Source organism: Drosophila navojoa, chromosome 4, assembly GCF_054131105.1.
Source record: "Drosophila navojoa isolate 15081-1374.11 chromosome 4, UAZ_NAV_1.0, whole genome shotgun sequence".
NCBI classification, from domain to species: Eukaryota; Metazoa; Arthropoda; class Insecta; order Diptera; family Drosophilidae; genus Drosophila; species Drosophila navojoa.
In genome coordinates, this window is record NC_142892.1 from 21,287,435 (window position 1) to 21,427,829 (window position 140,395).

The 140,395-nt window shown below is 43.3% G+C and overlaps 14 protein-coding genes across 27 annotated transcripts; 8 read left to right on the plus strand and 6 right to left on the minus strand.

The window, feature by feature from the left end:
- The first annotated feature begins 1,621 nt into the window (after positions 1–1,621).
- LOC108651233 (ADP-dependent glucokinase) lies at positions 1,622–4,224 on the plus strand. Its single transcript, XM_018100742.3, has 4 exons — positions 1,622–2,242; positions 2,301–2,465; positions 2,527–3,253; positions 3,316–4,224. The coding sequence occupies exons 1-4, from the start codon at positions 1,884–1,886 to the stop codon at positions 3,565–3,567; spliced, it is 1,503 nt and encodes a 500-aa protein (XP_017956231.1). The 5' UTR covers positions 1,622–1,883; the 3' UTR covers positions 3,568–4,224.
- Positions 4,225–4,331: 107 nt separating this feature from the next.
- Positions 4,332–10,620, plus strand: Hsp110 (heat shock protein 70Cb). 2 transcript variants are annotated; one of them, XM_018100736.3, is made up of 7 exons: positions 4,332–4,590; positions 4,840–5,087; positions 6,258–7,209; positions 7,271–7,804; positions 8,540–8,635; positions 9,271–9,474; positions 9,538–10,620. In XM_018100736.3, the coding sequence occupies exons 2-7, from the start codon at positions 4,981–4,983 to the stop codon at positions 10,156–10,158; spliced, it is 2,514 nt and encodes an 837-aa protein (XP_017956225.1). In that variant the 5' UTR covers positions 4,332–4,590; positions 4,840–4,980; the 3' UTR covers positions 10,159–10,620. The 2 variants fall into 2 exon arrangements, with proteins under 2 accessions (XP_017956225.1, XP_017956226.1); XM_018100737.3 differs by lacking the exon at positions 8,540–8,635 and having other exon boundaries at positions 4,342–4,590.
- A 132-nt stretch (positions 10,621–10,752) lies between these two features.
- Positions 10,753–11,557, plus strand: LOC108651238 (uncharacterized). Its single transcript, XM_018100748.3, has 2 exons — positions 10,753–11,088; positions 11,148–11,557. The coding sequence occupies exons 1-2, from the start codon at positions 11,026–11,028 to the stop codon at positions 11,484–11,486; spliced, it is 402 nt and encodes a 133-aa protein (XP_017956237.1). The 5' UTR covers positions 10,753–11,025; the 3' UTR covers positions 11,487–11,557.
- A 65-nt stretch (positions 11,558–11,622) lies between these two features.
- Positions 11,623–17,898, minus strand: Neurl4 (neuralized E3 ubiquitin protein ligase 4). 2 transcript variants are annotated; one of them, XM_018100726.3, is made up of 9 exons: positions 17,426–17,898; positions 16,989–17,360; positions 15,969–16,927; positions 15,729–15,905; positions 14,592–15,676; positions 13,706–14,536; positions 13,337–13,649; positions 13,163–13,273; positions 11,623–13,107 (listed from the first exon to the last, which is right to left on the minus strand). In XM_018100726.3, exons 1-9 carry the CDS (start codon positions 17,606–17,608, stop codon positions 11,802–11,804), a joined length of 5,337 nt encoding a protein of 1,778 aa, XP_017956215.1. In that variant the 5' UTR covers positions 17,609–17,898; the 3' UTR covers positions 11,623–11,801. The 2 variants fall into 2 exon arrangements, with proteins under 2 accessions (XP_017956215.1, XP_017956214.1); XM_018100725.3 differs by having other exon boundaries at positions 15,969–16,930.
- A 177-nt stretch (positions 17,899–18,075) lies between these two features.
- LOC108651235 (RNA exonuclease 4) lies at positions 18,076–19,266 on the plus strand. The gene has a single exon (XM_018100744.3). The coding sequence runs from the start codon at positions 18,340–18,342 to the stop codon at positions 19,165–19,167; it is 828 nt and encodes a 275-aa protein (XP_017956233.2). The 5' UTR covers positions 18,076–18,339; the 3' UTR covers positions 19,168–19,266.
- LOC108651237 (uncharacterized) lies at positions 19,198–19,797 on the minus strand. Its single transcript, XM_018100747.3, has one exon. It carries the CDS (start codon positions 19,742–19,744, stop codon positions 19,268–19,270), a length of 477 nt encoding a protein of 158 aa, XP_017956236.1. The 5' UTR covers positions 19,745–19,797; the 3' UTR covers positions 19,198–19,267.
- An 86-nt stretch (positions 19,798–19,883) lies between these two features.
- On the plus strand, positions 19,884–41,007 carry Frl (formin-like protein). Of its 11 annotated transcripts, none has more exons than XR_001925532.3 (11): positions 20,007–20,173; positions 20,683–21,532; positions 31,454–31,537; positions 35,001–35,087; positions 35,678–37,348; positions 37,417–37,636; positions 37,702–37,994; positions 38,055–38,609; positions 38,679–38,798; positions 38,916–39,261; positions 39,673–41,007. XR_001925532.3 is itself a non-coding variant. In XM_089259539.1 (10 exons), the coding sequence occupies exons 2-10, from the start codon at positions 21,254–21,256 to the stop codon at positions 39,880–39,882; spliced, it is 3,549 nt and encodes a 1,182-aa protein (XP_089115665.1). In that variant the 5' UTR covers positions 19,884–19,998; positions 20,951–21,253; the 3' UTR covers positions 39,883–41,007. The 11 variants fall into 11 exon arrangements, 8 of the variants coding, with proteins under 8 accessions (XP_089115665.1, XP_017956216.1, XP_089115662.1 ...); XR_001925531.3 differs by having other exon boundaries at positions 39,643–39,782; XR_001925533.2 differs by having other exon boundaries at positions 20,008–20,173; positions 35,705–37,348; positions 39,643–39,782.
- Positions 41,008–41,971: 964 nt separating this feature from the next.
- Positions 41,972–53,702, plus strand: Pex1 (peroxisomal biogenesis factor 1). Of its 2 annotated transcripts, XM_018100735.3 has the most exons (9): positions 41,973–42,226; positions 42,323–42,449; positions 42,561–42,664; positions 43,244–43,358; positions 43,422–45,005; positions 45,065–45,261; positions 45,326–45,949; positions 53,323–53,426; positions 53,486–53,702. In XM_018100735.3, the coding sequence occupies exons 1-9, from the start codon at positions 42,134–42,136 to the stop codon at positions 53,553–53,555; spliced, it is 3,018 nt and encodes a 1,005-aa protein (XP_017956224.1). In that variant the 5' UTR covers positions 41,973–42,133; the 3' UTR covers positions 53,556–53,702. The 2 variants fall into 2 exon arrangements, with proteins under 2 accessions (XP_089115111.1, XP_017956224.1); XM_089258985.1 differs by lacking the exons at positions 53,323–53,426; positions 53,486–53,702 and adding an exon at positions 49,655–49,882 and having other exon boundaries at positions 41,972–42,226.
- btl (breathless) lies at positions 49,913–53,302 on the plus strand. Its single transcript, XM_030391241.2, has 2 exons — positions 49,913–52,562; positions 52,625–53,302. Exons 1-2 carry the CDS (start codon positions 49,914–49,916, stop codon positions 53,204–53,206), a joined length of 3,231 nt encoding a protein of 1,076 aa, XP_030247101.2. The 5' UTR covers position 49,913; the 3' UTR covers positions 53,207–53,302.
- Positions 53,703–53,849: 147 nt separating the features above from the next.
- LOC108651229 (larval serum protein 1 gamma chain) lies at positions 53,850–56,106 on the plus strand. Its single transcript, XM_018100738.3, has 2 exons — positions 53,850–54,271; positions 54,329–56,106. The coding sequence occupies exons 1-2, from the start codon at positions 54,011–54,013 to the stop codon at positions 56,075–56,077; spliced, it is 2,010 nt and encodes a 669-aa protein (XP_017956227.1). The 5' UTR covers positions 53,850–54,010; the 3' UTR covers positions 56,078–56,106.
- A 508-nt stretch (positions 56,107–56,614) lies between these two features.
- On the minus strand, positions 56,615–57,436 carry LOC108651236 (uncharacterized). Its single transcript, XM_018100746.3, has 2 exons — positions 57,310–57,436; positions 56,615–57,242 (listed from the first exon to the last, which is right to left on the minus strand). The coding sequence occupies exons 1-2, from the start codon at positions 57,377–57,379 to the stop codon at positions 56,767–56,769; spliced, it is 546 nt and encodes a 181-aa protein (XP_017956235.1). The 5' UTR covers positions 57,380–57,436; the 3' UTR covers positions 56,615–56,766.
- Positions 57,437–67,178: 9,742 nt separating this feature from the next.
- On the minus strand, positions 67,179–70,913 carry Fbp1 (Fat body protein 1). The gene is made up of 2 exons (XM_089258860.1): positions 70,753–70,913; positions 67,179–70,695 (listed from the first exon to the last, which is right to left on the minus strand). The coding sequence occupies exons 1-2, from the start codon at positions 70,844–70,846 to the stop codon at positions 67,349–67,351; spliced, it is 3,441 nt and encodes a 1,146-aa protein (XP_089114986.1). The 5' UTR covers positions 70,847–70,913; the 3' UTR covers positions 67,179–67,348.
- Positions 70,914–76,155: 5,242 nt separating this feature from the next.
- Positions 76,156–81,270, minus strand: Sox21a (SRY-box transcription factor sox21a). Its single transcript, XM_030391242.2, has 3 exons — positions 80,868–81,270; positions 79,145–79,736; positions 76,156–77,547 (listed from the first exon to the last, which is right to left on the minus strand). The coding sequence occupies exons 2-3, from the start codon at positions 79,606–79,608 to the stop codon at positions 76,881–76,883; spliced, it is 1,131 nt and encodes a 376-aa protein (XP_030247102.1). The 5' UTR covers positions 79,609–79,736; positions 80,868–81,270; the 3' UTR covers positions 76,156–76,880.
- Positions 81,271–85,267: 3,997 nt separating this feature from the next.
- On the minus strand, positions 85,268–106,970 carry Sox21b (SRY-box transcription factor sox21b). The gene is made up of 7 exons (XM_018100740.3): positions 105,684–106,970; positions 100,463–101,325; positions 100,231–100,394; positions 92,457–92,523; positions 92,268–92,395; positions 88,851–88,945; positions 85,268–86,278 (listed from the first exon to the last, which is right to left on the minus strand). Exons 2-7 carry the CDS (start codon positions 101,209–101,211, stop codon positions 85,649–85,651), a joined length of 1,833 nt encoding a protein of 610 aa, XP_017956229.1. The 5' UTR covers positions 101,212–101,325; positions 105,684–106,970; the 3' UTR covers positions 85,268–85,648.
- Positions 106,971–140,395: the final 33,425 nt, after the last annotated feature.

The following is a 140,395-nucleotide window of genomic DNA, read 5'->3' on the forward strand; positions in this document are numbered from 1 at the left end:
AGCCTTTCATACCCGTTAATAATTATGCTACGTGGCATACATCATTTTAAAACTTATTTTTGAAATTCCTCGTTAAATAAATTGTAAATTCTGTTAGCAATATTTTTGATATTTTTAAGTAAAAACTGAATAAATTTTATACATATTAAAAATAATGGCTTTTGAGCCTTAAACAGCCACTCGCAATCCAGGTACGCGGTATACATTATATCAAAATTGGCTATCTGATTTTCACACACTCACACTGGTGTACGAGATGTAGCTGAAGCGCTGAGCCGGTTATAGGTTCGTCTGAAAAAAGAACGTAAATTCTGAAATTCACTTTCGTCGAGATGTTAAAAATAGTTTTCTGCCAGAATCCAGACTCGTAAAGGCGCTTTGTAGGCATGACGAGACTAAAAATCTGCAAAGGGGCCTGCTAAGGAAAACGAGAGCAACAACTCATCCAGCGTTACGCTGGATTACTGGGGCATTCCCAATTGAAAGTTGGTCTTAAAATAGTTACTTGGAAATTAACGCTGGCCACATGTGTCGTACGTGCTCCGCTGGCTACTCTATAGAGATAGACATAAATTTCGCGAGCGGGACGGACAGATAGATGAGCATTAATTTAACAGTTTCTTCAATTGACATTTGTTGATTTTATCACTCACTGGAAACGCTATAAACATTGCTTAATCGCGTAAACCTTTGGACCATGTCGCAGTCAAGTGCTAACACATGGAACGATACTTATCAAAAAGGTCTGGATGGGGTTAAGTTGTCGCCTGCAATCATTTTGTTGCTTCTAACCGATGCCCCAACCCCAAGAAATTGAACATAGTATCATCACCAGCCCGCACCCTCGATATGACCAATGTTCCATCCTCCATCTTCCACCTTCCACTATCCACTATCCACCTTCCACTTCCTCGACAAACAATCCAGTGTCGCCATCGAATAACCTTGTGTTGCAAAATAATATATAATAATACATAAAATAACGGCACGAAGCAATTAAAGTAAAACAACAAAGAAGCAACAACTTGTTTTAAATGAACAACACCAGAAAACAAGAAGGAACCGCCTTAAATGACACGACGATGCTTGTGTGTGGCAACATCTTAAAGCCTGGTTGATGCTGATGATGTTGATGATGATGATGATAATGTTAATGTTGACGTCGTTAAGTACTATAAAAATCATTTAAGCCATTTATCGAAGCGCAGCTGTCAATTGGCTTAGACATAGACTTTCAATAAAGTCAGGCTGTTGTGACTCTCCAGGCGCGCTCTTTTAAACAACTCAACTTTTATGTAATCAACACAACTTAATTAGTCGAGCTCTTGGTTTGACACCTTACTAGCAGAATAAGATATAGGGTATATTGTTTATTGGGTATTGCACAGGCGATTCCATCTGATTACCATATATAAAAATGATTAGAGATTTACATTTATAAAAGAAAGTTATAAACTGGAAATCTTTTGCTTGCCTTATATCATTTATTCAGCTTTCAGGAATCCGTTACAACAAACATGAAGCTCAATTTTCAAAGCAAAACCAAAAGCTTTTGGATTGCTTTCATTCGTGCTTCATACGATAGCTACATGGAACACCACTGCTTGTCGTATCGATAGATCGATATCCTTAGTCTCGATTTTGCCTGTCGGCAAATGGGAGTTGTGACGTTATCTTTTATTGAAAAACCTGGCTCAAATTAAAACACTTCATAGCAAACTTGATTTAATAACACTCATTAGAGAGCAGGAAACTGCTGCAGCAGCCACATCAGCAAATTCACGTAACATTTCAAACAAATAAACGCTGAGGCCGGCGTACAAACAACAAACACAAAAGCAAAGACAACACAGACAAAAACACTTATTGACTGCCCACGGACAATGGGTGCTCTGAGATACATGGGCTGGATAACCGGTTGCTCGGTCTTCACGGCGCTTCTCTCAATCATTTGGCAGGCGTTTCTCACCCTGCAGGCGCTGAACAGAACAACTGTACTGCTTACCGGTCTCCTGGCCATCGAGGGTGGCCTCAAGAAATCCACCGATGAGCCGGCACCCAAAATAGCCGTAGGCTATGGCGCCTGCACGGATCTGCAAATAAATGCCACCGAATTTCTGGAGACTTTCTACAAAATGCGTGTGCCTGAGCTAAACACCGACTTTGCGGCGAAGAATGTGAACAATGAAAATGAGTTTCTTCAATCGTTTGCCTACTATTTTAAGAACGGGGCCGCAGCTGAGTAAGTGCATCCGTTATGTATAATCGGGTACATAATATTAAACACATCAACCTTATAGGCGCGTCATATCCAACAGCACGCTGTTCAATCAACTGATAACAAATGCCAAAATAATGGACAAAGAGCGCATTCAGTGGTATATGGGTGGCAACGCCCCATTGATGGCTGTGCGCTTTCTCATAGAGGGAGCGGATGTTCTTCTAGGCGCGCATATGTCGAAGAAGTAAGTGCTCAAACATGCATTCATCTTCAGCATGAAGTATTCCACATTGTATTGTTTTCAGATTGCGACCTCTGCTGCCCAAAGAGATTCGTCTGGCTGGCGATGAGATACCCAATGATGATATACATCTTATTCTAGAGTATAAGGCCGGTGATAAATGGGGTCCATATGAGGCACCACGCGCCAATCGGTATATATTGCATAACGACAAGAACAATCCGCATTTGAGAGCGGTGGAGCATCTGACGGACGCCTTAAAGAAATATAAGCCGCAACTTCTGGTGGTCAGCGGTCTGCAAATGATGGACATGTTCAAGTTCAGTCCAGGTGTGCGAGAGGCACGTTTGCGCCAGGTGCAATCGCAGCTGACCAGCCAGCCGCCAGGCACGTTGCAACATTTCGAGCTCGCCAGCTACGTGGAGCTGGAGCTGCTGCATCAGCTCCGGCAGTATGTGCTACCCTATGTGGACTCCTTGGGCATGAACGAACAGGAGTTGTCCAATCTGCGACAGGTGCTGGAGAATGGACGCACCACACTGGCCACCGACTGGAATCCACGCATTGCCAACACCCTGGACCAAATGCGTCAAGTGTTCATCCATCTTTTGGAGGATTACAACGTGCGGCACAAGTCCGATTCGCACAGACGTATGTTGTCCAGAATGCACGTGCACACCCTGGCCTACCAGGCCATCTTGACTGTTGCCAACTCGAGGTGGAAGAATACGAGGGCTGCAGCGGCAAAGGCTGCACTGACGGCTCATCGTTACGTCTGCAAATCCCAATTTGTAAGGGCAAAAGATTGTTAATTTTAACATTTTATTTCACCATGAAACTTGTTTATTCATAGATCAATCCAGAGGCAGTGACTCTTGTTTTGGACGACAGCTTCGCCACATCAGCTCAAGAGCAAGCGCCTCGAATGCGCATCAGCGCAGCCAATCCTGTGCCTTGCTGGCAGGAGTTTATACAGTATGGCGTGGAGCTACAAAAAATAGAAGTGGAGATATGCGTCGCGCCAGTGCTGATATGTCGAGTGGCCAAAAAGACAGCGGGAGCTGGAGATAATATATCTGCCTCCGGACTGGTGGTCCAATTGTGAGGTCCACAAAGCAACTAAAAAAACAAAAACAAAAAGGAATCATGAAATGTGAAGCAATAACGATGACAACGATCATGTTCGGGACCGGCAAGACTGCTTAGTATTTACACGAAATGCAAAAGACTCAACATACCCTCAAATTGAACCCTCGACAAAGCAACTAACCCAATCTCAAGAACATTCCCTGTTGAAAGCTGTTTATAGACGGCATGTTTAGCACCTTAGTGACCTTAGAAACGCGTTACCTTCAGTAAAATTCCGGACGCCGGCAAATCCTTAAGAATTGCGGAACGGAACCACGATAGAGTTGGCTTTTGGCCTTAGTACTACATATCTAGAAGATGAGATTGCGTATAACAGAACAAAAACTTGAAATTCAGCTGTTGAAGCACTCGAGTCTTAGTTAACATCTGTATCGAATCTCTGGATACACTCACTCACTCTTAATTATTTAATGTGTTCAAAATTATTCCTAAAATGCATAGCAATGCAACCTAGTCTAAGTTTATTAGTTTGTCGTCATATTATTTTTTTCGGTATTATATCAATGTGAACCATTCCTACTTACAATTTGTTTTGCGCACTTGGTTTTAGGCTAAAATGACAATGTATACATACATAAATACATGTATAATAAAAATTTCTGTTGAAATCTAATCCATAGAGTTTGATATTCCCATCAGTCTTTTTTCAAGCATAGACAAAAACTGTACTACAAGATATGCAACCTTTGGTTAACAGGGTATAAAACATTTCGAATACATTTCCTGTTTTCCTTAGGCGCGCAAAAACGGGGCAGTCGAATTAGTGCGATAAAAGTGTTCACGACTATCGATGAGTCGATAGATCGATACTACTAATTCGAGAAGTTTCGTGACGATTCGCTGTCGACGTCGACGTCGCCGCTACAATTTTCATTACGCTGAAAAAACGTGTCGGTCGCGGTACAAAAAAAGTTGTGAGCGTTTATACATTGTTAAATTAAGTATAAATCGTCTATATATAAAAGAAATCTGCAAATATGTGCGTAAATTTATCATCACAGATAATGTCAATAGAAAAATCGCTTAGATTGTTTAGAAAATTCCGTGGGCGTCTATGTGAATATTTTTTCTCATACAAACCAACAGCCCTAGGGCAAATTTATAATTGATGGAATATGCACAAATCTAAATAATTTTGGACTCATCTGTCAATTAATATAAAATTGACGACTGTGTTTCTATACATACATTGGAAATATTTGAGCTAATATTATTTTCTCTCTTACAGTTGCTGAGAAAAAAACAGAGAAACAGTCGCTCTATCAAATACAAAAAAATAAAGTAAAAGGAATCTAGGCAACAAAGTCTAAACAATTTAACTAGTTTAACTAAATCAATCAATCGAATCGGCAGCCGAAAGTAAAGAAAAATGTCTGTGATTGGCATCGATTTCGGTAACGAGGGCTGCTATGTAGCGGCTGCCAGATCCGGCGGCATAGAGACTCTTGCCAATGACTACAGTCTGCGTGCAACACCGTAAGTACCAAAAGGAAAAAAGTAAGAAAAGAGAGGTGAAAAGTAGCACATGATTATGATTATTGCTGCTATTGGGCTATCAATTAACGAAAGCTCTCAATATCCGCTGTGCATAATCGTTTGCTCTTTTTCCCATTGAGGTTATGTATAAATGTAAGTCATGCCCGATACCTTGTGTATGTGTACGCGCGTACATACGCATGTGTGTGTGTGTGTGTGTAAATGTTTGGCTGGGTGCGCGCCTAGAAATTTCCATTGTTGTCACTGGTAACGTTTTTAATACAGAATTATTTTCATAAAATATATACAGGTAACATGTAATATGTGCATGCAGCGCCCCATATGTATGCAATTGTGCCTAAATTTGGCTCTGGCTGCTCCCCATAAAAAGCATTGCAAATTAATGAAAGGCCACATCAAAATGTTGCACTGCGTCGTGTTGCTCCATTTGAGATGGGGCTTTGCCGCAGTATTTGACTCAGATTCTAGATTTATAAATGTAGAATGCGTGGGAGCATTTTTACTTTTGCCAATATCATTTTTATTTGGCCAATCCACATACACACGCACACATACAAATACACATACTATGTATATGCACACAGGCGTACGAAAATCATCGCATGCGTCATGCGGTCGGTCCGGTCAATAGCAGCATCAAAGCAGAGAGAGCGTACGGCGACCGCAGCAGAAGCAGCAGCAGCAGCTGTTGCTGTGAAGAAAATGGGCGAAAAAGAGTGCGAGAGAGTTGTCAAAAATAAAATCAAAGCCGGCAAAGCGCGATCGCGCACATACATGTGCATACTATGACAACACGTTTCTACATATACGGCTATGTGTGTGTGTGTGTGTGCTGATTTAATTAACTTTGTTGTGGCAACACGACCATATTTGACGCGTTGCTAGAACATTTGTATACCCTGTAAAATTATATAGAAAATGCAGGTATAGGACTCTCTGTCTTGAATATTGAAACACATATAATATAATAATAATCAGAAGTAAGTTTGCATATCTATGCTTGAGTGCACCAACTCTACTACTTTTAGGCAGGCATTCATTTAATAAATATAAATATCTAATAAATTCTTGAATGCAAAAATAAATTAAAAAATAGTTAAAAGTAATTCATATTAGTAATCCAGTAATATTACTTTAACATTTCTTCAGCTCATTTGTGGCATTTGATGGCAAGAAGCGCATCATTGGCGTTGCCGCCAAGAACCAGCAGGTGACAAACATGAAAAACACAGTTGGCGGCTTTAAGCGTCTGCTTGGCCGCAAATTCAACGATCCGCATGTACAGCATGAACTCAAGAGCATTCCAGCGCGCGTGGAGCCGCGCAGTGATGGCAGCATTGGCATCAAAGTCAACTACTTGAACGAGGATCAGCATTTCTCACCGGAGCAGCTGACGGCCATGCTGTTCACGAAACTGAAAGAAACTTCAGCGGCCGCCATGCAAACGCAGGTGAATGACTGTGTCATCACCTGTCCCATATTCTTCACCAACGCCGAGCGTCAGGCGCTGCTCGATGCCGCGCAAATCGCGGGACTGAATGTGCTGCGCCTGATGAACGAGACAACGGCCACGGCTCTGGCCTATGGCTTCTACAAGAACGACCTGTTCGAGGACAAGCCGCGTAACGTTATCTTCGTTGACTTCGGCCACTCGGCGCTGCAGGTCAGCGCCTGTGCGTTCACCAAGGGCAAGCTGAAGATGTTGGCCAGCAGCTGGGATCAGATTGGTGGGCGCGACATCGATTTGGCACTAGCTGAGCACTTTACCAAGGAGTTCCTCGAGCGCTATAAGATCAATGCCAAGAGCAATGCTCGCGCCAATGTGCGTTTGCTGGCCGAAATCGAGAAGCTGAAGAAGCAAATGTCTGCCAACAGCACCAAACTGCCTCTGAATATTGAATGCTTCTTGGACGATATCGATGTTAGCTCGTCCATGCAGCGTTCCCAAATGGAAGAGCTGTGCGCTCCAATTCTACAGCGAGTTGAGCAGACCTTCAAGAAACTTTTGGTCGAATCAAAGCTTTCCCTGGACGATATACACTCAGTGGAGATTGTGGGCGGCAGCACTCGCATACCGGCTGTCAAGCAGCTCATTGAGCAGGTGAGTCACACTTGGCTGTAGGCTTTGGGTATGTTTATAAGGTGTTCCTTCTTTTTTTTAGGTGTTCAACAAACCGGCCAGTACCACACTTAATCAGGATGAGGCAGTCTCGCGCGGAGCTGCTCTGCAATGCGCCATCATGTCGCCGGCTGTGCGCGTGCGCGAATTCGGAGTAACTGACATACAGAATTATGCCGTGAAAGTGCTCTGGGAGGGTGATGGCACATCATCGAACGGCGAAGTTGAAATCTTTCCGCAATTCCATCCGTCACCATTCAGTCGTCTGGTGACCATAGCTCGCAAGAGTCCGTTCGTTGCGTCCATTGTTTACGGCCAACCGGTGCCGTATCCGGATCAAACTATCGGCACCTGGAAAATCAAAGACGTCAAGCCAACAGAGCGTGGCGAGAGTCAGGATGTCAAGCTGAAAGTTCGCATTAATCTTAACGGAATTGTCTTAATTTCGTCGGCCGTGCTCGTTGACCGAAAGGAGCAGGAAGAGGCTGCTGCCGCAAACGAAATGGCTACCGACGAGAAGGCTGCCGGAGGAGAGCAAGCTGGAACTGCTGGCGAGCAAGCGGAAGCCCAACCTGAGGTTAGTTAATCCAAACATCCCTTAACCGATTATGTAGTAACGTCATCATCATCAGATTCATACAAATTATATCATCTGTTGTTGAGTAGGCGCTCTCTCCCTTTCGCAGTTTTGTAACCCTTTCGAGTGATTTTCCTTCTAACAACTTCACCAGTCATCAACTGAATCGGCTCTTATCATTTGATCACTTCTAAATAACTCGAAACTTCTTTATTTGCTGCTCTTGCTGGCATCTTTCACTTAGATAGGAAATGAAACCTAAGACCCTAAATATGGGAGGCAAATATACTAAATAATTCCATTTCGACTCTAGATCCCTTTTATTTAGTACTTTTATGTAAAAATATCTATCTAGCTATCAGTTTTTACACACAAGCATCAGCGTTTATAGGGGCGTATACTAATGTACTTTATTATGTGAATGTTTGTGTTGCACCTAATCTCACTTTAGCGAAATGTTTAGTTCCATTCAGTTTCTTTAGTAATTTTACATATATCGAAATGCTCTTGAGTATTGCGATTTTGTGATTATATTTTGGCTACTTCATGTTTGCGTCTTGGTTTCATTCCCAATCTACTAGTGCCGTAGTTGATGTTCCTCTTGCTGTTTAATTATGTTGTATTGTACATTGCTTAAGTACGAGATATTTATATATACTACATATACATACAATTATTACAACTATCACCCAAAATATTGGATATTGTGCGCTCGCGTTTTGCTCTCTCATATAGGCATATTTTGAGAATGAGGATGATATTAATACATCAACAGCCTCATCACCTGGCGGACAAGGGTGGGCACAACGGGTCAAGGGCTGGTTTGGTTCGGTACGTTTTCAAATTTAAAGCAAATAAAAATCTTAATACAAATATAATTTCTAAAATAAAACCAAAAATGAGAAAATATCACGAAATTGGAAATGTCGTATGAGAAAATACCAAGCACAACATTTTGCGCTTTCTTTTCCCACCCAACAACCGATAGTAAAACGAATGATGAAGACCGCTCATAAGCCGCCTACCCTGTGTGCTCCTACATAATATTGCAAACCAAAATATATATATATATATATACAATCAAAAAAATATTGACTTGCTTAAACAATTTGCCCAATATATGCTTGAATACTTTTTTATTTACTTATTCAAATATATATATTTAATTATTATGATTTAAACAAAGTAAGCTAAAAAGATAAACAAAAATACACGTTCTACAATGCGCCTCCAATCCAATGAATGCTACTCGAACTTCTGTTTACATAATTAAGACACGAATCACAATCTTTTGCTCATATCGTAGGCTGTTACTTGAGCTGTTTTTCCTCTTCGCTATGTTGTTGTTCCGCTTCGAAGTATTTCCTCTTTCTATTGGCTATGAGAGACGAATAATATGATCCGAGTCGATGGAGCAATTGTTCTAATCTATGATTTTCACCTTCTGTATTCTATTTCACGCGCAGGGCAATGACAAAACAAAGAAGAAGATCAAAAAGGACATCGAGCTGCCAATGGAGCCCATCACTCATGGATTCGAGCCAGCTGTCTTGAGCGGCTATGCACAGCAGGAGGCTAAGATGATTGGCAACGATCAGAAGGAGACGGAGCGCATTGACGCCAAAAACGCATTGGAGGAGTTCGTCTACGATATGCGCAACAAGTTACAAGTAAGAATCTAATAGACTTCAGTCAAGTCTAGGTCAATAGCACTAATATTGTCATATTTGCAGGGTGGACCTCTTGAGCGCTATGTGCTTGAGTCCGATCGCGAGTCGATTGTAGCGCAGCTAAATGATCTCGAGAACTGGTTATATGAGGATGGCGAGGATTGCGACCGTGAGACTTACACCAGTCGCCTGACGGCGCTGTTGCAGAAAACCGATCCGATCAAGCAGCGCGCCCAGGATTACGAGCTGTGTCCGGCTGTTTTCGAGGAGCTAAAGAACAGCATTGCTGTGGCCCGTCAGGCAGTGGCCGAGTTCCGCAAGGGTGTGCCCAAGTACGATCATTTGACGGAAACCGAGTTCATCAACATTGCCGAATCTGCGGACAAGGCGCAAAAGTGGCTGGAAACCAATCTGTCAAAATTCACGCAATCGCCACGCACAGTCGACAGTCCTGTCACCCTGCAGGCAGTGCGCCATGAGGTGAATTCCTTGACTAGCTGCGTCAACTCTGTCATTAACCGCGCGAAACCGAAACCAGCTGCCAAGACAACGACACCGCCAAAGGATGCTGCAGAACAGAATGGCGGCGAGCCAACTGCCGGCGGCGACAAAATGGATGTGGACAACAATGGGCAGAACGCAGGCGGCAACTCACCCAACGATGCTGCCATGGACGTTGAATGAACTATGCGTCGTATGTCGTCGACGGTTATTGATAAATTAAATAAAGGAAACGAGTATAGAAACAAATCAAATATATATGGTATTGGCTAACGATAAAAACAACAACACAAAACTTAACTTTACGTCTACAAACCAACATGAAACAACAGCAAAAATTGTATATGCACTTTTGCTTTCCCGACGCATCAGAATCAGCAAACTGGCAAACTGTAAACAAACCCTAAATATGTAAGCGTATAAATAGAACAAGCGATTTGATTAAGTGCAGCAGACGAAGATATGGCAGTGGAATCGGAAGTGGAAGTGACAGACAGATATAGCTGCTGTACGGATGGATGCAACAACATAAAACAAACATTTTCTAATCGACCATTTTTGCATATAGTTGAATAACAACAAAAACCAACACTAAATGAATGGAAATCAGATAATCAAATAAAACCATAATGATGATTCCAAAAAGCCCTTAATTGGTTTTTGTTCGAGCTCGAAATATGTTACTTAATATAATATATAATATATGTTATTAAATATAATGCATATATAATATAATATATTTAATATGTGTATGTAAGTTGAACACTTATACCCTTTCCTTACTCTATATAATTTACGAATACTAGCGTATTTTGTTGATTTGCATAATATATGAAAACGTATTCTCCGAATTGACATAGGTTGAAAGGTCTTATAATTAATGATAGCATTTTATACATTATACTACATATTCCTATAGAATCATTGCAAATATACATATTTATTACTGTAGCTTCACAACAATATTCAGTTCAGTTCTGTTCGTTAAACACATCGCAAGCGCATTAGTGGGACTTTTTATTTAAAAATATAGAAGAACCTCTTAAGAATATGCGACTCGTAGTAATTTTCCTGATCGCATTTCTAGCAGGTGCATCAGCCAAAGATGATTCGGTGAGTGGCTTGAAATCGAGTTGCTCGAGAGATATCTGATTGGAAACTTTCTAAAGCAGCTAAGTGAGGGCTCAGCAGCCTTTGAACAGCAGTGCGGTTCCTTTTATTATACTCTTCTAAGGACCTTATCGCAGAGTGGAGACAAGGCTAAAAAGGCAGCAGAGGAAAACGCGATAACAATTCGCAGCAAAGACAATCAGATCAAGGAACTCGAAATGAAAGTCGCCGAACTGCAAGCAAATCTGGAACTTATGAAAGAGAAGGAGATCGAATACGAGACGAAACTCAAGTCGAATGACGATTTAGTAGTAGACGTAGGCCTGAAACTTGATAATCTCAGAAACAAAGTGGCGCACATAGCAGAAATCAAGTCAAATAGATCAGAGCCAAAAGTGTAAATTGCATTTAAACAGAATTTTGTAACTAAAATTGTAACTATTTAATAAATACACAACTCTTAAGCATTCAAAAGTTTTCGATGAAATGATTCGAGTAGCAGTTAAATATACATAGTAAAATAGACGCAAGAGTGGATAGGTGTAACATTGTGAGTATATTTGCGCTTACATTACAAAACTTGTTTATAAACGGGGAAATGCTAATGCGAAGGCGAATGCGTGGATAGCTAGCGTGTATGTGGATGAGATAAATAGGAAGGTTTGGCTGCGAGCTGGTGACTAGTGTATAAATATCATTATCCATAGATTGTTTGCTTAGGCTTCGCTTGAAGGCTCCTCGGTGCGATCCAATTTAATAATTAAAGCGTTTATGATGCAGGCGCCCGCCTCCTTGGTAAACCAGCACAGGTCGTTGAGCAGATGCACAGAGGACTCACTTAGAGCGCTCGAACTGCTGCCGGCACCGCCAGCACCGCCCGATCCACCATCATGGGTCGCTTCATTGTCAGCCGAATGCATGCTGCGTCGCTTGGCCTCGGTAGCCGCCTTGCCCGTGGTCACGCCGGAGATGGACTGACGTCGCACGTACACCTCGAACGAGGTGGAAATGCGATGGACGCCCTGGTCGGAGACATAATGATGCTGTGGCAGCACCGGCTCAATCACTGTGGCATTGGGCGAGTAGTAGAGCTCCAGACGTGTGCCTGGCTCATCTTTGTGCGTGGCCGCCACCGTATCTTCGTCCATTTCCAGCGGCAGCGGCTGCCCACGATCCAAAATGGCGCGAATCTTATCCACGCGTGTCATATAGTAGAAGGGCAGCCAGTCGCCATTCAGATCCAAGTGCACTTGTGCCGCCAGAGAGCCGGCAGCAGACGACGTGGACGTACTGAGCGCATTGACAGTTTGTTGATTCAGCTTGAAGTACACCCATCCCTCCAGTTTGTCGCCGTTGCCGCTGTTATTGCCGTTGCACTTCGAGCAGAAGCAGATCGGGTCGAGACGGACGTCGAAAAAGGCCTGCGGCAACACGAGGGAGGCACAAAACCGTTTCACCTGCTTCAGATATTCGCAATCGTTTTGCTCCATGGCTGCCGCGGCACTACGCAACGAGTCTCTAGCATTGCCACTGGAATTGGTTTCCGACTCCAAGGAGTTGAGCGAGGAGAGATCCAAATTAAGTAAGGACATTTGGTCCGGTATCAAATGATGTTGCATGCGCGTGTACTCATTCTGTTGCAGCTGCTGCAGCAGCAGCAAGTGATTCATATAATCAATCTCATCATCCTCCAGCACATTGTCGGGCTCGCTGGACAGTTCACGTTCATTGGCCGCCTCCGCAACTGCCTCGACGTTGTTTTCACTGTGCTCCGACTCGTGCGAAGCGTCCATGGCTGGTGCAGCCGCACTGGAGCACAAAAGTTGCTCGTCGTACTCCTTGTTGGTGTCATAGACTGCATTCGAGCCATGTAACTGGCCAGCTGCACTGGAGCCACTCGCAACGCCGCCACCACCACCACCTGTGGAGGTGTTCAGCGAGTTCTGAAACCGTTGGGTGCTCTGACTACGCTGTATATTCAGATTTGTGTTGTGCTGCAGCTGCAAGGACTCGCGCAAGCAGCTAAAAAGGAAATTTATTGACAATCTTGATATATTTGCCTATAGGATCCACTTACCAAGTGGAGGATGATCCACCCAGTTCGTTGCGCTGCTGTTCAAGCGTGCGATTCTTTATGGAAATATTTAGTAAGAGATTTTCTGAGACGCTCTCCATCACGGATCGGGTCCTGTTGGTACGGAATCTTAGATTTAAGGCATTCAATCAAGCTGCTTTAATTTGTGCCGCTTACATGACATTGGCTGAGGCCGACGTTGAGGCACCGGTGGGCAATTCTCTGGCGCTGTCGCTGAGCTGCTCCGTATCCTTTTCCTTTTCGTGCATTTCCAAGTGCGCCTTCTCGCACTGCTGCGGCATATTGTCCAGCTCCAGCGCCTCAGGTGCCTCCAAGATGGGCGTGCCGTTGGCGTTGCCAGTGCGCGTGGCATCATTGCCCGTTAGCAAAGTGATCTTCTCGCACTTGCCATATATGTCAAAGATGGGATACACATGACCGGGCAGGCCACTGGCCAGATCCTCTAAATTCGTGGAGCCCACCATAATGACTGGAAAGCAAAAGTTTATCAGTTCTCATCATATCTCTAGACATCTCCAAACTTACTTAACAAGCCGGCATGGGTGAGCGAGAGAGTAATCACCGTGCCCACCTGTATGCTGTCGAGCGCCTCTCCATATTTGGAGGCCATGACCTGGCCATTGAGGTTGATGTAGTCGTGCGTGGCCAGCCAGCAGCTGCGCTTGCAGTTGAGCAACGATATGGGCACTGCCAGTGCCTGGGGGCAGGCCGCCATCACACCCAAGCACAGGGTGCCCTTCCACTTGTTGTTAATCGCGTCCACTTTGATGCTGATGCTCTCGCCCTTGCATAAGGGTTTGTTGAGATACACGATGGCCTGGTTAAACGACTTGCTTCTCGATGCACTGCGCCGATCATCGGAGAGGCGCGTATGCTTATTGGATATGTCGACAAACTCATAATTCTGCGCCTCTGAATCTATCGATTCCAGCATTGAGCTGTCCTGTTTGTTCAGCGGGTCCATGCCAAAGTCCATGGAGTCCTGGAGGCGCAGGCTGCATGGGCGTAATGGGGATGCGGGAACCTGCGTGGAGATCACCTGCACGGCCATTGTCGAGCCGCGCAACTCGGCCACAACATACACATTGTTGGGCACATTGTGAAACTGGATGTTGACATTCTCGGAGTTCAGCAGAATGTTCACCGAGTTCTCGACGCGCTCCAGTGTGATGCGATCATCCACGCGCAGCCACTCCAGCGAGGCAAGCGATCGCTGCAAGCAGCTGGAGTTGAAGCGCACCTCGTTGCCGCTCACGTACCAGACATTTGCCGGGATCCGCTTGAGGCTCGTGGGCAGCTTCTTCCGCACGCTTTCATCCGCCAAGTTGAGATCTGTGATGCCGATGCTGAGGCAGCCTGCAACAAGATTCGATTTGAGTGTCAAGATTCACGAAATATTTTGCTAACCTACCGGCAAACATGGGATTTATCGACGTCAGCTTTATTTCGAAGGGCGAGCTCGCACTCAGGGGATGCTCGGAGAAGACCAGGCTGTGCGAGAGGGCTGCAGTGGACCCAGTGTATCGAGAAGCCTCTGTCCAATCCTTGGTCAGCGCCACGTTACCCGAGACGAATGTCCAGCGGTGCTTGGTCTCCAGCGCTGGATGTTGTATGACGGACGTCGCCTGGCAGCTCTGCGAATTTTCGCTGGTGGCATACGGAGCCCGGATGTCCAGTTGTGTCTGGGTCAGGCTAACCTGTGCGCACTGCCCATAGAGATCAATGATGGCCCAAATATTGGGCGCGTGGCATTCCCCAGCCGGACCCTGGTCCATGCCGTCGACAAAGAAGTGGATGTAGTCGCCGTTCCGCATGACGCCGACCCGTGCGCCCGTGCCGAGTGTGTCCAAATCGATGAGTACATTGGTGCGTATGGTCTTGCGATTATGGAAGATCATGGGACCGCACAGTATGATGGTATCATTGGCCTCCAAATCAGTGGCATTTGGTGCCAGCTGTATATCCTCCGGTCGTGTGCCCGTCACACCAATCTCAATGTTGCCAGACCAATGGCGCACCATCGTCTCCAGCTCGACCTCGAACAGTTCCCGATTACGCAGCGGCCGATTACTGAACACAATGGCATCATTGAACTCGGCCAAGGAATTGGGACGCGAAGCAGTCAGCCCGCTATTAGAGATGCCAGCGTTGGCGCCATGAATGCTGTGGAACCGCAGCGGCACCTCGCTGTACAGCGTCGTATTGGAAATGGTGGAGTTGCCCGTGTCCGGGCTGCCGCACTCCGAGGTATCAATGATGCTGGCCTGTGCCGCCTGGCCATACAGGTCAATCACGCCGTACACTCGCTCCGGCACGTTCGTTGCTGCCGGTCCCTGATCGACGCCGTTCACCCAAAAGTGCAGAGTGCCGTCGTCCTTGCGCACGACACCCACGCGATCGCCCACCTGCAGACGATCCAGGTTCTGGCCATACTGCTCGATCACCGTAACACCGTTCTGCATGACACCGTTGCCAGTCATCATCCAAGTGCCAGAGCTGCAAAACCAGATGTTAAAGCTGGATTCAAACCAATAGAAAACGTACTTACCGCACGTTAGTCATGGTGAAGGGAAAGTCCAGTTCGTCGGCTGAGTGTGTGGTCACGCCCATTTCCACAGAGCCCGCCCACTTGGTGACGACGCGTTCGAGTCGCACTTGAAACAGCTCGTTGGGACGCAGCGGACGACGCGTGAGCACCACACCATTATTAAAGTCATCGGCAGCGCTGAAACATGTATTAAAATTAGTTACAAACTATTATTTAATGCAGCTAATGAAGAGCTCTTACTTGGGCCGGAGCGCTGTGCGTCCGCTCTGCGTGACCGTGGCATGACTGCCACAAATGTGATGGAACGTGAGGCGATCATCGTTGCGTGCAATGGCGCGCGTGCTGGAGATGGTTTCGCTCAGCCCGCCAGCCGCGCCGGCCACATTCATCTCGCTCTCCGGACTCAGCAGACTAAGCGTAGGCGTCCCAGACTGGCCATGGCTGCAGGCCAGAGCCATGCCAGCGACAATGTTGTTTCTTCTGGTGACTAAATTCTGCTGCTCGCGCTCGTCACGATCCACGATGGTCACCTTGATGGTCATGCCGTACAGATCGATGACGCCCCACAGTGTGGCGGCTACCCGCGTCGCTGCTATGCCCTGATCCTGGCCGTTGATGTAGTAGTGGAGGTTGCCATTCGACTTCCTCATCATGCCCACCCGGTCGCCCTCGCGTAACTCATCCAAATTGAATTCGCCGTACTGCCGGCGTGTGCCCTTGCCATTGGTCAGGATGCCGCAACCGGACATCATGATGGTGCCGCTGCGCATGTTTGTCATTGTGGCCGGAAAGTGGAGAGCTGTGGGATTGTGCGTGGTGACGCCCACCTCAATCGAGCCCGACCACTTGTCCACCAGCTTGTCTATGCGAATCTCAAAGAGTTCGTTGTCGCGCAGTGGACGATGCGTCATGACGACGCCATTATTGAACTCGTCCAGTGGACGACGGCGCTCGGCTGAGCGAAAATTGGGCAGCAGCTTGACCAGAGAACCACAACGCGTATGGAAACGCAAGCGATCGTTGACATCATAGAAATCGCCAATGCCGCTGCTGGAGCTGCAGCTGGCATTTCCGTTGAGATTAAGCCGGGCCAAAGCATCAATATTCCCGCTGTCCACAACACTAACGTCCACGCTCATGGGCACATCCAAATTCTGGATGACCTGCTGCAGCGGCTGCTGCAAGGGCGAGTCCAGCAACTGCTGAAAGAAAACATCGTTTTAGGCATTTATTTAATATAAGACAAACAAACTGAAATACCTCGCTGGTGGTGTTGTGCATGGCACTCACATCTGTGGGGCAGATGGACACCTGAACACAGCGTCCGTAGAGATCAACCAGAGCCCAGAGCGGCTTGGGCATGTTCTTGGCGGCCACGCCCTGCGACTCGCCGTTGACATAGAAGACGAGATCGTGGTTGGAAGTGCGCATGACCCCAACTCTATCATTTTCATTGAGTGTCTCCAGATCTGTGCCGTAGTATTCGAGCAGGCGGCGCCCATCCTTGCGCACATCGATGCCGGACATAACCCAGGTTCCATTGCGCATAGCCGTCGCGCAAGCAACCAGCTCCAGATCCTCGGGCGACTCCGATGTGACGCCGATCTCAATGCTCCCACCCCAAGAGTGATTCTGCCAAGCACACAAACATAGATTATTAGGACATATACTGTTTAATAGTTAATATCCCAACTCACCTTCTTTTCGATGACCACCTCGAAGAGCACATCGTCGACGAGCGGCTCGGCGCTGAACACGAGGGCATGGCTGAAATTTCGCATGGAACGCTGCGCGGAACGATTCCCATTGCCAAGCGTTATGGAGCGGCCACAGCGTGTGTGAAAGCTCTGCATCAAACTGCCTGTGGGGTCAGTGGACATGTTATGAATAGTGAACTTTTCGCCTAACGTTGCACTCAAACTCCAACAACTCCCACTACAAGCCGCACAACGTGCGTGCAGCTATTGTACTACTGCATGGCTACAACATTTTCGCATTGTTGCGTTTATTATCAATTAAAACTTGAGTCTCGCAAGCAGACCGCACTAATTTACTTAATACGAACTAAATTCAGGTTCTGTTTGAGTTTTTCCTTTGTTTTTCTCCTTTTTCAGCACATTTCTGTATTGTTGATTCCTCTTCTGTTTTATTTCTATTTTTTTTTTTTTTTTTTTTTTGTAATTGCAACAGCTGACATACAGCGATAACAGTTTAACATTTGCTTACACTGTTATATCAAACCGCATAAAACAAACAGTTTTAGTAAACAAATCCGAGCAGAGCAGCTTTTGAAACTATCTTCATAAATAAATTTAATATTATATTATATAAAAAATGTTTATTTCATAAGCAAATAGGTATATATAGTGAAATTTATTTGAAACTAACGGATCAGCTGCTGAATCATTCGATAAGTTCGTAGAGGTAACGCTGTCGTTCGATAAGTTGCTATCGGTCGACCAACTGATTGACAAAAACACATTTTTGGGAACATCGGTTGTTGGCAGAAGGGCGATAAATTCCATATTATTTTGGAAATTCCGAAGAAAAACGAAATTTAAACGAACTGCGCACTTGGAGCAAGTAATGTAAAAGTTTCGTTTTCGCCTCGATGTCTTCAGCACAACGTCAGAAACAGTTCGATTTGAACCGCGGCAGCAGCGCAACAACAAATGAAAACAAAATAACAATGAACGCAAACTCGAATTCGAATTCGCCCGGACAACGTAAGTTGCAGGTCTCGATGGAGCGTCTGCAAGTACAACAGCCAAATATCAGTAGACGCGCCGCCGGCTCCAATTGGCAGGCAGCAGCAGCCATCGGCAGCGAGAATCAAAAGCAGCCTCAAGCAAATACGAGCGATGAGGACGCCAACGGCACTTTGTCCAAGTCGGCACGTGCACGTCTCAAGCGTAAGGCACAGCGGAATCGCTATTTGGCCATGGACTGCGAGATGGTCGGTGTGGGATTTAATGGCCAGGACGACATGCTGGCTCGTGTCTCCATTGTAAACAAGGTGGGTGAAGTGCTGCTGGACAAGCACGTAAAGCCCCGCGCGCCAGTCACCGATTACAGGACCGCCGTCTCGGGCATACGCCCGCACGACATAGAGAATGGCGAGGAGTTCGAGGCTGTGCAGGATGAGGTGGTCAAGCTGCTGCATGGAAAAATACTCGTGGGCCATGCCCTGCGCAACGATCTCGCCGTGCTGAACATCAAACATCCCGTAGCTCATATTCGCGACACCTCGCGCTACAAGCCGCTCTGCAAGCTCGTCTCCAACGGCCACACACCTAGCCTGAAACGCCTGACCATGGCCGTGCTCGGCCAGGAGATACAGACGGGCGAGCACAACTCTGTGGAGGATGCACGCGCTGCCATGGGCATCTACAATCGAATTGCCGCCGACTGGGAGAAGTATCTGGAGCGGCGCCAGTAGAAATGACAGCAGCAGAATAAACGAATCAACTAGCATTAAGTCATTGTCATTGAATTTTAATATTACAATGTAAATAAATATATTAAGTTTTGAGCTTAACCTATTCATCTGATCCTATACTGTCCGTCTGTGGGTCACTTAAGACACTGCCGTGTATTGCATTGTGGCGTTCCATCAGCTCCCGCCACGGGTCCTCCAGCATGGAGCTGTGAAAGTATTGAGAAACATTTCCCCTATCGTTAAATTTTCTTTGATTTTGTTGCTGCCCGCGCCTGCCACCTCCGCCCCCTCCGCGATACCCGAAATTCCGCGGGCTTCCGTGTTGCTGGTGAGGTGTTTTTATCTGGTAGAAGTGGGGCGTATTTGCACTGGAAGATCCCTGCCTATCTTCGTAGAAGCCAACATTTTGCTGCGGCGTTCGAATCTGGTAGAAATGTGGCGTGCTTTGGTTGGGTCTCTGTGGCGTTTGCTGGCCACCATTATGCTGGGACATGTACTCCGTATTCTGAGATGGGTATTGTCGCACATTCTGAGAGTAGGGCGCATAGTAATTAAATCCTTTTCGCGGTGTTCCCATTATTAAACCAATAGAAATAGTTTGTAAACAATTCACTAAACTTCGTACCAGGGCTGGTGCACACCGATTAACTTATCGAAATGCTTATGCCTTGCTGATAGTGGATAACAATTTTCAAATAAAAATGTTTGAAAATTATGAAGTAGTTAGCTTTCAGTATTTGATCAAAAATATGTTTGTTCTACTTGTTTGGCATGTCATAAATTTGTTGTTAAAATAATGTGTACATAGACACTAAGGTGGAGAGCGTGCAGGCTAGTATATTTTGTAGAGCACAACATTCGGTATTTCAATGGTGCCAAACCGTCGGTCACACTAACAGTCTCGTTCGAAAACTCGACAAGCGAAGTTGCGAGTCGTTCTGGTCGCGCCGTCGCATGTAAATTGCATTTAAACAATTGCAGTGGAATTTCGCGTACAAAACCCTAAGTAATTCGAATGCATCATTAAATTTCAAATTTCAAATTGACAGCGCTTTTAATTCAAGTTGCAAACGAACGACCGGTTAGAGTAGAAATTAAAAGGAAGGCCATAAAGCTAAACACGCCTACAGGAGCGTTCTATTGAAATCTGCGCTTTGTCTGTGCCTCTGTATGTGTGAGTGTGGAGTGTGCCTGTGTATGTGTGTGAGTGCAGTGTGGAGTGTTGAGTGTGTATGATTGTATGCGAGCCCGTGTTGAATGCATATGTGTGAGTTTGTGTTGGCGTGTGTATATGTTTGTTCAGTTGCATATAAAGAAGAAGAAGCAGCAGCACCAGCAGCCGCCGCATCAGCAGCAACAGCAACAACAACAACAACAAGCACATTACTCACTTTGGTGTCATTATTTGTGCTTCCAACAAAATTCTTTTAGGGCGTGTATATGCTTGTGTGTGTTCCTCCGTATGTATGTCTGTGTCTGTGTAAAACATAAAAATATATATAATTAATATTGCAGTTAAAAGTGCTTGCATTGCAAATAAAAAAGAAAGAAAGAGAAAAAATTAACACAGCAACTTTTTCGCCTTTAGTTCAATACGACAACAACAACAACCATAGCAGCAGCAGCAGCAACAACAAGAACAACAACAAACAACAAAAACGTCGCAAAACAACAAAAACAAACAGTTACACTAAAAAGAAACAACAAAAACACTAAAACCAGAGTATAAATTTGCTTCGCTTGATTTACAATATATAGACAATAATAAATTCACTGGCTGTAGGGCGAGCGCAGGCAAGGCAGCAACATCGCTTTGGATATCTTCAGCGGCATCAAAGAGCAACTCTCAAGTTGCCCCGAACGCACCCGTGCATTCTGTCGCACTGTATGGGGCGCGGTGTCCACGTCCCTTAGCACAGCGCTAACTGCGGCGAGCATCGAGGCCGGCGACGCCCGCGACGACGGTGGCGGTGGAGGCGGTGGGGCAGGCGGAGGCGGCGGTGGCGGTGCCGGCGGCTGGTGCAGCACAATAACAACAGCAACAACTGGCGCTGCATCGGCGAGCAGCGGCCGCTTTGCAACCATAATGGGCGCAGTCAAGTCTCGGCCCATCACCAGCGCCGACGTGGACCGGCAGGAGGATCAACGTCAGCAGCTGCCGCCCTTGCACCAGCATCAGCACCAGAACACAAACTCCATGCAGCGCAATGGCCATCACAGTGCGACGCTCCAGAAGCAGGATCTGCGCTACGACATCGGCTCCAGCTCGCAGTACCATCATGTGAGGCAGCCGAGCGTGCGCAGTCGCAGCCAGCAGCCCATGCCCACCACGGATGAGCTGGATCGTCGCTTTGCCAAAGTCTTGGTGAGTAGCTCCATGAAATCCTTATCTCTTTTATCCTAACACCCACAACCCTTGCTCTCGCTCTTCCGTGCTCTTTCAATACATGTGATTGGGAATGAGCTCATCGCGCTTTGTATGCGCATGTGTGCGTGTGTGCGTGTGAGTGAACGAATGTGTATGTTCGTGTGCTGCGATAATCCCAGTCGAACTTGAAATCAACTTAGAACTTGTCGAAACTAAATAAAGTCTAACTTGGTTCAGCTAAAAGCCCAAGTTTTATTTTATTTGAAATATGTTAATTCATGCAAAACAGAGCAGTTAGTAATGTTTTGTTGGATATTCGTATAGAACACAGTTGTTTGAATTGAGAAACATTTATTCGAATTCTTAATTTAATTGAAAATAATGAATAATACTCAAAGACCTATTAAAATTACTGCGACCAATAAAAATAGTCAGCAAAAGGCGCAAGTTGAAGTATAAATATTTTAATATTTATTTTATTTTATACAGAATAGATAGATAGAATATAAATTGGTTTCGTATATTCAAAGAGTTCGATGGAGAAATTATATTTCGATTTTCTTAGATTATTACTCACTTTATTTGTTGGGGCTTTTTATCTTGGAGCCTTGAACATTTAAATCTACCTGTTATGTCGAAAAAAGTATATATATATAAAGATAATATTGTTAGTAAAACTGCTAAAAACTGGAGAATTGAGGCTACAGTTTCTATAAACAGCTTCAAACTGGGTTTACAAGTTTAATTTTATTTTCCTCGCCAATTATCGCACGTGCATGACACAAAAACGGAATTAAAATATAATCTGTATTTCCCAAACTTCGCCGTATACCTGCAGCAATAATTCACAGGCAATTTGCTTCCTGTTTTAAGATCGACAAAAGATCAATTCTCATGCATGCTCAGAAAATGCATGCGACTCTCTGTACGTTTGGCACGCACAGCAGTTCAGCTGTGTATTGTCTCGTGTGTGTTCTCTATATATGCATATGTTGTATGTATGTATGTATGTAAATTTGTGTGAGTGTGTGTGTATACAGCTCTCTCGCTCACTCCGTCGGCGTTCTGTTCTGTTTGTCATGCATCTGAAGTGCTGCTGGCTCGCAGCAAGCCGCGCACCAAAGTCAACTTAATTAAACAATGGGCGCGCGCTTTTATATTGCCAAAAAGGAAAAAATATCAAATAAAATTTGTTGCTATAAAAAAGAGCTTGAGTGCCACAAGAAACGAGTGTGACCCAATCCGAAGCCAAATCCGTAGCCCCAAGCCCCAGGCCTCTAGCCCCCAGACAGAGACGCATGCAAATGGCAATTAAAAGCAAATTGATCGATTGTCGCCGCTCTCTTTCCCGCTGCTGACTCATTCGGCTTAGCTTATCTGCCATTCGCGCCCAAATTGAGAATGAGTATTGGAAAAAAAGAAGCATACATAGAGGGAGAGAGAGTGCGAGAGGGAGAGAAAAGCCATACTAAAAACACGAAATCTTTATTTATATGCGCAGCTCGAGTTCTCACTTATCATCCATCGTTCCCAGTGGATGTAACATGAAACGCCGCTCAACGAGTTCTCTTTTCCCTATGTTTTGTTTTTGTTCTTTCATATCTACCCCTCGCGTATATGGGGGCAGCATTGCTTTGTCAAGTTGCATGCAACATGTAAATATAGGTGATTTATGCGTGTAGGTAAATGATTAAAGCTCGTTAAGGCATCGCCTTACGGGTGGGAAAACTGGTGTTTCCTAACTGATTCGCATGAATCTCAACATATTTAGAAAGTTGATAATTCTTCGAGGCGAGTCTATTGGAAATTCAAATGAGTAGTTCAGCTGATTAAATATAGTATCGTATTATTTACAACAGACATAAATACGGCTTTAAGCCAATATACTTATAATTATAAATATCAACATTATTATTATTAATCTCAGTTTACAGAGCTTAGTAGGCATAAATAATTATTTAGAGTAAGAAAATCACTCAATGTGTGGTAGATGAGATCTTTAAAATATGCAGTCCACAAATATTTTTTTATTTATTTATTTATTTATTTTTGTATTAGTATTTTTGGAGTACTCATTATTGATATGATGATATGATATATCTATAAAAAGAAATCACACATATGTACATTGCAAATTACCATGATTTTGCATAGCGTTGTAAAAGATAAAAAATGAATGCCAACATTGCAAAATAATATAAGAAATAATAGTATATATATTATAATATTGTTTATAATTTAATAATAATAATTTTGCTATAAACAAAAATTAAATTGTCAAAAGTTTCTTTCACACAAATTAAATATTGTAATATACTATATAATAATTAACTAATAACATACAATATGATAATAGGAACAAAATTTTAAAATAAATATTAATATAATTCAATACGTATGATATAATAATATTATATATAATATATTATTTATCGCTTAAAATAAAATAAAATGTAGTAGCATAACCTCTAACTTTTACGTAAATAAATCAACTGTTGCTCGAATTTTCTTTCGCATATTTTCGAATTTGTTGCAATTAGCCACGTTTAAATGATTTCCATTGATCTTTTACTTCAGCTGCTCAGTTGTTGCTGGCTTGCCTCAAGGGTATACAAACGTTCGATTTAAATTGCCATAGATAGCACTTGTTGATCATTCTGGTTATTTTGTTTACCCCTTTTTGGCACTGGTAGTGTTTAACTGTTTTGTTTATATTGAGTTGTTGTATTTGCATTGTTTTCTTCTTTTTATTTTCATATAATTCTCCTCCATAAATTTGTTTTGTCATTTCGGTAGCGTTCATCTGGCTTGGCCTCGTCTCGCCATTCGCAAAGGCTTAGGCTAATTTGTGTTTACTTTTGCCTCTCTCATTGTCTCTTTTTCCGTATCTGTCTCTGTTTCTGTCTCAGTCTCTGTCTCTGCTTCTGCTTCTGTCTACTGCCCTTGCCACTGTCCGTGCCAAACACGCGCCCACAATTGAAGGCAATTGTTTGCCCGATTCGTGGCTATAAATAGTCTGAGTTTTGCCAACATTGCCGCTAATAATTTGCGTTTTGTGTCTAATCGGTTGCAGTAGTTGCTGCAGATGTTTCCGGTTAGCCGCGCGGGTTGATTGAACTCTCTGTATTTGCATGAGACGCATCCATCAAATTGACTTCAGTCTCCCAAGCTGAGCAAACAAATGTCTCTCCGCGACAGATGCGCGAATCTCCACAGAGCAGAGCAAACGCAACTTAATATGGCATCAACTTCATTCAACTTCATTTGATTTGTGCGCAAAAGATTATTTTCAGTTGGCCAACTTCATTATTCTTTTACTGCATTGATGATAAGTTATATTTGCTTTAAAGTTTTTCTATTTTGATAAGAAACTATGGCTCTAATTCTCTCTATTCTTTTATACTCTAACGCATCGAGTGGGAAATCGAGGCATCAATATTGCGTTATAATGTACGTAACGCACAGAAGCTGATGTGGATAGTGTCCATCAAGCAGATATATTCTTCGTCATGTCCCAGTTGTCTGTCTTTTCGTATAATCGCGTAGATCTTTACAAGACAATTGACTTTGTTTGGTTTTTTAAAACTCGAGTTTCAGATAATCGATAATTATTGCCCTCTAAATGTTATCGAATTCAGTTATAAAATTGGCTTATCGTATATTTTCCGTGTTAAAATTTCAATTTCATACAATATCGATTGATATTCTTTTGATTTTCAAATACAAGTTTTACATTTTACTTGATTAATTTTAGTTTGGAGCTTGAATTTATCTAGATTGCCTCGTGTTTTATAGGTTATTCAGATTTTATGTTAAAAATTTTATTCTAATTCGTTAAGTTACGCTTTAAAGACACAAATCGGTCGGACTTCAGGGTATCTCTTGGTCTACAATCCCCAGCGACTGGTTTTTTGACGTGATTCATTTTATTGGCTCTATGTTATGTCTATGTCAATAAAGATGTTTCTAAGAATTTTTCCAAGTAATATTACATTTCTTTTGAAAAATGACAATAAATCTATTAATCATTTTATGGGTCTAATATACTACTCGATTAAGCTGTTTTATTTGTGGCCAAAAAACAATTTCTTACAGCCCTTTGTTTCATAGGTAATCATAAATAATAATAAACTCATTTCCAACTGCAAAATTAACTGCTAAATTTAAGTTGAAAAAAAAAACTTTGTAATAAATATTTTGGTGCAATAAAATGCATGCAAAGTTATAAGGCAAGATATAGATATATGTATATTCTCACGTCATAACGTCCTTCTATATAAGATATCCATCCTTTGGCTTTATGTTGACTTAATGATAATTAATAGTTGGTTAATTTGTGTAATAGCATTTTAATATCCATAAAACTTAATAGGCTTAATGCAGTGGCTCCGACTGTCTGTGGTGGTGGTGGTGATGGTGGTGCTGTTGCCTTTATGTCGGCTGCTGTGGGTGTTGTCAGACTAACCACATAAAATCCTCATTAATTTACAAGCTTTCACGCGAGACACAAATGACTTTCACTCATTTAATCACGCCCGCCATTATCGTCTGCATAATCATCATTGTGATCATCATGAAAACGGCATCAGTAGCCGCAGTAGACGCAATCAACTCTGTTTAGAATAGATAATAGCCATTACGTATCGAAGCTCAGTTCAGTTCAGTTCAGTTCGGGCTTCCCTAATGCCCTAATGGCATTTTCAGTGGCTGACAAAAAGCACAGATGTTTCTTTTCTTTTTTTTTTTTTTTTTTTGTTGCTGAATTAATACTCATTGTTTATAGGCATTCATTCAGCACTATGATGACTTTGTCAGAGTTTGCCCGTTTGCTGGCCTTTATCTAACGACTGCAGAAACAGAGGAACACATGCTGTGTACTTATCTATTTTGTATATATCTATATTTGTATATATAGTTCGCATTGGCTTATCGCTTCGCCTCGACTTCCTTGGCGGTCCCCTTTGGGGGCATTCGCTTCTTGTGGTGTCTAGGCAAAAAAAAAAGCGAGGCTAGCTGCATCTGGTATTGTGCGCGCAGAAAAAGCGTAAGCGAGCATAGACTCGATGTGAACTGATGTAAGACCAATCCCAAACAGGCCAAGTAGAGCACATAAATTACAATGCAGTTTGTTCTGCATCTGCAGCTAAGCGCGCATAATTATAATTGAGTGTGCGAACTTAAGATTGCAAACTATGCTTTGCTCTTTTATGGCTTATGCGTATCGGGTAAACAGCAGGGATTTTTATTCGATCTAATAATAATGGACTCTATATTGGGAAAATATGCAAGTTTTTCGCTCTGAGTTGCCTTGGACTTTGTATGCAGATCGTGTTTCCTTAGTTATTTTTAGGACAGCCAAAGTTGGTAAAGACCATATCATCAATTCCTTTCCGAAGATGGCAACGTCTCATATATTTTATGTCTTTGACGCAACTGCGTGTTCCTGGTCTTATTTCCTTTTTGGTTTGGCTCTTCTCTGCCCACCCACACACTTTCTTTGTCTTGCATTGTCAACAGTATCTGTCTTTCTCGACTTCGATTCTTTTCTCCTGTAATCGCTCTCTCTCTCTCTCTCTCTCTCTCTCTCTCACTCTTACATAACTTTTATTACTCCACTCTTTATTATTACTCCTTTTTCACATATATATTTAGTTGATGAAAATCGTACAGCAATATACATAGCTTGGCTATGCCTATCTCTTTTTTGGTTATATATCTCTATATCTATATCTCTCTTGCCTTCTCTCTCCCAATCTTCAGCTGCTCTCTCTCCTTCTTCTTCTTTGTAACTCCCACAATCTCGCTCATGTTTTCTCTCACGCCATCCCTCCCCATGTCTGTCACTCGTTTTATTTCTCTTTCACTCTCTCTCTTTTTCCTTTTCCCTATCAATCGATCTCACTTGCGTTCAATCTCTCTCTATCCCTGCCCACATCTGTCACTCCTACACTCGATTTTTTGTCACTCCCCTTTTATCTCTCAATTCTGTGTTAATGAGAGGCTGTAACTCCGCGATTTTTTAATACTTTTGGCTTTGAAATAGTTTTGATTTATAACAAATTATATATTATTGCATTCACGTCTTAGTGTTTGTGTCTTGTTTCGTTGAGTTTTTTATTACCTGATGCTGACTAAGTGAATTTTCGCATGATCTTGTTTTTTTCACAGTCAATTATACGAATTTTACACGAGACTTCCCAGTTTTTAGTTGTGTGTTAATCAAGTTAAACAATTACTTCATTGTCATGCAGTTTTTTCATTCTGCTTTCTTTTGTTTATAGTTTTTTTTTATCATTATTTATATATTGTATATTATGAAACGTGATGTATGTAATATTTGATTTGATAAACATTTCGCAGCCGTGCAATGAGTAAATGAAAATTGCAACTGAAAATTATTGCAATGTCTTATTGATTGATATTGTTATTATTATTATTGTAATTATTGCGTGCTTTGGGGAGTGTGTGCCTTTGTTATTTACTGCGAGGGCTGCTCGTTGCTCTGTTGCTCCGTTGCCCTTGCCAATGGCCCCAGTCACCTTTTTTTTTGCTTCCGCTCCCCACTTGCTCCTCTGCTCCACACATTCTGTTCCGCTCGGCCTCTTGGCGCTGAGTGATTTGCCTCGACGCGTTTTTTAAATAACCAACAATATAGCTATACGACTGTGTATACTTCGGAATAATAAATGACAAAGCCTCTCTCTCTCTCTCTCTCTCTCTCTCTCACTTCGACTCGCATGGGCCGCTTAATATTTATGCCAGAGCAGGCAAAAATAAGTAGCGGCATTTTTTTTCTATATAAATTAGTCGTCAACACAAAATAATCCAACTGCCCAGCCGTCGTACCGGATACGCATTTTAAAATTGTGTTCAATGAATGTTTGCGCTTGTGTGTGTGTGTGTTTGCATGTGTGTGGGTGTGCATAATGGGCGACTCTGGTACCCCCTTTTGAGCAGGTCGATCTACGCTCTTGGCGTATGACTAAGCATCAGAGTCCGGCGCACTATTTGAGTATTTCCCTTTTTGATTGAACCGCAGATTAACATATACATATATAGGTCGAATAACAATGAAAATGTAGACTCAATAATGCTCTAGTTTTTTTTAAACTATAAAATTAATTTTCAGCTTTTAATTTGCTTTCTTTTCTACTATGTAGTAGACCGCACGGCGGGGCATGATTCATTAAAAAATGGCATACGCAAATCGTGTTGGCGAACAGATTTAATACTGAGTAATCTCAAGAGTTCATAAATTCTTTGCTGAGAGATGTGTAGAGGCAAGGGATTTCTGCTTTAAAAAACAAAAATAAGTTTATAAACAGCTTGTCAAATTCGCTTTCGATTCCATTGAAATTTTATTTCACTTGCCTGAATTTCACTGGAATTAAATTGAGTTTTCCAATTAGATATATGTATGTATATAATATGTATTAGCAGATATGTATATAATATATATGTATTTATTTCTGTACCTTAAACCCAATGGGAAATCATGGTATAGTAGTTTGTAAAAAAGTATGTAACAGGCAGAAGGAATCATCACAGATCCCATAAAGTATATGTATTTTTTATCAGGGCGATGAGCTATGTAGATATAACCCTATCCTTCCGTCCGTCCGTTATAATGCGCCTATCTGCAGAAGATGTAAGATTGTTCAGTTACGAGTTTATCATTTTTTTTTTAGAAACCTCATTTAAATACTATTAGATCTGGAGACTTCATATTCTTGCTGAATATATAATATAATCGATACGAAGATTTTGTAATGTACAGATGTTAGATACCACGCCCCCTTCGCCTTGTGCCTGGGAATATACACACTTTTAAACATTGTGATTACGTTATGAAAGTTTCATTACGATTGTCCACCTACAAAAGAAATATATATGTTTAGGTATCTCCTAGTCGATCAGTCTGGAGCACTCTTACTTGTTTATTCTGACCAACATCCTGACCAAACTGACGCCTTTTTCATCTTGACACTAACACGCACACACACACTTACACACACCATCCACACCCTTTCCTGCGCCGTCTGTTGGCACTCCAATTAGAAGATTGACACGGCTGCACCCAATTGAAGTCACGTAAACGTATTTGCTGACTTCATTATGGCCGGGACATTCTCAGTAAAATGTAAAAAACACAATATATGTATATTTATTTACCCGTACAATTTAAGTACAATGGCATCACAGTCGACTGCCAGTGGCTGGGCTGATTGATGTTTTTGGTTGAGTGAATCGGAGTCATAAAAAAGTCATTGGAAGCCACAGATACATCGTGGCATCGATGCAAATGCCCTACTCTATAGCGAATTCTATTTAATTGTCAGTGCTGTTTAACAGGTGCAGCCTGGTGCCTGGTGTCAGGTGTAAATTTAATATCGTCTAGCCATGAAATGTTCCTAGGTTTGCCTTTGATCAACAAAGCAACAGACGTTGCAGCTGTGAAATCTAGTAAATATCGATAACAGCGCCATTTCAGCTAATTTATAATTTATATGTATACGTTTCTACAAGTGCCTGTCTAGAAGGTTCTACAAATTTTATCTAACATCCTCTCAGTTCTTATCAGCAAGATATATACGAATGTGTGCTCCTTTTTTATTATAAACGCTATAGTCCCTTTATCTCAGTCTCAACTTCTTATCGCTGAGGCCTTTCACGGCGACCGCTACCGTATTGCTTATATCTTCTCAGCGAGGAATTTGCGGTTAACTTAATCAGTAAACGTAATTTTTGTTTAAATAGCTGGTTTGCATGGAATCCGCTTTACTTTTTATCAGTCAAGGATTTGAGGTGTCGTTGCTACTGAAAAGTAAGATCGTTTACTTTAGAGCAAGATCACTTATAAGAGTTCAAAGTAAACGAGATATGAGAGTTTTTAAATATTGAATGGGTGATTAAAAAAAATTACTTTGTGTAGTACTTAACGCCGGAGTGTTATTTTAATATATGATTTCTAGATGGGAGTTACGTCGTAAGATGTAAGGTTATTGGCATACCTGCCGGATGAGTCATTGACTAAAAAGAATTCAGTAAAACAGGCTTCTATTTAAGTGTATATAAGTTTTAAAACAGTTTCGTCATTGTTGTATGGGCTTAATATAGATATATAAAGTTCTTCAAGTCAGTTTTGTATGCTGCTACAATTTGTATTTCCTATTATAAATGCAATTTGTACGATTTTTACATTTTTCTGATAATATTAACTCCTTTTTCTTGGTAGTTCCAAAGTAAGATGAAATAGAATTTATGTATTTCCTATTGATTGGCATGTCTATATTGACTCACATTTCCCTAATGATCAATAATATCTATAGTTTATAGGGTATGCCCTGGACGAGCCTATGGACAGAGCCGATTGAACTCAGCTCGTCATTTATATAGACATTAGTCTATTAGACTATCACGTCCCTTTTCTGCCTGTTGTATTTATTTCCATAAAACCATTATACCCCAAAATTCGTTTTTCAATGTGTGTAGGGTATAAATACGACTAATTTTGAAACAGCTGCTAACTATGTTTTCAAGTATTTCCAACTAGAACAATCTTTAAAATTCATTAAAATTAACTCAAATCGTGGTATAAGTACAACTCATTAAACAACTTTTACAGGGTCTACAGACTATACAAACGTAGTTTTCAACATTGGCTTCGATCAATCTTGGTTGAGTATGATGTTTGACGGCTTCAGTTGGACTATCTGCGGAAATCAAATTGGGATTTGATGGTCGGGAAAGACCTTTGTCAGTCCATTAGCGCAATTCGCATGCATTGTTGTCTCTTGCAACTCGACTTTAAATGCATATTTATATTTCTGCACACTTTTATGGCCATTAGCTAATGGCTTTTCATTTAAATGGCAATTATTCATAAATATATATTTTGTTTTGTCTCTTATCGCACAGGCTTCGATGGATCTGCCACCGGACAAAGCAAAGCTGTTGCGTAACTACGATGACGAGAAGAAGTGGGACATGATATGCGATCAAGTAAGTAGAGTTCATAATTTCAAAACTTAAGTGCCGTGCCATGACTAAACAGCCTAAACCGCCGGCCACGCCTTCCCAGCCTTCCCAGGCCCCTGCCGCTGCCGCTGCCAGACCGCATGGCTGCGTGTTTATCATCATCGTTCGGTCCGCAACTTCCTGTTTATGCCAAACGCAAATTTTTGCAGATTATATGTGTGGTGCGACAGTAGTAGTGTGGTAGTGGTAGAGCCAGCCCCCGCCACTCCCTGCCCCGCTTTGTCTACGTATCAACGGGGCGGAAGGCCAACGCCTAAAACAGTTTCTAGTCTTGAACTGTGACCTCTCGGAACCCACTCGACAGTGTCGCGCGGCTCTAATTAACTATGCCAAATGTCATTCGCTTTAATTGTAGCTCACATGAGAGCTAGGTAAACACAGCAACAAATTCAACTAACTCGTAAATTATATAAAGTGAGATAGTTTGTGGTTTTATAGTGTCAATAAGACTCAAGATTGTAACATTTCCTATTAGATTATCCAGTTAGAGATATACTGTTACAGTGAGATGATTTTCTAAGTCGTAATGAAAATTGTATATAGATATATATAGGATAGTCTGAGGTTTTATAGTGTCAACAAGACTCGATATGAATATAGTTATTATTAGAACGATTGAGGAACTGTCGAAATATGTGAAATTATTCTTGATGATTTATTATTCAAGATGAATCATGAAAATTATTCTTTTAGGGCCTCATTGGGCCCTAAACAAGAGAGAAACTTTAGAAATATTTAAATGTAGATAGAGGGTTAGCTTTAGGTTAGATTATTGGGCTCACATTTTTAGTTCACTTACAGCTCACACTTCCTTGAGGAGGCCAAGTCGTGCGTTAACCTTGCCAACTGTCAACCTGTTCCGAAAAACCCATTAACTCATTTTGAGCATCATCATTTATAAAACCCTCTCTAGCTGACATCTGAACTACGTAGCACTTGATGTTCATATCTGAGTATAATTTATCTTGAAATTCGCGCAGCTCCGAACTCGGCGTAACTCCGCCTGAGCCTCATATTAGGCATGTGTTTTGGGTTGATATGGATCTGTTTGTATATATATATTTTCTATATATATTATATGCATATATCATTATTCAGTGCGTGCTCGACGTTTGCTTTTTTGTTGATGTCGCTTGTCGCGTTTGAAGCTTGTAAAAGTGCAAAATGAATCCAATTTCAAAACGATTTGGGCGCTTGCTGAATTCAAATGGCGTTGAACAACGCTCGTCGGGCTCTGGGGCATTAAATAAACCATATATAACATTTGAGTATTATATTAAGCCACACATAGAACGTCAAATGGGCGTCAGTGTGGGGGCTCCAATAAAAACACAAACACACACACATGTCAACAAGGCTACATGTGTTATAGACCCATGTCTACACACAAGTCCACATTGCGTGCTCTGTTTGGGGAGTTATGATGAAACTATTAACGTGTGCGACAGAGCGTGCCATGGCTCGGTTTTGGTTCTCTAGCGGCTCTGGTCGGAGCACTAAACTGGGTCACTGAATTTTCAAGAGCTGCGCCTACAAAATATTCGCCAATGGCGTTGGAGTAAGCGCGATACAATCAAACACTCTTGATGATCAGGAGTGTAGAATAGAAAGTTACTCCTTGCTGATCTGTAAAGCATTTACTATCATAAATTGCATGGAAGATAAGTGCCTCTCAATATTCGACAAGCTCCCTAAACTTCTATCTTAGAAATATACAGTTTTGTAGGCATTAGATAATATTAATGACATTCTGTTGATCTGCAGATTTTTTAGGCATATATTTCATTTGATTGAAATGCCTAACAATATTTAAAAGTTTGCTTCTTTGAAGTAATATCATATTTTAATGACCTGAGATATACATATATCAAATTATATTTTCATACATCATATTTTATTATTTTAACTTTATTTTTAAAAGAGAGCAGTAAGCTAAGCTGGAACCACTCAATGCCTATATTCTATATACTTATAATCACGGCTTTCTACATCAATGAACTGGGCTTTCTTAAATAGGTATTCCACTCGAAATGATTTACTTTAAGACATTGTCATATCTTCCACCAAGTCGATTCTTGCCCGTTTCCTGCATAATACAGGGTATGCCTAAATCTGCAGTTTTCGTCGCCGCAGTCTTGCCTTTTTCTGCTTCTTCTAAACCGCCTGCATGCCAACAGACCTGTTTTCCATAATTCAGCCAACTTCTTGAATGAAAACGCAGCCTAAACCCACAAACAATGGACGTTGGAGTCGCGAGGACTTCAGCTGCTGCTACGGCCAATCCCACAACCCATGGCAATCCGATCCATGACAGCGCAGCACCACCAACACCAACAGCAACACCACCACCACCACCACCACTAGTATCTCTATGCTCTCAGCGGCTCGCAGTGACAAAATGCAAATTATTATGACTGCGATAAATTGCAGTTTTTAATCGCTGGAGCCGCTCGGACGCCCCATACCTGGTTAAATATACATATACATATATAGAAGCAGCTATATATATGCATATATATAGTAGTATATCTGTATATATATTTGGCTTTTTTCTATTTATGCCGTCGCAGTCGCAGTCGCAGTTTGACTAGGAAAAGAATGAAACTGGTTTTCTTTTTTACTCCGTGAAGTTGCACAGGCAAAGCACCAAAACCCACACATAGTTTTAGTTGTAGTCATGCGTTGCTTTTGTTGTTGTCGTTGTTGTTGTTATGGTATGTTGTTGGCATAGTAAAAAGCCAAAAACAAGTATACCACGCTTCATGCTTAAAAAAATGTTTAAAGTTAGGCAAGCTATCGATGCTTATATGATCGCTGTGGTCTTGTGTGTTCCACGGAGCTGAAGACAGCGAGCTCTGGGCAGTCAGAGAGGGACAGGGAGATAGAGAGAGGGCTCTACCGTAAGCGTGGTACACAAATATGCAGTTGGCAGAGGCAACAATAGCAACAACAACAAAGGCAACGCAACACAGCACCCATAGCAAAACAAAAGTAAAAGCCGCTAAGTTAGTGTTAATGCTTGAGAGAGGAGGTATTTTCCATTTGGCCTCTGTCCAGCACTTTTTTGGTTAGTCAACAGTTTTTATAAACTCGTGGATTGCGGCAGTTACCGTGTTTAATTGATTGTCTATAATTGGGAAAGTTTTCGGGTCTGAGCAGAGCATTGCAGGAGGCAGTTGATCTCGATCATTAATCAAAAACTGTGCTAAAACAAGTTTTAAATACAATATAGAAATATATAGAAACAATGTGTGAATATTCCTATGAGTGAAGCGAACGTAATCGATTTACGTAGGTCTCTTCAAAGTTTCTTAGTTTTACATTCTAAACCAGTTAATCTGAATTAATTTCATTCTCCTTTCCTTAAACTTGAATTACATTTTTTAAATGGATTTTGCTAACCTCAACGACTTTATTTCGTTTACAGGAAATGGTGCAGGCGAAGGACCCACCCTCCCATTATTTGAGCAAGCTGCGAACCTACTTGGATCCAAAGGCGTCGCGCAGTCATCGGGTAAGTTGGCAATTGGAGCCAGTTGGCTGACTGGCTGAAGTGTTGAAAGTTGGTGGTGCGTATAGCTCTCGTAACGACTGTGTGTCTCTCTCACTCTCTATCTCTGTCTAATTTGTCCTTAAGAGCGCTGGCTCTTCCTGTGTAGCCGTAGTTACTACTCGTACATGTACTATTGTAGCTCACTGTAGTTCACTGTGTGGTGCCTTTGTCTGACTCCTGTTGTTGCAGAGAAGCGACTGAATTAACAACTTATTCGATCAAAGCCAAAATACCAGATCCTAGAAGACTATCTAAATTTTAATAAAATATTTCTATTACTCCAATATTAATGTGTAAATTTCAATTTCTCTACTCACAACACACACACACACACACATACACACACGCACAACCAACCCATCACGACATTTCCCTCTTCAAATGCACATTACCTGACATTTCCCTGCACCGAACAATTGAATCATCCAATCATTAATCGTTACGCCCTGCGCTCATTATCCTGTTTTCCATGTTCCAACACGAACTCTTCCCTTTTCCCGTCTCTTTCTTTCTCTTTCTCTCTCTCTCTCTCTCTCTTTCTACACTTACAGCTTTACCTCTTCTACTTTCTTTGTCAGAAACGTAAGATGGTCGGGGAATCGACGTCGACACAGGTGCTGCGGGATCTAGAGATCTCGCTGCGCACCAACCATATCGAATGGGTCAAAGAGTTCCTGGACGATACCAACCAGGGCCTAGACGCTCTCGTTGATTATCTCAGCTTTCGGCTGCAGATGATGCGACACGAACAGCGTCTGCAGGGCGCTCTGTGTGCGTCCGAGGAACGTTTGAATTTGATCAATGGCCTAGATGCCAGCGAGGTGGTGTTGAACAACAGCTCGATGAGTCCAGGCGGTGGGGGGAACAATGCCAACCTGACAAACGGCTCTCTAATGCTAGACGGCTCCCGACAGCAGTCGGGCACCCACAGCAGTCATTCGCATTCCTACAGCTTTGTGCGACCCACCATTGCCGAGGTGCTGGACAGCCCCAGCCTGAAGCGGCGATCGCGCCACATCGCCAAACTGAACATGGGCGCCGCCACGGACGATATACACGTGTCCATAATGTGCCTGCGAGCGATCATGAACAACAAGTACGGCTTCAATATGGTCATCCAGCATCGCGAGGCGATAAACTGCATTGCGCTGAGTCTAATACACAAGTCGCTGCGCACCAAGGCGCTGGTGCTGGAGCTGCTGGCGGCGATATGTCTGGTCAAGGGCGGGCACGAGATCATTTTGAGTTCCTTCGATAACTTCAAGGATGTGTGCCAAGAGCAGCGGCGCTTCCAGACGCTCATGGAGTACTTCATGAACTTTGAGGCCTTTAACATAGACTTTATGGTTGCCTGCATGCAGTTCATGAACATTGTGGTTCACTCTGTGGAGGACATGAACTACCGCGTCCACTTGCAATACGAGTTTACGGCTCTGGGCTTGGATAAGTATTTGGAGCGCATACGGCTAACCGAGTCTGAAGAGCTGAAGGTGCAAATATCCGCCTACTTGGACAATGTCTTTGATGTGGCTGCATTGATGGAGGACTCGGAAACTAAGACGTCGGCACTGGAGCGGGTGCAGGAGCTCGAGGATCAGCTGGAGCGCGAGATAGATCGCAACTCCGAGTTCTTATACAAATTCGCCGAGCTGGAGACGGAGAACCAAACCCTGAAAGCGGAGCGTGACCAGTTGGCCATGCTGCGACAGCAGTCGGAGGAGCAGCTCAATGCGCTACAGCGCATGCTGCAGCAGAACGAGCAGGAGCTCAAGAAACGTGATACACTGCTACACAATAAGAATCTGGAGCTGCAAACACTTTCCCGTTCACTGCCTCGATCCGCTTCCAGCGGCGATGGCACCTTGGTGAACGGCAGTCTGCTGGCGTGTTCAGCGAATGGTGCAGTGTCACCACCACCTCCACCACCGCCGCCCATGCCAGCAGCAGCCGCACCACCGCCGCCGCCTCCTCCAGCGCCACCAGCTCCGCCACCGCCGCCCATGATGCAGGGTCTGACTCCACTGGGCAGTCCGAACGGTAGCGTCACCTCAACAGTTCCCTCCCCGCCTCATGCGCCGCCTATGCTAAGCTCGTTCCAGCCTCCGCCACCTCCAGCTGCTGGATTCATGCCAGCTCCAGATGGTGCCATGACCATCAAACGCAAGGTGCCCACCAAATACAAGCTGCCAACGCTTAACTGGATAGCGCTCAAGCCGAATCAGGTGGGTTTTATTGATTTTTTATAAATATTATCTTTAATAATTCAAATTTTTAAAAATCTCTGCCTCAGGTTCGCGGCACCATATTCAACGAGCTGGACGACGAGAAGATCTTCAAGCAAATCGACTTTAACGAATTCGAAGAACGTTTCAAAATCGGCATCGGTGGCCCTCTACACAATGGCAGCAATGGCAGCGAGGTAGATGGCTCTCTCTCTTCCTATCCCAGTAAACGTTTCAAGAAGCCCGATAATATCTCGCTGCTGGAACACACGAGGTTAAGAAACATAGGTAAGCAGCTTGTAAATATGCAACGTTTTTGTTTTTACAATAGATTTCTTTCGTTTATCTTTCAGCAATCTCTCGTCGTAAATTGGGCATGCCCATTGATGATGTTGTTGCGGCCATACATAGTTTAGATTTAAAGAAGTTGTCACTGGAGAACGTGGAGCTGCTGCAAAAGATGGTGCCCACCGATGCGGAGGTTAAGGCCTACAAGGAGTTCATAATTGAACGCAAGGACCAGCAGCTGCTCACCGAGGAAGACAAGTTTATGTTGCAATTGTCACGCGTTGAACGCATCTCCTCCAAGCTGGCCATTATGAATTACATGGGCAACTTTGTCGACAGTGTGCATCTCATCAGTCCGGTAAGGTCTCGCACGACTCCATCAAATATACTTTTCTTAACCTCTTTTTATCTCCCACAGCAAGTCCTATCGATCGCCAGCGCCTCGAACTCCCTGAAGCAGTCTCGCAAGTTCAAAGCTGTGCTGGAAATAGTGTTGGCGTTTGGCAACTATCTCAATAGCAACAAGCGCGGACCGGCATACGGCTTTAAGCTGCAATCTCTGGACACATTGATTGACACAAAGTCAACTGATAAGCGGTCTTCCTTGTTGCACTACATTGTGGCCACGATAAGGGCCAAATTTCCGGAGCTTTTGAACTTTGAGTGCGAGCTATATGGCACTGAAAAGGCGGCCTCAGTGGCATTGGAGAACGTTGTGGCCGATGTGCAGGAGCTGGATAAGGGCATGGAGCAGGTGCGCAAGGAAGTCGAGTTGCGTGTGAAAGGCACACAGACACACATACTGCGGGACTTCTTGAACAATTCCGAGGACAAGCTGAAGAAGATTAAGAGCGATCTGCGAGTGGCGCAGGATGCGTTCAAAGAGTGTGTGGAATACTTTGGAGACTCGTCACGAAATGCGGACGCAGCTGCATTCTTCGCGTTGATTGTGCGCTTCACACGTGCCTTCAAAGTAAGCGAGAGTATTTTAGAACATATATATAAGGTCTATATACTTAACATCTATTCAATGTGTTTTTAGCAACTCGATCAGGAGAACGAACAGCGTCGTCGACTGGAGCAGGCTGCTGCTTTGGCAGCAACGAAGAAGGAGAGCGACCAGGTTATGCTGCGCAACAAGTTCAATCAGAAGAAGCAACAGGTGAGTGGACGGCTGAATGGAAGCTTATCAGCCAACAAGACGGCCACATCTTTCAAGTTGGTGACATTGATTTGATTGTTATGGAAATGTAACCTGTTATGCTTTTGATTTATGCAGCAAATACATTGCCTGCTTGACTTTGCCAAGCAGCATAGCACTGTGGACATGTCTCCCTAACTGCATAAAATACTATTTATAGTATAGCACCCAAGGCAACATCCTCAGCCTTAGCACGTATTGGTTATTTGGCTAACATACTCTAGTAATTCACCATTTGGGGCGGGGCGGCTGTGGGGCGTGGGTTTGAATTGGGCCAACAACCTAGACATAAACCCAAGCAACCAACCACCTATAGCATCACCACACCACAACCACAACCACCACCACCACAACCATCCACTAGCTTCTAGTCGAGTACTTTGGGGGCGCATTTGACGGACGTTGTTTGTGTTTATATCCTAGTGTAAGTCGCTTGGCTGGTGTGTATATTGTCCCCTAACATTTGGCTCACACTAATCCCTAGCGTCTAAATCCTGCCTTGTTGCTCTCTGCTAATCCAATTGCCAAAAGAAATCTCACTAATTCGGATCAATACCAAATAAATTTGTGTGTATATTATGTGTAAAATTGTGGTAAACATACTCTTCGTGTAGTATTTTAAGAGATATAGTGCGCTTAACAATTTAATCAAATGCTTTTGCATATTACTAATACTCACATATTTGTGCTAAATGCTAACTTGGAAACTAATCCACGATAAGTCTATTGGTCACTTCGGTGGGTGCTGGTTAATTTTTAATCTGACAATTTTTCTCTTTTGTTTTCAATGCATGTTGTGAATCAGTTGCCTACAACTTGCGCACTCTCCTTGCAGGATGCCGTCATCAATGAGCTGAAGAGCAAGACGCACTCGGTGCGCGAGAAAAAGCTGCTGCAACAGGACGAGGTCTACAATGGCGCTCTCGAGGACATATTGCTGGGGCTCAAGAACGAGCCATATCGCAGGGCAGACGCTGTGAGGCGCTCCCAACGCCGACGCATTGATAACCGCTTGTCGCGCACTCTAGAGGAAATGGACTGCTAGGCTAGCTGGCTAGTTGGTTGGCTGTAGAACTGGGCAGAGGCAAAAATCAAAATTGAAAAGCGAATCGAAAAACGAATGTGTAAAAGTCTTAGATAAAGAAACTGAAATATGTGATCGGGCGATTCAATTGTTTTGGACAGACGCACCCAGACACATATACACACACATACAGAAATAGACACATTCCCCGCTTTTAACATTGTGCTATCATTGAAATTTATATTTTTCGTTTATATTTTCGTAATTAACCAAAATTTTACATTTTTCCAGTACTATCGATTCAGTACCTATTCTGTGAATCTCATTTATGCTATTCTGCTATTGAGATATTCTGTCGCCAAAATTTATAAAATTGCATTTTATATTTGGTTGCATTAGGTATAAGTTATAAATTTACAAATTTTTACAGTGTATTTATCGAAAGTTCAATTGTTATATTTAAAGTGTGTAAATATATGTATGCATATATATATTCTATGATTATTAATATTTTGAATAAGTTTTTAAACCAAATTGGAATTTTGATTTGCATCCGAGATGGCAATGAAGTTTTTTACACTTTACTATCATGTATTTAGTTATATATCTATCATTTTTACACATATTGCTTAAGTAATAAATTGTATGCATGCGTATAATACATTTTATTGTAAATTTCCTATTATATACGTGTATTGTTTTTTATATATTTTGTTGTATTATATAATCTACATATATTTAACACATTTTGCACACTGCTTAAACAAAACGAGAAAAAAATCGAATACTGCAATAAACACAAATAAAAGCGCCAAATATTGCAAGCAACATGAACATTTTTTATATGCGAATTACATTTTTTAGAAAGTTTTTTAAAAATATACAAACTAACGGAAACAAAAAAATTAAACAAACACATTTTATAACATTTTATGTAGAATTTTTATATACAAAAATATATATAGCTATGTACATATATACATAATATATGCAATTTATGAGCCAATTTATTCTCACGAGCCACGAAAGTTTTGATGAAGACTGATATGGAGCAGTTTATATTATACAAAAAGAAAAACAAAAGAAAAGTACACGCATCAACATATATACACACACTTAATAATTAAAAACAAAATAAAACAAAAAGCTTTGTAACGATCTTTTTCGAATATAGGCGTCTCGTCTAGTGTCTTTCCTTTTATAAAAACCCAACACTTAACGAATTTAGTTGAACTATAAGCACATTTGTACTACGAGTAAAACAAATATAGGTAGTGCCATTGGCATTAATGACATGGTCCTTATGCATATCTTTTCGTAACATGTTTTTTGATTTGCCAAAAAAAAAAGGAAATAAAGCGAGCATGAGAGCGAAACGTTTAATAAACTAGCACCGCTGCATTGTTAGTTTTAAATATTGTGTTATTTAATTTGATAAGAAACCAGATTGGTATACGAAAAACCAGATAAATACAAACAGATGCCGCATTTTATATATATATACACAGATATAACAATATATGAACACATTAAAACTATTTTAAATAAATTATTAACCAAATAAACTAGCCAAAAGAAAAAATCCGTTGTTTTCATATAAAGGCGTAAATGATTTTTTGAATATTCAAAATAACGGGAGGAAGTCTAACGATTAGATTTGTTATACTGCCAACTGTTCAATAATACGATGAGCGGGCAAGTTTCATATGTGTTCTGACAATATTTAAAATTTAATGAATATGTTTATGGTTACAAAAATTGTTTTAAAACGCAAATTTTTTTAGCTGCAAAGCTGCTTCTTTATTTTGATCTGATCAAAAAATATAACGACCGAACGCGTCGAGCTTCAAACTGAAACTAATTTTATCGCCGTATGTAAGGAACTTTGATGAGAGTGCACTTTACCACTCCTTTTCATCTTTCTTGCTCACAATTGAGTAATGCGAATACTTTAACGATTTCCATTAGCGAAATGTAATTTTGTCGAGCAGTCGGCATATTTGAGCAACAGTTGGTCTTATGGTGCTGCCAACTTAATTTAGTTAGCCAACAGACCGATAGCCGCTCTCTCTTCCTGTGCTTTCTCAATGTAATTTTATATCGATACCAAACGGCACATCTCTAGTGTGCTACAATCCAGCCGCGAGAGTAAGAACAGCTGGTTCTCAATATTTTGCATCTATTGGAATTTTAGTCTTAAAATGATTTAGGCACGACAGCACACAAATATTTTAGGTTTTATTGTGCCACATTGTGCGCGCCAACGGAAAGAATGTTTAAACGGACTTTCAAAGTGGTTTATCGGCCGATTCGAAACAATTTCGTGATACTGCCGGACCAATACTACGGTGTCGTTTCCACTTACGTGAGTGTCCAAAAGTCAACTTAATATGCCATTGGACCCGCAGATTAGATAAGTTGTAATATATATATATATTATGATTATACATATATTGCTTAGGATACTGGCTGCCTGAGCCTTCAGTACAACGGTCGTGTGCATTATGCCTCATGGGCGCCACAGGCGGGTGGCGGCGGCATCAAAGACACCGAAATTGGGATCAATGCCAGGGCGGCCAAGGAGCTCGGTAAGTTACTTAATAAGCGGATGCGCTAATGTGCTGCCAATTGCCAAAATATCGTTTTTTCTAAATGAGTGTGCATATACTGTGTGCACTTTGCCATACGTCTTGTTGTAGGTCTTCATGAGAATGATTTGGTCAAGTGCGCCCTCATCGCTGACGTTCTAAATCTGCGCAGCGTTCACGTCACGCCCGTCTCGGCCAAAGATTGGGAGATCATTGTGAGTGCTTATCTATCTATGTATGCATGCGCGTGTGTGTGTGCGTGTGTGTGTAACTGCGGCCAGATAAAAATACTTTTATATCGGATTAGCTTTTGGCGCGGGCGTGCTTCTAAGTGTTTATTTATGTGCAGCCGCTACATTTCGCCGGCATTGCCATTGACCCCAGCGGGAAATTCTCTTATCAGGGTTGGGTAATTTTCAAATAACGGTCAACAATTTGAATAAGTATAGACTGTAGAACAGCCGTAGTTTGCACACGTATAGTTTCGACAATACTTTGTATTACTAAATTGGAAAACAAATTGGTGTAAGTGAAATTTACATTTAAAACTTATTTACTAAATTTTAAAAGCTTTTTGCGCATTAACAAAATATGTTTAAGTTAAAGTACTTAAATTTCAATTACTTAATTTTAATAGACTGCAGAGCCAATATTTCTAATATTTTTTTGCTTGTTATTTGCAAAAGTTATGAATTAATAATAAGATACTGAGATATTAAATTAATATATTTTCTTATAATTAATATTCATATACATATAGTCTATATTAATAATTTTTATTTATTTTTTTTAAGGAGCTGAGTACGGAGAAAATTTCTGGCAGTGTACTGGAGCAAACGCGCATTGTAAACTCGTCACAAATTTTGTTGGTTTGGATCAACAAGTCGACGCAAGTGGCGCTAACAGTGGGTAAATAGTGAATTGAATGCTCAACACACCACATTTATTTCTAATTACATGATTTTTGTTTAGATCGCCTTAAGCCGCACATAAGTTACGGGCGTCTGGATCACAATACGCAGCTGGTTGTGGCGCCAAATCTATACCAAGGTCTGACCAACGGCAAAGACAATGAAAATGCTGAGGAAAATAAGAAGCTGTCGCGCAGCAAGACTAGTGCGCAAGTGCGGGATGAGGTGGCCACGACTCCACCAGCGCTCGTGCACTCCGCTACAATGAGTAATGTGAAGAACAATTTGCAACGCAACAAGCGGCAGGATCATATGGAGCGCTTGAAGAAGGACTTGCGACGCGAGAGTTCGCGTGTCTTTGAGTTTCGTGTCATACGTGGATTATGGCACGAGCAGGCACAGGAATCGGATGTGTACATAACGCAATCGCATTTGCCGGAATTCATGGACCTGGAGCAGTTCTACAGCATGCGCACCGCTGGCGAGAAGGAGTATTATGTGCGTGTGCGTCTGGTTAGCGATGAGAACGAAGACGAACTGCCAGCCACTATTCATCCGTCCATCGAGCTAAATGCGAATCTGATGAAGCTGTTGAACATTAAGGAACTGGAGCGTGTTGTCCTGCGGCCTAAGACAACCGTTGTGAACTTTGTGGAGAAGATTGAGTTGTTTGCGCACAAGAAGACGCATTACAAAATCATTGAGAATGCATTTAAGCGGTTTGTGATTGAAAGAACAAGAAAGGCGCCGGTGCTGTTCAATCAGGAGGAAGTGGTGCGTCTGGAGGACGACCTACTGGTCACAGTGGGCATATTGCCTGAGCACTTCCGCTATTGCGTGGTGGACGCCCAGTTCCTAAAGGAATCGAAAATCTATGCTGCCGACTTAGTCCGTCCCGTCCATGAAATTATCAAGGAGCAACCGCCGGCGATTTCGCCACTGAGTGTTAAGGACCTAATACGACTGCCAGAATACGACAAGATTCTAGACCAAGTGGTCAGCGAGCTGCGCATGAATCTGTGCCTCAGCTCACAGAACTCAGTCTTGCGCCAGGGAAATGTGCTTCTGACCGGCGCCTCTGGCACTGGCAAAACGGTGCTGGTGGAGCGCATACTGGAGCAGCTGTCGGGAAAGCCGGACTACTGCTACTTCGATATCTTCTACTGCTCGCGCAGCAAGGGACGCAAAACGGAGTCCATTCAAAAGGATTTGCGCAACATATTCACCACCTGCCTCTTGCACGCACCGGCCATTGTAGTGCTGGAGAATCTGGATGTCCTCGCCCATGCGTCGGCAGAGCAGTCCAGCCAGGATGGCGAGTACTTCAATCGCATGGCGGACACGGTGCACCAGCTCATCATGCAGTACACCAGCAGCAATGCCATTGCTGTCATAGCGACAGTCAGCGAGCTGCAGACGCTGAACAAGCGGCTCAGCGCGCCACGTGGCCGACATCTGTTCCAGACGATTGCGCGGCTGCCCAGCCTGGAGCGTGCCGATCGTGAGGTCATTCTACGCGAACTATGCAGCCATATCGCCACCAAGGAATTGGATCTGGTCAAGTTCTCTAATCTTACGGAGGGCTATCGGAAATGTGATCTTGTCCAGTTTGTGGAGCGCGCCATTTTCTACGCCTATCGCATCAGTAAGTTGACGAAGTCAGCTAGTTAAATACCGTGATAAACATATTTAAATTTTTCACAGGCAAAACACAGCCGCTGCTAACGAACGAGCAGCTCATCGAATCCTTGGAGCACACGAATTCCTACTGCCTGCAGGGCATACAAAGCAATCAAAAGACTGGCGCCGAAACGAATGCCAATGAAATGCGCGTGGAGGAGCTGCCTGGACTGGAGCCTGTGGTCAGTGTGCTCGAGGAGGTGCTCATGTGGCCATCAACTGTGAGTACACAACTATATACTTGTATATGTAAATCTTATTGATTTAAATACGCTTCTCCAACAGTATCCAACGATCTTCAACTCCTCGCCTTTGCGTAATCAGGCCGGCGTGCTGCTTTATGGACCGCCGGGCACGGGCAAAACGTTCCTGGTATCTCAGCTGGCAAGCAGCTGGAGTCTGCGCATTATATCGGTAAAGGGTCCTGAGTTGCTGGCCAAATACATTGGCCAGAGTGAGGAGAACGTGCGCAATCTGTTCAACAGGGCGCGCAGCGCCAAGCCGTGCGTTCTCTTCTTCGACGAGTTCGACAGCTTGGCCCCGAAGCGTGGCCACGACTCGACGGGCGTCACAGACCGTGTGGTCAACCAGTTGCTCACCGAGCTGGATGGCGTCGAGGGGCTGCAGGGCGTTACTGTCATAGCCGCCACTTCGCGACCTGAACTGCTCGATCCAGCGCTGCTGCGCTCTGGCCGCATTGATCGGCTAGTGGAATGCCCGCTGCCGGATGCAGTGGCGCGCGTCAGCATCTTTGAGGCGTTGAGTGCAACGCTGAATCTGGATGAATGTGTGGATTTCGATTGGTTTGCGGGGCGAACGCAGAACTACACTGGCGCCGATATACAAAGCATTCTGACCTCGGCGAACATGGCGGCGGTTAAGGAGGCGCTGGCACAATTCGGACATGAGGTGAGTGAGAATCGCAATCGGGCGGAAATGGAAATGGAGAAGGTTCTTGGTAAAGCCATAGTCAAAGAAGTAGTTGGCGCTTCCGTTCCCAGCAAATAAACTGGAAACAGGGACAGGGCGCACAAGTGCAGCGAGATTTACTATTTTTGGGGTTTTTCTTCTATCTATGATTACGTGCCGTGCATCTGGATCAGGATTAGGCAACCTTATGCGGGTGCTGGGCCAAAAAATACATAGTAAAATTGCAGACGAGAGGTTTTTAGATATATAAGTCACGTAACGGATATTTCCTTATTGATATGCGATTATCGCGCATGCTCACGTACTGCAACAACAATAACAACAACAATAACAACAGCAACAGAAGCAGCAACAACTCAAAAGACAATGGACACATTTTCTTATGCATAAATTAAACATAGCCCAAGGGCCGCGATAATAAAGAATGCAAGCCGAACGAACCAAGACAAGTAGACGAAATCCTCGGCCACAAAACATGCTTAGAATAAAAGTAAAAAGAACAACAAAAGGAAAAGAAAAGAAACCACAGCAACAACAATAACAATGCGCAATTGCAACATGCGGCAACTGCGCATGCGGGACGGACACCTTGCAGACAGGTAGAACCTAGGGAATCGCTGGCCAGCACTGCGAGTGCTCGAAAGGATCATTGATTGTATAAATAATATGAAACACCCACACACACACACGCGCGCACACACTCATGCGCGCACATACATAGATATATAATTGTAGCTAGGTTTTCACGATGTCGTCGGTAACGCCGCCCGGCTCGTGGTGGTTGCCGATGATGATCGTCGTCAGCACATCCAAAAGTTTTGTTGTTGCGGTATTCAATCGATCGTTACTTTCAGTTGTGTGCGCACATTCAAGCAAATCGGTTGGCTCGCGACTGTGTGGGATCTGTTTCGGTTAGTGCAGCGGAAGTTGTCAATAGCCGCAACTCCCTCGCCCAGCTAAAGCGCTGTTCTGTTGGGCAGTGTAGCACTGGGGGGAGTGTGGAGGGCATTGGGCGGCGGGCCTTAATAAGTATTGGCAACGAAGCGGAAATGCGCACGGGTCCAGAAAAGGGCGACCGGGCAGGGACTTCGTTGCCTGCCAGATTGACAGCCGAATAAAAGCACTGCGACAATTCGTGTTGTTCTCTGTCGTTTTGTTTTTGTTGTTATTTTTGTTGTTTTTTGTGATTTTTCTCGTTATTTATTCGAGCTAAAGACAAAGACGTGATTTTTGGGCAAAGAATCGGCGTGCTAAGAAAGAATTATGTACTCATTCTGCCAGACATGGATGGCGATCGCTCAAGAGCGAAAATAAAATCCAGTCAAGTGAAATGCAAAGTACATAAAAAGCCACAAATAAAAGATAAACAACAGACTTGTGAAGTGTTCATCAAACTGTCAGCAGTCCAGTTAAAAATAAAAGCAAATTTGACTAATATTAATTAGCAATAATACAAATAGTCAACAAAAACGAAATGTGCAATTTCATTCGATTACAGTGCGAAATCTTCAAGCAATAAGTTTAGATATATAAGTATACATATATAAATGTCGAATATTTCCATGACTTGTGCAGAATCGTGAGCGGAATTGGAAACATTCAGCTGCTCAGTTCTGCCCGTGTGTCTATAAAATGGTGACAAATTTATGCATAATAAATAATAGATAAATCTCAAATCAAAATTCAAATATTTCTGTGACGTCAACAAACTTCCTAATAGGGCTCCCAGCCAAACCAAATGTGTAAAAACAATTTAAACCGAGTTTGAGCATTCGCAACTTGGCAATAAATATTTTGCAAAAAGCGAGTCGAATGCTGGTCCAAAACTCAAAGTCAATTCATACTTCATAATTATAAACGTTTCAAGCCATCAATTTCCAATAATATTGACAAAGTCGCTAAAACAACAAGAATAAAACAGCAACAACAACAACAGCAACAGCTACATTAAAAACAACGAATTATAACAATAATAATACATATTTCAAACATACGCGATTTGTCTGCTGGCAATAAACGAAAGAAGCAAGAAAAAAAGGAAACTGAATAAATTTAAAATCGCGACGTGTGTGCATATATCACACAAAAAATCAGTACCGCCAAAAAGCAGCAACAACAACAATAGCTACAACTAACAAACGGCACTACACAAACAACAAGCGCAACAATATTTGCAAAAACAACAATGGCAAAAAAAAAAACACCGCAACACCAGTTGTTGGCTTGCCTTAAAAAAAAAAAGCAAATGATAAAATATAAACTTCGTTAGTGAACAGTGGTCTCAGGTGACAAAATAGAAACAGAATTATTCAAAAGTTATAGAAAGTAGAATCCATACTCTAGTTATGAATTGTCCTGAAATAGGCTTATTTCCAATTGATACAGATTATCAAAATAAAGTTATTTGAAACTTATTGAAAACTTACAGTTAAGAGACGTAAGGGATTTTGGCTTTTTAATGATAAACTAAATTATAGTCGATAGAAAGAAAGAAACGTGCAAAAAATTATAGATTTTAATGAAGAATTACTTTAAAAAAATATTTTAAAGCTATTATCAACATTTATCTTGGTAGATTCATATGATGCTCTGAATAAAATATCCTTAGATAATATAAACTTTCTACCCTAAAAGGGCAAATCTAAACTTAAACTTGTTACTTGCTATGATCAATAATATTTCCATATAATATATTCCAAGCAAACTTTATTGAGGCTGCAATAATTCTAAGCTATACGGAAAAAAATCCGCATTGCTAATTTTCTTCATTCATGATTCATGTCCGTTAGAGAATCGTGGACAATTTAGTTTGATATTTTAATGTTTATTGTTAATTGCAAATATGCAATGGAGTTAAAAAAAAAAAAATACAATCTGGCACCCACTCAAATTATATTTTATTATTATTAAGGCGTGGAATTTTTTCGCAATAGAAATGAAAGATTTCAAGAGCTAAAACTAGTTTTGTTTTTTTCTTTTTGCGATTCTCGTAGACCAAGTGAGCAGTAATTATATTGATTCATCAGGTGCGGTGTACTCAATGAACTTTCTTAATGCTCACTTACAAAACAAATGGAGCATATTGGTTTCCATTATAGTTCATATATTATTTCAACTGTATTATACATTTATAGGTGGTATAGGTGGAGGTGGCTCTTAAAACAGATTACAAATACTTCAACATCTTTCTTGACATACGAGTCAGCTTAAAGTCTTCAAATTGCAAAGGAGTATTTTGTAGTTGGTTCTACCCGACGCAAACATTCTTTCCCGTTTCAATATTATGCTGTAAAAGCAAGTTGCCAATTTGGGACCACGGTGCCTAAAGCCAATGCTTGACTCTACCAATATACCAACGATTAATATTATGAATGCATCTAAAATTTCTAACTGTACGACGATTTGTCGTATCAATGGAAATGACGACATTTAACGCATTTGGCATGTGGCCGATGCTCACATATACTATATTCATATATATAGCCAACTTATAGATATTTGACTTGGCTATATGTGTGCGCGTGCGTGCGTTTGTGTGTGTGTGTGTGCTCGTTGACAACAGCTACAACAACAACAAGAACAACAACAGAAGCAGCAGAGGCGGCAAAGGTGTTGCTCATTACAGAGGCAGTGCACATAATGGTTGCCTTTTTGTATTATACGCGTTGCCTTTTTTCTTTTTAGATTTATTTTTGTTTCGAATATTGAAAAAAAAAGAAGACGCAAAAAATTGAACCTAACCGATAGCAATAAATTATAAATAAATAATAATAATAATAATATGATAGAGAAGGTAAAATGTGAGCAAATGAAGCATTGCGAAATATAAAAGTGTCTTTGCAAAAGTAGCGGCAATTTGGCAACAGCAACAGCAACAGCTAAGTAAACAGCAATCACATTAACAGCAGCAGCGGCAACAGCAACAGCAACAACAAAAACTCAAATGCTATACTTGAAAATGCAAAATCTGCTGATCATCATATTCATCATCATCAGCTATAGCAGCAGCAGCAGCAGCAGCAGCAGCAGCAACAACAACAACAGCAACAACAATTCGAGCTGCCACTTTGAGGCGCATCGTTGCCAAATCGATGTGAGTCAAGAGCCACAGCCTGGCTATCGTCATGTGCCCACAGATGTGGATATTCAGCTGGAGTGCCAACAGCCCCAAGCCAAATGGTTCTACAACGAGCAGCCCCAGCACAGCGGCAGCAGCTGGCTGCTAGAGCGCGCTCAGAGAGAACAGTCGGGTCGCTATGCCTGCCAGTATGCTGGCCATCGGTGGGCCAATCTGACGCTGCTGATTGGCTACCAGAAGGCTAGCGACGACCTGGCCAGCTTCAGCCGGGTGTACAGCGAGCCTGTGGAGCACTATCTGCTGCCGTTGAACGAGAGTCAGCAGCCACGCTTCGCCCAGCCACTGGAGCCGCTGGTGAGGCGCACGGCGGGCTCTATGGTTCACCTGAACTGCACTCCGGCAGCGGGAGTTGTGTGGACGAACATTAGCTGGTTTCACAATGACACCCAGGTGGGGAGCAGTGCTCGGAAAACGGTGCACAGCATGTGGCAGCTGCAGCCCCAGGATGCGGGTGACTATCGCTGTCGTCTGTGCAATGCCCAGAGCTGCGCCGACAGCAGGACTCGCTTGGAGGTGCTGAGGCGTCAGCACATGGCCCCTGTGCTCAGTCCGGGCTATCCGCGTAACGTGACCGCTGTCCTGGAGGAGCAGCCGATCATAGAGTGCAAGCTGGAGGACTCGCAGCTGGCGCCACAAATCACGTGGCTGCAACAGATACGACCCGGTGACATAAACTCGCTGCTACAGCGCCTGGAGCAGCAAGCCATCCTGGTGGACAATGATGAGGTGGTCCGACTGCCGGCCCGCGTAGATGAGCCGCAGCTGCTGCGCCTGGGCAGCGTGGAGCCCTACGATGCTGGCTGGTACATATGTGTGGCCGAGAACCGCTTGGGGCGCACTGTGGGCGCTGCCTATTTGCAGGTGGTGCCCAAGCCCATCAATGTGCCCACTTCAACTGTGCAGCCAACGACAACAACAACCACAACGCAGCAATCGATCGTTAACGCCACGGATGACGATGCGGCGGATGAGGCAGCCGATGATGTCGCGGACGATACCACAGTGGAGCAGTTCCCCAAGTTTAAGAAGCCCCTGAAACGTTTGCAGCATCTGCCCTCGGGCAAGACCCTCACCCTCTCTTGCCCCAGCACCGCGCATCCGCCGGCGAACATCAGCTGGACATTCAACAAGGGCGACGGCTACAAGGAGCTGCAGCGCGACATTGGCGGCTATAAGTTCAGGCGCTGGTCCCTCACCATGGAGGACGCCATATCGAAGGACTCGGCCCTGTACAAGTGCAAGGTGTGCAACATCCTCGGCTGCATTGAGTTCGAGTACAGCGTTGTGGTCAACGATCGCATCCGAGCGCCGCCCATCATCACCAAAATGGACAACAAGACGGCGCTGATCAACACGCAGGTGGTGCTGAAGTGCGATGTGCTGTCCGACAACGAGCCCTCTATCCGGTGGATACGTGTGATGCACCACAATCACTCGATGCCCTTGGCTGTGGACTCGATGCAGCCGGGAGTGGTGCACATCGATCTGAAAACGTCCGTGGATCGCCCCGATTTGCTGGTGTTCAACAATGTGAGCCACCTGGACGAGGGCTGGTACACCTGCATGGCATCCAACTCGCTGGGCATGAGCAACGCCAGCATCTATCTGCGCGTGGTCGATCATCTGCCCTACTTGCACTTCAGTCAGCTGCTCCACACGCATCCCGTCGCCTTCGTCGTGATCGTTGTGATGATCATTCTGCTCTTCCTGCTCGGCAGCGCGTTTATAGTGTATATGCTGCGTCGGCTGCGGCGGGAGAAGCTGCTGAAGCACCGCATCGAGACGGTGCATCAGTGGACCAAGAAGGTGATCATCTACAAGCCGGCCAGCGCCGAGGGCAGCTCCTGTGCGGGCGACCTGCAAATACCTGTCATTAAGATCGAGAAACAACGGACAACTTTCTCCAACACCACGACTGGCGGCTCCTCGGATCCTACACAGGGCTTCAACGAGTACGAGTTCCCGCTGGACTCGAACTGGGAGATTCCCAGGCAGCAGCTGGTGCTAGGCTCCATTTTGGGCGAGGGCGCCTTCGGACGCGTGGTCATGGCCGAGGCGGATGGCCTGCCGCGCAGTCCACCTTCCTCGAACAATGGCATGGGCACCATCGTCGCCGTCAAGATGGTGAAGGAGGAGCACACGGACGCGGACATGGCCAGCCTGGTGCGGGAAATGGAGGTGATGAAAATGATTGGCAAGCACATTAACATCATCAACCTGCTGGGATGCTGCAGTCAGAGCGGTCCATTGTGGGTCATTGTCGAGTATGCACCCCATGGCAATCTCAAGGATTTTCTCAAGCAAAATCGACCGGGTCAACTGCAGCGGCGCAGCGACAGCGATGGCTATCTGGATGACAAGTCGATGCAGCCACAGCAGCAGCTGGGCGAGAAGGAGCTCACCATGTTCGCCTTCCAAATAGCTCGCGGCATGGAGTACCTGGCCTCGCGACGGGTAAGGCCACGTGGGTCAATTAGCGAGCAGATCAGGTGTATAATGTGTCCATCACTTTTCAGTGCATTCATCGAGATCTGGCAGCGCGCAATGTGCTCGTCAGCGAAGGCTATGTGATGAAGATAGCCGACTTTGGATTGGCCAGGGACATCCAGGATACGGACTATTATCGGAAGAATACCAACGGACGACTGCCCATCAAATGGATGGCACCAGAGTCTTTGCAGGAGAAGTTTTACGATTCCCAGAGCGACGTTTGGAGCTACGGCGTCCTGCTCTGGGAGATAATGACCTATGGCGAACAGCCGTACCCGAATATCATGTCCGCTGAGGAGCTATACAGCTACTTGATCACTGGCCAGCGCATGGAGAAGCCGCCGAAATGCTCGCTCAACATATACGTGGTGATGCGCCAGTGCTGGCACTTCGAGTCGTGTGCGAGGCCCACGTTCGCTGAGCTCGTGGAGAGTTTCGACGGTATACTGCAGCAGGCGAGCAGCAATCCCAACGATGCCTATTTGGATCTATCGATGCCAATGCTGGAGACACCGCCTTCCTCGGGCGATGAGGACGACGGCTCTGAAACTGAAACATTCCGAGAGACTTTACCGCTTAGATATCAATATACATATAAGTTCAACTAGTGTTAGGGATGGCTTTACCGAGAACATCCATCGAGCATCATACAAAAAATACTCAATAAAATACGTCGAGTCTATGTAAGCAAATTGAACTAATCTTTTTCCATTCCCTCCGACAGAAGCTGCCAAAGAAAATTTTAGTGAAGCAAAAACATCTCATCGAATCCTACCAAACGACACGCCCATCGCTCAGCGCCGCCGATGTGGCCAAATATAAGAAGACGTGAGCTGCAACAAAACAATATCCAATACCTCGCATTTACTAAATATTACTGATTTCAGATATGCTCGTTTTACCAACAGGGAGAAGAGCTCCAGGGAATTTGTGGCCAAGCGGGCCACATTGGCATAGCTCTAAAGACTCAATTAGGCTCAACAGAGATAATTGTAAAACAAAAGTTCGGTTATATGGAATGCTATTTTTGGGCGTGTTTACTTTTTATTTTTCGGGAATTGTATTTTTTAATATTGTTGACACAATAAAAACGAATTTACATAATTTTACAGCGCTAAAGCTGATGTCAATTTAAATTTTGGATTTGAGGGAAAACAGAGCAATTTATGTATATTTTCATTTATATTTTACAAATAGAAAATGAATTTTAGGGACATGCGATCTCCATAAGAAATATACCCCAGCAAATGCTGATATTGTAGGGTATATCATTAACTGCGATAATTGTGCATGCTTTTTGCATCTGGTATATATTTGTATAAAATTCTTTTGATAAGCAACGAGATCAGCCGTGGGCATTGGCGTATGAAATTCCGAATAACATTTGCCTCTCAACTGCCGATTCATAAGGAATGTGGAAGGTGACACTTGCATTCTGTGCTCTCCTGAGCCTGTCCCTCAGTGCAGGAGTGATTGTCAACGGCTGGAACCTACGACCGCGCTGGTGGCTGGGCGAAACTGCTCCAAGTCTCGATGCCTTGAGACCAACACAATGGGCACAGCGCCAGCGCTTTCTGTTGGATTTGTTGCTGCAAGTGCACAAGCCGCTGCTGCAGCAGGAGCTCATCGACATGGGCCGTGAGCTCAACGAGAGTCCCAGCGATTACGAAACGGTGAGGGGATTCAGTTTGAAATCGAAATCAATTGCTTAAAGCATATTTTTTCTACAGGGCAGTTGGCCTTTGTTGCTGGACTTCTTTGAGCGCGTCCATCAGGGTCGCATACTGCATCCATATAGCATCTATAACCTTTTGCAAGAGGAGCTGCCGCAGCAGCTATTGGGCGTCTATCGCTTCCTTGTGCTGGCCAAAGACTGGAGAACCTTTCAGCGCAATGCCTGCTATGCGCGCAGCCAGTTCAACCCAGTGCTGTTTGTGAACGCTCTGCAGCTGGCGATTGCCGAGCGTGCGGATACAAAGGATCTGATGATGCCGGCCATGCATGAGGTTCTGCCACAGCTCTACTTCGACAAGGAGCTGATAAGGGCAGCAAGGTCCGTTAATTGGCAGGAGTTGGCTCCAGTTCGAATTGCTCCGAAACGCACTTGGAAGGACACATTGGGTAGCTTTTTGTACCCGAGGATATTTAGACAGCCACCGGAGGAGGAACTAATGCCCGCCGACCCCATTGTGATAGAAGCGAATTCCCTTGGGATGCAGCTGAGCTTAGATGTGGCATTGAACGGCTATTGGAGCAGGCTTATCAGCCGGCTGATAATCGGGTCGAAAGCCAAGGAAGATTATGGAACTGCTATAATAGACGGCGATCGCATGATGCAGTTCCGCAGTGATGAGGATGAATGGATATACCGCCAGCAAGTGGGGGGTGCGGCGAGGCCAGAAATCGGACTGTTGCTGATGCACAACATCCGGCAGTTTGTAGTCTTGCTGCAGCTGGAAGAACTAGCGACAGGCAAAGACTCAGCTGAGCTGGTCACGCCCACATTGGTGACAACGGGTGGAGTGCCCTACAAGGTGACTGCGCTGAATGCCGAAGATGTACGGCAATTGATAAGAAAGTCTGTTGAAGAGCTGCAAAGTCAGATCGATAAGGAGCTGGCCATAAATAACAAAATTGAGCCTATGTGGGTCGTGGGTCACGTGATTGCAGCGGAGTACTGGCTGCTCTGTAGACATTTGAGTCTGGCCATCAACGGCAACAATGTGGAGCCCAGCCTTTTGGGCATGACTACGTCCAACCTCCGCGATCCCATATATCGCTCGCTGTTGATTCAACTGGCTCAATTAATATCCAAGTACGACCAGAAGCCAAAATCTCAATCATACGACATGCAGCGAAGGCCGACGGTAAAGCTCCTGCAAGTGACTAAATTGGAGACCTATGAGCAGCTAACGGACTCCGATTTGATTAACCTAATGGATCAACAGTTGCTTCAGACACAGCGCAACAATTTGCAATTGCTGCGTCGCCGTCTTGTGGCACGCCAGCTGCGCTTGAATCATAAACCATTCAGGATTGCCTATGAGCTGTCCGTTCCGCAGACGATGGTTGTCCAAATCCGCAGTTATCTGATGCTGCCTGGCAGAGCTGAACCTCACCTATTGCTCGATAGCTTTGTGCGTGAGCTAGGAATAAACGATAATCGATTGGAACGTCATTTTCCAGCCGCTCCAAATGATCACACACTTAGCGAGCTGTATGAAGCGCAGGAACCATTTGATGCTCCAAAAACCTGTTCATTTCCTCGTCACCTGCAGCTGCCTCGTGGTACTGCAGAAGGTCTGCCATTCCAATTACTGGTGGAAGTACTCCAATGGAACGGCACTGAGATCGACGCAGAGTGTGTTGGGGCTGCCAGCTTTAGTACTAGTACTGGAAGTACTACACTCCTCGCCAGCGACACTTTAGATGTGGTCATATACCACCAGGAATTAAAAATATCAGTCGACAAACTGTAATAAAAGTAAAATGTCATATGTTAACTTTGTTTTGCATATTTACAATTTTAATAATTAAATAAAAATATTAATTTAATTTGTATATGAGTATTTATAAACAATTTACATATGTTCTCATACAGAGATTTTAATAAAATGTAACAATGCTATTTTTATATTTTCGGTGTTTATAGCAAATCTACTTTTCAAAAATAGTATACTGTTAAAGAAATAACATAATCAAGAAGCGAACTATCGATGTTAAATGTCGATATAATGGATACAATCCTATCGAAAGCTGTGCTGCTGATGCTAGAACAGTGCAAGCGCCATCTAGCTGTGAAAGTTATTTTAGATATTTTGTTTCTCTGCAATTCCTTTTCTTTTGGCCTCGGTGTTGATTCGATGATTCGAATAAACATAGAAACAAAATTGCTTATGGTCTCATTGCCAATAAGTAAAAACCCCCGATTTTAGTAATCGAATGAATGTACATACATACATATGAATGACTAGCTTTGGCCACTTCAGTTCCTATCATTCAATAAGGCAATCTAATCGAAATGTATCTAATCAGTTTATTGTAAATAAAAATTAATACAATCAAATCAAGTATACAACTAAAGTTACTTAATAATTTTACTGTACAGTTTTCATATGCATACATACATATGTACGTATTTACATATGCCTGAATTTGTGTGCACTCCTTAGGCATTAAAGGTTGAGTTTGTCTTGGACTTGGCCACAAGGATCTCGTATTTGTCAAATTGACGCAGTGGCAAATCTTCGTTTTTGATAATGCAATTCTTCTGCGATAGGAACAGAGTGCCCATTAGCAAACCGCCATCCGCCTTGGCGCGGCAAATGAAGACACGTTCGTTCCAATGGGTGGTGCCCACAGCAACGGCACCATTTTCGTAATTGCCATCAAAGCTGCGTATCCACTCGTAGTCAAATCTGGGACTAGAAGTCAATAGCTGATAGTCGACGAGCTTGTTGCTCAGTTTGTCTGTGTTGAAATAGGCATAGCCCGTCTCAGCCACGACACGAGCGGGCAAGATGTTGGTGCCATAAGCGACTCGGCCTATGTAAGTACGGTAGCCATAAGGATCAAATCCTCCAACTATAACGTTGCTTGTCAAGGGAATTGAAAGATTTCCCTTGATCCAATTATGTTCAGTATCTAGAGGAATATTCAGCAAGGATTGGGTTCAGTAACTCCTTGGCTTGCCAAAAATCTGATTACTTACCATATGTGTATGGAGCAGCCAATGCTACGGCAAGTAGTCCGGCTACCAACAAGCAGATGACTTTGAACATGTTGCAACGCGTTAAATCAACGATTGAGTGATTGCAAAAGCGGGAGCTACTTTTATACCAGTGACTTATCTATTCCCACTATCGCTTCAACCACAAGAGTACAGTTATAAAGTAAATTTAGAGGAATGCATATTTATGACTTAGCTCTAGTAGTAACTGGGCTATAATCAAATCGAAATTATATATAATTGAGTACAAAAAAGATTAATAAAGAAAAAACTGAAACTATTGTATCAGAAGTGTATACGGAAATGATACGCGCCATCTATTGTTCGTTTATGATGCTCCAGAGAAAGAGAGAGAGCAAAAAGGGTTAAATAATAGTTATAATGTTAACGTTATTAACATTTATAACTTCGAGTTAGTAACGTATGCATGCACTTAAAGCTTAAGTGAGCTCAAATGGCTGCTCTAATTAAGCATTACACACTATTTAATTAAGCACAAATATATGCAAAACACCTGTTAATTTGGTAAACGCTTGCCCGATCATCTCTAATTCAACATGAGCTTCTAATGATGCAAGTGAGATAATTCAGTTTTAAATAGTGTGCTTGCCTGCAAAAGGGTCGTGAATGTAAATTGGTTTCATCAGTTTATTTCAGTAGTGTTCTAGTCTGTCATTGTATACACCTCTAATTTCTTTAGAATTTTGCACAGCTTGTTCTCTGCTCTCCTTCTCCCTTTTTCGGCTGGAAATCAAATAAAATGACTGGCAAATAGGCAAACGGAGAAGTCCCCAAAGGGAAACTTGAAAACGAAACGGTTTATTATGCTTATGCGAATGTGATGACAACAAAAAGGCATAATAGTAAAATTAAATGTGTCTATTATGCCAGCAATACAATGCACACATAAAACCACACACACACACACACACACACAGGCTAACACATACACACAGAGGCCTCACAATCGTATGGCCCATAGAAACATTTGGCAGACAAGAAACGTTTAAGGAAGGATGTGTTGCTTAGAAGACTTCGATGGCAGAGGCAGGCAGCGGGGCATGTGGGGCTATGGGGTGGCTCTGGGACGATCCAGGCGCATAAAAACAAATGCACAATATGACAAAAACAACAAAACAACCGGCGTAGTATTGAGACATGGCAGCTCAGTTCTTGGCAGCAAAGAAAGCGAAATCAACTTGAAGGCCTCGTACGGGGGTTTGTACATGGGTCCGGAATGGGCATTTGGCCTGGGCGTGTTTCTTGGCAGATAAGCACAATAATATGCACGTATTTTACGGCAGCTACCACCCCGCCCACCACCTGCCCCACAAGTGACGCATCCGAACTTTGTCGGTCCTCATTTTCGCGCAGCATTTTCTAAGAATGCGCAAATTTAAATGCGAATTGTTTTCAGTTTTGTTTGTCGTCGTCGCTTTGCCTAATTGACTTTGCGTGCCACGCCCCCTCTGCTCTCGCCCGCTCTGCTACTGCGCCAGGCACCGGTCCAAACTTTGACAAGAATAGACGACAATCAGCGTTCATTTTTTGCCTTTTTTGTATGCGTCTAATTTGTGTGCGGTTTATGAAAAGAATACCAGCTCTCTGTCCCATTTCCCATCCCGCTCCAGTCTGAGTACCAGTACCAGTTCCAGCTCTAGCTCCAGTTCCTAATGAACAAACATTGCCCTCGCGCCCTGTGCGTCAGGCATCTAAATGCGAAAAGTTGTTACTCATTTTATGGCTTATTAATTTTTGATTGTAGCCAAGGTAATAAACAGCCAAGCTGCTCGAGTCAAAAATATGCAAGTATGTAAAGACATTTTATAAAGAATATTTTAAAAGAGTTTACCCTAGGTTTATGCATAGCGATTTGGTAATTAGCTAAAACGAAGACTTTGAAGCTTGGTTAATAATTTTAGAAATCATTTTATGACTATCTTTCGTCATACTTATTTTATCAGGAAATATTATTATCATTATTATTGGATTTTACATTTCAAAAAATATTTCAAGATAATAGTTTCCGAACCAAATTATACTCAATATTTGGTTTAAGAAAAACCTTTTGTAAAATAATATAAACATATGTATATGATGTCTGTTCAAGACATTTCTTTTATTATCAGCAGGTTACATATATTTGATTTTATTTTGTGTTGCAACATTTTCGATTTTCAATTTATATGAATATATGAATATAATATATATATGAATTTATATGAATATAAATTTATATTTTTTAAGATATTTGAATTTATTAAATCCATAGCTAAGTCTAACTAGTCTAAACGATTATTTTGAGATTGAATGAGAATCTTAGAAGTTCGATAGACTCTGAAGACATGTCTGTGATACTAATTAGTCCATTGTATTGCTGTAAATATAAAGAAGCAAAAAAGTTAAACGGGCACCTCAGTGGCTCCTTCGAGTGGGCAATAAGGGAAAGCAAAGATCTAAAGTGGCCATTGGCATTGGACCCAAGACGAACAGCAACACCAACACCATCATCATCATCGTCATCGTCATCATTATCATCTTCGTTGCTATTCAGCATCTCTTGTGGCATTCCTGGGTATTGTATTTCATTTCCGTTTTCATTATTATTTGTGGGCAGCCCCGGTTGCCCCGTTTGGACCAACTGTGGATGTCCTTTTGGTCCTTTGGTCGTTTGGTCCTTGGCTGTCGCTCAACTCGCTCACTCACTAGCTCTCTCACTCACTCGCTCGCTTGCTGTGAGGTCTATTTGGTCTGTTGTCTCTGCTGCTGGCATTCGCTTCATTTTTTATCGCCTTCGTCTTCGCCGTTGTCGTCAAGAACAACGCCAACGACGCTGCCAACTTCCTGCTATCGTGCTAATTTCCGTTGCTTTATCTTGACACAATGGTGCGCATTAAAAGCGTGATGGGGAACCGCTGGCAAACTTCATAACTAAGGGCGGTGCCGTGGCGGGTTGGTAGTGGTGGTGGTCGTGGTGGTGCTGGGCCCCAGTGCAGCGCTGACCGCTGCGCTTTTATTTCCGCCCCACATTTTGTCGCCATATTAGACGCCATTTTTGTTTTCGCATTGTCAACACATTGTCATTGGGCGCCAAGACAGCCGGGCAGAGTGAGCGAGAGGGGTGTGCGGCGCACTCGCTCCATCGCCTTATCACCCGTCGCCGCTGGTCGCATTTGCATGCGGTTTTTCTCCTCACAAAATATTGATAAATGCCGCCATTAAACGCGATTAACCATTTGAATTATGTGGCAAAGCCAAATTTTATTGCCAACACAATTCTATGGCCAAACAAATGGCATCATTATTAAAATATATGTACCTTTATTGAGTGTGTGTATGTGTGCGTGTGCGTGTGATAATGCAAAGCGACCATAATTGGGGCGGGCATGAGCTCAAAGCGGGAGCTGTTCATATATTTAAAAATTGTGCTTACAATTTGCGCCGTTTGAATTTCAATGCAACCGCGAAAAATTATTGCCAATTGTTTGTGCGCTGGTCCACTCGGCATCTGCAATAACAACAGCAGCAGCAACAACTACAACAAGAGCAACAAGAGTCACAACAGCAACAGCAACAGCAACAGCAGTAGCAGCTACAACAAAAGCTTTAGAGACTAATGCAATTTTAGTCTAAACAGTCGCCAACAATTTGAATGAATTGCATCAATTGCCGGCCCATTGTGCTGCTAATAAAAAAAAAATCTGAATGAAAGAAGTGCCCGCCCTTGTGCTCGTCTATTGAGTGGGCGTGTCCGGTTGCACGTTGCCTTGCTGCATTATTGTTGTGTGTGTGTGTGTGTGTGTGTGCGTGCTATCTCTCTCCCTCTCTCTCTCTCTCTCACGCTCACTCTGTGGACTGCATTCGCGGGGGTAATAAAATAATTGCAGCGCACGTGTCAAAAATATTCAAAAGGATTAAGTAGCGGCCAAGGCCAGAAGAGAGTGACGAAAAGCCATGGCTCTATCGCGGGGGCACGCGGGGTACTTGGCAGCACTCGGGGTGGCTGTAAATCCAACAGTTTCCTTCGCCGTACACATTGTCCAACTGATTGCATAAATTGTTATGGAATGCCATGGACGAGTACCCATAGAAGGCTCTGAATGTGCCAACGAACAACTCGGCCAGCATTCACATGGTTTTTTCTCGGTGTTTACTTTGGGCAGGAGGCGTGGGGGCAACTGTTGCGGGGGGATTGTTGAGGAGGGATTGTTGCCTGCGAACAAGAACGCCTTCGCTTTTTGTGCATCTATTTTGGACTGGTAAATTGTTTAGGGTATGATGCATATGCGAAGCAATTTGCTTAAGGAGAAACTGGAAACAGATAGGTATATATATTTAAGGACATAAGTAGATGTTTCTAAGAGTAAAAAATATATATATAAATATTCGTAAAATTATATACTGATCAGAATAAAAATACAAAGAATAATTACAAGTATTATTTACATTTTTTTCTGTTTGCTAAGAATCCAGTGTTACTCTTCCATGGCATTGAAAATAAATAAGTATTAATTAATTTGTGTGTTGAAATGAAACTCAATATTATACAATGAAAAATAGTGTAAAAAATTAAAAAAAAAAAATTAAGATGTGTTTGCCTTAATAAGCCTAAAAAGCATCAGGAAATTAATCTTCAAATATTTTACTAATATACATATATTGAAAATAATGATAAAATGCCAAATAGTATATAGTAAATAGTACTTATCGTTTTAATCGGGATAAATGATAGAGTACAGATCTATTGTATGTGGCGTGAAAGTGTTATTCAAAAATCTCTCTCAGCCATTATTTGTGTATTAATATATGACTAAAAGCAATACATGAAATATATTTTTCAGTTCAAGGTCTAGAGCTAAAGCATTTAGACCTACTTTACAAGCATATAATTTATTTTTGTAATTATCATTACCAAATTATTATTCATTTTAGGTTGAATTCTAAGTATTCGATACTCAGCTTAGCGCATACTTGATGAGTTGATCTTACAAATTGTAAAATATTTAATTAAAATTGTCTATTGCTTTATTAGACTCGATATCTTTGAACTGACGCATTGTTATCTAATCGAAAAGTCTTCGAAAATCGATTATAATATAGCATACATACCATACATATACACACATATATTCCCAAGGAGTAATTTGTTCTATATATTCCCCTTTATTTACAGAGTATTCAGAATACGACTTGCCGTACTTTTTGATATTTTCTTGATATGATTCTTTTTTTCTAAGCTCTGGTAGGAATTTATTTTGATTTGCAACAAATTTGCTGCGGCATTGTATATTTTGTGTGTGCGTGTGTGTGTGTATTCTTAACGTTTTATTGCTTTTCACACTCTTCACTCTTCATTCGCCACTTGCCACTTGCCACTCGACTCGAGGCGGTTGAGGGCCCGCCGGGAGGGTTGTCTTTAGCGACTGGAACTGGGCGCTTTGTTTACTTTGTTTGTGGTGTGAATAGCAAATAAGCCGCGACAAATGCGACTCGATCCCATAGTTCTCAGTGGCATTGTGCGGCCGGGATTTCTCTGCAATTTGATAGACCGAAATGCGGCGCGAACCGCAGCTGTAAATACATTTATTCTAATTACAGCACATTCAGCAAACGCTGCAAAATAATTTAAACATTTGCCGCCTCATTAGTTGGCAAAATGCTGGCTGCTGATATCGAAAATAAAATTGCAGCAAAATGCTCGTTAAATGGCAAAATGCATTTGCTGTAATACTCTGTGGCCACAAAACCAATTTGCGCTACAAATTTATACCAGCCAAAGCTTCCTCATCCACCCAGCATATTGGAAAATTAAATGCAATTGCTTTGGCTTTCGCTTTGGCTTTGGCTCTCGTTTACCGTTTCTCGTGTCTGTGGCTGCAAAATTGATTGATTTTGCTGTGACAGCAACAGTAATTGAAAATATTTTGTTAACTATTAGTTTAGTGATATATCCATTCCCATATCCACACCCATAGCGATGCCACCTGGTTACCTGCTTAGCTGTGTGCCTGCGTCAGGCATCCCTTCCTGGGCACATTTCCGTAATTCCCTTCAGCTTCTTACTACAGTGGGCCGCCTCGCGTTTAATCCCACTTCAAGCGAAGCCTCAAGAGGTTCCTCATTCTTTCTTATCTATTGATGCGCCAAAGCGTGTCAGCTGCTTGGCTGTGGGAAGCCGGCACGGAGCAGGGAAGTGGGCTGGCCAAGGGCTGCTTGTGGTTCCATCGTTACAATAACAGAAAAGCCTTTTTACAATGCGCTCCACAGATTTCAATGTATTTTCAACAACTCCAATTCTAAATACCCCGCACATAAATATAGGTGAAAGTTGGCATATTGAATATTTATTTTAAGCAGCAACAACTTCATTGGTCATTGGTATGCTATGCTGCAGGGTATTTTGTAGTCGAGCCATGCCTTGGTGTTCGCTCCCATGTTTTCTGAAACATTTATTTATTTTTTTTTTTAATTCGTTGCAAATTGAATAGACGACAGTGACGATTGCCATATAGCATTATCACCTACACACCCAAAGTTTTGAATAGCTTGTAAGCAATTGGTTCGATTCCTAGTCAGTCCCTCATACCAGAGAGCCTTTCGTTCCCGCCCGAGCTCGTGCTCCCCCTCCGCCATCTATACCATTAGCTTTTGTATTTCGGCTGCGTCGCGTATATCACATTTCCGTTTGTTAGCATTTTTCCGCATTGTATATTCGCATACTGACTCGCACGAGTGTATTCATGTACGAATATGAATAGCAAGAAGTTTTCTGCTCAACTTGATAGCCCCAAACACAAACCCAGCCTGAGCCCCAGCCACGCAACTGAAGCCCTTTCCAACCCAATTCGACTTGCATGCGAAAAAATTGCCATTGTAAATTTTGACTGGGGTTATGCGAGCGACAAGGGTTTTCCCTCTCTCTTTCCCACTCCTCCCCTCCCTGGATGCTGTTGTGTTGATTTGAAGGCAGCTCACGCCCTCCTCAGCTGCCTGCGTTTGTCAATATTTTCCACACGTCTACACAAAAGGTAGAACTAAACTGTGCTCATTGATTTCCTTCTCGAAGCAATGCATTAGCGCTAGTTGTACGATGATTTATAACGGTGCACCAATTTGGATTGCCTAATTTCCTAGGTCTTCATTCGAGAGCCTATGAATAACTCGTGCTTAGGCAAGTGCTCGCATTTTAATGTTATTTTATAAAGATGGGCCTTCTACAAAAAGTTATTATTTCCATAAAAAGCAAATACAGCATCGTTGCATGCATATGTTACACTCTATTTAAGCAAACAAAGGAGGTACTAAGTATTGTTTTAAATGTATTTTGTCCAAGTTCTTCTTCTATTTATTTCTTTCAAGCCTCCAAATATTTCCTCCCAGTCTATAATGCTTAGCTGAACAATCATATACTTCACCAAACTTTATTGGGTTGCACTATTCACCTCCACCAGGTCTGGGCGACTGAAGAAATGTTGCAACTGCCGCCCTTTATATAGGGCGACTTTCACTCAAAGCCTAAGGCTCGCTCAAATGTAGAGCCGGGCGTCAGGTAGAGATCGTTGCAGTCGAGCATAAAATAACCAATGGGAGCACTCTCTTCTGCTTCAAGCAGTCTAGCTTAGTTTTACTCAACTATAAATACCAAATGAGTACTGCAGCACACATATGGACAGATCGAATAATCATCTGTAGTCCTTATTCATCTCTTGTTTTTGTTAGGCAAAGAGAAACAGACTATGAGATAAACAGAGGGACATTTATACAGATAGACAGACATGTGTAAAAAAATTTGCATAAAGTATGAATAATCTCAGTGTCTATAAGAGCAGAGAGGTAGGTCAGTTTATTAACAGTTCAGATCTCGTTTTTCTCTAAAAAAGAGCATTTCTATATTTATGTATATGAAATAGGGATTTCAGTTCTTATTTCTTAAGAAGACCCTGTTTATATCTGACCTTCAAAGCTTATTTTTTCTGTGCAGAATGAATACATATTGTTTTCTTAATCTATCAACTGGAATCAGCGCCTTTGGCCAATTAATTTCCAGAGTCATTCATGGCAACATTTTGTGGCGACTTCTCCCGAAACTGTGCAACTAACTAAACTAAACTGAACTGAACTGAACTGAACTGAACTAAACTGTGAAATTGTTTGCCAACTAAATGTAAAAATAGAGACACTCGACACAGATAAGAACGCAACTTGTTTGCTTAATAAATAAACTTTATATTCATAACTGAAAAAGTTTTGCGGTGTCGGACGCTTAAGCGGCATGAGGCATGTGGCATGCGGCATGCGGCATGCGGCAGCGCAGCGAAACAAATGTGGCCGCTAATTTGCGTGGCAAAAAGTTTTCGTGCGGCGCCCTCGAATGTATGCTATGGAATTTGCGTGGCTGAGGCATGCAGCGGCCCAGCGGAGGCGCCACGAGCAGAGCGCGACGGCATTTCCGCTGGCTGAGCTAGCTGGCTGAGTGCAAGCCGCACAACATAAATTATGCGAGCATCTTCCGCATCAGCTGCTCCGCGCTATCTGCGCCGTGGCCGCTAATCACAAAAGTTTTCGCCAATGCGTTTCTGCTACCTTCAATTGCCACTCGAGGAAACTTTGGCGCTGAGAAACGGAGAGCGAGAGAGAGAGAGAGAGAGAGCGGGAGGCAAAAGGGTTAAGCAGAGTTGGCGAAAGTCTCGGGATCCAAAGTTTCTGCAGCGCTGATTAACGAGACATAATTATTTTTGCATTAAGCGGCGGCTAATAGGCCGTGTAATACCAAAGTTTGTTTTTGCCCTTAGATCAGCTCATCAGACCATCGAAAAGTAGGGGGGAAAATGTAGAGACACTCGAAGATAATGAAAGTGCATTCAGGTGGCAAAAGTCAGAGACAGGTCGAGTGCTAACATTTTTCCATTATCCGATGTGCCACATTCTTTGCTCGCATAAAAACCAATTTCAATCCAAATAAATAAATACGAAAATTTAATGCTCTATAATATATTCATGGAGCTGATCTCTAGAGTGGGCAGAATTTGTCTGATATTGTATATGAACTGAAATAGAACCTGCATGGGAAACTAGCTCTGGAACCCAAATGTATTATAATTTACTATATTATATATAGGATACAGTAGTAGCCTCTTCTCGCCACATACCCTCTTGAAGAGTATCAATATGCCTGGGCCTTGGCAGGAGGCAGCCTGGAAAAATGCAACCTTTGAGTGCCTGCAGCGAATTGTCTGCTGTTCTATGGTTGGCCAACGCAGCCAGTGTCTGCCTTGATGAGAAAACTGTTCCGAAGCGGAGGGTTAAAAGCTGAAATCGTTTCGAGCCAGCTCAGCCAGTGACAGTAACAGCGACAACCATAGCCGGAGCCAGAGCCAGAGCCACAGCACGATAGCTTGACAACGGAAAGTGTGATTATATTTTCATTTTCAATTTTTTACGGCCAATTAATTTGGCAATTGACGCTTCGCTGGGCGTCTGCGACCGCCCAGATATACGTATATACACGCTGCATATAGAGCTGTGGAGGGAGTCTCGCCGCTCGTTGTTGCAAATTGAGTTGTGTGGCAAGAATAAGAAAAGTCTATTATAGTGGCTGCAAAAAGCTGCCTGCCAGCTATTTGGACGCTGCATTGTCTGCCCCGGACAGAATATGAAAGTGCTTTTGTGGGCGACTTTTGTTGGGGGCGCCCTACCTAATCCCTCTTCCCCCTTGCCGACAATGTCATCCAATTTGCATTAAGATCTGCCATTGAAAATTAGAAAATTCACTCGGCTGCAAGTGTTATTGCTAATGGCAAATGGAAAATGGCAAATGGCAAATGGAATTTACCTTGGTGAAATTGAAAGACTTATTTTTAATGCACTTATGCATCAGTTGCATAGATTTATTTAGGGATTACACAAGAAAGAAATTACTACATATAACTATTACATTTCGGAGACATCGGAGAACGAATTGGCTGGGGTCGCTACATCGGTCAGTCGGTCGGGGTAGGGATTGGCACATGGTTTCCTCTGCTTAGTTATCGCTAACAATCAGAACATCCTCCACTTGCACGTTGGGCAGCTCCAACAGCAGCTGCTCGTTCTCGATGCGGCGATCCAGGGGGAAGCCGAGAGGACGGTTGTCCATTATGGAAGCTACGCTCACGCCCATAACGCCATCCAGGCGCTTCATGCGAATTGGCAGATCGCGTTCCAGGCGCTCGACGGGTGAGGCAATCGCTAGCAACTGCATGGGCAGACCCTCGGGGCGGCCACGGGGCAACAGCAAGCGCTGAGGGAAGCTGCCGTTCTCGCCAACCAGATCGCTTACAATCAGCTGATCCTGCTGATCGCGCAGAGCAGTCATCACACGACGGTAGATCTCGCTGTAGGGCGTGGCATCACGGGTCGTCCAAGCAATGTTCGTCGAGCGGTACTGAATGCGGTTGCGGCCGCTCTGCAGTTGGGTATTGATGGCATCCAGGAGCACAAAGTCCGAGCGGCGCTGCTCCAGGGGCAGCTCACGGCCATTCACATCCTGGCGAGGTCCCAAAAACAGGCGAATGATCACATCCTGTGGGCCGTTTGCGTTTATGTCCATGTCAATGGTGAAGGGCTTGTTGTTCAGACGACGTTGGCGCACCATCATTTGCGACTGCAGAGGCTGATCGACCAGGTTGGTCACATCAATGTCGCTGTCCTCGATGCGAGTGCGCAGTTTGTCCACACGCAGACTGTTGATGACGACATCCTGCAAGTCCAGGTTCTCACGATTATAGACGCCCAACTGCTGCTCGCGTATGTCATCCACAATGCCGATAATTCTGCGTAGAGTGTGCAGCAGCACGCGGTCACCCATGCTGATGCCCAGGCCAGAGCGATCCATGCGCACAGTGTTGTCCTGGAGCAGCTCACGCAATATGCGCAGGATTCCAATGTCACCAACGCGACCGATGAGAACATCGCCAATGACACGCTCCAAGCGAAGCTGCTCGTCGATTTCCTGCACGCCAGATCTACGGATGTTGCCATTGCTAATCTCTCGGATCACAAGGCCCATCACCTGCTGCAGACGACCCTCGATGGCATTGATTTGCTCAAGCAGAACTCGATTGCGACGGGAGTCCAGGCGCATGTCGTTCAAGCGCATGGCATAGCGTTGAGCTTGATCAGCTATGTTCAGGCGGGACTTGCCGATCAGATTCGACTCATCATTGACTCGCAGAGCAATGCGTTCCTGGTTCAGGCGAGCCAGCAGCTGGCGGAGAGTTTGCAATAGAACCTCGCTGCGTCGAGTCGCGGCAACATCCAAAGTGTCGACCAAGCTGCGTCGGTAGCGGTGTCCCTGCTCCACGTTCAGTTGCTGTCCCAGCTCTTGGCGCTGGCGATTGCGACGCAGCATCTCGATGATCTCGTCATCGCTGAGCTCGCTTAGACGGTTGTCGCTGCGGATCAGACGCATAATGTCCTCAACTTTCATTGTATCCTCGCCGTCAACGCGACGACCCTCTGCAATTGTGTTCACACGACGCGGAGTCATATTTTCCATTTGTTGGTTAACGCGACGTCTGTTGATGTGCACCAATCGCTCGTCATCACGACGCACAGCTTGGAGGTTGTCAGCTCCAGAGCGGATGTTTTCGTCCTGGCGGTCAACACGAAGAAAGCGTTCCTGTTGCTTCTGCTCCTCGCGGTCGCGGTTGCGACGCATCATCTCACTGATGTCGTCATTATTAACCTGGCCCAGGCGGTTGTCTCCGCGTATCGACTGCATAATGTCAATGTTCCTCCAGGTGTCAACGTCTCCAACACGACGGCCCTCGCTCACGCGGTCGCCACGTACAATGCCCATGAAGCGTTCCTGTTCAGTTTGGTCCTTACGCTGACGGGTGCGGTGCAGCACGTTAAGGATCTCCTCGTCGCTCATTTTCTTCAGGCGGTTATCACGGCGAATCAGCTGCAGAATGTCCTCATCCTGTATGGCGCCCATGCGACGGCCTTCTCCAATCAAGTTCTCATTTGTTTGACCCAGGCGGCGTTTATTGACGTACACCAGGCGCTCATCATTACGAGGAACGGAATCCAAGTTATCGGTAAGGTCTTGCAGGTTATCCTCAATCAAGTTTCTGCGCTTGCCAGTCAGCTCTTGATCCACACGGCGGCCCTCACTCAATCGCTCGCCACGAACAAAGCCCCAACGGCGCGACTGCAGCTGCTCATCCTCAAAGTCGATGCGGTTCAGGTTCTGGCGACGACGACCGACATGCACCAAGCGATCGCTGCGAGCGTCCACGGTGGGCAAATCGTTGATGTCATTAGTCGAGGTGCGCTCCTCCCAGTTACCTCCGAGCATACGTCTGAGGCCCTGACCTATGTTACGCAGCAGAGGAACGCGATTGCCAACCAGTTGGTTTCTGAACGGCGTCTCTTCTTCGTCATCATTGTCACGCTGGTTGCCATAGATGTCATTGTAACGCTGGTTGCCATAGATGTCTTCATCTTCGTTCAGCTGTTGGCCCATGCGCCGGCGGTTGATTCCCAGAATGCGATCCTCATCTTCCAATTCGATGTTCCTATCCAAAACGTTGTTGGTCAGTTGGCGGACGTTCGAGTTGTCCTCGAGCAAAGCCAGTTCTTGGATTAGACTCTGCATAAAATTGCGCATGCCGATGTCCTCAGTGAGCAGCGACATATCCTGATCGTCCTGAATATTCTGAACGGGCAACACCACACGGTTCTGGTTCTGCTGCCACATCTGTTGCTTACGCAGTGCCAGTTGCAAGTGCAGATCGCGCCAGGGCATGACCATTCGCATCACAGGATTCATCTGACGGATTCGCTGGCCTAGACCGATCACATCCACGAATGCGGGCCGAGGGCTGCTCTCGATCTCTGCGTGCACACGCTGGACGCGCTCCAATGTCTGCTGGTCCAGATATAACTCGGGCAATATCTCCTGCACAGCAGGAACGATTAGCGCTTGGGTGTCCTCGCGATCGCGGATAGCTAGTGTTAAGGCATTGATGAGCAGCACAGGATTAACGTTGCGTCGCAGATAGACGACATTACGCTCCAAGGTCTCAAAGTCAATGGCGCGCACCAGCAGGCGGTAGATGCCGCGCAGTTGCTGAACATGCTCCACATTGCGAATGCTATAGACCTCGCGCTCATCCAGGAGACGACGCTGACGATCCAAGTCGATTACGCGCTGCATTTCCCTATCGATGCCACCGCGATAGCGCTCTGGGTTGATAATAAGGCCCTGGTCCAGCTCAATAAGATCATTCTGCTCCAAGGGTTGTTGAACACGTTGCACAATGTCTAGAATAAACTTCTGGCGCAGCAAGTCCTCCCTGGACATGCGCACGATGCGCTGATCAACTGCGGAATAATTGAGATCATTTGCAATTAACGCTTGACTCCCGCTGGGCCACTTACCACTGCCAATGTCTCTCTGATAGTCGCGCTGGACAATGCGACCAGCGGACACCGTGCCAAGCACACAGACTACCAGCACAAGAAATTTATTCATCTTGTAAGTAGCAACTTCCTTGCAAACCAGAAGATGACTGCATTTTCAGCTGATCTCCACGGCGAATTTATACCCATTCTTATCGCCACGTCTAGGCCTAATTGAATATTTTGAGCATTCGATCTGAACTGGCAACGAAATCCTTATCAGTGCAATTCCAGGGTATATATTATGCAATTACTTATAGACGGGTCTTCCAGCTAGTTCGAAGTCGAAGCCAAAGGTCGCCAGATTGCACACTGACTGCACTGACGCTGCATTCTTTGGGTTGATTGGCTGCCGGTGCAGATAACGGGTCAGCTGAAGATGCTGCTTAATTAGTCCATTGCCCCATTGTTTGCTGCCTTTGTTTCGTCAATAGATAGAATTTCGCTACCACGCAGACTGCGAGCTATCTGCACATGTTTAAAATTACCGGACTTGGCAGTATTATTTACACAAACAAAACACATGCTATGTATGCTCACCTATAATATTGCTTAATCAGGTGTGATAATTCAGGTGTGTTATCTTCAAGTAATATTGCATCTGGCACATTTCAATTCAAACAAGTGTGAATTTGACAAACTGCACCATACACTTAATAATTTTATTGCTCTAGCTCCGCGCTCTCAGATACATGCATACATACATATGTATGTATGTATAGTTTTCGCTAATCGTTTCTAGATATTAAACTTTTTAACTTCGGACGATAGAGGCTATCTGATTTATCACGTCTCCATGGGCTTATGTACTAAATATTTAGTTTTTGGTTATATACGCGAAATTCAAGCACCTCGAGCATTTGTTCTTGCACCATTTACAGTTTTGAATGGCCAATTGGTTTGCGTTCATGCCGACAGACCAAAATACAATATACCACGATACACAATGTACAAAATCAATACACTCTTTATATTCAGCAAGCGAGTATTAAGCTGGAATATTAACTAACATTAGCATATTAGCTAAGTCAAGTAATTTAATACACAGGCTTTATATTTGAAGTGTTAGCTTGATCAATTGCACGATCTGTTTTGATTCTAATAGGGATGTGCGTGAGTGATTAGTCACCAATATATCGATATGTGGCAATTAACGATATACGTTTATATCCTGCCAGCTTTTGATTACTTGAAGTGCTCGCAATTGTCAATTTAAATTGTGTATTCAAAAGTTTAAAGTACATAGAGAAATGTATTCATACAATTTTTCTTAGAATACAGAATATGCAGTTAAGCTCTACATATGTATACTTTTAGCATCATCTGAATAACAAACATCTAAAGCAGCTAAGTCTCTAAGAGCATGTGCATGTGTGGGTGTGTGTGTGCGCTCGCATATTTCATTACGTTGCGTACATACAATACGTAATAGTGCAGCTCGTAGCATCCGAGCAGCTGTAACGCGGGCTGCATTGTGGGGTCGAGGCCATTGTTGTGATTGGGACAACCGAGTGATTGGCGATTGTGAAAGGATTCTGTCAGCTCTGAAGGGGCGATTGCAATTTTTCTATTCACATTTAAATTGGCAATTCGTTTGGCCGTGGCTTTTGTGTGTTGACAGTCACTTTTTAGTTCTTTTTATGTTGAGCTTTCCTTCTTTTTGGATGCGCTGCGTTGCGACAATTTGCAACGTGCCTGGCATGCAACGGAAGTGAACGCGCTACGTGGGTGCCACAATGCTGGGACTAAACTGTTGGCATTGTTGCCGCTGCTGTTGCTGCCTTTTCTAATGTAATTGCAATTGTTTGCCGGGCTGCCAAATGGTCAGCAGCTTTGATTTGGCCTTTGCAGCTGCACTTTTTCAACTTTTTGCAGCACGAAGCTGAAGGCTCAGCATTTTTATGCATGCCAGGCGCATTTGTGCGCCATTAATTGCTTCTTTATGCTCAGTTGCTGCTCTTGCTATTGCTGCTGCTGCTCTTGCTGCTGCTGCTTCAGCTGCATGTTCAGCAATTATGCAGCGACAATTTTGCATTAATTGCTCCTTTGTGCTGCTGGCCAGCAGCCCAGCCCTGCGTGCCGACTGGCCGACTGGCCGACTGTGTGGACAGCGTGCCTACAGTAAAAAAGCCAACTAAAAAAGGAGCCTGGCATTGTGGCGAATGCATTTGCAGCTCCAGCTCTCGCGCTCTGAATGCCGCTGCTCAGTGCTCGGTTTAATTGCTGACAGGCTCATTTGCCGGAGCACAGGCTCCGGGCATAACTTTTATATGCAGTCCTGTCCAGTCCTGTCCTGTCCATGGGCCATTTCATTAATGCAGTATGACAGCTCTTTATCGCGCTTTTTGTTATTGAGAAAATAATTTGTGAAACGAAATGTCATTTATTCTGCAGGGTAATTTCGTATTGTTATTGTTTTTACTCTATTTGTGCACGAATTTCGAATTTTAAGACCAAGTCCATACCATATTCCAGCGTGAATATCAGTATGCATAAGACATTGTCATCTATGATTCCACTTAAAGCACTCGGAGGCAGCCCCATTGGCATGCGATAAGCTGTGCATATCCTTCGCACTGAAGTGGGAATGTCAAGGCATCAGTATCTCTGGCTGTCGTCATCCTTGCCATCCAGCCTGCTGTCAAGCAAATGAGGTATAAGCCGGCTGGAGGGGGGCTGTGGTGGTTGGTTTCGCCTCGTTTCGCCTCTGCGTCTCGCCTTGACTTAAATGCGATTTAATGCCTTTTTTGTTTGTCTTCCATGCGTCGGATATCCGTTGACGCAGTGGGCGTGATAAACCACAGTGAGAGTAGCAGAGCAGAGTAGAAGAAGGCGAGGAATTCGAAGCAGGAGCAGGAGCCGGAGCAGCCTTGTCTGACGGCTTCATTCTCTCGTCCCCATGCCGTGGTGCGTGCCGCGACTGGGTCGCTAATTTGCTTGGCGTTTTTTATGTCTCATCTTCGCCTTGGCGTCTTAATCTTATATCCTTTTTTTGGCTGGCTTGGCACTTAAAAAATGTAGTCCTTTGTTGGGCCGATAAAACTGCTTACAAATGCTTAAAAAATTAAAATTTATTACACGCGATTATGTGCCACACTGGCAGCAGCTGCCAGTAGCAAAAGGCGAAAGCTTAGAAGTCAAGTCCCTACAAGCTTTCACTGCCACTCCCCCTGCCACTGCCCCTCCCCCAGTCGCAAGCACAAGAGATGCAAATGGAGTGCCATCTTTTTCGGTTCGCCATATTTCCGGCCAGTGGACATTGCCCAATTGATTCATGACCCCACAATATCCTCTGCGTAATGGGTAATGGGCAATGGGCAATGGGCAATGGGCAATGGCCGAGGCTACCTTAAAGCGCCAACTTCAGCAAAATAATAACAAGCGGCAAAAAGTAAATATCAATATACTACTTCATAGTAATAATGAAGCGCCGGGGCCAAAGAAAAGTGCCACGCCAACGCATGGCAAAAAGAAAATATTTCTTTTTATCGAAGCGGATGTGAGTGTGCCAGGAATGAAATAGCAGAAGAGACAGAAAATAGAAAAATGAGAAAGGGCGAAAGGCAAAGGACGAAGGACGTGGGTAAGGGTGACGTCGTTCCAAATAAATAAAACAAAAATTTGTACTACACTGCGGGCTGTGTGCGCGGGGAGGGGGAGAGTTATCTGAGCTACTACTACTCCCACTGCGGCCTTTGTCACCTCTTCATGCACGCCCACAGAGAGCAGGATGGTTCGCCCTTCCACTCCCCACTACCCACTCCCCCCTCTCCTCTCTCCCATCTCTTTCTGGCAACCGCATAGAGCAAATCAAACAACTTTCATTTCACACGTTTTTCGTTTGTCCTTTGCGCGCTCCACTCGCAGTTTTTGTTTGCCTTGAAACAAGTGACTTGAGAGAATGAAATTGAAAGAGCTCCTCAAGTGTGAGTAGTGGCTGTGCGTGTGTGTGTGTATTGGTATTGGCATTTGGCATTTGGCATGAGTGCACGTGTCCTGCGCGTGTCTGCTAGTTTTGATAGCCATTGACTCCTGCCGAGGAGGGCTGTAAGTAGTTGACCCGTTAAATTTTGATAATTGATTTGCCAGCCATTGTTGTCTCTGGCTGCTGGCTGAGGGAATCCGCAAACATCTTATGCGAGAGCAATACGGAATATTTATTGTTTTCATTTCCTCGGTAGCTCATAATCCATCAGTTCTAGGCAAGAGAGCGTTGCATACATCTAGGCTACGCCCAACCAAGTGTTAACTAATTATTTACTTGAGCATGGCTATCGCTATATCACTTAATTACCAGATCTTTGGCGCTCGCCTGCAGATTGACAAGCTCATTCAAGAAATGCCCTCGTCTGGCTTCCGGTCTGGTCCATTCTGTTCTGTTCTGCTCTATTCTCTGGCTGGGGGCTTATTGTCCTCAGCGCCTTGTGGGCTGGCTGGCAACTTCATTGGGCAAATATTTTTGTAGCATTTCGTAGTGTTTCGCACAAGTGATTTGCACTGTGACTGTGAATGTGACTGTGACTCGACTCGGGTGAGGTCAAATACAAATAGAGAGGGACTGTCTTTATTGCCGGGTCTCTGGGTCTCGGACCAGGACACTATAAAAACGACCTTGGGGCAACAAAAGGCAGCCAGACGTGAGCTCTCATTCGCTTTTGATCTGTCTCTTTGTGTGTGTGTGTGTATCCCTGTGTGTGTGCAGACAATCAGCGCACGACTTTTGGCTGCCGGGTTGGAGTTGCCAGGCCGAGGGTGGGGGCTGCACTGGTGGGGGGTTTTGCTCTGTGGGCAGACGTCGCGCGTTCGCTTTCTTATCAGGACTTTTGCTGCGCTGCAGCGTGGCATTTGTGTGAGTTTTATGTGCGGCTTTCGAGCTGGTTATGATGCTGTCGCAATTGCCATTCGGCGCGCCGCCCTGGCCACCCCCGTTGCTGGCAACTGCGGGCCGCTTCTTTGTTTTGGCTGTCAGCTGAAAAGGTGTCAATTGTTTTTTAGATGGGCTAGCGAGTGAGCGCTGCTTTCCGCAACGCAACGCAGCGCCGCGCCGTGCCACGCCTCATCGCTCAACTCTCACAGTCCGTTGCATAAACAAGTGGGCGTAGTGAATCCCATTAAGCATTAAGAGTTGAGAGTGTTGAGCGTTGAGCAACCCCCTCGGTACAGTAGACAACCCCTCGAGCGGCCGGCAATTTAAACTAATAATCAACGCATCAGCAAACATTGTCGTTATTATTCACGCGCCTGTGGCGCCCCCTGGCGGTTGACTGCTGACAGATTGCCTGGCTGGTCGGGTGGTTGGCACTCGGGATAGGGATTGGTGTTGGTGTTGCTGCTGTTGCCTGTGTGTGGGTCTTACAAGTGTATTCATCAATCAGAGGGGCGTGAGCTATTTAAAAATCATTTATTCGTTTACAGTTACAATTTGCCTTTCGTTTTGTATCACATTAAAATATAGATTTTATATATACGCATATATATTACACAAGATCGGGCCAACAATATATATTATATATTTATAGATAAAGCACTAAGAACTTAGAAGCAATTAAGACTATGTGTCTAAATTATAGATTTGGGTTTGTGGTAACTGAACTGAAGCTGTCTTAAAAATTGTTCAACCTATTGATTCCCTGGGCTCTTCATTGAAAATCGATTGATTGCATATACATCGGTATACATCGGCTTACCCAAAGTCAGTTGCATCTATTCAAGAATATACTCGAGTGCCAGTTTGATAGGAACAATTTGACTTTTATTTATTTCGGTTTCCGCTCAAAATTCTGCTTTGGTTTTCTTGGTGTGTTTCGTTTTGGATAGCATATCCGATATTATATATATTTGTGTGTTGTTTATATACATATGTAGCTAAGTACCACATAACCAAAGGGAATGGTCGTAGACGTAATCAGGGAGGGGGAAACAGAAACACGCAACGTAAAACAGAAACACACAAAGATTCAGCTAATACTAGGGTCCTACATAGGTAAGTGGGCAGCTCTGAAGGCTGCTACCAGTTGGGGTGGGGCGGGGTGCAAGGGGTCGCTGCGAATGCTCCAAGTCTAGACCGCATGCTCCGCAGCGGCAGCGCCGTAGCGCAGGGGAGTCGGTCAAATAATGTTGGGCGGCGTCGTGGCCAGCGCTGGGACGACGGCGACGGGCGAGGACTTGGATGACTTGACACAGCCGTAGGAGGAGATGCCTGTGCCGCTGCTGCTGGGCGGCGAGGGCGGAGTATCGGGGCTGATCAGCGGCAAGTAGCGCCAGGGATGATAGATGCTGCCGGCGTACATCGCCTGCAGACGCGCCTGCAGGTCCAGCGCCAGTGTTGGGTCCAGCGGATAGTGCGCCAGCCCCGGGAAGCCGCCGGGCACGCGCGGCAGCGACAGCTCCAGCGGGGACCCGAAGCCATACTTGGCGGCCAGCGAGGTGGGCGAATGCGAATGGGAGTGCGAGACGGCGGCAGCGGCAGCGGCAGCAGCCACTGCGCTCAGCTGCGCATGGTGATGGTGGGCGTGGGCGTGGGCATGGGCGGGATGCGGGTGTGGATGATGCGGATGGTGGTGATGATGCGGCAGGCCCTGTGCATGTGGCGAGTGCTGCGGCTGGACTGGCTCCTTGCCCAGCTGGCCAGCGACCGTCAGTCCAGCGTTGTTGCCTGAGCCTCCGCCTGCGCCTCCGCCCCCACTGCCACCCGGCACCGGGGACTTGTTGAGCGTCTTGGGCTTGCGTCGAGGCCGATACTTGTAGTCGGGGTGCTCTTTCATGTGCAGCGCGCTGTAAATTGAGTAAATGTTGAAACATTGATCAAAGATCGGGCCACGGCGGATCGATATTAAAGCGATTCAACGATCACGATGATATCACAAAGTCAATCTGTTGCCCAGTTCCCTCGGCCATAAAATCGAAGCCGCACAATACAGACAAGACAATTACTTGACTAAGAGATAATGTGTAGTTTTCGAAAATGTGAGTATTACGCGACTATAATATACTCTGTAATTTTCAAGAGTATTTTGAAAGTATAGTAGTTAATAAGTTATGGAGAGTTTAATAGTTACTCAGTAATTTTCAAAAGTATTTTAAGAGTATTTAGAGTATAATAGTTGATGGAATGAGTATAGTAGATTATGAGAGTAGAGTTATAATAGATTATGGATGTCAAACATCGCATATAACAATTATGTAATTAAGATGTACTCTATATATTTTAGGAGCATAATTAAGGGAATAAGAGAACGCATAGAGTGAATTTGAAAGTATTAAAGATCACTAGAATCTAGCATAAGATTCGTATTAAAGAAATTTGAATACTTCCTCTTTGTATGCGAATTAGTATTGCATCTAAGATTGAATATTAAATGAATAGAAATTATTTGAGGAAATATGTATATGTGAAACACTCTATCACGTCCAGCTCGTACAGGGTATATTGACTGAAGCCAAAACCCTTCCATAAAACCCTTCCTGCAACACTGAATGCTTATCTGATTCCATTTAGCAAGGCAGTGCTTCTAAAGTTCTCGAGCTCTGTAAGAGTTCCCAGGTGCAACAATGCGCAATTGTTGACATTTGTTTGACTAACGATGAATGCTGATAAAAGGTGTGTATTATGGTGGTGTTGTTGTTATTGTTGTTGTAGTTGTTGCTGTTGTTGTCACTTTTGCTTTCTTTGCCTTGGCTTTGTTGCAGTTCCCATACCCTAATTGGTCAGCCCTGTTATGTTATCTCTGCCCGAAAAATAAGTGAAAGAAGTAAATTTAAAAGTGGAAATCGAAATTGAAATCGAAATTGAAATTGAAATGATATGCGAGTGTGCCGTGCGTTATCGACGCGTCGCCTCGCACATTGGCAAATATTTGAACAGCATTTCTTGTTTTCGAGCGCGATGGTTGTCTTTTATTTATATATGTACATATACATACACATACATATGATATTTATATATGACTTCGGCTGCCTTAACCAAAAAGTTAGAATGGCCATTAGGTTAAGCCCCAGGCAGCTCGTTCTGCTCAGGCGGCTCATTAATTATTGTCAGTTAACATTTACACAGCCAATACAATCAATAAAAGGACTTAGACAGTGCAAACATTGCTCACTTATCAGACTCTCTACTCGTATATATGTATATCGAATGCAAAATGCAGAGGCCCATTAAAAGTATCTATAGAGCTGTAGTTGTTTGCCCAAGATATGCCAATCGAGTGCGGACCGACGCAGAGCTCCAAATGCTACTCAATGCCACTTTGGAGCCCCACAATAGCTGCCCATTGTCTTAGCTAATCGCTCAAATTGTAACCAGACAACAAACCCACTTGCACGCACGCACACACACACAAACGCACACACATATACATGCATACTCACTCACCGTAAACGCTTGGCCTCATCAATGAATGGACGCTTCTGTGATTCGGTGAGCAACTTCCATTCGGCACCCAAACGCTTCGATATCTCTGAATTGTGCATTTTGGGATTGTCCTGCGCCATTTTGCGTCGCTGGCCCCGGGACCACACCATGAACGCGTTCATTGGTCGCTTAATGTGGTCATGATGCGAACTGCCATTCGAGTTGGAGCTGTGTTGTTGTTGTTGTGGCTGTTGTTGCTGCTGCTGTTGCAACTGCTGCTGCTGTAGTTTAGGCACCGCTGGAGGCGGTGGTGGCGGCGGAGTTGTGGCCGCTCCGATTGTCGTTGGCGGTGAGAGGCTGCTGCTGTGGTGACTGTGACTGCTGCTGCCACTGCTCGTGTAGCCATTGCTGTTGTGGTTGTGACTGTGGTTGTGGCTGTGACTGTGGCTGTGATTGCGGTGCAGCAGCGCCGAGATGCTCGTCATGGCTGTGCACTGGGGCTCTGGAGCTGGTTGCGTCAGGTGAGTGGCCCGATTGCCGGCTGCCGGGTTGTCCAGGGACTCCACTGCGGTGCACTGACCGTTTCCCCTGTGTCTCTATGCGCAGAGATGTGCTGGAATGCTGGAATGCAAACGGTAATGGAGTTCAATAGATATGCTTTGTTCGTGCCGTGGCATCGCATCGCTTTGCAACGCAAAGTGGCAGACCTGGACTGTGTGTGTGTTCAGTTTTGTTTTGGGGATTGGCGAGGGGCTACTTCAATAGATTCCGTCACAAAATGCGAGGAGGGTTAAAGCTGGGCATGAGTAAGCGCTCAGGGAAAATAATAATATCAAAGTCGAGCTATATATTAGAGGCGAAGCTTAGTACTTTTTAAATAATATTCATGGATACTCAAGACAGGAAACTCCATTGGCAACCCCTTTTTATGATGTGTTTACAGACCAACTGTGAATCATACAATAATAAACAAATATTTGGAGACTAGTAGTTTTTATCAGATACAACTAAGCAAATAGAGATAACATTAATTATTTAAAATTCAATTAAATAACAATTTTCATAAGATGTTTAAAGGAAGAACCCTGTGATTCTAAGAACCGATAAGTGTTAGCTGGATTTTCTAAGCGACTTACTCTTAAAGACTTCAAAACAATTTTGATTATTATTTATTATCTATTTTCATCATATAGTTCCAATATTTTTGAATTTAGTGAAGTGCCGGACCTACTGAGGAAATTTATCTTAATAAATATAAAATCTGATATTTCCTTATGATAATATATGTTATTATTATTTTTTAAATAATATAATTAGGAATTAGAGAAGAGTGGATAAGTATTTTAGATGCCAAATAATATTGTTTATTAATTTATTTAATTATTGTATTTTCGATATTTTAAAAGTTACTGAAGATATATAAATATATATGAGAGCATATTATTATTATTATATATTTTTCAAAAATTAAATTAGATTAAAAGATCAGTAAACATGTGAGTGCAGATCTTAGTATTAGTATAATTATTAGTACTAGTATTAGTATTATATTGAACACACCAACACCTTGACCCCTTTCTAGTATTGACTTAAAAACTCAAATTGATAGATTCCACAAAATCGAGTAATTGATATGTGTGGGTAAATAGAAACTCAATCGGTCAATCAAGCAATGTTCAAATACACATGTCAAGTGAGTCATGTGAAGCTCCCTTATCTTTCGCTGATACCCATGAATGCTCACCTTTTGTACAGTTGCGGATTTGTAGCCGTAATCCCGGGAAGGGTTAACTCTTAAGCTCGTTCAACAACACTGCTGTTAGCAATCAATGTTAAGTTTGTCAACACTTCTGATCAGTGATCTTTTGGGATATGCAGCACTAAATGTTATAATTGATTTGCATGATTTGCTTTGTGTTTTATTCAAGTTTCAATTGCGATCTAAACACTGCGGATAAGTTGGCACTTGATAAGCGCTTTTGTGCGGCGCTCGAAGCTTCGCTTCCTTTTCAAACTGAACTAACCCCGAGCCGAGTGCGTTGCCGGAGCCGGTGCGTCCGTGTCGAGTGCGCGACAGTTTTGATTTGAACCACATATTCTATGGACTAAGGGCACACTCTATGGATGGCATTCGAAAACTTGCGACAGTTGGCGGAACAAAAACGGGAAAAGCGGCAAACAAAAACTGAAAGCAACTCAACTACGAGCGTGTGTCTGTGTATGAGTGTTAGTGTGTGCCTGTGTGTGTGTGTGTGTGTGTATGTGCGGGGGTAAATTTGTTATTGTAGTGGTTGCACGTTGGCTGCTCGCTCTTTGCGCCACAGGAGCGAGCAAGAGCCAATTAGCGTGCGACAAAGAGCGAACGAGCAGCAGGCACACAGCCAGACAGAGCAAGAGAGCGAGAGAGAGAGAGAGAGAGAGGGAGATAGAACGAGAGAGTGCACGACGGGTGTTTGTAGAGTTCATTGTTGCTCGTGTTATTGTTGTTGTTACTATTTTTTGGTGCTCGTCGTCGCAGCTCGGAGGACGCGAAGACGGCGCTGGCATCGCCAACGCGGCGGCTAAGTGATAAAAAGTTGCTGCCTCTGCTGCTGCTAGCTGCTCGCTTCTCGCTGCTCGCTGCTCACGTTTCTTACCTTCTGCATTTTGCATTTGTGTTTGTATTTGCATTTGTTTTTGTGTTTGCTCGCGCTGTCAATAACTGTCTTATGAGGCCTGTTTCTTTCTTTTTTTTGTGTTGACCAATTGTTTGTCCTGCTTGGTCGCTCGCTCCAGGTCCGTTTACTCTCTGTGCTTCCCTTGAGGTAAGATTCGTGTATTATCATACAGCATATCATAATCGCAAACAGAGAATCCAGTTGCTTATCGAAATTCGGCCGACTCCTTGTTTGCGCCCACAATCGATCGTAAGTGCGATCAGAGTGCAAACACACGATTATCTTGTATCGTATATTCCGTCTGTATGTGTGCAATCGTAGCTGCACTCCGATACCCTTTGACTTCCATTGTTTAGGGAGGGGAGTCGCCGGCTCAGCGGCCCTTCCCGTTTGCTGCGTGCTCCACAGGAAATTCGTCATCCAAATACCATTATTTTCCACATAATTGAAGTCGTAAAATATAACAAATTTGTTATGCTTCGATTCGCGATTGGGGTCTTATAAAAGAACGCCTTTTATGGAGTAGTTTTGTTCCAGGAAATTAGAGCTCAGAGCAGGGCTCAAAACATGTTTGTTTTGAGATTCTCCACTTGATGTACGTTTGGCGCCAAAAGTGACGGAAATTTCAAACAAGTTTTCCCTCTGCAGCCTGGCGCATGCGTCGCTCTCCAAGGCGCTGGACTCGCTGTGTAGAGTTTTTCGCTAGCAAAAGGGCGGCAGGGGCGGGGAGCAGACGCCCCCACAGCCCTCGCGACATTAAAAATGGCAGCGCTATGAACTGTTGCCCACCCACCTCCGGCCACCCCCACACAGCTCCAACCCAACCCCACCCCACCCCTTGGCGCCTTTGTGCGGCTACGTTGCGCGCATGTCGACGCTCGCCTGGCGCTTCGGCCAATGACATAGACAATGCTCCGGAGGAGTGGGAGCTGTGGATGGCGCTGCGGCTGCTTAGACGCGTTCTCAATGGTGACGGCTTTTTTATCGTTTTTGTTTTGCATGCGAGCTGAATGCATTTTATTGGCCAAGGCGCAGGGCCAAGACAATGGGCAGCAACTGGTGGCCGTAGTTTTGTTTGACTTCTGCTGCTCCTCGACCCCTGCCACTCGCTCGACTGTTACTGCTGCTGCTGCCGCTGCTGCTAGTGCTGCAGCTGCTCAGTTCTGGCAAGTGTTATCGTGTCCTGGCACACACTATGCCAGCTACCATTTGTTCTCGCATAATGGACATTATGGCTGCTCTATTATGCCCGGCATCAGGACAATGAGCAGAGCGTCGTTCAATTCCGCCAACTAACATTGCGCCACTTGGACACCCGGACCCGGCCAGAACTTTGCCGGCTGCATGATTGCCATAATTTTGGGTATTTTTGAAGAGCTTTCTGTGACATTTGGCCAGCCAGTCCCTCGGCTGCTTCGCCTGAGCCGAGCCTCCGCTCATTGTCCACGGACTGCGCATTGTTTGGCTGTGCTTCAGCTGCAATAATTTATGGGGAGTCGTCGACAACGTCGCCATCACCTTCATCACCTCCATCGTCTCCATCGTGGCCATCGTTACCGCAACGCCCGCAATTTCCATGTGCGGCCGAAAGTTTTTTTAGCCCCCAAATGGAAATGTGGCTCGCTAATCGTGATTTGTGTTTTAAGTGAGCGCAGGGAAACCACTGCAAAAAGCGAAGGCTGAGTGCTGCAGCGACCATCGAAGTGTGCGTGGCAGCTGGCCAAAAGGAAATTATCTCAATGCGACAAGTTGAATGAGATGAAATTTGGATGGAATATTATGAAAAACTCTATTGATTGTATTTAAACCTAGCAGACAATAACTAACATTGTTTTGGTCAAGGATCCAAATATTTTTTGGTGGCTTTTTCCCGTTGATGGAAATTGAACCCTGCAAAAATATTTTACCAAAATTCAAAATATCTTCTCAATTAAATCAAAAAGCTGTTCACACTTAAAGCTTATCTATATCTCAAAGATATCCAAGCCATGTCCAATTTAATTTAAAAAATAATATAATAATTAAAAACTAATAATAATAATTAATATTAATTTCAGCTTCTATCACTGTAATAAGTCCTGTATATAGTCACCCCTATATCATATGTTTTATTCAATTGAATAATTGCCTAAATAGACAGATGGTAAATAAAGAATGGATAATATGTTTCGACATCATAATTAACAATATTAATAAATTTTCAACATTAGTTTTATTTAATTTATTTTTTATTTAACTATTTGAAATTGAATGCAAATATATAGTAAAATTTCCAAAACTGACTAAAATTGATAATATATTCAAAGCGTTTATAATTTTTTGATTTAATATAACTTTTAACTCTAGATGGCGGTAATCATTCATGGTGAAATAAAATTAGGTGGAAAACAGAACTCGACTCTAAGAGATAACGCCATCTAGCAGGCAGTAGCAAAACAATATTCATTACCACGCAGTTCGTTTCAAATCCAAAGTCCATTATGCGACATCTAGCGGTAGCTTATGAATATTACAAAATGCGTAAGCGCCCTCTAGGTGTCAATACATTCGTAGAGCGGTGTTAGCGCCACCTCAAGTTGAAACAGAATATGATTGCATATCAAATTAAACGTAGCTATAAATTGAAATTCATGAATTATTATTATATATATATTTTATGCGAGACTCACAATGCACCATGCAATGCTGAACCCCTTACCACTAGGGCAGTTTCGCTAATTGCGGCTGCGTTCAACTTGGCGTAAAATTAATTAAATTTACGGCGAGTTTTGCACCTCGAGTCGCACTAATTAGTGGCTAACGGTAATTTGTTTGAGTTGTTGCCGCTGCTTGAGCAAACGAAATGCGCGGCGTGTGTTTGTCAACGTGCCACGGCAGCTGATTGGCCAGAAGGAGCTGTCGCAAGAAGTTCCCTTAATTAGGAAGCGTTTAACGTTTCGCGCGCTCTTGACTTTTGTCAAGTCTACAACCCCCGCCAGCACTGCTCATAATATTTAGGGCTCCTTCAACCACCCACACTGCGGCAAGTCGGATATAAATAATTAAAAATTAAATGGAGAACAATAAAAAAGAAGTTTTGCTCGGTTTGTTCGCTTGCTTTTTTATGGGAAAACTTTGAATTAGCTGAAGGGAAAGTGAAAGAGAAATTGAATAAAGGTAGAAAAAAGCATCGGAAAAGAATTTCTTAATATAAATTGATGTTATGGAATCTATTTGAAACTGAAGGAAATAACCAAGTTTGCAAAATGCTCCCAGCTATCGCCTTACGTACATTCATTGCTTATATTCAACTTTCTCTTGTAAGGTCATATCCGGTAACTTAGCAAATGGGGCTTCTTCAGGAGCTTCAATGGGTACTATGGAATAGAAAGACATATGTGAAATGCCCCAACTAGACCCTAAGGCTTCGCTCGGTATTAGCCCTTGGTCGAACAGCCGCGACTAGCTCACTCAGTAGTTAATCATGTATTGGAATCGAGCTAATTGGTTTTGTTGTATTTTGTTTTTGTTTTTGTATTTTAATATTGTATATGTGTAGAATTTAAATACATTTAAATTTATGCTATGCACTTCGTTCAGCGTTTAAAACATAAAAAATTGCACCGCTCGTTGTTCTGCCTTTCGTGAGAATCCTCCAGCACCTGCTCCTGTTCCTTGCTGCTGTAGCTAGCTCCTGTTTCTCCTCCTCGTTCTCCCTCTCCTTCTGCATCTGCTTGTGTTTGCTGTGCAGCTGCTCTTCGTTTTAACAAAGCTTATGATTAATTTACAATTCGAGGCTTAACTGTAAAGTTGGCTACGTTTAACTTTAATCTCGCATTTCCTAAGTCATAGACAAGTTTAGCTCCTCGCTACCATTGGACGATGGTGGTCAGAAGATGACCGTCAGCGGTCGACGAAAATCAGAGGCGCCTCCAGCGCCGCCCCCACCACCAGCTGCCACTCCGGCGCCCACTCCAACGCCGGCGGCGGCACTGGCCAACTGGCCGCCATACTGCTGAGCATATTGATGGGCGTAGTCCAAGCCCACATCGCTGGGCGAGTGCAGATGCGGCTTGGCCTCCTGGCCACCCGCGTCCAGCTGGGGCGTGGCGTCGCGCTCGTCCAGCCCGCTGCTGCTGTTGTTGTTGTGCGAACTGCCGCCAGCACTGCCAGCACCGCCACCACTTGCACCGCCTGCTCCACTGCTGGCCATGAGCAGCTGGTGCTGCTGCTGCTGCTGCTGCTGTTGATGCTGCTGCTGCTGTTGTTGTTGGTGCTGCTGCTGCTGATGATGCGCCGCCGCGTGCTGCTGGGCGCCGTAGATCTTGGAAATGTCAAAGGCATAGTTGGCACGATCCTGATACATTTTCGAGTCGAAGTAGGCCTTGGTCAGCACACTGGGGTCCAGGTAGGCGCTGTAAGCACTCGCCTGGCTGCCCGCCGCTGCCGCTGCTGCATTACTCAGATATGAGCTGCGCTCCAATGCGGCGAATTTGTCCATCTGCCCGGAGAGTGTGGCCTGAAAAGAAGCCAGAATAATAGATTAAATATATCTGGCAAGCTTTAGATGACGGCTGCTGCCAAGTCTGCAGTGAATGCTCCGCCACGAGCAGCTTACTGACTCGCATTTCTTCTCGACTCAAGTTAATTTAAACTTTCAACTGCCAATTTGATTTCAGATTAGCAAATCGTGTAATGATATGACAAACAGGCAAGAATATTGTCGTCGGGTATGTCCGACAGCATAATACTAGTTCTCTGCTAGACTCCTCGCTCAGCAATATAAAGACTTTCCTAGGGAATACAGCGACAGAGTGAGAGCGAGGGAGGGTTACAAGAAGAGAAAGAGAGAGAGCAAGTAAAAAAGCCTGGCTCAGCGCGGCGTCGTCATCCTTCTAAATACACTTTAACAAAATACTACATACTTTGATATCCCATTTTTAATGAGTATAAAAATACAATAATCAAACTCTTGTGTGAAAAACAAAACGGTTCAGGTAACAAGAGCGAGAGGGAGAAGGAGAGGGAACTGTCCCTCTTAGTGTAGCTTGATAACTTCGCTAATATCAATTTACCTAATATAGGATATTATTAATCTCTATTTGAATACACGTAATATGCTCTGATTTATAAGAAAGGACCTGTTTGTCGCTAATGGGGGTAGGGCAGGGGTGTGAGTCGTAACCCCTGGTTAGTGCAAATTGCTTAACACTTTTGCGGCTTTATTTGACCAACTAATTGTGGATGCGAGATGAACAACCCCACACGGCAAGTAAACAGAAAAACACGTCTCAGTTTAATGTTATTTGATTTGCAATACGTTTCTCATTGCAACACCAGTTGTTGCTGTGCTTCGGGGTTCGGTTCAGGTCGTCGTCGACTTGATCTGGGAACGGGACTTGGCCTGGAACTGGGTACTCGGTTCTGGGTTCTGGGTTCTGGGTTCTGGTGAACGGGTGCGCAATGTTAAGTGCGTCAGGGGTTGTTTTGCTTCATATCCGTTTTGTTTTGAGTGGTTGAATCGAGGGGTTGCTCCCCGTTCGCAGAGCACTTTGCTCTGGGCTATAATTATGTTGTTAACACATCATCATCACCATCATCATCACCAGCAACAACATCAGCGCCAACAGACCCGGATCCCTTTCCATGTGTGTGTGTGTGTGTATGTGTGCGTGTGTGTTTGGGCCGAAAGCGTTTTGGATTACAATTTGATTTGATTTGATTTGCGCCCAATTGGGAATTAGTGAGGATTGGTAAATATTTTGATGCACGGCGATTTACGCGGAGTTGATGTTTGTATTTCGGTCGCTCTCAATTGGGCATTATTTCGTCAGTTAATTGATTTAGCTGGATGTGTTCAAGTGGTTTGAGCCTTGAGCCCGCTAAGGCTTCGGCTGGGGCAGGTGGCTAAACTGTCGCAAAGGCTGCTGTGCTGTTGTCATTGGGTGCATTGGGTACATTTCCGCAGTCAGCTGAGCAAACTCTGGGATCGATTGTAGGCAAGAGGCTGCTGGCATAGCCCCAGCCCCTCTGTGGCTCTGGAATGTTTCCAAACTTGGGCTTTGTGGCCGGCCGCACAATAGTGAGATGCAAAGGTGAGTTGTGGAATGAGTGAATGGCAGCTTGGCCGTCTCCTAATCCGCCCACTCGCATGCAATTTTCATGTACAGATTTCAGCTCGGGCAACGAGAACGCCTGCTGCCTGTAAAGTTGGTCTATTATCACAATGGGACGGCGTGGTAGAGGCATATTATTAACCAAGTAATGCTATTGTTGGCCAGTAATGCCCGGCTTTCAACACCCGCAACGCATGTTAAGCAGCCGCAGACATCAATCACAGCCTCAAATAGGCAGCCAAGAGCCCCGCTCCAACAATGCCAAGCAACAGTCATGACTTTTAATGGGTTGTTAATAAACACGCGGCCCATGGCTGTCCGGGCGAGGGCCTCAAGGAGAGCGAGAGCATCTCCCCAACAGGTCTGAGAAAAGGTCTGCGCAACGCCCTCAACGGCTGGCGGCTGCCCCAAGCCGTTGCTTCGGGTGCGTATTGCTACTGCTCCAAGGTTTAATTGCCAATTTTGTTAATTTTTCCCTTTTCTCGTGTTGCTCAGCTGGACCCTACAAAGGGTGCACCCATACCCCTACCCGTACCCCGTTGCTCAGGCCTCTGTAGCACCTGCCCGTTATTTGTTTGTTTTTGCGCTCGAGGCCTCGTTATCTCGGCGATCTCGGCTGCCCGGTGGCTAAATGTGCAATGACAACTTGTGGCAAATCCTTAGCATGACATGTCAGAACTCGACCAGGATCGAATCGTGATCAGGAAGCGTGTCGCGCTTAGTCACGGCCGCCTGTTTTCCGCCTTTTAAAGTGGGCGTCTGCCATGGGAGTTTGTAATTATGTTATTAAGGCGACCCGACCCGCGTACCGATCGATGTAATTGGACGCGCTACCGTTCAGCGTTTATTTTGTCCGTTGGCTGATGGACGGGCCAGGCACTTGAGCGCTTAACCCCCGCCCGACCCAGGCCCTGACCAGGGACCGGGCCTTGGAGTGCGGATCTGGAATACGCGGCCGACTAGGCCAGTACTCACCTGCGTTGTCGTTGGCGGCGACGTCTGCGTGAGATGGCTGCCCAGGTGATAGGCGGCCGCTGTGGGACCGGGAGCAAAGTAACCCGGCGAGATGCCTGCAAGTGAAACCAAACAAACTCAAGTGAGAGAAGGTAACAAGACAACATCGGCGGAGAAAAAGAAAAATAAGTTTACAATAATTATGACAATGGCTTCGGGTCTGTTGTGCGCTTAAAATAATTGCCACTCGAAATATTTTGCGCCCTTTGTTCGGCCTCGGCCAACTCTTTCATATATTTCGGAGCGAGTGCGCCTTGCCTCCACATAATTGTGCGCTGAATCAGCTATTTTGGGAGAGTTATCTCTGCATCTGATAGATGCCAAGCGCTGCTAACCAATTGCCCTAAACGGTAGTCGTCCGGCTGCCCTCTTGGCCTTTGTTGGTGGGGTCTCGATAATTACTGGCGCCGCTTATTGAAAATAAAATAAAACAATTAAATATATACATATACGAAACACACATCTCATTCATGGCGCTAGCCAAGCGAGTCTCCATATTGTTGGATGCTGTGGCAATTAAAATTGCTCCGCCAACAAAGCCGACAGCAGTTTTGTTCGCCTCAAGTAGCGACATTTCGACATCAATCGACTTGGCATCATCTCATCTTCATCTTCATCTTCATCTTCTCATCTTCATCTGCCATTATATATCATATAACAGCGGATTAGGTACTACACAAGGCCTTAACTGGTAGCTGCTATATGTCTTCTTCTTCTTCTATTATTATTATTATTATTAAATTAACATCACAATAAACACTGAAATCGTGTGTTAATATCGCAAAACAACTTTTTATTAAGGCCCGACCTAGGCACTGTTCAGGGACTTCTTGTAAGCCCGCAGAGAACTGATTTCTTTTAGAGCCAAGTTTGCTAGACTTGAGCCATGTTAATGGCTTGGCTTTTTCAAATCTGTTTACATTTCGCAATGTTAATAAATATCAAATAAATAATTTCGATTTCCTACAAAATAATACTATATTTAAGATTTTAATGCATTCTTTATATTATGTCTGACTATGAATCTTATGAATCGCATTATATAATTAAGAGTAAAATTTAAAATATTTATTTTTTATAGTATATTTAATTCATTATTGATTTTTAAGTATATATTTTAGTCTAGTACTATTCATGTCTTCCGCCATAGAAGTTGTTAAAGTTAATCCAGTAAATGACATTTATACAATGCTATTCTACTCCTCCAGCTGTTGCATGCCTCAGTTGGCATATGTGCTTCATATCCATATGCTATGTCCTTGTCTGACATTCTTTGGCCACAAATGGCCATCCTTGTTGCGCAAAGCCATTTTAGATAGTGCCGTGTGCATTGAAGTGAGACTTGAGCAAAGGCAAAGGCAATGGCAAGGCGAAAGCCTAATTCGGTTTATTTATTACGCATTTCCTAGTATTTTTATTATCATTTCCGTCGCGCATAAATCATCTGGATGGCATTGTCCTTAACACAGGGCCGCTGATCCCTGAGTCAATGCCCATGCCAATGCCAATGGCAACGCCAACGCACAAATTTGCTGCCACATCAGCAAAGTGGAGGCAAGAAAGTTGCGTTAAATTCGAGGTCCCAACCGGGTAAAAAAGACAAAAAACGTGACAAATGCTAATTTAAGTCCTCCAACCAAATCCAAAGACAACTACAGACCGAGCTGCCTGCCACCCCCGCCGGCCCACTGGTTAGGGAAATCATGAATGTTAACTTATGCTCATGCTCTGCCTACGTCTGTCCCCTCGTCCTGCCGTCTGTCGCGTCTATCGCGTCTGTCGTGTGTGTCTGTTCTGTCACTTGAATTGAGTTGTTAAGCCAGGATGATGACTTCACAGTTTGTCAGAGCATGCGAATGGGTGGTTCCGGTGGTTCTTAGTTGCCACCCCCCTCAGCTGCCTCGCCCCGCGCCCGACGCCATATTGTGCAGGTGGGGGGCATTGTGTGCCGCACAAACAAAACCCCAGCCGAGCCAGTCAACCGCTCGAGTGTGAGGATAGTTTGTCATATTTTCATTCAGTCCTCAGGTTCATTTATAGTGCTTCGCCTGGGTGGGACCCGGCCACATATCGTGCCACATTTGCATTTGTCTTGCGCCAAAGCTCATAAAACGCACCCTTCTACTTTGCATAGCGGGTACTTCGAGGGGTTTTCGGAATGGAACTTAATTGGTTTATTGATGGGACTGTTTGTGGCTCATAGATTGTTTTAGTTCCTTGAAATGTTTGCATTGAGTCTTCTATTTTATTCAAGTTTTCATTCAGCAGATTTTCAAATATTTCTCAAAATAGTCTAAACCATTTTAGGTATAGAAAAATGCTTCTTTTTCAATAACTATTTCCGTTTTACTGTTATCGACTTGAACAAATCGTTTAAATATGTAAATATTATACTTATTTATACAAATGTGATGAATATTTTTATTAGATCTTCTCCCAATCTGGGGTTCAGGATATATTTTGTTCGGGCAGCCCTTGAGTTTTGTCACTAACTTAGCCTTGTCTTTAACGGCCTACATATTATTATTAACAAGTAAGAAAGCTCTAGTCGAGACTGCTCGACTACGAGATCCCCTGAACCCCACAAGGATCTGATATTTCAATAATAATTAGCACACACACACGCACACACACACACACACACGCATACAAACAAACACACGCACACACACATACGCGCACATATACAGGCGATTGCGCTTGGGTTGCGCTGCAGTGTGGCAATAATAGGAGAACTTATTTGTTGAATAATTTAATTTCTAGACGTACGATCGTAATGAAACTTTCAGAACGTAATCATGATGTTTAAATGTATGTGTATACCGAAGCACAAGTCTCTAGTATTTGATATACGACTTTTACAAAGATGAGGGTGAGGGGGTGGATTTAGGGGTGGGGGGTAAATTTTAACAAAAACCGAAATTGTATAAAATTCATCTTAGTATACATTTTAAATTTGGAGACTCTAGCTTGAAAGATGTAGAAGATATAATGTTTAAACTGATCTTCGATAAGGTTTTTTATCGATAAAAAAGTATCGGAATGAGTTATCGTTTTTTAATGATAAACTCGATATGCGCGTGATAATTACGGACATTTTAAAAAAAAGTTGAAGTCTCTAGCTCTTATATCTTCTGAAATCGACGCGTTCATACATACGGACGGACGGACGGACGGACGGACGGACAGACAGACGGACAGGGCTAAATCGACTCAGCTTGTCGCCCTGATCAAGAATATATATACTTTGTGGGGTCTGCCACGCCTCCTTCTGCCTGTTACATACTTTTAACAAAATCATTATACCCTGATTTCCCATTTTCAATGGGTTCAGGGTATAAAAACTTAAATCTTAGCTTTTTCAAGTTTCCATCTTACCTGCACGTAACGCCTCCACTGGCACCGACGGGTATGGCATGGGATACGGGTAGCCGTCGCGTCTCAGAGCTTTGGGCTTGCGCCTGGGCCGATACTTGTAGTCGGGATGCTCCTTCATGTGCATAGCGCTGTGCAGAGGGAAAATGCCAAATGAAAAGGAGATTCACCCGAGCAGCAGGCTCTACTTACCGCAAACGCTTGGCTTCATCGATAAACGGACGTTTCTCTTCCTCGGTGAGCAGCTTCCATTCGGCACCTGCAATTGAGTTACAATATAATGATATAATAATAATAATAATAATACGATGTGAAGAGTCATTAATCCATTAGATACTTTGTGTGGGGCATTTGCAGCAGTTGTCAAAATATGGCAACACAATGAGCCGCATTCATGTCAGCCTGCTCCAGAAGTGGACGCACATCAACATAATTTCCTAACAGCCAAGCACACACACACACGCACACGCATGCACACACACACACATGCACATGGAGTATAAACTTGTCTTTTCTGTGGTAACAAGAAGGATATCAAATACGAAACAATGTTGTCGTCGTTTTCCTCCTCTGGCACTTCCTTTGCATCGCTCTATCTCTTTCTATTGTCGTTTGGCCATCTTCATCGTCTGTCCCTGTCTATGTGGCCACCATTGTTGCCAGTTTTGGCATTGTCGTTTGTCGTTTGTTGTTGTTGAAGTTGTTGTTGTTGCTGTCCTTGTTGTTGTTGTTGTCTCGTTGTTTGTCTCATTGCCTGTTTGTCAGCTCAGTCAGTCAGCTCCTCATGCCATTCAGGTTGGCTCAGACCGGCAGTGGCTGGTTAGAGAATGCTGCCGAGTCCTTGCACGATAATGGCCCGAAAACCAGCAGGTGGTTTGGGCCCGTTCGGGGGCGTGCTTTTGTGCCGCATTCTGTCTCGCTCTCCCGCCCCTAACATTTAGCCAGCGTTCCCTTTTGAGGGCGGCAAGTGAGTTTGTATTTTGTATTTGTGTTTGTATTTGTACCGTATGAATGTACCCACATATATATGTATGTATATGTATATAGTAGTACATGGCATATGCACGTGCCACACACTCATAAGTGGCAAGTGGCAAGTGGCATGGCAGGACCCTCCACTTGCTTATGTATGTGCTAGGTTGTCGCCTCTCATGCAGCTTGAGCCCTCACATTGTGTGCAGAAATTGCAAATGTTTTAAGTTAATGTAGAATGTTTTAATGACATGTGTCATAAGCCCGCCGATGATATCTTAAATGTGGCACAAACAGCACTTTGCTTATTTGTCTCAAGTGAGTTCGTATAAGTTTATATTTATATATATGTATATTGCTGTGTGTTTTATTTATATAAAAATTTATACACGAATTGCTGGCTTAAAATCATCTTTAAATGAATTGTATTTAATTTATTTCGCAAGCCATGATCAGGACAACGACAGAGGACTTGAGCTCTACTCGTTCGCCTGCCACCAGCACAAAACTGAAACTCAAATGTTATACAGTGGAATCGCAATAATTCGTATGGCAAGAGAGCTTTATTTTAAATGAACTACACGAGTTCTCCATTTATGAAGATTTTTATTTGACAAGGCTTTATTACATATTTGTAGAATACTCTTGAATATATTCTTCTAAAATGCTTTTCAATTCATATTTATTTAAATTGTTTATTTAATTTTGCATTATATAGCGATATAAGAGTCTGTAGAACATATATCTAGTGCAACTGAACAAAACCTTTTACGATATAATCAATTTTATGAATGGGACTGCAATTCTTTCAAATTATTGACATTCTGCTCTTATCAGAATAAATTTTGTCGACTCGACTATTATTCTTGGATAAGGAGTAAGCAGTCTATCAGGTACACATATTCCATTTTTCTTACGAAACATTCCATTGCTAAATAAGTGTGTGAGCATGTGTAAAAGTCTTTAAACTCAAGTGTAGATAAGCTTTAATTATTAAAATTATGGCAGTTGTAAGGCTCCAAAGTGAATTAATCCACTTAGAAATATATATCATGTATTCCATATCAACATATAAGGAATTGCGCCAAAGCTCCTTTTTATGACTGTCAATGCAGCTACTGTTCTAGTTATAATGTTTATTTCCCTGCTTATCCTTAATGCTTATCCTTGCGCAATTCCATTCTAGGTAATCGTTCTCATTGTTCAGATTGTAAGGGAAATGCCTAACAAAAGAAATGGACTTGAGGGAAAAGTCCTTAATTAGTTGTAACGTATAATTTTAGTAGCCGTAAGGAGCACACACACTAACACACTCACACTGTCACACAAATTGCATTGTTGAGGCGACACAATACTAATGAGAAGCTATCCATAGGACGGGGTTGACTGGGTTAAGAAGCAACGACTGTCAGCCCCACACACACACACGCGCACTCGAATAGACACACACACACACCCACAAAAGCTGAGGTAGTTGAACAAAAACTATAACAATAAACGGAGCACAAAAGCACAATTGTGCCAAGAGACTAGACATGTGCCCACACTCACGCCCCCGCCCCCGGCCACATTCATGTGCAGGTCTGCACGCCCCCTCAATGCAAAGGCGGTGGCACTCATAAAGCAAGTAGCTGCCCCACAACTGGCAGCTGCTGCTAAAATACTAATTTATAGATACATTGACAGGCCGTCCAAGTGGCAATTGGGCATCAAATGCGCAACTTGGCTCCTGTGCACGACACCTTGTGGAGCATTTGGCTGGGGCGCTGCCTTCCAGACAATTCACATAATAATAAACAAGACGCAACAGAACGGGAGAGAGGCGAAGTGAGACAATGTGAGATAGAGAATGAGAGGGAGAGAGAGAGAGACAATGGGAGTGGGGCAGTATCTACAAGTTGTGCAGTTGTATAAACTAAGGAGGGCGCACTGCTGAGTTGACATGCCACAAAAGGATGACAATTGGACAATGTCTATGTTTGCCCGCTGCCGTCTGGCGCCTCCCCTGTGCTGGGCCGGAGCTGCTGCTGGAGCTGCAACTGGAGCCGGTTGAGTGGCCGGCTTAATAATTGATATGAAAAACAAGTACAAGTTGCACATGACAGTTGCCAAGATGTGAGATGACGATGGCTGCCAGTTGAGCTGGCTCAAGCATAATTAACAAGTTTTTCCCCAGCCAAAAGACAGCCCAAGGAAACACTGGAAAATGCCGGCTGCTAACCACAGAGCAAATATTTAACGGACGTCGGCTCCAGTTGCAGTTTGTAGTTCACACAGTTTACAATTGGGGCTGCGAGTAACCTTAGCTCTGCCTCTCTAGAACAGAGTGCTGGCAGTGGGGGCTGAGGCTACTTTTGGGACAGTTCTCGGGGCTAACTGAGGCCAGCATTCACACATCACACAATTGGGCCACTTATGGGATTATGGAGTCTGTCCGTGAACTATTTGGGGTTTCTGTTTACTCTGAGCTCTGAGCGTGGCTCCCACTCGACCGTTTGCTCCCATCTGAACTCATCGTTTGACCAGAGATTATACTGTTTACACAGCAATTGGACGTTGTCAAGCACCGGAAAAGCGGAAAAACTGACCCTTGTTTCATGAGAAGCCAAAGGGGAGAATGAAGCACAGCTCACGGTGAATGCTTTGTGAATGTTGGACATATTTAAATCGTGTAGTATGACTGTAATATATGAGTGTAATATATTTACAGACAATTAAGATGATGACATTATGTCATATTACAATAGCTCAACAACTAAGCAGCTAGCTAAGGGGCAGATATTAATATTTTAATTGTGAGTGGATATGACTGAATAATAAAAATATTATAAATAATATACGCTGTAAATACATGTAGTATAATAAATTATGGAAGATTCTGTCTGTCAATTATATGTATATATAGAATATAAGTGAGTGCAGAAGAAGCCTCCATTCAGATTCATTCAAACAGATCTTTTTAATTTATAATTATTATATGTTAATTTTTTTTTTTTTATTATTACTTTTCCATAAACCTAAATACTAATATTTTCGATTTCCTTTAAAGGATGAAGCTGTCTTTTACTAAATATTCTACTGATTGACACTCTCTACTTTGCTTTCCTCTCGTGTCGTATAGTAATGTCTCCATATGAAAGCTTAGTGTGGACGTACACTACTCCTTATATGTTATCATCCTCAACCAAGATATTCAGATCAACTCACAGTGCGCGCAATTCGAGCATGATTGCAATAAATAAGAACAAAGTGAATAGCAGCAAATGGACGTCGATCCTTTTGCAAGGATCTGTTTTCCTGTTGCCCTTTCTCGGTAGTTCCTCTTGTTTTTGCAGTTGGGCTCTCTTTATTGTCGGCTAGAACGCCCCAAGGGCTTTCCTTTCATAATTATACAACTGTTTAATTTTTATGGTGCCCGTTTCGATTGAGCGTGTTGTAATTAAGTCGAAGTCTTTCCATCCATCGACCGTCTCACACACCTGTCAATTGCCATGCCGACCTTCGGGCCCAGCTCCGCTCTGCTCGTTGCCTTTTACCCCAATTGCAAACTAATCAATTGTTTGCGCTTTATTGTGCAACAAAAGGACTTGGTGGGCGGGGCAAAAGGCTTGAGAGCTCGACCTTTTGTGTTGGCAGCGCAATGCAAAGTCGCAATCGAATCCGAGTCGAAGTCTTTGCCATTGTTCGAGACCCGTCAGTCAGCGAGTCAGTCAGTCAGTTAGTCAGGCAGGCTAACATCCATCTCTCTGGGGGCTTTGTTTAACAATATTTAATATTCCCGCTGGAGCCGGGTAGAGTTTTGATTAAAAAAAATAATAATAATAAAAAGGAAAGGAAAAATGAAGGCGATTGCCGATTGCCGATTCGACAGGTTTTTCAATTATTTTCAAAACAATTTTCCATTCAGCACAAGGAGAAATAAAAGAGAGCGACTGCCATTTTGTTGCTGTCGCTTGCCACTGTTTGTTCTTGTTGTTGTTGTTGTTGTTGTTGTTATTGTTGCCATTGCCCATTGTTTGTTTTGTTGTTAATTCAAATTTCCAGACAGTAATTAATGACAGTTACAATTTCAATTAAGCCCAAGCGCGCGCGAGCTCAGTAAAAAAAAAAATGCTTTCTATAACACATATTTTTTTATTTTATTTTATTTTATTCGCATTTGCTGTTGTTGTTTTTGTTTCGCCTTTTGTTTTGCATAATAAAATAAATGGCAACGCCGACGGCGACGGCGACGCCGACGTCTGAAGAGCTCTCCAGAGTTGCCAGTCGCCAGCTGGCAGTTACCGTTAGTCGACGCTCAACGCTCTTCGCCAGTGCCTTTTGCATTGTGCTTATATATGTATATGTGTGTGTGTGTGTGTGTATGTGCTTTGAGAAAAAAGTAGCTTTCGCGCCGCCATTTTTTGTGGCGCCTTTGTTGCTGCCACAGTTTTTTGTTAGCCGCCTTTTCTCTGCGCAATTTTTCATAATGAGCCATTTTTTGCTGAATTCATTTTATTTCATTTAATTGAATGCCAGGGCGAACTTTTCAAGTGCAAAACTTTGTCATTTGTGTAAATGTGGCAAATGGTTTATTTACATTTTATTATTGACGGAGTTGCCACATTGTTGCAGCACTTGCAGCTCAACTTGGCTGCGGCTCTGCTTTAAACCGTGCGACTTGGCTCTGCAGCAACTGTCAAACCCATCAAGGCTCGTCTCATTTCGTTTCGTTCCTTTTCTATTTCCTCGTTATCTTAAGCGAGTTACCTACATACATCTTGAGCCCCCCGCTCGGGCCCACTCCGCTCAAGGACTACAATGGCGAACGGCGTCTTTTTCGTGTGCCCTGCTCAAAAAATCGAGAGAACTCAACAAAGGCTGCAACTGACAGCAAATATTACACAGAACTGTCAATTGACATAATGGATTTGCCAAAATACAATAATAACAACAACAACAACAACGACAACAACGACAAAAAGGTGAAATGAAATGGGAACAAAAGCTCACGCCTTCCCACAAAATCTCAGCCCACCCAAAAAAAAACTCAAGTTTGTTCTCGAGTGTATATTGTGTTTAAATTGTCGTTGTTGTTGTTGTTGTTGTTGTCGTACATCGATTTTCATATATTGGTTTCGGCCTGCTACTTGAACTTTGCCCGTAAAGCGTTTGCAGCCAGTTGCCTGATTAAGAAATGCCTTTAAAGTCTATGCATGGAGAGCAAAAACACACAGCATGAATCAGCTGGAGCAACCCTTATTGGGTTGGCTGAAACAACAATTGGCAATAAGGTAGTTGAACTTTAGATTACATTCTTAAATAATATATGTTTAATTGAAAATAAAAAATTAGATATACATATATATTTTAACATTTTTAAAATGAAGACAAAATTATCTTTCAATAAGAAAACATTTAGCGTGGTGTTCCCTCATCGATAACGGGTTCCTTATCTATTATTATATTATGCAAATAATATTTTAGTAAATTCTTTAATAGAAATCGAAATAATATTGCAATTAGCAAACATTAGACGAGGTATTCTCTAGTCGATAATTGTTGTATTACGTTGTGGCCCATCTGCTGCCCCCATTCAAGTGCAGCGAGTTCGCCTTTTGTTGCTGTTGTTGTTGTTGTCGCGCTCAACTGCACTGCAAGTGAGTCGCGTTTAATTTGCATTGTTTTTGCTTAAACAAAGGTAAAAAAGAAAAAGTCATTTTACAAGTGCTTCAGTGGCGGAAGCTCGTTGGATGAGGTGAAATGGAAGTGGGAGTGGGTGGCGGCAGAGCTAGCCCCCCGTCGAGTTTGATTAAAAAATTGCACAAAATGGCTGCCCCATAGACTCGGTGGCAGCAACATTTGGCTCGTTATCGACGGCGGGAGGCAGCGCTGTTATCGCTGTTATGACAGTATTTTCCGTGGGCCCGATTGGTGCAAGGCAAGAAGGCAGCTACGCCAAGACCCTAGACTCATCCAATATGCATGAGCTGGCCGAAAAGGTAGCTGCGTCGCCTGCCCATTGTTATGCTAAGGATCTCTGCTGTCACTTGCCACGTGCCCTGCCTGGGCCGCTGTCTGCTCGGGCTGCGTGTGTGATTGAAATTGAATTTGATGCGAATTGAAAACCAAAACCTAGAGGCCCAGATAAGATTCGTTGTTTGTGCGTGGGATTAGCCGTTGCCGCCGCCGCCCCACTAGAAATAAACTACTTAACTTTGCAACTAGTTAAGCGGCGAGACAATGCAGCAGGACGCAGGAGGCAGGAGTCGGTAGATAGGAGGAAGGGGGCAGAAGGCAAGCGGCGATGATTTGGCAGAGTCTCACTTGGTGGGTGTGCGTGTGTTTGTGTGTGTGTGTGTGTAGGCAACCCTTCTCTGAATCATATACGAGCATAATCAACAGCTTCCTTGGCTCGATCTGCTCTTCCTGCCATTGTTTGACAGCCGCTTGTCAGTTTTGACAGTTGCGTTGAGTGCGCGCAACGGACGAGTTTTTGGTTTGTCATTGTCATAAACCGAAATTCGGAGTGGGTGGCAGTCAGGCAATGGCAAGGGCAAGAGCCCGGGTATACCAGTTGGTATTACGTTGATTAGTTTAAGTTGCATAAGTAAGCTGGAGAAAGAGATTGTGAGCGAAGGGGCGGAGTGGCGGAGTGAGCGTGAGTGGGCGCGAGAGATTGGCAGGTCGTGTGCCGCCTCTTAATTTAGTTTTGTGTGAGATTCTTTCATTGTTTTCAGATTACAAACATACTACGAGTGCTTGCACAGAAAGCCACGGCGCTTACCCATTGTGGTTCATTAAAAAAAAAGGAAACAGAAAGAAAGAGGAAGAGATTAAAGCGCATACAGTCTGAAAACAATTTGGATTCCAGCTGAGCTGTTTGCGTGCTCTTGAGCCATTCAATTCAGCTCTCGGCTCAGCTAATAACTGAAGTGGAGAGTTCTGCTTCTCCGGCAGAGTTTATGGAACTTATGGGCATACAATCATATACTAGGTAAATATTAGCACTCACCCAGCCTCTTGGATATCTCCGAGTTGTGCATTTTGGGATTGTCCTGGGCTATTTTGCGACGCTGCAAGCGTGACCAGACCATAAAAGCGTTCATTGGACGTTTGATGTGCTCCTCGTTCTGGCGCTTCGTTGTGTTCTGTATCATCAGGCTGAAGAAGACATCGCTGTGAATGGATGAAGGAGAAGCCGTTAGCGACAACAGTTAACGAGATTGGGGGCAACGTCCACCCACCTGGCGCTGCTGCCGCTGTTCATGAGACTGCCCATATTCTGGTGCAGGTTGCTGATGGGCGACGCCTGCGAATTGTGGTGCAGGTGGGCGGCGGCGGCGGCGGCCATTACGCTGTTCGATGTGCTGGACGTGGACGTGTAGTGGACCGGAGCACTCGAGCTGTGACCCGCGCCCGCGGACAGATGCGGGCCGATGCCGTTGCTGTGGGACTGGTGCGTCTGCGTCTGCGACTGGCTGTGTATGGAGCCCGCCCCGGAGCTGGTCGCCTGGCTGTGGTGCGAGGCTGTGGAATGTGGCTGCTGCTGCTGCTGCTGAGCCGCCGCTGCCTGGTTGTGCTGGTGCAGCTGCGAGTGCTGCGAGCTCAGGTGATGAGCGGCCGCTGCGGCTGCCGCCGAGTGATGCAGATGCGGATGCAAGCTCAGAGCCGAGGATCCGTTGCCGCCGTTGGGCGAGCCGCCGCCGCTGCTGTTGCTGTTGCACTGGTGGTGCTGGTGCTGCTGCTGGCCCAGCTGACCCAGCGACAGTTGCTGGCTGTGATGGTGGGCGTGGCTGTGGGCGTGACTATGTTCACTCGAATGCTGTTGTTGCTGCTGCTGCTGCTGTTGCTGCTGTTGCTGCTGCTGATGGTGCTGTATTAGTTGGCCCAGATGCGTGCCGCTGCTGGAGCTCACCGAGCTCAAATGACTCTGCAGTGGATGTGCGAGCGATAATCCAGAGAGCGACAAGTGCGTGGATAAGCGTTCCATCATTTTCTAGACGGAGCTGCAGTCGAATTGCTGCTGGCTCTTGGCCGGATCTCTGTGGTTGCTGGAGTGGCTCTAATGGTCTCAGTGGCTAAGGTGCTTTGCAGAGTAGAGGTCAGGCTGTTGATTGGGTTGAGATGTGGTTGGTTAAAGAGTATTAATTTAAAATTCGTAATTAAAGCAGCTCTGCCTCGTTCTTCTTCTTTTGTTAATCAATTAACTAATTGATTTGGGCTTTTAAAAGTGTGTCGCCTGTCGCCCGTACCCCAAATGGCTTAGCCCCAGGCCGTGCCCCCGCCACTGCAGTGTAAAGTGAAAACAATGCCGGCGGTCGCCACCTCAACTCGAGAAACCTTTTCGCTCGAGCCCTTTGTGTGCGCCCAAATGTCAACCCTTGGGGAGGACGGGCTGCACACGCCGGCGACGGCGCACCGTCCAGAAACATACTGGATACGTCCTGTTCATTATGCATCTGGGCACTTGAAAGCCATTTCTTTTCATTCGAAAGACTTCAGCCCGCTGGCTGGGAACAGGCACAGGCCCAGGCACAGGTCGCCGGGTCATTGGACGTTGATAGGTTTCAAATCTGAGTAAAGACTCAGCCATTCACATGTGCGTGCATTATAATCGGGATTTATGTGGTCCACTTGATGCCCATACCGAACGAGAGTGTGTGGGTCGCTCGCATTAATGTGTTAAATACACACCACCAATACACTCGCACAAGCATATGTTTTGTAGTGGCAAAAGGGTTCCCGGTTCATGGTCAAGAAGCTGCGTCCGGCTAAACGCTTTCAATTTGCTTAATGGTGCAGTGACGATGGCGACGCTTCGATTCTGGACTACAATCGAGCTGGGCGTGCGGAAGACATTCGAGTAAATGGAGCCGCACAACACATAACCCATAACTGGGCGACCGTCCGTCCGCATCATGGCGATGCTCTTTAGCGTGCATAATGCTCGACAAATGTGTCATTCGCACTGCATATTTGCATAGATGAGGAGGGCAGATGCGAGAGGTATGTGGCAGTGCGGGGGCTTCGAGGGGTATGTTTCCTAACCAGAGCTTTCACAAATTTAAAGTGTATACACAGGCAAATATCTGAGATTCGTATTTCTCTCTTTATTTGCCAAAGTACTTATGGTTATACCTTGAGTATCCAACCCTTTCAGCAGAAGTTAATTTAAATTCTTATAACCTTGGTAGCATACGCAGAATTGAACATTAAAGGGGAGAGTAAGGATATGGAACTTTAGACCTACAGCGAATTTAATACAATTTAGCTGTATAGATCTGGGACTGAATAAAAAGAAGAAGAGACTGAGATAAGATTGTTCTTACACACATTGTTATTCTATCTTTTGATACGATTTATTTCTACAGATGGTTCTAAGTGTACCCAATAATAAATAGGATGTCAAATTGTGATGGACATTAAAATATAATTATTATATCGTTTTTCCCATACTTCCGATTACAATAAGAAGGCCATTCGAATATCTGATCTGTTTCTGTCTTTGCAGTCTGAGTCAATTTTATAAAATAAATATTGTAATTATTATTTTCTTATTTCAGCTGACTTCTGTGCGTTCTCCCACGGCTTACCCGTATCACCGTTATCCTGACCGTCTGCCCATTTCGGGCACATAATTCTCTTGTACCCTACGACAACTGCGACATCTGCACTGCTTCCGGGCATTATCCACTTGGTGTTAAAGTAAAAATTGCCCAGGCATGCGAATTAAGCATGAAATTTATTAAATGCAAAAAAGAAAAAAATATATAAAGGTGGAAAAAGGAAAGGGTTTGGCAACCTGCTGGACGCTGGGGGGTGAGGGAAGCGCATATTTTTGTAATCCTTATGGAGTGCAAACAAATTTCTGTGTTGTCAACCTGGTGTGGAATGCTGTGAGGTTGCCAGCAACTGCTGCTGCTGCTGCCAAAAGTGGTGCATGCTTGGAGTAGCTGCTGGAGTGCACCACAGGCTACCGCCGGCACACCGGTTGCACCACCAGCTGTGCACAAATTGCACTCCAGATATTTTTATTTGCTGTGAATATCATCGGCCATGCTACCAGAGATAGCCGCAGCCAGCCCTTCCAGCCAAAGCCAGAGCCAAAGCCCTAATGCTCCCACACATTAGTTGGCTAACGGAAAACCATTTGACTTATAAAAGTTGTCTAACAAATTATCAATCAATGTGGAAGGCGTGGGACGAGGTCGAGGCTCTTCTGTGCCAGTTGATAGACCCTCCAGCTGAATGAAGTGCTCTGTTTTTATCTCTCTTGCGCTAATCCAGTAACACCAGTAAAAGCGTTAATAGATATCGGCCAAGTTATTTATGGGCAATGCAACGGCTGCCTTCGTCTACGCTTTTCTCTTTGTTATGCAAATCTCTGGCGGCGATTCCTCGGCGCAGTAGGAGTAAATTACCACGCCGATCACATAAGCAAATATTAATGCCACGCAATCGAGAGCTCGAGTGGGGCATCTCGACTATCAAGGCAACTGAACTGATGTGCAGGTAAAAGCGAATATCTTTCAGAGCTTATTTTGAACAAGAATGCCAACTGCGTTTTACAGGGTATCACCGAGCTGAGCAAGTGCGCAAGTGTTGAAAATTTCCTACTTGTTTCCACAATGACCGGAATGGTTACCTGTGCTACCCGTTGTCGAGACTTGCAGACTGAATGACTGCAACTGGGCAGCCAGACAGCCGGGAAGCCGGGCAGCTGGGCAACTGGGCAGCCGGCCAGTCAGGCAGTCAGACAGTTTGGGGTCCCTGTCTTGCTTCTCGTTCATTTGTTCATCCGTTTGTTGCAGTGTCAAACAAGAATTATGATCGGCTTAGCCACATGCTGAGCCTGCGCAGAGGCCCAGAGGCAGCTCCAGCCACAGCTCTCTGAAGTGGCAGTTAGGCTCAAGAACCAAGAACCAAGAACCAAAAACCAAGAAGCCAGAATCAAGAATCAAGAGTCAAGAGAATTGAGAATCGAAAATCGAGAATCAAGAATCTCAATTCAATACAGGTAGAACTTTAAGTGTCTCCACTTTGTGTTGAAATGTATCGTTCCGCTTCTACTTATGCTGAGAGTCGTCTCTGTTGTTCCAATCCCTTATTCATCCATTCCCCATTCCCCATTCCCCATTTCCCAGTTCCATTCCCACTCCCCATTGAAAAGTGTCTCTTGGGCACACGCTGTGATTGTGATCCGTAGCCCTAAGCCGCTGGGGCCCCCTAATGTTTGTAATTAAGAACTTTCACACTCGCAACAATCGCATCGTAAATGTATCTCTTGGTTTAGTGTCAAGTTCCTCTCCGCGGCGAGGGCACAGCTCCAGAGAACCTATGCGAATGCGAATATGGTTATTAATTAGAATGCCAAGCTGGTGAGCCCGGTTTCTGTTGTGAGAAGTGCGAATATCCATAGTTGGACTTAACATCTACAGATATAGATACATAAATGTATACGCTTATTAACATCTGGACCTCTATTTGGCTTCGTGTGTACACACATTTAGATTCCTATTGTTTTCCGAGACGCAAAATGTGCGACTAACAAAAACTCTATTTGTACAATTGTATTTGGTCTTCCGATCAGAATTTCGCAGTTGTGCTTGCCATCCCATCCACGAGTAAGTAGTTCAACTTAGTCTAGACTCCGGACGTATCTCATTTGGAAGTCACATCACTAAATTGTTTATTTGTTCATTAAAACCTAGTGTATTTAGCGAATGACGTTATTTCAAAAGTAAATTGATCTCTTTCAGGGGCTGGGAACTTGCTGAGGAGAGGTTCTTGAAATGGAATAGATTATTGTGTAATCCAACTTTTAAGAGGGCTAATAGAGAAAGTATACACTCTATTCGGAATATTCTTTGACTCTTATCAAATTATTGGATTACCATTTTATTTGAATTCGCTTTGTAATATCATATACAACGAAAATTGAGTAAATATTTGTATAGCTTGCGCTGCCATCTTAAGCTTAGTCCATTCTTTTTCAATTGGTTTCCGCTAATATCGTTTATTCCCACATTCCACACCTTCTTAACGAAGACAAACCATAAAAGCCATGAAGGATGTGATTATTGAGAGAGAAAAAACTGAAAGCAAGAGTTTCAGACACGAGCGAAACGAACCCATAAAGATTCCGACAATAATGATTCGGCATAAACTGAATGATTAACCAAACATTCAAATACTTGCCCAAAAAAAGCGATGAAAAAAAATCAAGTTTTGTATAGCCAAAAAATTGTAGCATTGAATTTTGTAGTTTTTTATTTTTCTGTACTTTCAAGTTTTGATGGCTTTATTTACAGATTGGGCTTTGGGAGGGACAAACTAAACGATCTCGGTAGGAGAATCTATAAGTTTATATGGGTTTTAATAGCTTATGAGTTTGATTTTCTCAAAAAAGTATAAAACATATTTTACTTATAATAAGTTTCCATATAAGTAATTTTTGCGACTCACCTTGAGTGTCGCTGCATTGCCTTGGTATTTAGTGTGCAGAGATTGGAATCGAATATAGTATAACGGCGTATATTCTATATAGTACCTACAGACTTGTTGTTGGCTTAAATACTATAGCGTTCGGTTGGCTTAAAGACCGTCCCGTTCGAGTTTACGTCTAATTTATGCGCGACTTTTACGAGCCGAGCCAAAACGGAGCTGAAGTCTGAGCCGTTGCATATGATTTGTATTTATGTTTGTTTTGCACATTACATGTTAAATATATCACTAGTTTATGTTTATTTAAGTTTGTTTATTTGTTTATGCGGGCATCTCCTCCATTCATTTGTTTATTCATTCAGTTCGGGAATGAGGCTCTCGCTGTTGTTGTTTAACATCGAAGTATTTAAGTAGCTTATGCTTAGAGGATTTCACGATTTTATGGGCTATATGAGCGAGTGTTGTTCCTGTAGTTGTTGTTGTTGTTGTATTTGTGTTTGTATTGTTGTTTGTTTTGTTGAGCACTTTGCATGCAGGCTTTTGTTGTCGTTTTGTATGCCCAATTGGAAACTGGGGCGTTGTCGCAACATTTGGTATTTTACAGCACTGAAAACGTAATGATTTTGTTTGCAATTGATATAGATTTATTTATTGGTCAGTTAAAAGTGCCTGAACCGTCGCTTGGGCGTTTCGTTAACTTGGTGCAACTTGCAACTTGCAACTGGCAACAATAAAATTCTGCTCTTAGTCACAAAACGTTATTTTCCGGTCTGTTGTTGCTCTAGTTGCTGTAGTTGTTGTTGTTGTTTAACTATGGATTACAAGTAAGGCCGTCGCTGCTGGCTGATATTGAGATTGCTATTGCTATTGCTGCTGTTGCTGTTGCGACTTCTAAGCGCTGCCTTTGGGTTGGCGGCTATTCAACGGATACGTTCCGACGCGTAACTAAAAACTTGGCGCGCGCTCTCACACGAGCCGCAGACGAACGAGCCGCACGGACTTGTCATTTTTGGGGGGTTGGCTGCAGCGACAGCGACAGAGGCCAGAAAAACAGCAAAACACACACACACATACACACATGGACAGTGGGGAGCCAGAAGCTTTGCCATGCAAACTTTTAGTTGCTCACTCAGAGTTTTTGGCTCTCTCGCGTCACACACTCTCAACACACCAATACGAACGTAAACTGGTTAACAGCAGCAGCGTTTTATTGGTTTATTTGTTTGAGTTCGCTTTGATTAATAAGTTTTCTGATGACAATTTGTAACATGTGAAAACCCGCTCACGTTGTCGCATAACTGAAACATAAGTAAAATTTGTGGGCATGCAAATGAGTGGCCTATATGACATGTATGTATGTGGCTCTCTCAGTGTCTGGCTGTGTGTGTGTGTGTGTGTGTGAGAAAGGCAGCGCAGCCAACGATACCAAAGTCACAAAACGGTCTGCCGCGGCCAGGTGCAGGTGACACTTGAGCCAAGAAAAAAACAGCAAAGAAATACGACGCTTAAAAAGTAAAAAGAGCACCGCTCAGCTGTGCTGGGCCATGGAGAGAACGACAGAACGACAGAGAGAGAGAGAGAGAGAGAGCGAGAGCGATAGGCAGTGTGAAGCGAGTGCTAGCCCGAGAGCGAATGAACCAGAGAGAGCGCCAATTGAGCGCCACGCACAGCAGGTGTTGCCCTTGCCTGTGCGAGCGAGACGACGATAGTGCCGAGGCTCGCCATCGTTGTCGTCGATTGCTGCCTGTCTCTGTGCTGGTGGGCGTTTCCAATTGTAACTGGCTCTGCCACTGCGAGCTGCCGTCGCCAACTGCTGCTGCCGCTGCCGCGGCTTCTGGTTGGGGGAAGCCTTCTACATGGCTGGGAGTCGAATGGGAGTCGCGTCGCCTGCCAGTTTCTTTTTATTTTCCTCTTTTTTTGTATAGTATATTTGTTTATTTAACGCATTTACTTAGCGCTTGCAACTATCGAAAGCAAAATCAACTAATCTTAATGGACACTTTTCGAGCTGATGCTGACATGTTTGGTCTGCTGCCCTTTTTCCTTTTCCTTTTTCTTTTCGTTTTCAGTTTATTTTTTATGTTATTTATTTATTTTTTTTTCGGCTAATCTACGCTTTAATATGCAACGCTCGAGTCCTTGGCTGGAATATCAGCTGCCTTTGGCGTAGTCGCCGTATTTCATATTCATGCAGCGCTTTGTTCTATTAATTTCCTTGGTGTCCTGTTGCCCATGACAACTGCAGTGACTGCAACGGCAACGGCAGCGACTGCGACTGAGACTGCGACTGCGACAGCGACAGCTCCATTTGTCGCCATTGTTTTTAGAGCTCTATGATTGTGTACAAATATGTGTGTGTGTGTGTGTGTGTGTGTGTGTGTGTGTGTGTGTGTGTGTGTGTGTGTGTGTGTGTGTGTGTGTGTGTGTGTGTGTGTGTGTGTGTGTGTGTGTGTGTGTGTGTGTGTGTGTGTGTGTGTGTGTGTGTGTGTGTGTGTGTGTGTGTGTGTGTGTGTAGGTGTGTGGATGTTGTGCATGTGTATGCGTGTTTTTGTGCTGCGCAGGTGTTTGCTTTTGTTTTGTGGGGCGGTTTTTTAGCGCTGATTTTGATTTAGCTCAACTGCCTCGACGCGACGCGACTCGCCTCGCCTCGCCTCGCTGTTGGGCTTCATTTTAATTAACAACGAACTAATGACAACTGCACACAAACTCAGCGCAATGCTCTAATTCTTATTCTAATTTAATTTGACTCTAATGACTTGAGCTGCTCTTCCACTTCAGCCAAGACACTAAAGGGGTTAGAGCTGGGACTGGGTTGGCGACTGGGGGTTGGTGTAGGCGGGGCTGGCAGTTACCTCTACTTGTTACCTTCTTCGCCAATTGTCAGTCAACAATTGCAAGTTCTGAACAATAGCGCACATTTTTCCAGCTCTCTTTTCACCAACTAACTGACTGACTGACTGACTGATGACTGATGACTGTGCCACTCGCCTAGCGAGGGGAGTTCCATTAGTATTCGTTGTGGACGTGGATTTCAGAAAACAGAAAAATCATTTTTACAGGAATACCAATAAAAAAAAAGGTACAAATCTGTTTACAATTATTAGTTAATAAGTTTATAAACTGCCCTCCATATTTGGATCCGCCTTTTGGTGCTCTCAACGTACTTGGCTCTGGCCATTGTCTTTGGCAATGCTTCTGTCATATTTGCGTCTCCTTTACTGTTAGGCAGCCATTGTTATTACATAGTATACCCCGTATTTAGTTCACCTGATAAAAAATGTTGCATCAACTGAAGTAAGCTAAAAATTAAGAATTAAGTCAAACTAATAATTATAATATTAAATAGATTTATATAAATATTAATCAATCAATATTAACATTAAGTATTAATATTGTAATGCATAATATTCAGGTACTATTATATGATCCACAAGTTTAGTCTAATACTCGCATTGTCAATAATATAACTACATATAATATAAATACTTATAAACAAAATAAATAAATGAAAATCATTATAGGGTATTAAACTAGTCGTTGATGCTTTGGCATTTCTCAGTTGTTTTCGCAATGCATTTGTTTGTCTGTTGTGTTTGTCTATTCGCTCGTTGTTTCTTTCGTTTGTTTGTTTGTCCGCTCGCTTGTTTGTTTGTCGTATTTATCATGGCAGTTGCCTTTGCCTCTCTTCTGCATTCTCTGCACTTGCAAATAAATGTTAATGAGTAGTTGAACAATAAGGCGCTGACAATGCAATCTCAGAGCCCCTCCACTGGCTCTGAAATGCAACTGAATATAATGAATACACAATATGAATACGACTACGAATCCGAGCTGTATGTATGTATGTACGGCTTGCTTACGGCGCCCATTTAGGTTAGCTCCAGCGATTGGGGTCTTGGGGCTTTAAGCGCTTTAGCGTATGCAAATGCCACAAATCAACGGCAATTCAATGGAGTCTAATGCCTAAATCGCTGTTGTTGCTACTCCCGTTGATAGCGCGTGGAGCGCTGCTGGGGCCGGGCAGGTGATGCCACACATTGCTGCCAACTTATTTCAATAGAACATTTTCTGAATGGCCCGCACAACAAAGGGGCCAAAAAAAAGGCGACTGTTGCCATGTAAATTTTGCACTTTTTGTTGCTCATTAATGTTAATCAAAATGGGGGAAAATGGCCAAAGAGCTGCAGCCTATTGAGCACGGCAGAGCACCGCTATGGCAACCTGACAAAAGATACCCTGTACAAAGATGACAGCTCAATTTGTGCTAAGCAGACGCCCTAAAGTATGCCGCAAGGTATGGGACTCTATCATCATACAATTCAGCCTTTAAAGGTAGAGATACTTGGAAAGGAATACCTGCAAGGGGTATATACTCATCTCTTAATTTATTTGGGTTGCCGCCGCGACCTCGGTCAGCAGCAGGAGGAGTGAAGCTTCTGCTTCGCTTGAGTCCTGCTCCGATAAGCATCGGCTTCTATTTCATAGGCCACAATGCAAACAGTTTTCGCAAACTGTTCAAGCGATCGGATAGCTGATTTATCGTTAGCGATCAATCCGGCATTTGGCAATTGTGTCGCATGGAGAGCATTAAAACTCGCACACAGACGAAACCAACAATTGAGATGCGCATCACTGCCTGAGTGCCTTTAATCCTTGCGAATTTCAAACGGCAAACACGGATTACAAACACACATGCGCCCGGGCACATATGCAGATAGCTCGTCTGGGATGGATGGAGGTAAACAATGCAGCTGAAGCGCTGCCATGAGATTTGCAGCAAATCGATAAGAGGAACTGCCAAAACCAAAAGCAGTTATGACAACGCATCGATACGCCGATTGATACGCCAGATATAAGGCAGCATATGTGTTCTCATTGTGGTGCCTGCAGACCCTTCTCTATCTCAAGCACACAATGACAGCCGAGATCTCTTTTTGCTGAACTTGTCTAATGTTTCACAAACTTATTCTGGGATAAAAAACAAACATTTCTTATGTCCCCATATACTTTCCTTATATACTCGAGTATATGCAATCATTCGGTCTGCTCAAACTCTCACACTCTCCATGATGTCCAAGCTGGAATAAATATTAATAAAAAAATTCGCACATTCTGAGATTTCCAAGATTATCTAATATACATTCTCAGTCATTCACTTGAACAGGTTTCGGGTCAAGCATTTCCCAGACCAAAAATGCCCGTCAACGCCCTCGCCACAAATTTACCAAAGACGAATGATCCAATATGTGAGCAAAGAGAAAACCCTTCAACTGTCATTTAAAAAGGAGAAGACAAAGGGGAAAACTAATATTCGAGGAAATTTGTGAAAAGCGCAAAACTGAAAACTGAAAAGCAAAAGAAAAAGAAAATGAAAAATCGGATAATGCCAAGAGATTCATCTATTTAACTAGAACGCCAGAAGAACGCATGTAATTGACTTTTGTGTGCGCATTTTTTCATTCATCGATGACAGACAAAGGAGTGAAGAAGCAGCAGAGCTGAGTTGTTGCAGAAGCAGCCGGTGCGACAATTCATTGACTGCGCATACACCCGGACGACTGCGAGCGGGCTCCGAGCTGGCCGAAAACCCAGACAAACTGGCGCGACCCGCCGGCCCTAACGAATCGTCTCTCAATGGTCAAAGTCTCTCAATGGCGCAACGTGCTGCCTCTGGCTCTATGTTTCTCACTCTCTCTCTCTCTCTCTCTCGCTATCTCTGTCTCTATCTCGGCTCGCTAAGGATACGCCGAAAAAGTGTCAAAATTCCTATAATCCGCTTAAAGGTGTTTTAATGCCCAGCTCTGCAGGCCGAGCTGGTCAAACGTCTTCTCCTCCTCCACATTTGGTTTTGAGCTCTTGCCACCTTGCCAGCGCGTTTCACATGAATGAATTTTCAATTTGCTGCAGCGCATTGTCTTGGCAACGGGCTGCCGCCCGCGTCCTGCCATTCAATGTGGCACGTAGGTGTTTTTTGTCCGCGTCATTGTCTCTGCCTTTGGCCAGAACAATGCCACAGCGGGCTACGGACATCGGACATCGGACATCGTACGTCGTACATCGGACGGACGACGGGCACTGAGCATCAGAAATGTCCGCATGACCAGCCAGCTAGCCAGGATAATGCGCGCTTCTTGCCAGAGTTGGCTACCAATAAACAATAAAAACAACAAATACACACACACACGCACACGCAGACACACACTCTCACACATAGACAGAAAAGTGCAGCCGACGCTTGCCACAGACAAGGTCAAGTGGCAGTCCGTACAGTCTAGTAGCTCTTCAAGTTTCACACAGTTTCCCATGGCCATCTCTCCGGCTTATGCTTTAGCTCTTGCTGTGCTCTTGCTCCGTTGCTCTGAATATCACAGTTTATGGCCTTTCTTGCCGCGTAATCATCTGCATTTAAATCGATCGATGCGTTCATTGAATTCTCACTTCCATTAGGCATTGCGCGCTGTGAGCTCTACATATGTATGTATATTGACTCCCATGTCTGGGACACTGACCAACTGTTTCATCTAGCAGCGGCTTGAATATCTCGACATGATTAGGCAGTTTGGCACGGCGCACCAACTGGTCAAGCATATGAGATGAGTATAAATCGATTTAATCGACACTTGGAGATGGGTTTCACATATTATTATTTAGTACGGTTCTGTTGTTTACCTAACTGCAAATATATTTTTGAGAAAAATTCAGTTATTGATTTATGTATATGTATTTATATTATTCTTATTATTATTATTAGTTTTTTTTTTAAATTTATAACACATTGATACATTAATCTGTTAATGACAAAAAAAAATAGTTTTTATTTATTTATAAAAATTCTAGAAATATCTTAAATGTAAAGTACAGTAAAAGAAATAGAAAACGTTGATAGAACATTCTAGAAAAACTCTCAGGAGGCTGTATGTAAGAAAAACCTGGAGAAATCTGAATGACATAATTGTAGTATGTACTAATGATGCAGACAATCAATTTATTGTCTGCATCATTAGTACATACTAAAGTGTAAAGTGTTTTATTTTTTTTTTTTTTTTTGGTTTAAATTTAATATGCTCTATGTTTGATGCAGCATTCGAAGGTCAGTTATATAATATAGTATAAATTTCCTTTAGTCTATCATCCCTTTTAGAAATGTCTTACTATTAGTACTCTCATTCACAATCGGAATATTTTACTGTTTAAGTTATTTGTATCTGTATATATGTCTAATGACCATTGGCACATTTACATTAAAAATTAATAATGTTATTTTAAATAAATGGCAAATAAATAAATAACACTTTGGTGGATGGTTGACAATATACATATGTATAGAAATTATTTCAATTAGAAGAAGAAGAGACTGGATAGCTTCCAACTGTCTACAAACATATAAAAAGGGCTTTATTAATGTTAGTAACAAATGCTATATTATTTAAATATCATATATACGTTATATTGTTAGCTAATACGCTAATCATGTTATTTTGCCTAGAGAAGAGAGACAAATGACATAGCTTGGATAAAGTTGATCAAACTCTAGATTATTATGCCAATTGCCATGCAAATCGACTTTATGCAGTGGCATATGCCAGTCAATTAAAAGGCTTGCTCTTTTTCCAGCCAGAACCCCTTTGGAAATCTGTGCGAAAACCAAAAGCCCAACAAAGGTCCATAGAAGCGACACAGAGCAGAAAACACATATGCATTTCATTTGATTCAATCATTTCACAGTATTTGCGATGCCTATCATAAATTCGCATAAATTTGCTGAATGGGTAAAATCGATACGCAAATTTGAAAAATGAATTCGAATCCGAAGCATTGCGAAAAACTGAAAAGCAAAACGGCACGGCGCACGCTGACAAATGGAATACATTTGTAACGACCATTAAATGATGTTGTCATTGTTGTCGCAGTCGTTGTTGTTGTTGTTGTTGTTTCAGAATTAATGCAAATCGTATTTGGCGAAGGGTTAGACTGTGCACAGCATAGGGTCATCGGGGCAGGGGATGCGGCGTTGGGGTTTGCCATTTTAATGAAGCCATTAAAAATTGCTGACATTTGTCAGTTTTGGATTTTTCTTCTTCTTTTTATTTTAGCAGGGCGTTGCCAATAAAATCGTCAAATTGTAAAATCGTAAAATTGTAAAATTGGCAATTTGATGCGATTTGGCTAACCCGAAACACGCCCACTTTGTGCCATTATACCTTGAAGGCAGCACTATGGGAAGATCTATGGATTGTTGTGCTCGTCCATGGGGTGTTAAAGGGTTACATTTCATTCATGCCCAGGCCAATGCAGTTTTTTTTCTCTCTCGAACAGACTTTGGCCATTAAATTGGCCACGCCCGAAATTTATAATTGCAAAATGCTGTACGCCCCATTCGGGCCTCAGTCTTTGACTTACAACCGTTACGATGTCAATGGGCAGCGAAACGAAACCGTTAAGGCGCTCACTTGTTACAGCACAAAAGACGAAAAAACGAAATCAAATGAAATGAAAACTGGAAATCATGAGACAAAGTTGTCACTGCAAAATGGCAGCCGAGGGCAGCCAGCGGCAAGCCTAAACGTATCAACTTTAATTTGAATTCAATCAAAAGGGTCTCTATTCCCATTCACATTCACATTCACATTCACATTCACAATCGCATTCAGCATTCCGTTTATACGATTCACCGTTCACGGTCACTTTCGCTGGCAAACAATCGAGGCTCATCAGCGTCTGTTGCTCTTGAGCTGTTGTTTTGGTCCGGCGCAGCTTCAAAGGGCGGCCGTTTCATATCCTTTGATTTGCATACGAGGCGGACAACTACAACTACAACATCAACAAAAACCTCTGACCCTCGGCTCCCCCCGGCAAAACAAACAGTTGGGCAATGGCAAAGTTGCTACACTTATGTCGCGCCTTGCCAGTTCATCATCATCATCACCGTCGCCGTCGTCGTCGTCATCTTGATGAACATCATCTGCGGATCATCCACATCAATTCAACGGCGCGATCTTTACGCGCTCGCAGCTGCTGTGAGTCAGGCCTTCGATTAAGGTTCAGGTTCAGCTTCAGCTTCAGGTTGGTTCGCGCGCTGTCAGAACCAATCAAGTCGACGCTCTTGACACAAAACGATGCGTAACTCTTCGAGAGGTTGTGCACAGCAATTCATCAAAGGACCGTGACCAGTGCCCGTGCCCGTGCCCATGCCCATGCCCATGCCCAAGCCAAGGCGAGCCTCTTCGCTAATTTGCTGACTGTGGTCGTGGCCCTTCTCGAGTCGAGTCGAGCACCAGCAGCTGGCCAGTCATAATTGACAATAGTCTGCCCTAATTGCTGACTAGTCATTGCCCACAGCTCTAGCTTAAGTCAGAAGCTCGATCGAGCTTGAATTGCTCTGAATATGAGCAGCTTAGTCTCTTAGTCTTTCTCCTTGAATGGAATTCCCGTGCTCTACGGTCTCATCTATATCCATTGCAATTATCTTCAGAACATCATTTCGCTCTTATCATTGATCTTTTTATGAGCTGCGATCACTTTTATCTCTTTTACCCCCGCTGCAAAACAAATACCAGCTAATTGCAGTCCTTGCAGCATCCTTGCTTCATTATCCTTTTGCTGTATGTTGGATGTGTTCAACTTTTGAACTCGTTTAAGCCCATGAATTTAATTTAATTTAATTTAAACTTTAGCCCTAGGTGTTCGCTGGGCTGTCAATTGCCCCTGCCCGGTGACGTTTGACCCTTGTCTCTGGGATGCTAGGCCAGCCCTTTGTCTTTACCTGACCTCGGCAAGCTAGCCGGGCCTAGCCAGAGCTGTAAGTTGCAACCCTTTTGTCACCTTTTAATTTGATGAACTCACTTCCGTCCAGCCCACCAAGAAACAGCATCCCAGTGAGCAGGAGTGGGAATAGGAATGGGAATTGGAATCGGAATCGGGATCAGGATGGTCTTGTCTTGATCTCAAGCCGGTCTGCTGCCTTGTCAGTTTTGATTAGTTGAACCACTTCAGGTCGCCTTGCTGCTGCCCTTTTTATAGCTGTCCCGTATGGGAATGCGTGTCCGTACCTGATCGCGTAATACGAGTGCCGATCTGACGATCTGGCAATCTGCAGATAAGGCGATCTGGCGATCTGTTGTGCAATTCTTAAGACCTTGCCATATTGCACCGTTCGTGGTAGTTGAAGTTGCTTTTTCATAATTTTCACATGACCAAAACAGCTTAAGATCAAGTTAGCCATCTAAGCTGACAGCTGGCAGCCCCTTATGACGTTTCGCGAAACTCTAATCCCATCATAACTAAGCTCTTCAGTTGCTTCCAGCTCTTGGCCTTGTCGTGCTGTCTCTCTCCCTCTCTGTCTGTGTGTTTATACTCCATTTCAAATTAAATTTCAGTTTCGTTTGTTGTTTGCCTAGAAAGTTTTCCAAACATTGGCAAGTTAATCCCGCTAACCTGTTTGATGGGCCACGGACTAGCCCTATCGCTATCAGCATTATGCAAATTATTCCACAGCCCAATTGCCGCACAATTTAAAGTGTATTGGAGAGTCCCTCCTTTCAGTCTGGCTGCCAGTTTGCCTGCCGTCCCGGTCTATCCCGGCCCGGCCCGCCCCGGCTCCAGCTGATGATCAATAATAATCATAATGACAGTTTTAAGTGGGTTAGCCCTGCCATTGTGCATTTGCATTTAAATGCGCCTTGATGGATAGCTGTCTGTTTCCCATTCTCGAGCTCGAATCATCTGCTGCCATCTTTAGTCTATTACATCATACTATTATGTGCAACGCTCAATGCTTCTTTTATGTGCAGCTCTCGTCCTTCGGCTCTTACGGGGCAATCAATCAGCTTAGCGCGCAGCTTCATTATGATTATGGGCTTGTCCTTCAACTCGTATGGCAGAACCGCATTTCATTCTGCATACTCGTATTTAAATGCATTCAAATGCCAATTTTTCTGCCAAGATTGTCAAAATGCTCAATGCCTAATCCCGACTGCCTGCGCCATTCTAATATGCTTTGAGGTTTTCCTTTTGAACTGGCTCCGCACAAAGCATAAATCTGTCCATTGTTGGACCTTGCCTCTATTAATTCCTTTATAATTCTCGCCTGACTGACCAACTGCAAGAGCTAGCCCACCTTCGCTACTTCAACTCCCCCTCAGCACACACACGCACACAAACAGCAACCCAACAAGCTGACTAAAGAGCTGCCTCAATAGTCGACTCGGCTAATACCCTGTATTTGGGCAGTAGTCACAACGAATATACGTTGCAATGTTTTTTAATATTCCTTGAACCACATCACAGTACGATTTCTTTCATTATATCATTATCATTAAATTAAATTTGTTAGAGATTATTTGAATGTACAAATTATTAGCCCAAGCCATGAAATTAACAACTAATTTTTAGCAATGTTTCATAAGGCTGTTATAATAGACAATGTATTGCATAAATCATATGAAAATACTCTGAATCAGAAACAAAGGCTGTAAATATGTTTTATTTATGTAGTCAAATTATAGATCTTAAATAGAGAAGACAGATTTAATGCGCAATGCACATTACAAAATAAATTAAGTTTTTAAGTATTAACTGTATTAAATACAAAAAATATATATAATAATAAGGCAACTTGCTAGGCCACTTCGTTGGGCATACCCCATCTGTTTTTTTCTGCTGGGTGCAACAAAGAAAAATATGAAAGTTCCATAAAAAATAAATAATAAGAGAACACAACAAAAGCCAAGGGCAAGCCAAATAAACATACAAAAAGAAAAACTCAAGTACACTCCCACACACACACACACACACACACACACACACACTATAGAGAATTCCTGTTTGTGCTTTTCCAAGATTATGCGGGTGTCCACTTTGGGTCACAAGGCTTTGGTAGGAATCGCCACTGATGCGTGTAACTGAATGGTCAGCCACAAATCGGATTAGCACTAAGCGATTTTGGCACTCGTCGCCAATTCAATTAGGTGACAGACGCAACGAGAAGCCCAAAGCCGAAAGGTGAAAATTGGCCTGCCGAGCGGGAGAGCTTTTCAGTCCGGTGTGAGGAATTCCCTGGTTCTTTTTTTGTGTCAGGGCTGACATTTGCTGCCACTAATTGGCCGCACTTTTGTAGCGTTTCCTTTTCTCAAGGACATAAATTACAAGTTTTGCCAATGGGTTGCTTTTACCTTCGTTTTTAATAGGAAAATTCAAAGAAAATTAGCAGCGTGCAACGGGGCACCTCCATAAATTGTACCCTAATTTTCGGCACAGACCTAATGATGCCACAGTCCAGGCCCATAAAATGCAACTTACAAGCTGAGAAAATGCCATCGCCCTGGCAAGGGGGTTGGCCCGATGGCAGCAGACAATAAGACAACACGACTGACCCAAGGGCCGACTGCCAGGAGTTGCCTTGAAGACTGTCAACCGGCAAGGCAAAGGATAATAAAAAGAATTTGTAACAATTACGGAACGGCGCAAAAGGCGATTGAGGGGTGCTTGGCGAAATTTATGTGTTTATGCCGAATTTCCATAGATAATCCGAAAGTTTTCTTTTTAAACGTTTTTTAACTCTCCTCTTCCTCTCCTCGCTCTCGCTCCCCCTCTCTACACCTCTCTCACTCTTTCTATATAGATTTGAATACATTTTGGAAAGCGAGCAGCGATGTACAGCTGCACAGCGAGCGTTGGCGATGAGAAATTGCTTGCAGCCAGTAGAACAATGAGAACTTAATAACAAGAGCAACAAATAATAATAATAATAATAAACAAATAAACAAAGGGATACACAAAAGCCAACAAAAGCGGCATACGAAAATCCAATGCATAACAACGCATTTTTTTCGTGGCTTTTCTTTCTCTTCGACTGTATCTGTCGGCTTAAAGGCGTGAAATACAACAATAATAATAATAAATATTTGTTAGCTCTCTGTCTTCCTCGGGCTGTTGTTGTTGATGTTGTTGCTGTTGCTGTTGCTGTTGCTCTTGTGCTTCTCAGTTTCGGGCATATTTTCATATGCTGTTTAAGTAGTTGTGATTGATGCGCACAGCGCGCGTGTTGAAAGATGCGTTTTGTATCTGTAAGATACGCGCGTGGTAACTGTAGCCAAGCGGAGCAGCGGGGAGGGGGATGAAGGCTAACTGCTGTTATCGGTACTTAATATTCACGCCACATGCTGAGGCATATGTAGAGAGAGAGGTAAGGAAAATATTTGAGCAACGGCTATCGATAACTATCACTTCTATTATTCGATAAAATGTCTGTTGTTATATCGATCTTAGAATCTATCTGAATCGAGCAAACATATTTTACTAAGGTCATCATTGAATATAAAAAATGAATAGCCATTTAATATTTGAAGCAAATGGAGATATTCATCTTAGTCATTTATTTCATTTCTATAACATTTCTTGTTCAGTCTATGATAAATATCGGTTCTGCATGGGCTATCTTCTTAATTATATTTTCTATATAAAGGCTATTTGGGTTCTGCATATATTTTATTTATACAATCTATAAATAAATATTTATTAATTTATTTTCTTTTATTTAGTATATATTTACTTTATTTAATATACAAATATATCAAAATTCTTTAACTTAAACAGAGCTCAGGCAAATCGATCTTCAAATTAAATTAAATTTATGATTAAGTAGTCCAACATTAGTTATCTATAAAAGTAGCTCCGATGATTGTATATAGAAGCCATTCGCTGTAGCTTGACTATTGGATAGCGATAGATATTAGAGACGTGATTAAAATATCATTGAGAAGCTAAATTGACTCATCGATCTGCATCGATCTTTGTCAACTCTTTCGTCTTTCACGGCAATCTGATTTGATGTCAACTACGACTCCATGACAACGAATTTCCCCATTATATTCTGGACTGTTGCTGTTGCTGTGCCGTCATTGTTTTCCACGCTTTTTCCACTTAGAACTGTCGCATTGATAAATGAGCTTTGCCCGAGGACGGTGACAGTGACAATTGGCTTTTGTGTAAGTTGCTTATAATTAAAATTCTGTGGCACAAACAAAGGGGCCAGCGGACAAACAACAGCAACTACTTACAGCCACCGAAAAAGAAACGGATCGAAAAAGTAGCGAAACGAATGTCACAAAGCGGCAGCAGTCGAGAGAAAGGCAACAAGCAACAAGCAACAACACACAGACACACACACACATCAACAAGAGGAACAACAGCAAACCAATCGAATCACAAAAGCCCACAAATCGGATTGCGGACTGGACCTATTCATGGCGCTCAGCAAACAAATATTTGTCATTTAAACGTGTATCTGTGTCTGCAAATGTATCTGTACATCTGTATCCATAATTGTATCTGAAGCGCTTTTCTATTTCTACCCAGCGCGAGAGAGAGACGAGCAACGGTTCCGGTAGCGGTTCTCCAACTTTTGATTTCAATTGCTTAGTATAGACTCATATGTTCATACTCATACTTCTATATATAGCGGTCTGTCCGAGCTTAGACTTATCAATATGTTGACCCTGCCCCTGCCCTCTCCCCCTGCCCCTGCCCCTGTACCAGAGCTGCTTGCGCAATTACCGCAAGTGTGAGTTAGTTGATTGCCAGGTAATTGTTAATATTGTTGTTGTAGTTGTTGTCGTTGCTGTTGGTGTGTTATTATTATTATGCTCTATTCTTTATATGGGAACAATCAAATACATACATATATAATAATACCTGACTAAGTCTTTAGAGCAGTTTCAGATAGTAATGAGATTTCTAAATTTATATATTTACCAGAGATTAGAAGATATAAAACTAAAAATAACTTAAGAATTTCGAACTGACAACTGGGAACAGCGACTTGTAAATGGAAATATAATATTAATATATTATTAGATTAAACATGGGAAATTCTATTTAATATATATCTATATATATTTAATATATAATTTATAATTTAACTCATTTATAACTATAATTTGTTCTCTAATCTCAACTCAGAGTATTCTCTAGTCGCTTTCGAATTGAAAGCATTTATACTCTTTTCTTATTACCGCTCTTTTATCTGATGCTGACAATTTATTATAACAATTTATGGCCATTGTTGACTTTATTGAATTGTTTAATTATTAAGCAATATTTGATTGATTGCGAATTCCATTTCATTTCATTTTGCTGTTACACTTAGTTTTTTTAAGCTTTCTCGTGCGGCATTGTTGCTTCGAGTCGGTTGTTAGAAATTGTTGTGTTGTTGTCGTTGTTGTTGTTGTTGTGGTTGTTTGTGTGTTTATTTTAGATTCGTGGGGCCTTTTGTAGCGTGTTGTCGCTCACTCTCATTATTGTTGTTTATTATTAAGTATATTTTGATCATTATTATTTCGTATTTCTTAGTTTTGCCGTTGTTATTACAAACGCTTATTGACCCAATTTCGGGGCAGCTGCTCGCAGTTTACCACCGAGTGGAGCTCGCATATCTCATGCGATCTTACCCACAGCTGAAAGGCGCAATGTGGGAGCAGGCACAGGAGTCGGCCCGGCTGTAGCTGCAGCCATAAACGAAACCTCGCTCTGCTCTTGTATTTCCAACTGTGCCCATAAATTTTAATCCATGACAAAGTTGCCAACTGGCTCCCAGAGCCGCCCAAGTTGCCGGGCCGGGCTGGGCTGAGTCGCGGAATTGACTGCATGCGCCCGACCAGCCACGGACATGAATATGAACTACAAATGGACACTGAATGGAGCATTTAATGGCTGCCGCAGGAAGGCTCGGACATGCCGATTGAAAAATGGCCAAAGCAAAACAATTTTGTAAATTTTTTTTATCACATTCTTCTAGCATTTTTGCTCGCATTTGACTCTCTGAATGGAGCTGTTGCTCGTCACTCGCGCGCCACAGTGTAGCCAATACCAATGTAAATTCGCACGAATTTATAAGAGTTTGAAGTCAGGCACAAAGAATATTCATCTATTGTAAAGGATTTCAAATTTCCATATGAGATGAAGCATTAACTTTTAAGCTAATAAACAGCTGGTAAATTCAACTATAAGCTGTGATAGTTAAATATAAATTTAAATTGCAATATGTGTAGTTTAATATATCAGTTAAAGCCAGCTTCGTCAATTGAACATCCTATCAAAGACTTTCCTTATTGTGTTCTCCTGCTGCTAATAGTAATTCGAGTAAATGAAATACAATTCCTGTGCATCAACATAATATATATGTATTTTAAACTATTTTAATATCTTCTACATAGATATAAGCATAATCTATGTTATAATGTTTTCAGCTTTTTCAGTATTTTCTACATATATACTATTAATTGTATAGAAATACAAACCCAGCTACCTCAGCTCAACATCAGAGACATTTTCTTTGAGCTGTTTACAATATAATTCCTGTCCATTAGCATTGTGAATATTTTCAATATTTTGTGTCATGTTTTTATATAGGCTTGACCCAGTATGCCGGGAGCAGTCGTAATTCAGCTATTTCGCTTTCATTAGCTGCTACTCGCCCGCCCAATGGACGGCAGACCGCCCCGGCTCTGTTGTTGATACTGAGGCGAGCATTATCCTTTTGGTCGCTGATAGGTGCAACGTATTTGGTTGTTTCTCCCGTTGATTTCGTTTCTGGGACGCATTGATAAAGTGTGCCATAGCTTGGGGTTAATGTCGCGCCAATGATTTAGCACCTTGTTACAGGGCCGCCCACTCCGCCCCGCTCCGGCCCGACCCCAAGCCCCCGGCCAACCCCAACTGGTGCGGATCGCGGCGACTCGACCCGACAACGCTTAATTGCGCTGATCGCGTGGACAGCGTTCAAGTGTGACTCGCAGTCCGAGCCGGAGCCGGCCTGAGTGCAGCTCCGATCGGAGCCCACCACGGGCGCGTGTCGAATTGGTTTTGTGTGGGTGCGAGCGCTGATTTGTTGTGATAAATAAGTGGCAGCCTATATAGGCTGTTACAGATGCTATGGCACATAGCGGCTGGGATGAGAGAGCGGCGAGCGCTGGAATGGAATGAAGGGAATGAAGGGGTTCGTTCGCATAAATTCCCAGCTCTTGTGGATTTTCATTAAAATTTTTAAACATTTTTTCTGTGTGCGTGTGTGTGTGTGTGAGTGGAGCCGTCCGAGGCTCTTAATAAGAACAAACAGGCCGTTGAGTCGGCACAATCGCTTGGCGCCCCATGGTGCCATATTTTTGTTAATCCCCCAAGCCAATGCTAAAGAACGCACATAAAATTTTATTATTTATGGATGGCAAGCAGTGCCATATCCTGTGGCATTTATGACACGACCGAAATTCCAATTGTTTCTGCTGCCACTGACACTGGCTTTACTGCAGCTACCGCAGGGTCCCTAGCCCCTTGTCCCTCTCTGTCTCTCTCTCTCACTCTCTCTCCTTCTCTACCCAGCCGAGCCTTGCTGCATAGGTGTAAAGCATCGCACGACCGCGCTTTGATTAACCTTAAGCGCATAAATAGTGGATTCAATCAGACCTGCGAGAGCTGCCAGTCCGTACCCAATCGACAAACAAGCGGCAACCGGTTCAGCTGCACTGGGAAAAAATATGTTGCACAACTCCAGAATAGTCCAAAAAATATGAGACAATAATTATATATGTATGCATAAGAAGTCAAATCTTGTTTTGTCTTGATAGATCTTCCTGGATATGTTGAAAAATTATTGACATAATAAGATTATGATTGAATGAATAATAATTAAATCATGGATATTTCACTTTCAAATTTCCATGCCTAATCAAAAATCTAGATTCATAAATCTACAGTATTCAATTCCTTATCTTAAATCTAGAACCTTGAAACGAGAGATTTTAATATTGAATCGTATATCTTTCACCTTGAATGTCGAACTTATAAATCAAGAAGTTGGCTATAATTCCAATTCTGATAAATACAAAACAAAATTCCTTTACCAGCTTCCATAGAGAGAGGTGCTCAAACTTGAGCTAAGATCCTAACTAAACAGTGCTCAATGAGTGAAATTTTATTTCTAGAATATAAAACTCTCATTTTAAGAAATATTGATTGAATGCTCGAAATTTCTCTCAGTGTACTCTCCACGTGTCTGCCCTGAACAACTCATTAGGTTCGATTCTTCTTTCGGAGGCTTCGCCAGAAACTTTTGCGGCAGAGTCATTGTCATTGTTATTGTCGGGGCGAGTTGCGCTTTTGTTGTTGCTGTTGTTCGGTAAGAAGTTTGGATGCGCTTTTGTCAGGTCTTGGAAAAGGGAAATGAAAATGAAAATGTTGTTGCTCTATTGATTATTGCATATTGATTGCTGTGTGGCTCTTTCTTGTCGAGGCGAGCAGCGACAAATAAAGCGAAGGGGAAAAAATGAATGCATTTCCACTGCACAGCTAAATTATTGATACGAAAACATTCCGAGAGCTCCCCAGCCAGCTCCCCAATGCACCGAGCACACACTTGAGGCACACACGACCACAGACCCAGCGAAGTGGAGTCGCCGACTGGTCTGGCCAGGGCCAGACAGAATGGAACCGTGTGGCAGCCACCAGCTGTGTGTGCCATTACGATCTTGGCTGGATCTGGGACCAGATTCTCCACTCTCCACGCTCCACACTCCACTCCAAATGCATTTCATACAAAGTCATCGTCGTCGCAGCCAAATGACAGTCGCCACTTTATAAGAGGCTGATCAATGGCTGGATCTTTAGACTTGTCTTGTCTTGTCTGGGGGCAATGCGTTTTCGTATTGTTTTGATCTGAAATTCGTTGAATTTCGAACAGAATTTTGACAGTTGCCACTCAGTTGCATTTGAAAATTCCATGGAACACTCGTGGCCGGGGACCCAGTCGGGCAACAGTCCAGCTCGCCGGCGATAAAGTTAATTGAGTTATTTGGGCTGACAGCTGATTAGTTGAAGTTGGTCCCGCTCGAGAGAGAAAGAGAGGGGGCGACTGGTGGGGGACAGCCGGGGGTGAGGGCCGGGCAATGGGCAATTTTATGGTGCGTGGCAATGGCAAAGTGGAAAATTATTATGCTGCCCCATTAAGTTGCCGCCATTGTCATTGTTGTCGGGCTGCGACGTCGACCCACGCGCTTGTGGCACTCAAATTTCATGCCGCATGCAAATTTTTGTGGCGCATTGCGCAGGCGTTGCAGACAACGCCAGGAAAATATGTATTCATTTTTTCCCAGCGATCATCAGGCATGATAAAAGATTCAATTACAAGATGGTTAAGTGAGTTCAGCTCATGATTCGTGTGACTTTTCATACTGGCTTACCTCTTTAAAACGAGAATATTAGTTTGGGGAAGTAAGCAAAAGGATTTTTTTATTTAAATATTAATAGGCGCTTGCCGATCACTGATAGATCTATGAGCATTAAAATTAAATCCGAGGGTGATATTCAACTTGAATAACTATAACGTCAATACTTTTCAGTCAATTTTTGAATCAAATTTATTAATATCATTATTTTATATATTTTTTATTATTATTTTTATATTATTACTTTTTAAATTAACAATCAAATTACCCATTCAGTGTAACCAATGTTATCTCAGAAGCTCAGAAGCAGAAGAAAATAAATATAAATTTGTAATGAATAAGCAAAAATACACTGTTTTTTTTTTGCTAGCAATTATTTTATTTTTATTTTTAAAAATACAAAAAATATGACGATTAGTTTAAGAACTACTACTAAAGAACTATGAAGAGGTGTGCTGGCTCCAAAAAAGTCTTTGTACAGCTTTAATTTAGATAAGATACAAAGCATTTTTCAATTAGCTATAAAATGAGACACACAAGTATTTAATTTATCTCCGCAATTTTCTAAGAATTAAATAGTTCCTCAAAATCAAATCGGAATACAGTTCCTTAATGTTAATGCTAAAGCTTCAGAGAAAGGAGGCAGATTTTTAAATGTCATACATCGACAGTTGATCATCGCTCTACATTCATAAGTTGTTCACGCTAATTTTAATTTCTTGCGACTTCATCTTGGTAGAGTGTGAGGCAGTTGAGTGTCCCGTTCTGTGCTGCTTATTGTATTTCTCGGCCGAGTAGGCCTGACATGCAAACAAAACCAACAACAATGACACGTTGCACAAATGCAAAAAACCCATCAAAGTGATGGATGACACTTTGATGGTGAAGTCGGTAAGTCGGAAAGTGCGCAATAGTTGCACTTCAGGAAACCGCAAAGCAATTGCTTGATCGCAAAAAACTGACAGCTGCCCGGAGCATCAGAAAGGAAGACAAAGTCGCTCTCATAGGAGACTGAGATCTTGGGAGTGCGTAAAAAATCAAAAATAAATTAAAAATCAACAAACAGTAGTCGACACGTCAATGAATTTGAAATGCATGCAAATGCGAGCGGGCCAATTGTCCTCGATGGGGGGTTGGAGTGGAGGTAGCTCGCGCTCTGCCATTTCAAGTCAAAATTCGATCCTCGGGTTTTTGGCAATTGCCAATATATCGGCACACAGCTCGGCTCGATGCCTTCTCAGGGGGAGGGGGTGACTGAGATTCAGTTTCCCATTGATCGCTTTGAACTTTTCCTTTCGCCACGGTTGCAATTCTCCATTGTTGCGCAATGAAACTGTATCCTTGGGCATTCGATTTGCATATATAGATCGGCATCAGGACACGGCATCGGCGACACGTCGCACACACTTGATTGCTCTTGAATGGCAAATGAATGCATCTGGAATTGGCAAACCTCTGTCGGAGGTAAATCGATACACAGTGGGCACCATTTATGTTAGCCAGATCTGCTGTCACCTCAAATGATCGCGTTTGCCTTTTCCCAAATGGTTCTATGATTTCCCATAAAGATGTTCATTTCGTATTCTTGAATTGATCTTTTGTGAATGTTTGCGAAACGCGATGATCGATGCTGTGCTGAAATTCGAAACGCTGGATACGAAATTTCAAATATACATATAATATGTATACATATACATATGTATGATAGAACATTCTACAAGGATGAAGGAGACCTTAAACTGATATAAAAGACTAAACTATTTCTTTTATTATTGCTTTAGCTTAAGCTGAAGCTTATCTCTTAACTCATATGCATTTCTAGAGTCTATAGAACACCTTTCATAAAAGCAATTTCTCCCTCATTCAAGTCTTTCTCTCGATTTAATTGAATTACATTTCTCATAAATAATATTACATTTCATTACGAAGATTTCCGTCAGTAAAAATATTCCGAAATTTGCATGCTTGTTAAATTTATTGTTTCCTGCTGCGGATCATCCATGGAAATGTAATTGTTTTGCTCCCATTTCAAATTCAGGTCGGATGTTCTCAGTTCTCAGTTCTCAGTTCTGAGTTTTGGCGCCAATTTTCGCTGATTTTCATTATTTTCCTTTGCATGTTATTGCAATCAGGAAAACATTGTTTGCCATTTAATGCAGGCATCAAACCCCTTTCTTACTCTTGCTCTTACTCTTATTCCTTTTTTTTGCGCCAGCCAAATGTTGATGCTCTGCTTGGCTCTGAGACCAATAAATAAACAACAAAAGAGTTAAATTCAATTGCAACTCCTCGGCGACCTTTGTCAATCCCATACAATTACATGCTTGCAAATTTTTTTGACTGAGCTCAACCTTCGTGTTCAATTATTTTGCACCTATGCGAAACGATCGAAGGATCTGCGACGGCGACGGCGACGGCGACGGCGACTGCGACAGTGATCGCGAAAACTCAATCAAGTCGAAAACCCAAGACTCGACCCCGTTTCAAATCCCAGATATTGTTCTCGACCTCCGACCCACAGTTCCAAATGCAAAAAGAAAAAACCTAAAGGAGTAAAAAACATTTTGTGCGTGACCCTTTTCGGCAAGCGCAAGGATCTTTTCTTTTTGTCAACTGCGCAGGTGAGAGATCGCAATTTGCGTTGATCTTTCACAGGGCTTGCCCTCCGGGGCGCATTGATTTCTTGACGACATAAACAATATTACGATTTCGCCCGGGCAGAGAGTGAAAAGGGTGCAGCGCCTCGCGACGCTCCCAATGACAATCGTTTGCCTAACGAATGCGTTGATTTTCTTTAATTTCGTTTGGCATTTTCGGTCTATTTTTGCAATAGTTTCCTTATTTCGGATCCATAAATTATCCAATCGATCGGGAGCTTTGTATCGTGTGAACCGCGATAGAAACGCCTCTATAAGTATAAGGATCGGCTGGATCGGTCTGCGAAATTCCCACAATTTGCATGCGGCTAATTCTAATTATACAAATCGCTGCTGAGCTGCGGTCATTTAAATCTGCCCATGGCTAACTGGCTAAGTCCGCTGCTCCGCTGCTCGAAGCCGGCTAAGTAAAAGCCGGCTTAGGCTCAAACTTACTTACTCCTTCCTGTGTTTACTTTTGCACCAGCTGTGGCGAGCGAGCCTGGGAAACTCCGAGCTCCGCTCACAGGTGTTGTCATCGTTGTCATCCTCGTTGTCGTCATGATCGGACGGACCGACTGTACCTCTTTGGGCCTGCCTACCTACCTGTTTGTTGGCATTGTCTGGCTTTAGCTATCTTTTATTTGGGAAATTCCCAAAACAAATGAAAATAAAGTGAAACGCACAACAAAAGTCAAATGCCCTGGGCACGGGTTCGGCTTTAGAATTGTATTATTTTTCTTCTTCTTCTCTGTCTTATTTGTGGCCCTAGGCCACTGATCACTTACCACTGTGTAGGAGGAGAAGGCCATTGTTTTTATTTCTCTGCTCTGCTCTCTTCCACTCTCTCTCTCTCTCTCTCTCTCTCTCTCTCTCTCTGTCTCTCTCTCTCTCTTTGTCGCTTTGTGCACTGTAAGTGATCCTCTTCTGTCTTTTATTTGCTTTTCTTTCTTTCAGCCTCTCTGTGTCTCTGCTTTTGTCTCGCTCTCTTTGTGCGTGTCCGTTCAGCTACTTGTCTGTATCTCTTTCGCTCCCTCTCTCTATCCCTCTTGCTTCTGTATGTCAGGCTACGCTGGCGACAGACTGTCTAGCGCGTAGGCGTCAGGGTTCAAGAGAGTTGTGGATGGCTAGGAGTATATGCATTTACATACATAGAATACTTATATGAGGCATATAGAATGTACATATAAGACGCTCAAAGTAAACAATACTTGAAGTGATGTTGCATTTGGGCTGCTGAAGCAGGGAGAGTTTGGAGTGTTGTCTTTCAGGGTAGACTCATTAATATTAGAAGATTATATGAATGTGCTTATGCATCAATCCATTGAAGGTATCTTAATACTAATTGCACTTGGATGACTCTAATATATAAATCAATAAAAGTAAAAAAGTCTTTCATATCTCAGAGGTATTTAATATTTTTTCCTATATTAAATACAATTGAAACTTCAACTTATCCAGCCAAATACATTCGTTCTCAATTGAAAACAAGAGCGCTTTCTTATGCCGGAGTCCATTTGAAATGCGTTTCCTTTCACAGTTTGATGACTTTTATTTCATTTCCACCCCAGCAATTCGGTAAGCATTTTCTTTATGAAAAACTGCCCCCGTCCGACTCCGCGCATCCAGCTGGCCATCAGCCTAAATGACACTCCAATTTGGAGAGGCATTTCCACATTAATAAGCAAGCAACACATTGGGCACAAAAGCCAACTAAATAAATTCCATATACTGAAGAAAAAGACAAAAAGACAAAGTACAAAATAGAATGGGAGTAAAACTGCATTTTGTTTTGGGGCGCAGTCAACAGAGAAGACAGAGAAGTCGTTGTCTCAGTGCATTCCTCAGGTCCTATTCAGCTCTCTCTTGTTCCCTTGTTCGGCTGTTTGTCACATACTCTTCTACGAAAAGCGTGGCCAACAATGGATATGGATCGTGGATCGTCTAGGCAGCAGCAGACGCATAAACTATAAGTCTGGACAATGGCCACAGAGCACTTCCTTTCAGTCATCTACCAACTACCTGCCGTAGGGTCCACGGGTGAGCTGGGAACTGTGGGTCGTCTTCATAGTCGTCGCCAGCATGTCTGCCAAGATCACTGGCAATACAATGGATAGAGAAACAGTCGCCCTGCTGTCTGTTAGATTAGTATAGAATTGCAGATCATTCTGAAATTTCATTTCGTTTCATTCATGCTATAATCTATTTTCTTTTAAATGCCCAACAACAGCACAAACACCATGCTAAATATGCTCAATGACCCTGTCTCTGTCCCTGTCTCTATCTCTGTCTCTGTCTCTGTCTCTGTCTGTGTGTCTATCTCCGACAACAACGGCGACGCACTGTCTGCCAGGATCGGTATTCTGCTGTTGGTTATTGTCCGCGCTTAATCACCTTGCTTTATGGAATAGATAAACCATGACAATTCACTTTATATTCAGATCGCCATCGGCTAGAGAGCAAGTGCATCCCTAGCTGACAGTTACAATTGGCTGTCGCGACAGCCCACTGGCAGGGCGATCTATTCAATTGACCACCCTGTTTGTTCTCGTAGCCTACCCCCTGCCCTAAACAATCAACCCCTCTTGAGCGAAACAATGGGAGATTTAAATCCAAGCTTAGCATAATAAAAATTCAAGCGAGCGTAAAACGCTAATCTCTGCCACAGAGTGTGTTGCTGTCTGTATCTATGTATCTATATGTAACTCTAGAGTCTAGAGGATCCTTTATTCTCAGTCTGAGTGCAATAGCATATTTGGCTCGCACAAATTTGTTTATTGGAAAATCTGCGCAGCGATGCATCAATCTGTCTGTGTTCGCCAACTGTCAGATTAGATCAACGTTGACATCGGGAAGGGAACGAGCGAGCGAGAGAGCGAGAGAGACAGAGAGAGAGAGAGAGATAGCTTGAGTCCAGTGGTACAGTCATGCCTCGCCGTCCATTGGGAGCTCAATTAAAGCGGGGCAAATGCTGTCATAATGCGCATTTAGTTGTTAGCAATGCTCCATATAAATTAATGCCCTTTGTAGCCACGCCATTCAAACTTCCCGATTGCCAATCCAGATTCCCTCCTTGGAATATCAGACGTAATAATGTCGGGGCGAAAACAAAGCGAAAACGGTGCGCTGACGCTGACTCAAATAAATATAAAACACGAAAAAAAAGAAACACTCGGCAACAAAAGCAGCAACAAAAACAACAACAAAAGCTACACACATATTGCGCAGGATACAGAAACAAGGACACTGCTTGGCGTTGGGGTGGGGTAGCCAGGTAAGGTAGGGTCTGGAGTGCGGGGTGCAGAGCACGGGGGATTTATGTTTCAACAATTTCAATTGTTTGCTAATGTTTTTGTACTGCGTTTGTTGCCATTGTACTCGGGTTGTCTAATATGGCAGGCAGGAGGAGAGTTCAAAGATTATGACTACGAGGATGGGGTATCGAATTGCCGTTGTTATCGATAGCCAGCTGACGGCACCAATCGAGCGGCAGCCGCTCTCTCTCTCTCTCCCTCTCCCTCTCTTAGCCGCTGTCTCAGTCCATATTAACATTAAAGTGTGAAATTTCAAGTGAATTTTGACAAGAAATCAGCGTCGAACGCTAATCGCTGTCCGTTGCCCGGTTCGCCTTCTCGGAAGTCTCGGCTTGGAAAATCGGGAATTTCCTGTACTCGAGCGCTGCGTAGCACATCCTTTGGGCTCTTTAATAAGCCCACTAATAAGGCCAAACAGGCAACAGCAGGGTCAAGGCATTAGCATTAGGCCAAACAATGCCTGTGAAATGCATTTAGCTTTTATGCAGGACACGCGTCCTTGCCGCGGAAATACCCATTGCACAAAGCAATCTGTTTCTACTTAGCTCAACTGCTTTACGATCCCCCTCCAGCCAGACCCGGCCCGAGACGCGCTGAGGCAGCCGCCGCCCAAAAGGTCACTTTGCCTAATAACTTTAGGTCACAAATACGCCTCACAATCACTCCTACGCGAAGCACTGACTGCTGATCCCTCCTGCCCGAGGGCCTGCAATGGGTGTTGTGTGTAAGTTTGTCATAAGGAATGCAACACCCCCGAGCTCGAGTAGCTCGCACATGCTTAGGCATTCGCATTGACGCAGAGATCTGAATTCAAAGAAAAACACGCTCGAGAGAAGTGGATAATAAAATACAATAACTGCGAGTAGCAAGCAGAGGGCCTTAAAGGGATCAGACGTGATCAGATATTATAAGTACTATGTGATCGAATTTTAATATTACTAAAGAGGATGATATCAGAAATCAAGTTGCTAGGCTTAGAGTAACTAGCTCAAATAAAACTCAAATAAAAACCACTTAATATATTCCTATCCGATTTTCCACTCCTCTAGTAGGCGTGCGCATATAATTTTATTTTCTTCGATATTTATGGAATCGCAACATTAACACCCGTGTGAAATTTCAGCTGTATGATACTGTTTTATCCTAATTGCCACGCTCCCAATGGGGGTACATATAACTGACATATGTTTTTCGTCTTGGGTAGTCAACGCAAAATTTTAAATTGGTAGCCACTGGGAGCAAAATATTAGAGCAAATTTTGATGAAGTAACAGGCGAACAGAAATGAGAAGTAGGGAGGTCATAGAAACAATAAGTCTGGTCCGAAATGTGAACAGAGTACTGTGAATATTAACAGAGTACACGGCTTGTTAACGTGACACTGTTAGTGCACTGGTAAATAACAGTATGTTAACATAATTATGTAAACTAAAACTGCAGTTAACAGCTTATATACTGGTAACCAGCATTTTTCACCCTTCTGTTTCTGTTTGCCCGGTACCTCCACAACTTCTGCAGTGTTTTGGTGATGTACCAAGCGCATAGAAATGAAAAGTAGGGTTCAGAATCCTCGCTAACAGTCAATTTTAGAGAGTTCTGTTACCATACAGTTCAATAATACTTTGTGTTTCATTCTGCTTCTCATTTCTGTTAGCCGTTGATTTTTGAATAATTATAAAAATTGTTTAAAATATATATTAATAATAAATCTATATTAATTTAACGAATGCTTTATTTCAATATTTCTGTCTCACTAAAATTCTATTTGTTCTTAATCTCGCACTCTCTCTGTATTTATCTTTCTAATCCTCTATCTCTCTCTGTTATTATTTATATTTCTCGACTAGTCACATCATTTCAATTAATGTGCTTCACTCTCTATTTCTCTTCACTCACTCTCTCTCTCTCTCTATTTCTTTATTTCTCTGTGTCTGTTTCTCTCTCTATTTCTCTCAATCTCACTATTTATATTTTTCTCTCTCTCTCTATCTTTTATCAATAATAATATAGTAATAGCAATAAAATATTATTATATTTTTATATACTTCTTGCTCGAAATCCGTCTCTAGCCTTGACTAATGATGTATGAAAAATGAGTAAACGACTGGAGAAACACTTAAGTATGCATTCGACTAATCAGCCGTAAAGCAGTTGCTTACTGATGGGCCAAGATTTCATTAACTGCCTGAAACAAGTCTAATCAGTGCTTCTGGCCATGATTGCAGTCGGTTCGAGGTTGGAAGCCCGACGCCCACAAGCAATAAAGCGGCTTCTGGAGTTGGAGTTGCTCAAGAGAGATTTCAGCACGCCTAAAGAGCCAAAACTGAAATTGAAAATATTTTAATGTGCCATATACCAGTTGAAAGTTCTCGCTGCATGCAACACGCTGCATGCAGCACGTGCAGATGGTCTGAATGGCACAGCCTGCCCCAAACAAAAGCGCCAAGTGAGACTGAGACTATGGCTAAGGGCGTTGCATCATTGGCATTGACCACGATTACAGGAGGAGGCGCAGCAGCAAGAGCAGGAGGAGGAGCAGGAGCAGGAGAAGGGTAACAAAGCCACAGCTGAAACGATGCTATGCTGGATGGCTGTTGTTGGTATGCTAACAATATGAGAATTTATATGACAAGTCTGTCATATTTTTACAAACGTTATAAATCACCCAACGCTCAATGCCTCAAGTGGCACCGAAATGAGGAAGGTGTGAGGTTCCGTACGGCTCCTTCCCGAACCAGAACCAGAGCCAGAGCCAGAGCCAGAGGCTGAAGGCAATGCAAATATGTAAATATTGCTTCAAGGCACGCGATTCTACACGATTCCTTGCGTTGCGTTTATTGCTCAGCTCGTCTGGACTGGGCTATTTTTATGGTCTACTTCGGCTGCCTTGCGGTGGGTCTGAGCACTCGCTCAGCTCAGCTCAGCTCAGCTCTCTCCTCTTCCCTTCTCTTCCCTCACTCATTGCTCGAAGTGTTTCTGCTGAAAAACGAAACCGAAACTTGTACGAAAAATGCAAATTTCGTTGTCTTGCCGGGACAATTGACAATGCCATTGCTATTGCTATTGCTGCTGCTGCTTCAAAAGGTAACCGCCATTCAGGACAACGAGTGGAAGAAAGGACAATTGCGTATTGAGGAACATCGCTTTGGCTGAAAGAATTGAAAATGCGGCCGCAACAATTGAGACAAATGGCGCATTGTCAACTCGCCGCAGCGAAGTCATATTGGGAGGTCCTTGCGCCGCATTGTCCCAGTGCCAGAGACAAAGACGCGTTTAGTGGTAAATGCTCATCAAAACACGGACTCAGCGCCCAGGCACCTGGTGAGCCAGGTCCAGTAGCCAAGCTCGCCTCTCATCCTTTTGCATGAGGTTAAATGCAGCGTATGAAATCTAATCCTAGCTCCGTCCACCTGGCAAATATTCAATTAGCACAGCGATTGGCGCGTAAAAAATGCCCGCCAAAGCCACTAGACAGAGCGGTGCTTGAGAGCACATTAAACCCGCCATCTATGGCCATAACCACACACATACATGGCTCACACCCACGGCCGATTCTAGCCACAGCTTAGCTAGTTGCATAAGTGCCGGCAGGATTATCCCTTCTGCTCGGCGCGCATTGGCAAATGTTTCCACATGCTTTGGCATTTCCGCTTCCGTTTCGGCATCCGCTTGGCGCTAACGGCAACGGCAACGGCAACGGCTTGGCCTCACCATCCCCATTGTTGCCCCAAAAGTCAAGTGGCGTAAATTAATTGCAGAGCCAGCCCCGCCGCCCTCCCACGCATCTGACTTCGCCACAGAGCAGAGTCTCTCTGATATATCTGGTTGGTTTTGTTTCTCGCACCGCCGGTCCTCTAATTGCTCCAAATCCCACAGTGCCCCACAAGTGTGTGCGCACACGTATGTGCATACACATGTATATCAGCCATAAACACGCCATTGTTCGACTTTAAAGAGATGAATACGTTCGTGTGGAAATTAAAATGTTTACAAATTGAAAATCATAGCGCAATATTTTAATTGGATATCGCGTTAATGCGTGCGTGGCTGTACATGCTGAAGGATCTGCAGCGCCTCGGAAAGTTATCGAAATGAATGGGAGTTCTTCTTCTAACTAGAGCCATTCTCGTCTGGATATAATTGAAATTTACTGTACGGGAATTATATATGTACATTTGCCACAAATTGTATTCTTGTTTTACCTAAATCCAATTAACTAATTCAATGGAACTACGCTTCTAGTAACTGCACTGAAAAATCATCAACTGCTTCTGCTGAGGGTTTGCCGCCTGAGCCCCTGAGTCACATTTGATTTCGTGTTATCATTAGTATTAATTAGCTGACATCATTAGGCAGAGAACTGACCCGCTTTTGCAATAGCCGCTTTCAGTTAATTCTTGGGCCTAGACGATCGCATTCACACCAGATCGCATTCAGAGCAGAGCAGAGCGTACCCCATTTAATCGCATGCTGGTAGTCAGATGATCAATACACTGATTGAAGCCATGCTAATGATGGGCTTTCTTTTCGTTTTTTGGCATTGATTTGGATGTTGTTTGCCTGTGAAATGCGTTGTTTTTTCTGTTTTATGTTTTCTTCTTTCGGGTGACAAAAGGCGAGCAGCATTGATGCGGGATCAGCAGCGGCTGATGCTGCAGATCGGGGACCGTCAATGGAAGGCCACTAGTCCCTGACCGTTACGCGTCACACGCTCCAAAATGGAAGCGGAGACCCGTTTGCTGTGCGATTCGTAACCGTTTCGAGTCTTTATGACATGGCGCGCCCCCTTTTGACAGTCGCTGCATAAATTTGAGTTGCGCGAGAGCCCGAAAAGGTAGCCGAGAGACCCATAAAATTAACATCTTTGACGCTAAGCCGTGATTTACTTTTGTTTTAATGTCGCCGTCTTTGTGCCCTCCACTTGATACAATGCAAATCGACTTGATTTCGATATGACGATGATGACGCCTACCTGTCTTGCCTGTGGATAATTTAACTGAATCAAATTGGATTTGCATACGTCCAAAAGTCGTTAAATGGAACAACTTGGCTAGCTGCGCGACGAGGCGTTCGTCTCTGTCAGCCATGAAATACTCTATTTAACAGAATGAATATCACATTTAAAACACTCGATTGGGCCAATCAGAGAATGGAAAAGCATAGATAGAAACACAAGTTGGCTAACTATGGGATACCCTGTAATGTAATTTGTTTATTCTATAGGAATGACTGACATAAAGCACACTTTCCTTTTAGTTAGGCCATTCTGAGTGATAGACTAGGAAATACCCTTTCATGTTATATGTTTATTCTATTGGAATTACCATAGGAAAGCACTTTTGTCTCTCTTTGCAGAATTGATTAAAAAATACCCTGTAATTTAATTTGTTTATCACATTGGAATGTCTATTAGAAAAGACTTTTAAAGAGCGTTTCATTGGATTGACATAAATTTGAAATACCCTGTACTTTTAAATGTTTGCATGTTGTCTCTGAGCTCTGGTATACTTAAGGCCAATCAGAGTTTAAAAAAGACTTAGCTAGCTATTAAACACCCTTTAATGTAAAAAATCATTCCATATCAATGGCTATACTATTAGCTATAATTATAGGACAGCATTAAAAGCTTTATGTTCAATCATAGGAATAACTTAATAACTTTTGAGAACAGGTCTCTTGAATTATGTTTGTAGTGGTATACTCGTATATATAGAAGCCCTCTCTTGAACTTGATACACTGTACAGGGTATCAGGTAAGGCCAATCAGAGTGTTTGGCAAACTTGTTTCGAAGCTGTTGTTGCCTTAGCTGGCTCTTTTGCACGTATAGAAAAACATGCCAAATCCTTGTTTAACCTTTGCACCCAAACGGCAGCTATTTAACTTTGGCAAACACGTAACATGTCCAAATTTTCGCGCCGCCTCGGGGCTCAGGGAGACGCAAAGACAAACTTTTCGCACACACACACACACGCACACACACAGGTCTATGGCCGAGAAGAAGGGTTTAGTTGGGAAACGGGTTCGACTGGAATTCGCATGGCAGTGGAGCGCTGGCAGGGGACGTGTCGCTTATAATCTTCACGCAGCGCTCGACTCGCCTGCCGTTGAAAGGATAATGGAACATTGATTATTATTTTGATACCACCACTCAAAGTCTGCAAATTAAGTACGCATTTATCTGAAGTAATTTGGGTTCAAATGTGCGGCAACTGCGGTCAAATTGTTGCCCATACTTGGCCCGGCGAAACAGCCTCCGCCGTTCCGTGGACTGGCCCTGGACTGCTGCCGGCTGCCTGCTGCCTGCCGACTGGTTGCTTGAGAATGACATTAAATATATCGTATTTAAGTAAGAAACTGGCTACAAAGGATGGTCACTTTTGTCCACTTCCGCGCATGTGTAGCAAATGGCCCGTCATAGTTTCAATGATAAATGGCCATTCACGCGGGGACAAACAAGATGGAAATAAAGAGAAACTTAATGTACACAGAAATGCCGGCAGAGGCTGAGGGCTGGGGGAACGGATGCTGAGATTTGTTATAATTTGTGATTTGTGTTAATTACAGTTCCATTATGTGAGCTGGGCAGGGCTAGACGGCCACATAAAGGCGGAGGACCTGCACAGTTGTTGCACAGAAAGAAGGAAAAGCACAAACCCCTTTTACGCATTGTGGGATTGTCCTTGTGTATGCGAATCGATTCGGGAGTAGGCCACACATCACTGAAATGCCCTCTATTTGAAAGCTGCTCTCAGCCATCGTCTTAATCTTAATCGTAATATATGCGGCGACTCACAATCAGCCACAAAATGGCGTCGCACAATCAATCTGTGGCAGTCGCAGTCATTGTCCAATCTTGTTATGCACAATACAGACAGACAGAGATCTATCTATGTATCTATCTCTATAAGCAGCAGTTCGAAATGCCACCTTTCTCTAAATGAGACAAATGCCAATGGCGGAGACAAATGCGAGCAACGGTTTCACCAACACTACACACACACACACACCCAAACACAAAAGCACGTGCCACTTGACAGAGAGCAGAGACCAAAGACAAGGCAGTAGGAGCGACCCAACCCAAGCTCCACATCTCTGGACAGGGCACTTGGCGGTCGGGTTGAGTTTTTAATTTGACGCAATTGTTTGGCATCGATTTGAAACGATTTGGATCGAGTAACCCCAAGAATTTACACAATTAATGTCAAAACGCGACTCGGCTCCAAAGCGCTTTCAAATGTCACTGGCCATGTCAAAAGATTGGCCGCCATTGATGTCAAGCCGCAGTAAAAACAAAATCAAAAACTTTATATAAATCTTGTTTCGCTTTTTACTTCTTTCAATTCTCCATGTATGCATATGTGTGTGTGTGTGTGTTCATGTGTGACATATGTATTTTGTGGCTTGTTGGCTACTGCAAAGTGCTACCAGTTGAGACCGAGATGTGTCAATGGTAGCTGGACTAATCCTCAAAGAGTTAAGCAACGAGCAATGTTCAAGAATATAAGTATATCACATACATATGTATGTATGTATGTTTATTGGCCTTTTGTATTCGTTTTATAAATACCAAGTGTAATACATTAATTTTACTTATATATTAATATTGTTTAATATATTTTTTCAAAGCTTGCTAACCGCATTGGGTCAAATCTTATAACGCGCACAAACCTGTCAATGAAAAAAGAAATGAAGATCTTTTGGATATATAAATATTACCTTTGCATCTTATATCAACTAACGGCCTCAATACAATATATTAAGAAAATATATATCCCTACTTTACATTCAACTTACAATTTCCAGATATTTATTTAGAAGCAGATGGAGTAGTTGCTGTTTAAGCATTTTGAGCAAAGTTCGTAATGTTATATTTATATAATTGGGTGTTGAAAAATCCGCCAATTTAAAGTAAGCCATTGAGAGCCATTGAGAGAGAGATTTCGACGTGCTCTCGCCACATTTGCGCTCCCCCAACTTAAGTTCGAATTAAGTTTATAATTGGCTTTTGTTGTGCTCCGGGTCTGTTTTGTGTGTTATTGGATTTGGTCGGGTCCGGAGGCTCTTTGCGTATCGCTACAGCCAATTCATCATAATTCATTATATATTTTTGACACTTTCCAGCGCTGAGCCCACTGTTGTGGAAACTAATAAAGATGTCATTGGCAGACAATCGCCTGAGTCACCAGGTCCCTTCAAGAACTAACTCTCTCTATGTCTATGTCTATGCCTTATAGGTAACTGAACCAAGGCAATTCATAATTTTCATAATTTACGCTTTGTTTGGCAAACATTTTGGCGCCTGCGAAGATTTTCCTTTGCAATGCATATGCTATGGGGTGTGTTCCATGTTTTTCCCGAGGAACCGCATAACTCAATTTTACGATCCGAAGCTACCTACTTAATAAATCATAGAAGTCCTTGGCAGACAGCGCCCGAGCCAGAGTGAAACAGAGAGAGACAGAGAGTCCGAGTCTCTCTAGAATTTCATAATTAATTTTTAATGCTTGACTGCGTTGCACTTTTTACACAATTATGATTTATAGCAGCAAAATACTGTATACATACAATACATATACATATATGATATTCAGTTATTTCTTTTTTTTTTTTTTGTAATTTTTGTACAACATTCACTTGAAATGTTTGGAGTGCATTCGTCGCAAGTTGAAGCCGTTTAATGCCCGCGCAATTTTTATTGTAATTGCAAAGTGAAATGTCATTATGTATTGCATTTTGTAGCCATTGAAGCAGCGTCAAGTGGCTCGGCCTGTTCCGGTGTCGGATCGTAGCCGATACTTGGGCTCGACGGTACGGGCTGCTCTCGCAACAACAGCTGGCCGCACGCCAACTCAAGTGGCCCAACTTCAGAGTTGACTCTGACTCCAAATCCAGACTCCGTTTCGATTGCCGTCGGCAACCACAACTCTGACTCATATGTGTAATGAGTGTGTGTGCGAGTGTGCGAGTGTGCGTGTGTGTGTGTGCAAGCCTCCAGCTTCTGCTTGCTTACCTTGTTGTTGCTCCTTTCTTTGGCAAACTGTCAGCTGTGGCTAATTAAATGAAAGCCCCTCAAGTGCTGGAACTCTCGCTAGTTGGTTGACTGAGTCCCGGATTCAAAGGCCCAAAGACTCCAGCGGGTAGCTGTGCACGCTCACAGAAGCGCGTAATTGTCAAAGGTTACAATTGAAGCTCCAACTGTGGCATGTGCATGTGTGTGTGTATGTGCATGTGTGCGTGTATGTGTTGGCTGGCATACCAGCCAGGCAACACCTGGTCATAATGTCCAATGTGTTGGGCTATGCTCATAGGCCACATATGATTCCAGCTAAAGGAATAAATGCATTTTAGCTTTACAACAAAAGTAAAATAATTAAATAAATGTTAATTAAGTAATATATATAATTATTGCGAAAACAATTATATAAAGGAAACTATATACATTATGATTTTCTATAAAAGACTGTTCATTCTTCAAAGTAAGAATAATAATTCACTCATTAATTACTTTGTAATGCAAGCGCATTTTTAATGCTGATTATGAATATACATAGAACTCTCAATTGCAGCTC

Coding starts and splice junctions, on each gene's coding strand:
- Pex1 (XM_018100735.3), top strand. CDS start 42,134: ATGTTTAAACGGACTTTCAAAGTGGTTTATCGGCCGATTCGAAACAAT. Junction 45,262..45,325: donor TGCTCATGTGGCCATCAACT/GTGAGTACACAA, acceptor CTTCTCCAACAG/TATCCAACGATCTTCAACTC. Junction 45,950..53,322: donor TGGCACAATTCGGACATGAG/GTGAGTGAGAAT, acceptor TCCCTCCGACAG/AAGCTGCCAAAGAAAATTTT.
- LOC108651236 (XM_018100746.3), bottom strand. CDS start 57,379: ATGTTCAAAGTCATCTGCTTGTTGGTAGCCGGACTACTTGCCGTAGCA. Junction 57,243..57,309: donor GGCTGCTCCATACACATATG/GTAAGTAATCAG, acceptor ATATTCCTCTAG/ATACTGAACATAATTGGATC.
- btl (XM_030391241.2), top strand. CDS start 49,914: ATGCTATACTTGAAAATGCAAAATCTGCTGATCATCATATTCATCATC. Junction 52,563..52,624: donor AGTACCTGGCCTCGCGACGG/GTAAGGCCACGT, acceptor ATCACTTTTCAG/TGCATTCATCGAGATCTGGC.
- LOC108651233 (XM_018100742.3), top strand. CDS start 1,884: ATGGGTGCTCTGAGATACATGGGCTGGATAACCGGTTGCTCGGTCTTC. Junction 2,243..2,300: donor AAGAACGGGGCCGCAGCTGA/GTAAGTGCATCC, acceptor TCAACCTTATAG/GCGCGTCATATCCAACAGCA. Junction 2,466..2,526: donor GGCGCGCATATGTCGAAGAA/GTAAGTGCTCAA, acceptor TATTGTTTTCAG/ATTGCGACCTCTGCTGCCCA.
- Fbp1 (XM_089258860.1), bottom strand. CDS start 70,846: ATGAATAAATTTCTTGTGCTGGTAGTCTGTGTGCTTGGCACGGTGTCC. Junction 70,696..70,752: donor TCAGAGAGACATTGGCAGTG/GTAAGTGGCCCA, acceptor ATTATTCCGCAG/TTGATCAGCGCATCGTGCGC.
- Sox21a (XM_030391242.2), bottom strand. CDS start 79,608: ATGACGAGCATCTCGGCGCTGCTGCACCGCAATCACAGCCACAGTCAC. Junction 77,548..79,144: donor GATGAGGCCAAGCGTTTACG/GTGAGTGAGTAT, acceptor CTCAATTTACAG/CGCGCTGCACATGAAAGAGC.
- Hsp110 (XM_018100736.3), top strand. CDS start 4,981: ATGTCTGTGATTGGCATCGATTTCGGTAACGAGGGCTGCTATGTAGCG. Junction 7,805..8,539: donor AAGCGGAAGCCCAACCTGAG/GTTAGTTAATCC, acceptor TCTCTCATATAG/GCATATTTTGAGAATGAGGA. Junction 8,636..9,270: donor TCAAGGGCTGGTTTGGTTCG/GTACGTTTTCAA, acceptor TTTCACGCGCAG/GGCAATGACAAAACAAAGAA.
- LOC108651237 (XM_018100747.3), bottom strand. CDS start 19,744: ATGGGAACACCGCGAAAAGGATTTAATTACTATGCGCCCTACTCTCAG.
- Neurl4 (XM_018100725.3), bottom strand. CDS start 17,608: ATGTCCACTGACCCCACAGGCAGTTTGATGCAGAGCTTTCACACACGC. Junction 17,361..17,425: donor AGGTGGTCATCGAAAAGAAG/GTGAGTTGGGAT, acceptor TGTGCTTGGCAG/AATCACTCTTGGGGTGGGAG. Junction 13,650..13,705: donor CACCCATGCCGGCTTGTTAA/GTAAGTTTGGAG, acceptor TTTGCTTTCCAG/TCATTATGGTGGGCTCCACG.
- LOC108651238 (XM_018100748.3), top strand. CDS start 11,026: ATGCGACTCGTAGTAATTTTCCTGATCGCATTTCTAGCAGGTGCATCA. Junction 11,089..11,147: donor CATCAGCCAAAGATGATTCG/GTGAGTGGCTTG, acceptor TTTCTAAAGCAG/CTAAGTGAGGGCTCAGCAGC.
- Sox21b (XM_018100740.3), bottom strand. CDS start 101,211: ATGATGGAACGCTTATCCACGCACTTGTCGCTCTCTGGATTATCGCTC. Junction 88,946..92,267: donor AGTGGAGGCGTTACGTGCAG/GTAAGATGGAAA, acceptor TTTCACTTGCAG/GCATCTCGCCGGGTTACTTT. Junction 86,279..88,850: donor CGCCGCCAACGACAACGCAG/GTGAGTACTGGC, acceptor GCTTCTTTTCAG/GCCACACTCTCCGGGCAGAT.
- LOC108651229 (XM_018100738.3), top strand. CDS start 54,011: ATGTGGAAGGTGACACTTGCATTCTGTGCTCTCCTGAGCCTGTCCCTC. Junction 54,272..54,328: donor GTCCCAGCGATTACGAAACG/GTGAGGGGATTC, acceptor TTTTTTCTACAG/GGCAGTTGGCCTTTGTTGCT.
- LOC108651235 (XM_018100744.3), top strand. CDS start 18,340: ATGTCTTCAGCACAACGTCAGAAACAGTTCGATTTGAACCGCGGCAGC.
- Frl (XM_089259539.1), top strand. CDS start 21,254: ATGGGCGCAGTCAAGTCTCGGCCCATCACCAGCGCCGACGTGGACCGG. Junction 37,637..37,701: donor CACGAGGTTAAGAAACATAG/GTAAGCAGCTTG, acceptor TTTATCTTTCAG/CAATCTCTCGTCGTAAATTG. Junction 37,995..38,054: donor GTGTGCATCTCATCAGTCCG/GTAAGGTCTCGC, acceptor TATCTCCCACAG/CAAGTCCTATCGATCGCCAG.